The 144,179-nt window shown below is 45.8% G+C and overlaps 1 protein-coding gene across 1 annotated transcript; it reads left to right on the forward strand.

Annotated features, from left to right (window-relative positions):
- The first annotated feature begins 43,580 nt into the window (after window positions 1-43,580).
- Window positions 43,581-98,805, forward strand: SLC15A2 (solute carrier family 15 member 2). Its single transcript, XM_065413486.1, has 22 exons — window positions 43,581-43,712; window positions 50,097-50,184; window positions 51,844-51,985; window positions 54,257-54,349; window positions 55,432-55,531; window positions 61,485-61,575; window positions 64,564-64,641; window positions 68,424-68,506; window positions 70,829-70,915; window positions 71,532-71,621; window positions 72,803-72,847; window positions 75,358-75,390; window positions 76,891-76,979; window positions 78,996-79,077; window positions 80,854-80,979; window positions 82,990-83,154; window positions 86,190-86,236; window positions 89,155-89,265; window positions 90,751-90,844; window positions 95,400-95,546; window positions 97,304-97,408; window positions 98,629-98,805. Exons 1-22 carry the CDS (start codon window positions 43,608-43,610, stop codon window positions 98,803-98,805), a joined length of 2,178 nt encoding a protein of 725 aa, XP_065269558.1. The 5' UTR covers window positions 43,581-43,607.
- Window positions 98,806-144,179: the final 45,374 nt, after the last annotated feature.

A 144,179-nucleotide genomic window follows, 5' to 3' on the forward strand; every position in this document is an offset into this window, starting at 1 on the left:
GTCCCTGCTCTGTGCCTCAATTTCCCCATCAGAAAAAAGGAGACAATGATACTTGCCAGCTTCACAGGGGTGATATAAATGCATGTTTGTGAAGTACGCTCAGATCCTCAGCTGAGAGGCACTGAGAGGTAGGTGTTGCTACCAACTTGTGGATATATTTGTGGCTATCTCTAGATGGCAAAGGCTCTGTGGTTAAAGCACCAGAATGGGAGGTGGGATAGTTGGGCTCTGTCACTGAGCTACTGGGTGACTCTGGCCAAGTCACCTCACCTCTCTGAGGCTCAGTTTCACCATCTGTAAAATGGGGACACAAAATACTTGCCACACAGGTGATGATGTGAGTCTTAGGCTATGGTTACACTCCAGAGCTCACAGCGGCGCAGCTGCACCACTGTAACACTGCTAGTGCAGACGTTCTAAGCCAACGGGAAAGAGGTCTCCCGTCAACTTCATTACTCCATGCCCCACGAGCGGCAGTAGCAGCTCTCCCGCCGACATAGCGCTGTCCGCACTGGCACTTAGGTCAGTGTAATTTACATCACTTGCGGGGGTGGCTTATTCACATCCCTGAGCGACGTAAATTATACTGACATAAGTGGTAGTGTGTACATAGCCTCTGTTCGCTAATCTTTTCTAAGCACTCTCTGGTCCCCAGGGGGAAGGTGTTACATCTCGGGTCACTGAGAGATCCTGAAAGCAAGTTGCTGAGATTCTGGAGAATGAGGTCATAAAATATAATCAATGAAGTTTGTATCTACCACATGGACCTGATTCTACTCCCATTGAAATCAATGGGAATTTTGCCACTGAATTCAGCGGGAACAGGATCAGACACAGTATGAATATTCATCCACTGACTAAACTCCCAAAGGCCTTTTCCTGCATGTCCTCTGCTCAGCATAAAATGTGGGACCAGTTCTCAGGGGGCAATGTTACCATTGCTTGTTCCAAAATCCTAGTCATATAAGTGGTGCTCCCAGGGGGTCTTCCAGAAAATGCTGTAGAAATGCTAAATGTGCTGCACTGTTTAGCGTGTGAGTAGGCACTATCTGTACGTGATCTTGTTGTAATTAGAACTGTGATCTTAGCAAACGGTCCCTCTTGAAACCCTGGTGTTGCTTTGCAGGGAATTAAAGAATAAAGCAGAGACCCATATGCTGTTTCATTGGTGAAAGCAGTGAAAGCAAATTAAAGCGCACATTTTAGCAGAGTAAAACAGCTGGGCTCTTCTCAAGGCAACTCCTCCGGGGCAACTGTCTGCTTTTGGCGGATACAAAAACATCTGGCATGACACCAGGCATTTAGCCACAAGTGTCAGCACCAGCTTGCATTTGCCAGAGTGGAATTGTGCTGGTCACTCAGCCTGACAAACAGCAAAAAGTTGGGCACAAGATGCAATGACAGAGAGAGCAGGGGTTGGTTTCCGTGTGCGCTGAGTTATCTTGTATCCTAATGTGGAGCAGAGGGGGGGAAAGTTAGTTGCAACATGCAGTTCTCAAGGTTTATTTGCTAAGTAACACTGGTAAAGGAGGAGAGGACATGCTGGCATATGGCACTGGGAGCAGGCAGGCTGTGCTAATGCTAGGTATATCTGTGCACTCAGATAGAACATGGAAGAGCATTACCACCTGGGCTACGTAAAGGGCTGTTCTTACAAATCAGTGGTGCACTCTGGAATACTGTGTTTGGCTCTGGGGGTCGCCCTGTCTCTAAAAGAATCCAGCTGAAATTGAGGGAGTTAAGAGATGGGTGACAAAAATGATCAGAGTCCTGGAAAGTCTTCCATGTGAGGAGAAAATGAAAGGATTGGGACTTTACCGTGTCCCCTTTTATGTGTTCCCTCTCTAAATATATATTAAATAGTGAAGGGTGTAGAAAAGGAAAATTGGGTAATGTGTGAACACCCATTCTCAACAAGAGGACATTAAATGCAATTGAAATGCAGCAAATTTAAACAGACAAAAGGTATTTATGTACAATGCTTAGTTAGCCTGTCTGCTCTTGTGGAACTCATTGCCACAAGATATGTATATAACATTAGAATTATCCTAATTTTATAGATGAAGACATGGAGTCACAGAGAGATGAAGTGACTTGCCCAAGGTCACAAAGGGAGCCTTTTGCAGAGTCAAAACTGAACCCAAACCTTCTGACTTCCAGTTCTCTGCCTGAACCTCCACACCTTCCTCCTTCCCGGGTTGTAAGCTAAGCAGAGGACATGGGCAGTGAAACTGACAAGAGATCCAGAGGAATGTCTTCATTGTTATTAATCAGGTCATGTTTTAGCATTTGGAAAGAGCACATTATCTAAAAAGGAGATTGACAAAATATGGCATCTGAAGGCCTTGCCATGTTTAATGTACTGTGTGGTAGTGATTTGCTTTCCCCTGCTAAGCTCAGCTGGTTTATAATTGTTTAGCTTGCTATTGAAGATGAAAGGCCAGTTGTTTTTCAAAGCCCTTTTTGCACGTCTTTGCTCCTAACTGGGACTGTCAGTGCAGCTGCTTTCTATTTCCACTGTCGGTGGAGCTCTGAAGTTCCACTCTGAAGATTTCCGCAGTTTAAAGGACGATTTTCCCCCTCGGCCCCAAAAGACCCCGCCAGGGACCACTTGGAGACATTACTACTTTGTGTGGGTGGAAGTTCCTATAGGCAATGGCCGATGTCCCAGAAAGAGTGATGATATTCCGTGTAGTTTATGAAAACCCTTAACCTCCAAACCAGAGACCTGCCCTCTGAAGAGCTTTAATGAAGGGGAAAGGAATTTAGTCTATTTCATATTCATTTCTATGTTGGGGAAAGGGAACAACCCCCTTCCCAAATGAAAACACACTGAAAAGTTGACAAATATTATTAATTATTTGTATTATGGTAGCACGCCCAGCTGAGATTGGGGGCCCCAGTGTAAAATGTGCTGTACAAGCACATAGACAGACAGTGTCTGCCCAGAAGAGCTTACAATCGAAATAAACAAGTCTGGTAAGGAGAGTACTATCATTACAGGTGAGGAACTAGGGCCCAGAGAGTCGAGGTGACTTCCTCCAGGTCCCCCACACAGTCTGCGGCAAAGCTGGGAAATAAACTCAGATCTCCTGAGTCCCAATCCCATACCTTAATGTTCTAATCCTCCTTTTGTATTTTAACCCACCTCCTACATACTAAAATAGGGTAACTTACAAAACATGCCTGCCGTTCCCCTCTAGCAGCTGTCTCATTTTGATGTGTCATCTGGATGGTTGGGTGTTTTCTATTGTTTTGGCTCAGAGACCGCCCTATAAATCCCTCTGATTGGTCATTATATGTACATGGTTCCTGTGCTCTGCTTGATAAGATGATTCGTAGCTCTGTGAGGGCCCTTGTTCCAGCTGATGAGGTATTTTTCATAGCAGATCAAATCTTTCTTTAATGGTAAGTTTGAAGGCCAGTTTCTGCGATTCACATTCCAGGCATGTGTTCTTCCTATCTTGGCTGCTCCTGCACGGCTATCTGTCAGTCAGACCAATGTTCCTAAGCTGCTATGGTTCCTAATTAGAAATCATCTTATGCAAATCCAATCACAAAATTGTACCAAATATAATGGGATGCTGAGAGTTCTCCAAAGCTCTTCCCTTCAGCCCATTTGAGTGAGATTTTTTTTTCTAATGGAAATTGAATAAACTTAAAAATAAATGAATTCTAGAGGGGTCATAAAGTTTAACCCAATTGATTTTTACTCTATAGCCTGCTTGAACTATTATCACTTCTAAAGAATTTATGCCATAATGATTCTATTATCCTGTGGAACCCAAAGCCACAGCGTTTACAAAGGCATTATTTTCAAAATTGCAAACATTTTCCAGTGCAAATTTCCTGGGAAAAACCGTAACAGCAATAAAGGGCCAAATCCGGCTATCCTTACTCAGCAGTCTAGAGTCCTGAGTAAGGAGTGAATAAATGGTGAGTAAGCTGAATGTGAATGAACAAGATTATTTTGATAAATTGCTGGTTCTAATCCTTCCCATGTTGGATTTGATAGCATCCTAAAGGCATCACCATCACATCAGTTGGCTGCTTGGTGGTCTGCATGAAATGAGTTTGCTGGATCTCAGTTCAGTTCTTCACAGACAAGTGTCTGTATCACAAAACCACCACCACAGTTGGCACAAACTGCCCACCCTGTCGGCAGTCTCAAGGGCTGCATTGGTATCAAGACTGAATTACTCTCTTGCCATGCGAGGTGATCTGCTCCGCATAGAGTTTAAGTGTGTAGGCTGGGTAATATGGGGAAGCTTGCACTGCAATTGCTTGGCTTGTGCTAGGGCACTGCAGTACTGTACGTATGTATATGGTTACCCATAGGCTGCATTTCAGTGCGGAATTAAATTATCTCTGTCCATAGTATATTTGGCCATATTGCCTTGATCTGCATCAAGAATACCTCTTTACATCAATGGAAGTTCTGTCCTATCTAGAGTGGCCCCCTTCACTATAGTCTCTCTGCACCTCGCAATCCTCACTGTTTTTATCCTCATAGCACTTCCCCCTACTTCATAGGGGTGGTATCCCCATTTTACAGATGGGAAACAGGCACACTGAGGCTTGTGCAAGGTGTTGCACAGAGAGACTATGAAAGAGTAAATGAACTGGGGTCTCCCAAATCCTGGTCTAGTTCCCTAACCACTGAAGCAATCTTCCTTGCTGTTTTATGCCTGCCTTGAGAACAGTCCTATGTGCAGCCTGGATTCTGTTCCCAACTCTGCCATTCAATTTGCTGGATTTTTTTAAATTGTTTTTTAGGAACTAAATTTGCTGCTTCTCTCAGCAGATCAATTTGGCTTAATAATTAATAGATTGCTCACCACTGGCAACAGGCATAAAAGTCCAAAATGTACATAACTGTTCCCTGTACTAATGTAATAAAATGCTGTTACTTTTATGGTGGTAATTTTAGCAGGAATTTAAATCACCGCCCTGTTGACAATCAGACAAGTCTTCTTTAAATAGACATGCGATGCAATTGAGCTAGTTAACATTACAGCACATTATTGTCTTTACCTGCTGCAATCGGCTTTTATTCTCAATTTTATAATAGGTGTAAATTTTTATATCTCCTTAGGCAAGCAGAGGACTGAACTGAACTTCTGGAAAATTACTTAGAATCGGCTATGGTGATATAATGGAGTAATTATAGTTTCAAGGACTGGCCATCTACTGAAAAAAATAGAAGATTCCTTATAAAGTACTAAAGGTCAGATGAGAAATGGAGAAATTGACAAATAGGAGAAGCTACGGCACTGAAGCTGTAAGTCAAGCAGTAAAAGCAAAGATTCGGCGTAAGTTCACATTGCAGCGGAACAACCAGGTGGATGTTTTCCTCTGAATCTCCATTGGAGGTGGTGGAAGTGGGGAAAAGCTAGAGGGTTGGAATGAAAATTCCACAGTTGGCCATAGAGAGGGAGTGGCAACTAGGAGAAAAGCAGAGGGAGAATAATCTTGCATTGGAGCTGGAGATATTTATGATTTGTATCGTGGTAGTGCCTGGAGGCCCCATTCAGGGATTGGGACCCTGCTGTGCTTGGCACTTTATGCAAGCGTAACACAAAGAGCCTCCAGGAGCTTACAGTGTAAATAGGAAACATGTTGAAATTGCAGTAATGGCATTTTCTTCAAGACATTCCTGAGCTGGAGGGGTGTTTGCTCCCATTCCCCCTCCTTGGAGAAACCAACAGGGGATTTGCCCAGAAGGACTTGTGCAGCCTCCAGGGGTCAGTTGAAAGCCCAGGCCATCTGTGCAAAGGCCTCTTGTCTTCTTCTGGCCCACTTCTTCCTTCCTGATTCTATGGCACCAATGGAGACATGTCCCCATGAGTTCCCCTGCTGGCCACCTCCCCGCTCTCCAGCCATCTCAGGAACTTGCCCAAGTGAACTCTGACACTGTGGGATATCCCTGCAGAGCTGACAATGCTGTCAATAAAGCCGTTCTCCAGGCCCTTCTCTCTCAAGCCCGTCTTCCCCTTCCTACCCCTGGAGCATATGTGGAGGGCTGCTTGTAGGCAAATGAGACCAATGACATGCAGGTAGTGCTCCCCACCTGGCTCTAGGTGGTTCCCATCCCTTCCTTTTCCACAGGGGACAATTGGGCCTAATTTGAACAATTCCATGGTGATTGTCAAGTAAGTTTAGGCTCAGAGTGGAGGGACTGTAAAACAAAAAGAAAGAAAAGGGGAAGGAGGGTTTGCATGCGAAAGCTGCTCTTCAACAGTCTAATGAGAAACAACTGGCACATCCTCTGGCTGGGTTAGAAACCCAGCCCCCACCCTGACGCAGATCTGATGCAGGTGAACCCATGAGTGAAACTGATGAAAAACGCAGAGTGAAATTGGCCAGAGCAGTTTCCCTGTGAAATGCAATGAGTGAATAAACAGCAAATGAGATTTTTAAAATACTGTTTGGATGAAGTTGGGTAGTATTGATAACACAGGGTAGGAATTTTTGTTTTTCCCTTATCTTGACAGTGTCCCTTTAATAAATAAGGGAAATAAAGGGAAATAATGGAGATCTTGAAGAAACCCCATTTCTAGAGCACTCCTGGTGCAATGAGCACATTTATATCAAACTACTCCGCTCCTGTGGATAGTCAGCTGTTTTGACTCAGATAAGCTAAGTCATGGCACATTGAACTTGCACGGCCTCATGGGATAAAATGTAATTTTATATCCTGAGCTGATGGAGCCCAGTTTTTATTGCAAAATGTTTTTGTGCCATCTCTTGTGATTATGCAGAACTGTGGGCACACATGGGGCAGTCTGAGGCTGATTTGCACCTGCAATTCATTTGATTGCAAAGTTTGTTACACACAGAAATATTATGGGGGCAAATTGTACTGGCCTAAAGGAAGCTCTGCTTGGCTGAAAATTTAGCCTAATTGTTAATTATTGTTACTGTTATTTATCAAGTACCCAAAAGTGTGACAGGTGCTTCAGAGACGTAGAACAAAGAATACCCATCTAGAAGAGCTTGTAATTTATGTACATGGAAGCTGGAGGACAGGGAAGTAAAATACACCCAATATAATTAAGGTGAGGTGTGGCATGTCTTGTTAATTCCAATTTCAAAGTCTGAGCTTTCCCCCCAAGCCTGGAAGGGGGGTGGTGGTTCTGCTTCTGGTCCATCTCTAATAGGAGATACTGCTGCAGATTTTCTCTCTTCTATAACTTTTCAAACCCTTCTAAATTCTACCTTCCACTCTCACAACGGTCTTGTAAACTCAGGAAGTTAGCTGGAAGGTGGTGTCAGTGCAGTTCAGGAGCAAAAGGACAGGACAGAGACAGGCCTAGTGTAATCTAAATGAAGGCAGTGTGATCTAATTTGCCATTACATTACACTCAGGCTGTTCCTGTCTCTTGCCCTGTCTCTCCTCCCCCTTCCTGCCCCCAACAGTGATGAGATAAGAATAAATCAGCTTGGGTTGATTGCACCTTACTGAATTTGTAGTTGTGCTGGTCCCAGGAGGAGAGGGATTGCTCAGTGGTTTGAGCATTGGCCTGCTAAACCCAGCATTGAGAGTTCAATCCTTGAGGGGGACCACTTAGGGATCTGGGGCAAAATCAGTACTTGGTCCTCCTAGTGAAGGCAGGGGGCTGGACTCGATGACCTTTCAAGGTCCCTTCCAGTTCTGGGATCTAGGATATTAGAGACAAAGGGGGTGAGGTAACATCTTGTATTGGACCAACTTCTATTGAACCTGAAGAAGAGCTCTGTGTGGCTTGAAGCTTGTCTCTTCCCAACAGAAGTAGGTCCAATAAAAGATATTACCTCACCCACCTTGCCTGAAAGGCCTTTTCAGTGTATCCTGGGAAGTCCACATAATTACCACTTTAGTCCAAGGCACGAGCCATCTCAGTTTCAAATAATTCTTTCTTGTACGCTAGCCAGTCTTGAGAATTCCCCATTAAAGCTATTCTAAGAAATACAGACTAAGATCCTCTGTAGAAATAGCTGGATGAAGCCAGCAATTAATCTGATGATCTGAGCCCCTGGATAGGTCTCCACATCTCTATGTTGTTTGACAGAGCAGGCAAATGCACTGGGGATGGGGGATGGGAAACAGGCTGCACCATCCTAAATGGCTGCACACCGTTCTATAGATGTTAAGGAGCTGGGGTGGGATTAGTCTCCCTAAATTCCCTCTGGGGTAGTACAGTTCTATCCAGGGGCGGCTCTATGTTTTTTGTCGCCCCAAACCAGGGCCGGCTCTGGCTTTTTTTCCGCCCCAGGCAAAAAAGCCTCCCGCCGCCCCCCGCCCCGGCGGGGAGCGCGGCAGGGGAGGGCGCCGAGCCCGGCCGCGGGCCCGCTCTCCCCGACCGGCCGGAGCGCCGGGGGGAGGGCGGCGAGCCTGCTGCGGCTCCGCTCTCCCCGGCGGCCGGAGCGCCGGGAGGAGGGCGGAGAGCCCAGCCGGGGCTCCGCTCTCCCTGGCGGCCAGAGCGCTGGGGGGAGGGCGGCGAGCCCGCCGCGGCTCCGCTTTCCCCAACCGGCCGGAGCGCCGGGGGAGGGCAGCGAGCCCAGTCGCGGGCCCCGCTCTCGGGCCGGAGTGCCGCGCCGCGCCGCCCCCCTCCAGGTGCCGCCCCAAGCACATGCTTGGTGGGCTGGTGCCTGGAGCCGGCCCTGCCCCAAGCACGGCAGTCAGGCGGCTTTCGGCGTCGCGCCTGCGGGCGGTCCACTGGTCACGCAGATTCGGCGGCATGCCTGCAGGAGGTCCGCCGGTGCCGCATCATCGGCATACCCGCCGCCCAATTGCCGCTGAAGCTGCGGGACCGGCGGACCTCCTGCAGGCGCGTCGCCGAAAGCCACCTGACTGCCGCCCTCGTAGGGACCGTCAGGGCGCCCCCCGCGGCTTGCCGCCCCAGGCACGCGCTTGCTGAGCTGGTGCCTGGAGCCGCCCCTGGTTCTATCCCACTGCCAATGCAGGGCTGTGCGTTAAAGACACACACTGTCCCACAGGACACTGTAAGGACACACTTGAGTTTTGCTTGGTGTGCTGCAATCTCTGTTACATGGGAGGTCATCGAGGCTGTTACTATGTGAAATGAGGTAGACAAAACTTCATTTCTGGAGCCCTGTGAGGTGAACTCTGAGGGAGTTGAGAAGGCCTTTCTTTAACTGCCGTCTTGATGCTCTCAGCTCAGTGGTGCCTGCTACTGAACCACCTGACAGCCCTAAGGATTATAAGAGGAGATATGGCAGGAAATGGGACTGGCCACAACTGCCATAGCTTTTTGGCTCATTGTAATCCATGTAAACGTGCAGCATGATCACATCCAAAAGGGGATCTGGCAGATAAGAAAAGCAAAGCAACCTGAAGTCAGGTTTGGGCAGCGAGGGACTCAGGCTGGAATTCACCATCCAACGCCACCCAGGGCTGTGAGGAAGTCTGGATCCAGACATGAATTTTGGGCTTAGTCATTCTGGGCCTGTTCTCCTCTCACTTACCACAGTTTCACAGTGGGGTAGCTCTATTGATCTCAGTGGACTTATTCCTGATTTAGACAGGTCTGCCTGAGGCCTTGGCTACACTTGCGAGTTACAGCGCTGTAAAGCCGCCCCCAGCGCTGTAACTCACTCCCCGTCCACACTGGCAAGGCATTTGCAGCGCTGTATCTCCGTGGCTGCAGCGCTGCATGTACTCCATCTCCCCGAGAGGAATAGCGAGTATTGCGCTGCCGCTGCAGCGCCAGTGTGGCCTCCCAATGCGCTGTGAATGGCCTCCAGAATTATTCGGCAGTATCCCACAATGCCTGTTCTAGCCACTCTGGTCATCAGTTCAAACTCTACTGCCCTGGCCTCAGGTAACCAACCATGTGACCCACCCTTTACATTCCCCGGGAATTTTAAAAATCCCCTTCCTGTTTGCTCAGCCCGGCGTGGCGTGGAGTGCTATCAGCGAATCTTTCCAGGTGACCATGCCTCCACGCGCCAAGCGAGCCCCAGCATGGAGCAATGGCGAGTTGCTGGACCTCATCAGTGTTTGGGGGAGGAAGCTGTCCAGTCCCAGCTGCGCTCCAGCCGTTGGAATTACGATACCTTTGGGAAGGTATCAAAGGACATGATGGAAAGGGGCCATGCAGTGCAGGATTAAAGTGAAGGAGCTGCAGAGTGCCTACTGCAAAGCCCGCGACGCAAACAGCCGCTCGGGTGCTCCCCACACGACCTGCCGATTCTACAAAGAGCTGGATGCGATACTTGGGGTTAACCCCACCTCCACTCTGAGCACCACCAGGGACACTTCAGAGCTGGTGTGCGGGGGGGGGGAGGAGGAGGAGGAAAACGGGAGTGATGGTGGTGGGCCGGATGGAGACACCCCGGAATCCCTGGAGCCATGCAGCCAGGAGTTCTTCTCGAGCCAGGAGGAAGGTAACCAGTTGCAGCAGCCGGTACTTGGTGGAGGACAAACAGAAGAGCAGGTTCCTGGTAAGCGGGGTTTTTTTTCGGGAAGGAATTTTTTTGGTGCGGGCTCTTTGGCAGAGGAGGGTTAGGCATGCATGTCTAGATGCGGAATAGTGCATTGATGTGGTTTATCACATTGCGGTAATCGGTCTCGGTAATCTCCTCGAATGTCTCATCCAGAACGTGCGCAATGCGCTTGCGCAGGTTTATCGGGAGAGCCACCGTGGTCCTTGTCCCAGCCAGGCTAACGTGTCCACGCCACTGTGCCACGAGGGGCGGGGGGACCATTGCTGCACACAGGCAAGCTGCATATGGGCCAGGGCGGAAGCCGCATTGCAGTAAAAGACCCTCCCTTGCTTCCCAGGTCACCCTCAGCAGCGAGATATCATTCAGGACGAACTCCTGTGGAAAATGTTGGGACAGTGTTCAGTGTAGGTGCCCCCTGAAGCTGTTGGCTCTCCCCAAGGCACAGAAACCCAGAGGACAGTGCAGCCCTGAAACAATCAGTCCCCCTTACTCACCATTTTGAGGCTCCCGTGGGATGTGTGTGCTCTGTTTCGGATGGGAAAATTATGCTATTGTGTAGACCCTGTGTGTTTTCTACTCCTTAAGTGCGGGGGGGAATCATTACTCTGTCTGGTATAAACAATGCTGCCTCTGTTAAATGTTGCATTTTGCCTATACAGCAGCATCAACCTTGAGACCTCAGCCGTCCCTCTTATCGCCTGCTCAGAGACTGCAAAGAGTCAGGAAGAGACCGCGAAAAAGCAAAGAAGACATGCCGCAAGAAGTGATGCGGCAATCTATTAAAGAGAATGAGAAAGCACAGAACTGGAGGGAGAGAGAAAGCAGGATCCGCCAGGAAAACGCAGCGCACCGGCGGCAAAGCACGGAGCACCGGCAGCAAAGCACGGATCGGCTCATAAGCATCCTGGAGCGCCAAGCAGACGCTATCCAGGAGCTCATAGCCATGCAGAAAGAGGAGCAGTACCGCAAACGCAAACGCCACCCCCCCCCCCACAGTCCTTGTCCCAAAACTCTTTCCGTTGTGCCCCACTGTCACCTCCAATCCACTTTCCCCAACTTCCGTGTTCTTCACGCCACCCGCTGCCTCAACACCAGTATCTTCACCACCCAGCCCTGAAAACCACGACCCTTACCCTCTGCACTCAACCCCCATCACCATGCAGTATAGCTGTCCTGAAGTGCAGCACTCACTGCACAGCACACCAGACAGGACATATGCGAATCTGTGATTGTACCGTTCCCCACTCCACCCCCTTGTTTCTTTTCAATAAATATTTTTTTTTCTTTTCAATAAATGGATTCTTTGGCTTTGAAAACATTCTTTATTATTGCATAAAGTAAAAGACTCCTTAGCCCAGGAAATAAACAGGCACTGCAAGTCTGCTTGTCTGCTTAGCAGACACTGATTCCTAAAGATTGGAACTACTGCACTTCACTCCCGTGCAGGGCACCAGATATCACTGCTGGTTTTCAGCCTCAAATTGCTCCCTCTAGGCATCCCTAATCCTTGCAGCCCCGCGCTGGGCCCCTGTAATAGCCCTGCTCTCTGGCTGTGCAAATTCAGCCTCCAGGTGTTGAACCTCGGAGGTCCATGCCTGAGTGAAGCTTTCACCCTTCCCTTCAGAAATATTATGGAGGGCACAGCACGCGGATATAACCGCGGGGATGCTGTTTTCAGCCAAGTCCAGCTTCCCATACAGAGATCGCCAGTGGCCCTTTAAACGGCCAAAGGCACACTCCACAGTCATTCGGCACCGGCTCAGCCTGTAGTTGAACCGTTCCTTGCTGCTGTCAAGGCTCCCTGTGTAGGGTTTCATGAGCCACGGCATTAACGGGTAAGCGGGGTCTCCAAGGATCACAATGGGCATTTCAACTTCCCCTACCATGATCTTCTGCTCTGGGAAAAAAGTCCCGGCCTGCATCTTCCTGAACAGCCAAGTGTTCCGAAAGATGCGTGCATCATGCACCTTTCCGGGCCAGCCTGTGTTAATGTCAATGAAACGCCCACGGTGATCCACAAGCGCCTGGAGAACCATAGAGAAATACCCCTTCCGATTAACGTACTCGGATCCTAGGTGGGGTGGTGCCAGAATAGGAATGTGCGTCCCATCTATCGCCCCTCCACAGTTAGGGAACCCCATTTGTGCAAAGCCATCCACTATTTCCTGCACGTTACCCAGAGTCACGGTTCTTCTGAGTAGGATGCGATTAATGGCCTTGCAAACTTGCATCAACATGATTCCAACGGTCGACTTTCCTACTCCAAACTGGTTTGCGACCGACCGGTAGCTGTCTGGAGTTGCCAGCTTCCAGATTGCAATAGCCACCCGCTTCTCCACTGGCAGGGCAGCTCTCAATCTCGTGTCCTTGCGCCGCAGGGTGGGGGCGAGCTCCTCACACAGTCCCATGAAAGTGGCTTTTCTCATCCGAAAGTTCTGCAGCCACTGCTCGTCATCCCAGACTTCCATGACGATGTGATCCCACCACTCAGTGCTTGTTTCCCGAGCCCAAAAGCGGCGTTCCACGGTGCTGAGCAAGTCCGTGAATGGCACAAGCAATTTCGTGTCGTACACGTTACGCGGCTCGATAGCATCGTCAGACTCCTCACGCTCACTTTGGATCTTAAGGAATAGTTCGACAGCCAAATGTGACGTGCTGGCGAGATAAGTCAGCATACGCCTCAGCAGTTCGGACTCCATTTCCCGCAGACAGATTGCGCTGCACAGAAACCGTTGAAAGATGGCGCCAAAGGTGAACGGAAAGAAAGGGATTACTGGAATGCGAAGCGATGCATCACGGGGCGTTGGGACAGGACCCAGAATGCCCTGCACCCACGCCCCCTTCCCACAACCCACAGTGCCAGAATGGGAAAAGGTGCTCTGTGGGATAGCTGCCCATAATGCACCGCTCCCAATAGCGCTGCAATTGCCGCAAATGTGGCCACGACAATGTGTCAGTGTGGACAGACTGCAGCGCTTTCCCTACTCAGCTGCACGAAGTCAGGTTTAACTCACAGCGCTGTACATCTGCAAGTGTAGCCAAGGCCTGAGAGGAGAATCGGGCCCTCTCTCCAATGAGCAGAATAGAATTGGAACACACCCAAACTCCCATTGAATTCAATGGCATTTTTTGCAGGATTTGTCCTTGCGAGTGAGAGCTGGGAAGAGACAATGAGTTAAGTCCTGCACGTAACCCGCCCCCAACTCCCCGCCATTCACAATGTGTGTGAGAGAGAAAGAACCCTACTCACACACTGGCTGGGAGGCCATTCAATAAAAAGGCTTTGTCCTCTCTATGCCCAATGCTCCCATTAGTACTTTTCAGCAAGCTGAACAGTGCCATGAGTATTGGCAATGAACTCTCACTGAATGCATCTCACAGCTTTGCAGGGCCGGCCATATGGTTATTGCTTCCTTTCGGCCCGGAGGGTCATCCCCAGAGCTGTAAAATCACAGGAGCTGAGTTCTACAGTACGAGCTGCAGGCTAGGGAGGTTGCTGTGCTGCATTAAATTAACCCCCAGAACCAGCTTTTCTTGGCCATTGGCTTCTTTTTAAAGACTAGCGGGAACAATCTTTGGCCTGAGTCAGGAAATCAGAACAAGAAGCCCCATAAAGCACTGAATAGAAGGACATCTCCCTCTCACACTCTCACATACGTTTTGGATTCCTAATTCTTCTCAAGAGCTTTGAGAAAATGTATTTACTTTGGATTTGCCATCAGCTGAATTTCTCTCTCCAACCAGGTCTTGCAGCTACATGAATAAAGCCTTCAGACAGGAGGGGAACAGCCAGGTGACGACTGAGCCTGAGAGTAAATATATTTTCCCTTTTTAGAAGCATTGTTTGTATAGGCTGTTCAGATTCTATTGTGTGCCTTCTAGAATGTGGGCCCAGCTCCTCAGCTGGTGTGAATTGGTCGTGTCCCACTGAAGTGGATGGAATTAAATGGATTTATATCTGCTGAGGATCTGGCCCCAAATCTTCCTCTCTGTTTGGTACAGCACAAAGCATACTGTCAGCACCTGGGGCTAGTCTATAACTCCACAGTCTTGTGCTGAGTAGGGAGCAATGCCTAACTGTGCTACCCTAGAGGCAGACCAGAGAATGAATTGTGGCTCAGATAGATACAATCCCTCCCCTGCCCCTCCCTTTCTTGGGGAAGGAATAAACCATTTCACACCTTTTTGTGGAGCTGCTCACTCCTCCCTATGCACCTGGCCATCAATTTTTATTTATTGTATTGCGGTAGCACCTTGGAGCCCCTGTCACGGACCTGGGCCCCATTGTACTAGGCACTGTACAGACACAGAACAATGAGATGGTCCCTGCCTCATAGAACTGAGCTACCTTGTTTGGTGACTGGGGTAGGTGGAGTCAGGGATGTGACCCACAGTGCCTGGGGCAGCCCTCACTGGAAATGCCAAGGTCAGGGCAGGCTGCAAAAGGGAGAGCAGATACTCCCAAGACTGGTGGGTAACACTGAAGTTAAACTCCCCAACCAGTCACAAACTGTGCTTCTGATCCCCCACACTGGTTATCAAGAAGCAAAAAAAGAAATCACACAGCCCCCTTTATTGCATTCCAGTTCTCTGGCTCCCAGTCAGCACCTAGGTCCAGTACAGTGAGAAGTCATTTAAAAAACTCTGCTCACATATACAAAATGTTCTTCTGACCCCAAAGGGTCATCCACGTTACCGGGTCAATATAGGTTTGGATCTTACCCAAAATACCATGCTGCCAGCCAATCGTTTAGCGTCTAAAACTAAAGGTTTATTATAAAGAAAAAAGAAAGAACAAGAAGAGAGATGTGAAATGGTAAAACAGTCACATACATACAAAGACTTCAATGTCCAGTAGGTTCCTAGCAGTATTGGTGAATTTGCTGGTTTGAAATTCCCTCTAGAACACATCCACAGCTTGGATGGGTCATTCAGTCCTTTGTTCAGAGCTTCATTTGTAGAAAAGTTACTCCAGAGGTAAGAAGCAGGAATGAAGACAAAATGGAGAAGAGGCAGCTGCCTTTTATAGTCCTTTTCCATGCAGCTTGATTTCCTTTGTTTCAGACCCAAGCTGCCTGGCACATGGCCTGGACGCCTTAGAGGTCTGTCCATAGGTAGGCCCCTGCATGCCTTGCTGAGTCATAAGGTGTATCCCTTGTCTTCTCTCAGTGGGTCAATTGTATAGCTGATGGTCCTTAATGGGCCATCAAGCAGGCTAGGCAGTGCTGATGCCAAACTGTCTGGGTGTGTCACCCAGAAGCATAGCACAAGTTTTGAAATACAGACATACATACATAGCTATAACCCCTAATACCAAGGTGATACAAACATATAAACAAGATTATCACATTTGGCAAATTATAACATTTGTGTAGATATTTTACATGACATATCTGGCCTAACTCATTGTGATTTTACAATATTGGTATTCATAATATCCTAAAATGTCCCCCAGATTCCATACTGCATCAGAAGTGGTCCTCAACCCCTTCCCACTCACAGCAGCCAATATTGAAGGAGTAGCTCTTGCACTCCTCACTGATGCCTGTCTATAATCTGAGCAGGGCCAAGTAGAGGAGTAAGTGGGGATTCCCACTGTGGCTTAGTCAGGGTAGTGACAATCTAGCCCTCAGCAAATAATGACAATGAAACCGCATCAATTATTTGACTACAACCAAAGTCCTTAGCCAAGACCCTCCACTTATAGGCCACAGGGCGTTTTAAGCAGGACCAATGCCCACTGACTGCACTGGGAATTGCACCTGCTTATTCCAGCGCTGAATCTCGCCCAAAGTCTGCACAAGTTGAACTTGAAAAGAAAATCTATAATTAATTTTTCTAAAGAACCTGCTTCTTGGGGCAAGAGGAAAAAGGGCCAAAGCTTTTTGCCCAAACAGTTCTGAGTTAATTAGCACACTTATCAGGGAAAGTGTGCAAAAAAGTGCAGCCAGGTGATTTTTCCTTATTTAACCTCCTAACCAATAGTTCAGAAAAAAGCAATTTCTATTAAATCTGAGTTCTGGGTGAATGCATTTTATTCTAGCTCCATTAAATTACTCCCCTGCTAAGTTCTCATGAAATAGGTTGTTTGTGCCAGCAGCCGTTCACTCCCTGAAATCATTCAAATCAAAATGCTCTGTGTTTATTAGTACTGATGCATAATTCTCTCTTGGTGTGGAATTTTGAGACTAAGTTATCTGTGCCCAGATTGCACCTACATTCCTTCCCTGTAATAGCCAGATGTGCAGACACATACACGGCCGTGCAGGCTCCAGCAAGAAAGTCAGTAAATGTGGTGCGTTCTTTCTTGCTCTGTTCAATAATGACCCAAATTCTGCTCTCAGTGACACACATACAGCTGAGTTATCTTGAGAATGTGGCCCTATACAGTACTTGATGAATGCTTCAGGGTGGTAAGGATAGGGATTTTATTACAACTATGGGCATGGCTATGCAAATGAGTGCATGTGACTATGCTAATGTGTTAAGCCTTTGAGCATGCCCAGTGTCAACTAGATGTTTCCAGATGTTTCAGATTGAGTTGAGTATTCATGCGGTTGCTGCTATGTGACACACTGAACGGTGCTGGTTGGAAATTTTTGACTAAAGTTTTTTTTTTTTTTGGTCAGAAAATACTGATTGGCTACAACCAGAACTGTTTGTGGAAACGTATCCCTTTTGATGAAATTTTCGTTGAGAAAGAGAGACCCACCCCACCGTAGCCAGTTGATGTTAGTGCACTCACCTCCAGGCTGAAGAATGGCTCCAATAGGAGAGACTGGCTCTAGCCCAGAGGTTAGCGCACTCCCCTGGGATTTTGGAGACCCAGGTTTGAGTCCTTGCTCTGAATCAGGTGGAGTAGGGACTTGAGCCTAGGTGTCCCACATCCCAGAGGAATGCCTTGGCTATTCAGGCATGGGTCTGGGTTGTTGTCTTGTAATTCTTCATGGAACAGAATTCTCGTTTTCCGGCCCATGCTATTCCTGAGCAGTTACTGTATATTACCCAGAGAAGGTGCTGCAGTAACATCCTGTGCCACTACCTTTGAGCCTTCCACTCTATAACAACCTTGCAACTTCTGCATCCTTGTGAATGGGAGACCAGGCATGTCACAGAATTGAGATGTGTGGGACTGAGATGCCGGAAGGAAGAGGGCTACTGCTCTGGTATTTATCTGGTGCTTGGTACTTATCGCCTTCTTGCAAGCCGTGCCATTGCCAGCTATGCTGGTCTCTGTACGTCCCTACCCCCAGCCTGAGGTGTAACTGAGCATTACTAATAATTTACCTGGTCATGCTACTGTGTACTGAGGCTTTCACTCTGTCTACATTGCCTTACTTTCTGCTGCAGCAGCAACAGGGGGGCGGAGATTAGACAAATCTGCTGTAGTGTTGCTTGTCCTTATGCTGCTGCAGAATTCTGTCACACGGTAGCACGCTGAAAACCTACCACAGTTGCTCCTGATTGGTGCGCTTCATGGAAGTCTTGTCTGATGGGTCTATGACTGTATGGACGTAGCAACTAAACTATCTTCTCATCTCTACAGTTGGTCCCTCCAGCTCAGAGCTGATGCACATAGATGTGGGGCATGGCATGTGTGCTGCTGGATGGTGTGGGGGGAAGCTTGCACTGCTACTGCCTGTGATGTAGATGGAGACTTCGGTCTCCAGGACTCTGCCTGGCACCTTCCAGCACGACCAAATTAATTTAAAATTATACAAATACATCCAGCATCAAAATCCACAGGTTCAGATTCTGATCTCAGATATACCGGTCTCATTCTGGAGTAACTCCAGTTAAATTGACGTTGATGATATCAGAAGTTGGTCCACTGATGCCAGTGTTTGACTGCTTTCCAGAACTTCCCTGACACTTCACTTGAAAGAACCAGAATCAAAGAAGGAAAGGACACCCAATGATCCCTTGCAATGAATGAATGCATCTTTAATGTCCTGGAAAGAGCCTCTTGTTCCTCACCACAGGTTTTATGTAGGACCCAATGCACAGTGAACAAGGGTACAGTCCAGATGGGGGATGCATTCAAAAGGCCTGAGTCTACCCTTTTGTATTATACACGTATAAATCCATTGACTTCAGCCGAGTCCATCCTGATTTACATCAGCATAAGTGAGAGAAGAATCTGGCTCTTAGTGTATTAATTCCAGTCTCCAGGGACACGATGGTGTCTAATAATGTTCTCTAATTTATTCTCCAGCCATTCGCAAACAGCTTTAATGGCTTGTTTATCTCCTCTAAAATGATGAATACATCACTCATTGATTGGCCTTATTAAATGACTAACATGCCATGGGTGGCTTAGCGGCTGAAGCATCAGGGCTGAAATAATTGGATTCACTGGAACCTTACGTCTGAATCCTGGCAGAATCACTAATGTCTTTGACGCGCTTGGATACTACCGCGTTGGAGGCCTAGAAGCACCTGGATAGACAGCCAGGCAGTCAGCTCAGGCCCATTATCTTTTCCCCAGGGAAGTTTTAGATTGAATTTTACTGTAAGTCTTGTGGGTGAGACTTTAGAAATGAAATTCTCTCTGCTCTCTTTGGGAATTAAAGAACCCATGGTGTTTTTCCTATGTCCTTGGTCAAAGTCTCCCCACTCTTCCCCTGCTCCACACTTCTGCCTGCCTGTCACACACACACACATGCAGAGAGAGCTGCATTTCAGTGACAAGCAAGGTGATTCTTGGATGTGAAGATGGTTGGCCAGATTGTCAAAGGGTCAGCACCCACAGTTGGGGCCGTTTTTTTCAATAAAGCTCAGCATCCAACACGATAAAGGTCTTTTGGAAATTTGGCCACTTATTTTGATGCCTAGATTATTTTGATGCCTAGATGGTTGCTGAAGTCCCTCGAACGCATGCGTCCCTATGTACGATTGCTGAGCTCTTTTGAAAATCTGGTCCAATGGGGCCAAACCCTGCGGTCCTTCTTCAAACAAAGTTCCCATTGGCCAGCAGGGATAGCAGAATTTGTCCTACAGCTGGTAAAGTACTTTCAAATTTGGCAGGGGATACTGGGCATGAAAGACACAATGTTTGACTCTTAAATCTCTCCCTTCTCCCTCTGAAGACACATCAGCACTTCTTTGGGACAGTGGCTAAATATGGGCCGAATACTGGAGTACTAAAATTGGTCAAACCTTTGAAGGAAGCCTGAGGAAGAGCTGAAGGATTCGCTCTAATATTTTAAAGGAAATTCGCTGTAGTCGTGTTTTAATAATCAAAAGAATAGACTGTTTCCTGTGGGAACTTGTGCTCTGGAGTGTATGCATTACAGGAGGACTCTCCTACATATGTATCAAGGAAATGAGTGGCAGAGAATATATTAATTAACAGCGTGAAGAAATTAAGGTAAATTAAGGACACAATGAATTTTTAAAATTAATTTAGCTGATTCTCAGGAAGCAAATAGGTCTAGATAGAGAAATCAGAATAGGGAGATGCACTGCAAGCATATCTGACCATGTCAAAACCACAAATAAAGATGCCAAAGATTAACCAAGTGCAAATTAAGCACATCAGTGATAGAAAACAAAGCATGAATTCTAAGGAGCTAGTCACCTGTCTTGTAACCTATACCTCACTCATCAGATTGGCCCACCTAGATACTCAAATACCAATTAGTGCAGATAAAATAAAAAACAACCTAAATCCTTCCCATAAATTCAAATCAGACATTTCTTGAGGTTTTAAAAGTTCATGTCGTTTTTTCCACCACCACTTTTCATCTTCAGGAAGCGGCACTTTCTTGCTCCCATATGGGAGCAAAAATGGAAATGCCTGGATCTGAGTGAATGTTCTTGAATTCCCGTGAATCTTCTTTCCAATGTATTTTAGAAGATCTGCTTTGATTATACTTGAGTTCCTTTTGCATTCACTTTCTGTGCATATTCGAACCGGTAGGTTTGCTGGGAGGAAAATTTTCAGGAAAAGAGAATTTTCAGCAAGAATTTCAGATAATTCGCATGAAATTAATTTCAAATTCATAATCCTGAGTGCTCACATCAGGGACCTGATTCTAAATCTGCAAGTTATGCTTATCCAATCAGAGAACAGATAGAGCCCATGTGACCTATATGTCCCATCAAAACAGCTTAATTTCAATCCTTACTATTCTGAAGGAACTGTTTGTGACTGAGCTGCAGTTATTTCAAGATATTATTTGGTGAATAATTTTGAATAACAAATTCAAGAAAATTGGGATTTTCCCCCGGATAGTTAGCAATGGAAAAGAGAGGAAATGAGTCAAAGATGTGATTTTTTGCAAATTCTTTGCCCAGCTCCAGAACTGACAAAATAACACAAAGGAAGCTGTTTTTGTTCTATTTGCAGCCAGCATTGGAAGCAAAAGTGCCCCAAATCTCTCTGCAACGCCTGTTCTGACCAGATTTCTAGCCAGTTTTATGAAATAGGTTTGATTTAACTGTAAAGAAGCATTTTGGCCGCACTAGTGAATCTTAGGGTTTGTCTACACATTAACATGAACTAGGTACCTTTAAATTCAGGGTCCACATGGGGCCGTTACAGCACAACACTAGCAGGGTCCACATGGGGCAGTTACAATGCAACACTTTAGTGTGCACTGCAACTCACACCCCCATAATCCGCAGTGTGGGGCTGCGTAGATGAGCTCTTAAGTTCATTGATGCTTGTATGCATGGGGACTAACACTTTATAAAGTCAGTAGGAGTCTTTCTGGGCAGGGGCGGCTCTATGTTTTTTGCCACCACAAGCACGGCAGTCAGGCAGCCTTCGGCGGCATGCCTGCGGGCGGTCCGCTGGTCATGCGGATTCGGCGGCATTTCTGCGAGTGATCTCCTGGTCCCACGCCTTCGCCGTACCCGCAGCCGAAGCCGCGGGACCAGCGGACCTCCCGCAGGCATGCCGCCAAAAGCCGCCTGCCTGCCGCCCTCACAGGGACCGGCAGGCCGCCCCCCGCGGCTTGCCACCCCAGGCATGCGCTTGCTGCGCTGGTGCCTGGAGCCGCCCCTGTTTCTGGGGACAGGTTACTCTATTACTGCAGGATTTCTTGCACCTTTCTCTGATACTGGTCACTGTCAAAGACAGGATACTGGATTAGATGGATCGTGGTTCTGATCCAATATGGCAATTCTTTCAATGGTCTTTGGGTCATTCCCCACATACATCAATTAGCTTGGAAAGTGCTGAGGTCTGGTGCTGAAAAGCCTGGCCTTTCTTCCTTATTGTTCTGTTGGCTCATGCATTGTTTCCCTCAGTAATTAACAAGGACAGATACCTACTTCTCTAGTGATTGTTTAACTGCACTGACAATTCCAGGGCTCTCCCTGGGGACCGTCCCAAATGTGACATGCTTTTTAAGTTATGTCCCCTTATTGATCTCTTGTCTGAATAATTCCAAGAAGTAGCTGCTCCTGGCCATGGCATGTCTGTAACCAAGCTGATAGTGTCATTCACGGGAAGAATTATTTTTAAAAGGATGCCTCTTCAGCAGCATGCTTGGTATTTCAAATTTAACAAGCTCTTTTAGAGCTCCCTGGGCAGATCAGATATATTAGAGATGGATCAGAACCTTGAATTCTTGAATCTGAGTGCCCCAGTGTATTTGGGGACGTAAGCTGGGATGTGAATCCCCAGACCCAAGTGTACCCCATCAATTTTAATTTCTGTTTGGGTCCAAAGCTAGAAGTGGCCCATGTTCCTGTTCATATGCAGCTTGAAGCCCCACAAAAACAATTCGTGTTGGGAGTTTTTGTCCCAAAATCAGGAGAAACTCTGAGAATGGCTGATTTTGGAAGGATGGCAGGAATCTCATGGGAAACTCCACTATTTTGGGCTGAAATTTCACAAGAAAAGCTCACAAGGTCTGCGTGCCCTCAAATGTGAACCTGAGCCCTGGCCTTGAACCCAAACTGTAAATTCCAGCTAAAATCTAAGCCAGGCTGAAAGTCTGACTCGAATGCCACTTCCTTGACATGTACAACTGTATGTATCCCACCTGTTTCTCTCTCTGTCCTTATGTGTAATTGTTGTATATTCGAAGAAATAAAGCAGTGTTTTATTGCAACCTAAAAGAGCTGGCTCAGAAGCTCTCTGGACCATTAATATTGACTTTCAATAACTCTTGGAACACTGGGGAAGTTCCAGAAGACTGGAAGAAATCTAATGTTGTGTCTATATTTGAAAAAGGTGAACGGGACAACCCCTCTAAATATAGGTCCTTCAGTCTCACATCAATTCCAGGCATGGAGTGGCTGATACGGAATGTGATTGATACAGAATTAATGGAAAGTAATATAATATAATTCATTCCAGTCAACGTGGGTTTATCAAAAATAGTTCTGTCAAACTATCCCTATATATATATATTATGAGATGACAAGTTTGATTGATAAAGGTAAGAGTGTTGATGTAATATACTTTGATTTCTGTCAGGCATTTGATGTGTTACTGCAAGTCAATTTGGTTAAAAAACAAGTTACAAAATTAAAATGGCCCACAGTAAATGGATTAAACACTGGCTAACTGATAGGTCTCAAAATGTGACAGTAAATTGAGAATCATCATCAACTGGGTGTGTTTCTATTGTAATCCTACTGGGATCAGTTCTTGGCCATATGCTATTTAACATCTTTATCAGTGATCTGGAAGAAAACAAAGTTTGCAAATGACAAAAAATTGGGGGGAATGGTGAATAATGAAGATGTCAAGTCACTGATACAAAGCAGTCTGGATCACGTGGTAAGCTGGGTGCGAGCAAACAATATGTAAATGTATGCATCTAGGAATAAAGAATGAAGACCATACTTACAGGAAGGATAACGTAAAAGGATAAATGGACACAAGTCAGATATTAGGAATGGCAATATACAAAAACCTGTAGGAGAACACTTCAACTTCCTTGGCCGCACAATAGCAGATTTAAAGGTAGCCATCCTACAGCAAAAAAACTTCAGAACCAGACTTCAAAGAGAAACTGCTGAGCTTCAGTTCATTTGCAAATTTGACACCATCAACTCAGGATTAAACAAGGACTGTGAATGGCTAGCCAACTACAAGAGCAGTTTCTCCTCCCTTGGTGTTCACACTTCAACTGCTAGAAGAGGGCCTCACCCTCCCTGATTGAACTAACCTCGTTATCTCTAGACTGATTCCTGCCTGCATATTTATACCTGCCTCTGGAAATTTCCATTACATGCGTCTGACAAAGTGGGTATTCACCCACGAAAGCTTATGCTCCAATATATCCGTTAGTCTATAAGGTGCCACAGGACTCTTTGTTGCTTTTTACAGATCCAGACTAACATGGCTACCCCTCTGATACTTACAGGAAGAGGGACTCTATCCAAGTAAGTAGTGACTCTGAAAAAAAATTGGGGGATCACAGTGAATAATCTGTTGAACATGATCTCCCAATGCAATGTTGTGGCCAAACGGGCTCATGCAATCCTTGGATGCATAAATAGGGGAATCTAGAGTAGGAATAGAGAGTTTATATAACCTTTGTATTTGGTAATGGTATAAATGTTGCTGGAATACCATGTCCAGTTCTGGTGTCCACAGTTCAAGAAGGATGTTGCTAAATTGGAGAGGGTTCAGAGAAGAGCCATGAGAATGTTTACAGGATTAGAAAACATGCTTTAGAGTGATAGGCTCAAGGAGATTGATCTATTTAGTTTAACAAAGAGAAAGTTAAGGCTTGACAGTCTATAAGCACCTACATGGGGAACAAATATTTGATAACCGGCTCTTCAGTCTAGCAGAGAAAGGTATAAGACAATCCAACTGTTGGAAGCTGAAGCTAGACAAATTCAGATTGGAAATAGGATGTAAAATTTTAACAGCTGAGGATAATTAACTGAAGGTCATTGTGGATTCTCTATCACTGACAATTTTAAAATCAAGTGGATATATTTTTTAAAAGATCTGCCGTAGGAATTATTTTGGGGAAGGTCTAGATGAGCACAGTGGTCCCTTCTGGGCTTTGAATCTATAAGGAAACCAAAACATTTGACCAACAGTAGACTGAATAACTGGGGAACTAATGGGTAAATGATCCACACTTCAGGACACAACCAAGTTTCAGCGGAAGTGGAGTTTCGGGTTAGAAGGGTTCAGGTCTAGGGTTTACTCAGTGTATATGCCCCAAAATAAGCCATTATTTAATGGAACAGATTCTTGTGCTTGACAAAAGACCCTGGGAAGGGAGGACAAAGGCTGCCTTGAAGTTGTCTTATTACCCTGTCATAAATTCATTGTTACCATATCTGCTTGTTGTATCCATCTGTGTCTCATCAGATGTTTAGATTGTAAGCTCTTTGGGACTGTTACTTATGAGTATGGTACATTGCACCTTTGCTCTCCCCTGCTCCTGGTGGCTGATTCAGCCACTGGCATAAGTTAAAGCAGCTCCCCAGTCCGCTGATCCAGGGTCACCAAAGCTCCACCTGCATCCTCTGCTGCCCCTGACACATACCGTACACTGTGGGGTAGATTGGGTATGGGTGATACACAGCCAGCTTTGCCTGCTCTGTGATAGCCAAGGATTTCCCTATACAAGGAGAACCTCTCGCTGGCCTGTTAGGGCAGCTTTTTGTCCCTATGCAAAGGCCAAAGGCAGAAAGAGGGAGCATGTGGGGTACAGCAACCCCTGTACTACTACATGCAGAGGAAGCATGCTCCCCCTTGTATCAGGAGCTGCTACCTCTCCCAGGCTTGCAACTCTGCCTAGGAATGAAGGAATTAATGTCTTCCTCGGGGGTTTTATAGACTCCTCAGGATAATCATGGTTGGAAAGATGCCTGCCCTGAAATTACAGCATAATGCTCTCCCTGATTAAACCTAAAAGTCTGATAGATAAAAACCACTAAGAATATTCATTTCATTTGAGGCATCATTGACTTCAACGAAGCTGTCAGGACAACTCAGCTACTCAGGCAAAGTTTCTTTTATCAGACTTCTCTTGTTTTGTAAACTTTGAATATTTCAGCATTTCTTACCCATGATATTAGGAGTCAATTTTCTATGGGGGTATAAATCCACTAGGTGCAAAGGGACCATTGATTTCAAGGGGAGTTCGGTACCCAAATACATTGGAAGATCTGGGCTTTAATCGCTCTGCTTTGGTTTCCCACCTGTAGAATAGGGATAACAATAGTTCCATTCTCCCACCTTTGCCTCTCTTGTCTATTTCAATTGCAAGTTTTTCAGGACAGGACTGTCTCTTACTATGTGATTTTTTTTATAGTGTTTAGCACAGTCTTAGTTGGAATGTATAGGTACAACTGTAATATGAATAACAACAATAATGCATATGCATGTAGGTGCACAACCAGGTCTGCATTTTTTTAATATAAACCTCTGTTGTCCTGCTTTGCTAATTTTGCACCTATATAATCTACTAATGAGCACTGAAATATCAAACTGGAGATGGGTGAAGAGAAGAATATACCCTTTTCCTGAAATTTAACAGAAATACACATAGGATTATAGTCTCCTGTAGGCGTCCATGTGTCATCCCATTAATGTAATTTACAAGAGTGCTGTACATTCCATAGTATATAGGGCTAGTCCTTAATAAACACAGATAAGAGCATTACTCTTACACACTACTCGTCTTGAGCTATCTATCCATCCATCCTGTTATTAAACAAAGCTAGAGATGAATATATTAGCCTTCTTTTTATCTCTCTAGATAATTCTGCAACTCTGCAGTAACTGCAAATATTTGAAGACATTACGACACATTTAATACAAAAGAAATTGGTTCTGTAAAAATAACAATTGTTTTCCTCTTTTAATCTAAAACTAGTCTCTTTTAGAAAGATCTAAGTGTTGCCGGCAGTCAATCAACCTCTATGATTTGGGCCCTGACTACTTGATTAGAATAACTTTAAGGAAAATTGCCTTTCTGAATCAAATCTCTGAACTTGAAGAAACTGCTTATCTGAGAGTTTAGGACTCAAAACACAGCCCGGGCCATATTAGACAAGGCCTCCTTGAAAATGTGGGGTAAGGACAAAAAGTAATAAAGTCTCTGTCATAAGTTCAATCAATCAGACCTAATATAAGAGAGAAATTATCCTTCTGACTTTACTATTCTTAGATCTTCTCTTTGTTAACAATGGGAAATGTCAGGAATGTGGAAAACTGGTTTCATTACCTTGAATTATTTCTAGATGTTTTTATCTTAGAGAGAATGAATTTTAATCGCTGACTCTGTACAGCTGTGTATCAGCCAAAACATATTCATGGCTGAATATGATACTAAGACATTCCATGATGAAATTATCCGCTGACTTATAGTTAGAGATAAAACTGAAGGAGAGATGGAGAAAATGTGCTCTGTGCATTTTACTTCTAAGAAGGATTATTTTCTCTAAACATAAGGTCCAGTCCTGCAAGTTGCTAAGCACACAAAACCTTATTTAGATCAATTGGATTTATACATCTCAGGAGACCACCTACACCTGAAAGTATTGGGCCCAAATTTGGCAAGACCAGATCGACTCATGGCTTGTGCTGGCTTCCATTAGTCCAGACCCAGGTGAAGAGCATGTAGAAAACCACAGATGTGCTTAAAGAGGAAGAGCTTTTAAAGATAATAGCTACAGCCACCAACAAACAGGTTTCTACACAGCATGAATTCCAGTTTTGTCTCCTGTGTTTACCCAAGGACCACATCCTGCCTGGAACTCTTTACAGCACAGAGACATCTAGTGGGTGAATAATATACTACAAGTAAACATTATTACAGGGCACAAGTGACAGAAGGACCTGGGGGAGCTTGTGCCAACACATTCCCAGAATTGGACAGCGCTGGTCATAGAAGGGGCATCATCCCTGTATGCTCTTAAGGAGTCCCTGGTGAAAATGAATGCTGCCTTTCCTTGCCAGAACACCCAGGCTCAGTGTGTGGTGAACCATCAGCTGCCCTCCCTGAATGACGGAATTCTCCACCTGCAGCACAGCAGCCGGTGCTGCAACTCGCCTCTCCCTACGCTAGCTCATAGTTGGTACATCCATCCCTTTTTGCAAATGCAGCTGAGCTCCACTTACCCGACTGCCTAGCAATGGTTTCCTCCAAAGGCACCAGTTTCAAAAGATTGCAAGCAGGGCTGGCTCCAGGGTTTTGGCCGCCCCAAGCAGACAAACAAACAAACAAAAAGCCGTGATAGCGATCGCGATCTGCGGCGGCAATTCGGCGGGAGGTCCTTCGCTCCAAGCAGGAGTGAGGGACCGTCCGCCGAATTGCCGCCGAACAGCTGGACGTGCCGCCCCTCTCCGAAGTGGCCGCCCCAAGCACCTGCTTGGTAAGCTGGTGCCTGGAGCCGGCCCTGATTGCAAGCGCCCCACTGGAACTGCCACAATCTGCATGTGTTGCATATCATGGTATCACACTCTGCTCAGACAATGGTTTTTGCAGTTGCCAGGATTGGCAGGTGATGGGCAATCGAGGGAAGGAATGATCAGATCAGTGGTTAATCGCTGTCTGCAGGATTATCCTGACAATCTGTGGAGGATTGTTACCCTTCATAGTAAACTGAGGACCTGCTTAAAGATGAATTAGAAAATCCTAAGGAGCCAAGGTCAAGGGAGTGAATTTGGCTTCCGATGCCCCGCTTTAACCTTCTGCCACCCTATCAGTGCTGATGGTCTGAGAGCGCTTTGGCAATTAAAAGACAGAGAAAGGGTTGTTTAAGCACTTTGATCACAAGGAACCCGCTCCCATTTCAGACAATGGTAACACACCCATCATTTCAATGGAGCAGGATGGAGGCCTGCAATTATAGGCATAAGATAACAGATCTAGTGACTGATCAGTCGCTCACTGTATTTTAACTGGAGATGCTTTGTGGATTGTCTCTTTAAAATAACTGGATTCTGCACTGATCTCTAACCCGTCGGGTCTATGGAACTGCTTGTGCTAGAGGCCTGATCCTGCAAACACGAATGCAGGTGCTTAGTTTGTGCAGAGGAGTAATCCTGTTTTGCTCAAAGGGGCTGTATGTGCAATAAAGCTAAATGCATGCATAAGTGTTTGCAGACGCCCAAGTTAGCACTGGGCTTGGCCCATTGTGTGACGGAGCAACGTTGAAATAATGCAGCTGAATTCTGTCCTGGGGCATGCACACAGGGAGCTCCCTTCAAGCCCCATATGCAAATCTGGGGGCCTTAAGTTTGCCAAGTCCCTGATGTAATCTTATAGTGCAGGGACGTGGATGACACTTGGCTGAAGCTGCTGTAACGGGGGGATGGTTATTTCTGGGAGAAGGGCAAATCGAATCAACCCAAAGCCAATTTGCGAGAGGTTATAGAACAGAAAGAGGCAATGTGAACACATGGGAAAGGTTGAGCACCTTTAACTCCCATTGGCATCAGCGGGACTTGAGGGCGCTCGGCCCCTTGCAGGATTAGGTCCGTGGCAGTGAGAAAGCAACAGGAAAGGACGGATATATTTTGTCCTGTCTCTCATTGACTTCAGTGTGGGTAGGTTTCCAGCCCAGGTATAACCATAACGCTGCCATATGCTGTGTACACATCCATAACATGAACTGGGTGGCTTGAGCTCCGTGGCTGTTTACTTAGGCCAGTATTTTTAAAAGGGGCCTCTAATTTTTGGTGCTTCCATTTTGGGGTGCCTCCAACTTTGAGCCCCGAGGGCCTGATTTGCAGAGGGGCTGAGCACTTCCAGTTCCAGCTGGCGTCCGTGGGAGCTGCGGGAGCTCAGGCCGTCAGAGAGCTAAAACTGGGAAGCTGAAAAATGGAGTTACCCCCAAATTACAGTTCACTTCTGAAACCGGGGGGAGGAAGATGTTATGAATTCCACTGGATGAAATCGTGTGCTGCCTGGCTCTCTGGATGGCAATGCAGACAGGGGATGGTGTGGGAGGGTAGCATGTCATAGTGGGAGGGGTGGTGAATTCAATACTCTGCAGGAATGGCAGTCCCCAGGATATAGAGAGGAGCGATTAGGCATCATTGGTGATCCCTCGATTCGAGGATGATCTCTACCACGGATTTACAAATGGGGGCTGAGATGACTCAAGAATCCGATCCTGGAACCGCAGAGCTGCCCGCAGTAGGTACAGACATTTCCTGGCGCGTCAGTTGCCGGCTGGGAGAAAGTTCTTTCTTTTTCCTTCCATCTCTCTCTCTCTTTTCAGCTTTGAGGGCAAGGCGCTGCTCCTTGAAGTGGGCCACTGACTGGTGGAGGAAGTGGTGCCATTGGGGTCAGTTGGTGGCTTGCTTCTCCCAACTTGTGATGTTCACATTAGTTTTCTTGAGATCCGCTTTCACTGTGTCTTTGTAGCGTTTCCTCTGACCACCACAGGGTCTCTGATCATGTATGAGCTGAGAGTAGAGGGTTTGTTCTGGGAGACGAGAGTCTGGCATGAACACACAATGTCCAGCCCAGAGGGGTTGGTGCACGAGGATCATTGCTTGAAAGCTGGTGACGTTGGCCTCAGTGAGGATGCTGGCATTAGTGCAGTGATCTTCCCAATTGATGCAAAGGAGCTTCCAGAGGCATCGTTGGTGGTACCTCTCCAGACTCTTGAGGTGCTGTCGATAGGCCACCCAGGTTTCGCATCTGTAAAGGAGTGTAGGAACAACAATTGTCTTATAGACCTGGATCTTGGTGTCCTGCCGAAGGTCACGGTCCGTGAAAATAAGTCGGAGCAATTTCCCAGGCCCAGCTGACTGACAAACAAATGATAAAGCTGTGAATCAGCTCAACCATTTCCTTATCTCAGAAACATTTTTGGGATCATCCATGTTGTGTGACTCTTGCAGATTGCCCTAATAAAACACCAATTGTACAATAACAACTAAGATTAAAACAACAAACTATGTGCTGAAATACAGAGATAACACCCGCTCTGACACAGCAAAGATTCTGAAATTCTTTGTGGCATACATCAAGTATCCTGGCATGTGGCGCTCTTTAGAAATAAAACGATTAGTGATCCTATAAAGGTTGCATGCAAACTTCGTAATTACACAGCATCTTTTATCTGAGGATCTCCCGGATACTTTATAGACATTAACGAATCAAACCTTTGAGCCCTGCCGGAAGGTAGATAAATGTTGTTTTCCCCAGTTTTATGGATGGAGAAACCGAGGCACAGAGAGTTGAAGGACTTGCTCAAGGATGTGCAGCAAAGTCAGTGGCATAGACAGAATAGAACCCAGGAGTCCTGACTCCAAGTCTTTAAGTAGGAAACAAATCCTCCCCCACTGCATGATAGAATTTACTACACCCTGGGTTTCCGGTGGCGGAGGGAGAGCTGGCTCGTCACGTGATGCCAACTCTCCTTGTTTCCAGCTTCACCTCACTGAAGAAGAGCCTGTAAAATGAGGAGGAGGGGAAACAGAATCGATGTTGGGGACTGAAGACACCAGTGAGAGAAGGGAATCAGGCAGTCAGCTGCAGGTGCATGGGGAGAAAAGCATCCTGGACAGCATGTTCAGGGGGGAAGAGACCCAGAAGCGGGATGAGGGGAGAGGGGTAAGAAGGCAGATGAGACAAATTCAAGCGCAAAAGTAGACCAATTGCTTAGCCTTTTATCATTGCAGAGGCAGCATGAACACATCACTGCTCTCGCAGTGCTACTCCACCACGTAAGCAATTGTTGTGGTTGTCAGAGGGAAGTTAGGTCCTTGCATCCAGGCTGTGTGTAAACCTGCCGATTCTTTCTGCATAGCATCTCTGACATAAGGCCTTTCCTAGCCAGCCACGCAGCTCAAACTCTCGTCATAGCTCGTCTCGGTTTCTGCAACATTCCTGTCTCTGGCCTTGAGAAATGCAGGCTTGTCCCGCTCATCTCAGAATGCTGCTCCAGAGATGATTCTCCTAGCCCATTGCTTTGACCCCTCGCTTTGCCTCCCTCCACTGGCTCCCCTTTCTCTATTGCATCACACACCAACCGCGTGGCTTCACATCCAAGGCCCTTCATGACCTATCCCCACCCTACCTAGCATCTCTCGTTCGCTATTGAAATGTCGACTCCTGATCGGCCCATGGCATCAGCCTCCATCATCGCCCACTTGTTACATTTTCAAACAAGAACCTCCTTGCTTGGTCCCATGCTGCCCCTCATGCTTGGGAGGTGCTCCCCATAAACATCCTCAAAGCTACCTCATTGGCCTCCTTCAAATCCCTCCTTCAAACTCTCCTATGCCGTGATGCCTACAAAAAAATGGACAATGGTTCGGCTGCTGGTGTGCTGAGACCAGTGCCTCTCAGACTGCCCAATACTGTTTCCTTGTACTTCACCCTCTGTCTGTCTCTCTGCATCCATCTGTTGTCCCTGGTTTTAATACTTAAATTGTCAGCTCTTTGAGGCAGGGATTGTCTTTTTATTTTGTGTTTGTACAGCGCCTAGCGCAACGGGGCCTGGTCCAGGACTAGGGCTCCTAGGAGCTATGGGAATACAAATAATTATTATTGTATTATTTGAGCATGAATGGGTGGGGAAGTGGGATTGGCCTGATGGCAAATGGGAGGGGAGGCCCCATCGCCAGTGACATTGACAAATGGATTTGGCCAGTTACTAGAAAACTTTGTGAAGGGAACAGTCTTGCAACAGCCCCAGGCAGGTGGACTGGATTGGACCTCTAATAGGTGTTTCCCATTTTTGATTGGTCTGAGGCCTGGTCTACCCGGAAAAGTTAGGTTGATATAGGTACGGCATTCAAGGGTGTGAATCACACACACACACACACACACACTGAGCACTGAAGCTCTACTGAACTAACCCCTGGTGTAGATGTGTCTGAGCACTGAGACTGCTCCCAGTGACCTAGCTCCAGCTGCTTGGGAAGGTGCATTACCTACAGCAATGGAAAAACATTTCCTGGCGCCGTGGGACGCATCTGTGCTACAGTGGCATACAGGGCCAGCTCTAGGTTTTTTGCTGCCCCAAGCAAAAAAAATTTTGGCTGCCCCCCCCCCCCCCGCCCCCTGCACCCTCCTGCCGCCCCAGCCCTGGGTCACTGGTAACTCGCTCCCAGGGCGGGTCATTCAGCAGGAATTTTGGATGTGCACAGAACACAGACAGGATTGGTTCCCATATGGTTACAGAACTGCAGTAAAGTGGAACAATTTTCAGCTTGTGTGATTGGAGGATATCTGGATGCATATTATAAGACTGTCCTACATAAATGAGGAAAAGTTGAGGTGCCTTTATTATTCTTTTGTTCCATTCTTTGTTTCTATGGGGAATTTGCCAATGCAATATCACTGTCTTCCTTTTAAATAGGGTTACCATACGTCCGGTTTTTCCCGGACATGTCCAGCTTTTCGGCAATCAAACCCCCGTCCGGGGGGAATTGCCAAAAAGCCGAACATGTCCGGGAAAAATGCCGGCCAGGCACTTCCCCTCCCGCGGCTGCTCTGCTCCTCCCCTGACTCTTCAGCTCTGTTTAAGAGCTGAGCCGCCCAAGCGCTACGGGCTTCAGGCAGCCCCCTTGCCTCCGGACCCCAGCTGCCGGCCGGGCACTTCCCCTCCCGGGCTCCAGCGGCACAGGGTCCGGAGGCATGGGGGCTGCCCGAAGCCGGTAGCGCTGGGGCAGCTCGGCTCTTAAACAGAGCCGAAAAGTCAGGGGAGGAGCAGAGCCTCCGGCCGCGGCGGCTCTGCTCCTCCCCGACTCTTCGGCTCTGTTTAAGAGCCGAGCGCTACGGGCTTTGGGCAGCCCCCATACCTCCAGACCCTGCGCCCCCGGCTGGCGCTTCCCCTCCCGGGCTCCAGCTGCGCAAGCGCCGGCCGGGGGCGCAGGGTCTGGGGGCTGCCTGGCAAACCGTGAAGCCGGTAGCGCTCGGGCAGCCCTTTTCGCGTGGCTGGGAGTGGGAGGGAGGAGGGGGCGGGGTTAGGGCGGGGTTCGGGTGGGGAAGGGGCGGAGTTGGGGCGGGGCTGGGGGTGGGGAAATGGGCGGGGCCAGGGCCCCGTGGAGGGTCCTCTTTTTTTATTTGTTAAATATGGTAACCCTATTTTAAACAAATAAAACTAAAACTTAAAAATAATAATAATAATAAAAAAAAGCAATGGCTGTTGAAAATAGCAATTCCAGTCCTAATAACCACTGGGAAGCATTTCTTGCTCAATTTATTCTACTTTTTCTACAGCAAGTTACAGTGGATCAGTATATTTGATTTGGGAGAAATGAAGTAACAGCTGCCCAAATTGAGCTTGAGCACTCCTGAATTTTGAGAGTGTTCAAATCTGGAAGGCAGGTGCTGGATTCCCTTTCTGAATATTAGCTAAATCTGGAAAAGAAAAGTCAATTTCTGCTTCCATGGCTCAGAAGTGTAAATCCTCCTACGTGCCTGGTACTGTATCTAAAGCTGCCCAGTCTAGTAGAGCCTCCCCTCCCTTACTTTTCATTTTAAATTCTAGTAGGATCCACGTACCTGCCTTGCTAGGCTTCAGATAGAGAGGTGCAATGTCCATTTAAACCACCCAATTCTTTCTTTGGGGGAGAGCCCAGGGCTGGGGCAGCGGGAGGTGCAGGTGGGGGCCAAAGCTGGGGCAGCAGGGAGTGCGGGTGCAGGGGGGGGAGAAGAGCCCAGGGCTGGGGTGGCAGGAGATGCGGGTGGGGGGAGAGCCCAGAGCTGGGGCGGCAGGGGGTGCAGGTGCAGGGGGGGGAGAAGAGCCCAGGGCTGGGGTGGCAGGAGATGCGGGTGGGGGGAGAACCCAGAGCTGGGGCGGCAGGGGGTGCGGGTGGGGGGAGAGGCCAGGGCTGGGGTGGCAGGAGGTGCGGGGGGGGGGGGAGAGCCCAGGGCTGGGGCAGCAGGGGGGTGCGGGTGGGGGCCAGAGCTGGGGCAGCAGAGGGTGTGGGTGGAGGAGAGTCCAGGGCTGGGGCAACACAGGGGTGCAGGGGGAGCCCAGGGCTGGGGTGGGGGGCGGCAAAAAACCTAGAGCTGGCTCTGTCCCTACCATTTACAGCAAGCTGCATCATGAGGTTTCAGTTCCACACTCCTTCCCCCTCCCTTTCCTGTTAATTGCGGCCAAGGGAATGCTGGGAAATGTAGTTCTTTCCCTGCTCCAGGGCTGGCTCTATAGGCAGGGAGCTAACCAAGGAACTTCAGCTCCCAGGGCCCCCTGGCGGTTCTCAGCTCCCATGCTGGATTCTTGCGCCCCTGCAAATTTGCCACCTCAAGCACCTGCTTGCTTTGCTGGTGCCTAGAGCCGGCCCTGGTGGCATAGTTACAGCACCATAGCTGTAGCACCTGTCTTGTAGATATGGCCTGATTCCCTCATTCCAACTTTAGGTACGAACAGGACAGTTTACAGCAGTGTTCTCAAACTTTTGTACTGGTGACCCCTTTCACATAGCAAGCCTCTGAGTGCGAAAACGCCCCCCTCCCCTTATAAATTAAAAACACTTTTTTATATATTTAACACCATTATAAATGCTGGAGGCAAAGCGGGGTTTGTGGTGGAGGCTGACAGCTCGTGACCCCCCCCCCCCTGTAATAACCTCGCAACCCCCTGAAGGGTCCCGACCCCCAGTTTGAGAACCCCTGGTTTACAGCTTGTTTCTAGTTGCTATATAATCCAAGCCACGCTGATCTCAAGACAGAAAGAAATACAGGCTGTTGTGTATGTGCACTGACGAAAGTTTAATGCCCCTAATCTGTTAGGAGCCTAGAAAAAAATGTTCAGAATGTGTTATTTATATCCTTATAAGTCAAACTTTAGGCTTATTTTCTAATAGATTGTCTAGCTCACTTTCTGTTTTCCTTATCTCATCTCTCCTTTTCTTGCTGAAAACCATCAGTTTGCCGCTGACCTTACTTTTACTTTTCACCTCATAAATGTTTATTGATCTAGCCAAGATGTGATTATATTGGAAAGGTGTGCTGCATCCCAGACACTCTTACAATGTGCCCTGCGTTACCAAAGGGGATGTAGAGGAAAGGAAGGCAAATCAGGACAACGGACACTGAAATGTACACATTCAAGGGACAGGGCAGGTTCAGGCAATCCAAACTGAAGATCAAGGGCCTGAACATTCACTGATTTAAATGACCCTCAATGGAACCTTGGAATAGAATAACTAATTGTGAGAGTCTTTTCACAGACTTCAGCAGGCTTTGGATCAAGCCAGTATAGATCATCCCACAACGCAAGGCTTGACTTCATATTTGATACGTCCTAGACGAATGAAGTGCTGCTCGAGGGAGAAATGGAAAATCAGGTGAAATTCACTCCTGTGCTGAGGACCTGCACTAGATCTAAGCACTAACTGAGTCCTACTCGTTAGAGCTGGGTGGGGAACAGTTTTCCCATCCTGGGAAAATTTTGGTGATTTCAAATAAATTTTCCCATTCTGAATTGAGGGCGGGGGGAGGTAGTCAAAAGCTTGAAAATTTTCATGACCCAATGATTTGAACACATGTTTTGGTTCTGGTCAAGCCAAACATTTTATTTTGATAATTTTGAAACATTTCATTTTTATTTGAAATTTTTTTAAAAGATGATTCTTACTACAAATTAACTTACATTTCAAAACAAAAAGTCACTTTGAACCAAAAATCGGAACTTTTTGTTTAGATGATGTCAAAACAGGAGGTTTAGACAATTTCAAAACTTTTTTCAAAATTTTTGTTTGAAGCAGGAAGTTCGTCCAAACGGACCCTTTCCCACATTGGCATTTTTAGATGGAAAACCATTTAGTCATAAATTTTCTGATTGGCTTTGCCACTTAAATCATGCTCTGAGAGCACATGACTTTACAGCTGAGTCTGCGCTAACTTACACCAAGGGCTGAATTAGACCCCAGGGTCAGGGGAGTACAAAAGTGTCTTTATTTGTATTGATGTAAAGCCTAGAGGCACCCGTCAGGATCAGGTCTACTGTGCTATGCACCGTACTCAACACATAACAGACCGTCCCTGCTGCAAAGAGTTGGGAGAAAAGTAAGAGAGCAAAGAAGGAAGGAAGCTGAAAGCTCTGCAGAAAACCCATTCTACAGTAAGTTTAAAATTGGAGGCACCTCTGAGCAAATCTTTGAAGGGAAAGAATTGCAATAGCAGGCAAACAGAGGAAAGGTTGAAAGGGAACATTTGTACTGGTGAATGAAGAAGAAATTTAAAGAGAAGAAATTCAACCCCAGCTGCTTTCCCCTGTCTCTCACATGTCATTAGCACTATTTATTACCATAGGCCCCAATCAGGAGCCCGTGTGCTTATACTGGGGAGATAACGTCCCTGCCTTGAAGAGCTTACCATCAAAGGCCTTGATATTACAAACACTGAAGCACATGAGTAACTTTATCTCTGTGAGCAGCCCCGTTGGATTTCTTCTCCTTTCACCACTACAACTTTTACCTTTCACCCTTTTCTTTTATTTCCCTCTGACTGTCATTTTTTTTCCCTTCTATCCATCCTGACAGATGGAGGTCAATGGAATTATATAAACTTACGTACATGCTTAGGTATCTGTGGGATCAGGAACTAAGAAGACAATTGCCACATGACAGAGGAAAAAGAGGGAAAGCTATATCATACAGACAACAATTGTACATAAATATTATGTTCACATAATCATATTGAAATGATTATTCCCTCCCCTAAGCCTAGACATTGTTTGTTAGCAGATCTCTTATAGGCTTGGCTGGTAGCAGTGAGCCTTGAAGAGGGATTTGAAAGAGGAGAGAGGGGTGAGTTGATGGATCAGTTCAGGGAAAAGCATTCCATACAGAATGGAAGAAAGGGCACAGATATTTGTAGGACCAATGGACAAAGATGGTGGAGGCTGGGCCTGTTGGGAGACTGGAGTGGACACGAAGGATGCAATCATAGACAAGAGCAGAGAAGTAGGGATGGGCGGAGCTGTGAAAAGTCTGTAAGAAGAGGGCAAGAAGTTTGAATATAATATGGTGGGGGAAAGGGTAAATCAGCAAAGAAGGGGAATTGGGGTAATGAGATTAGAGTGATGGAGGGAAAATCCTAGCAGCCGTATTTTGAATGGATTGAAGGATTGGAGTCAGGCTTGGGAGGCCGGAAAAGAGAAGGTTGTGAAAATCAAGCTGGGAGATGTTGCTGATGAGATGGGCTAGGGGGAGGAGGAAGAGAGGACAGGATCATGGAAACTCAGGGCAGGTGAGGAGGGTGTGGTCAGCAGTGTCAAAGCAGAAAAGAACTCAAAGAGGATGAGGATGGATTAGAGGCCCTGAGATGTGGCAACAAAGGGGTCATTAGAGACCTGTGTTTCACATCACTGCTCAGCCAACTGAGCTTTGCCGCAAGCCATTCCCCCTTCCTTTGACTGTCTGGAGAAGGGGCCTTCCCCTATTGAAAAGCCCTATAGACTAGAATAGACAGTGATAACCTTTCTATTATAGGGTTTTTGAAAAATAAATAATTATAAATAAACCCAATAAAATTAGATTCTGTTTATTAAAATTCCTATTGTCCAGTGTACACTGGACAACTGTGGATTAGCAAACTCGCATTGTTTTAAGTATATCGAGATGTTTGGGTCATCACTGGAGGATGGTAGCAGCTCATGGGGGGTGGGGGGGAGGGAAAGACAGGCACTCATTTCTCTGTAGGGAGATATTGTGGCTTCCCTTTAGAGGTTAGTTCAGGGGAAACATGAAAGGCAAGTAAAAAAATTGTGCAAAAGAAATGATTTGTTTACAGGGCTCCTTGTTACATTAAGGTACGGGAGGTGAAGAAAGGGCTCTGTGCATGATGAATGGGGCATCAATTTAATAAAGGCTAGTACACCGGATGCAAGAAGAGCTTAGAATTAAAGTTGGCCTGTTAAGAGTTGATGAAGCCCCTCTCGGAACAGAGTTAACTACTGTTGCATGCACTCAGGTAAGGCCAGATCTGCAGCTGCTGTGTACTGCAGTAGCTCCTTCCAAGTCAATAGGGCTATGCTGGTTTATGCCAGCTGTAGATCTGGCCCTAAGTAGTCTTGGGTCAAAAGCCTGTTCCCTCAACAGCATAATAATCCTATTTAACACCCCCGCCTCCCGGCACAGCTGAAACGAAATGTGATTTCTCAAGAATATCTACCGTGAAAAACATAGGGAACATTATGACTATAATTTACCAATAGTCTACATGTGTGGCCTGTCCATGCTTGATTTTCTGTCTACAGAAGTTGAGAATAAATAACTTCAGCTCCTCTTGAAAGTGAAAAATCAAAATACTCAAAAACCAGTGGGAGAACACTTTAACCTGTCTGGTTATTCAATGACAGACCTGCGGGTGGCTATTTTACAACAGAAAAACTTCAAAAACAGACTCCAACGAGAGACTGCTGAGCTGGAATTGATATGCAAACTAGATACAATCAATTTAGGATTGAATAAGGACTGGGAATGGCTGAGCCATTACAAACATTGAATCTATCTCCCCTTGTAAGTATTCTCACACTTCTTATCAAACTGTCTGTACTGGGCTAGCTTGATTATCACTTCAAAAGTTTTTTTTCTCTTACTTAATTGGCCTCTCAGAGTTGGTAAGACAACTCCCACCTGTTCATACTCTCTGTATGTGTGTATATATATCTCCTCAATATATGTTCGATTCTATATGCATCCGAAGAAGTGGGTTGTAGCCCACGAAAGCTTATGCTCTAATAACTTTGTTAGTCTCTAAGGTGCCACAAGTACTCCTGTTCTTTTTGAAAAATCAAAGACTGTCCAATGGCATTTTATTGGTGATTAACTTGTCACTACAGTAAAGTGAAACATTAACAAAAGTTAAATAGATAAACAGGATCGCTCAGCAAGATTAATTTTCAGCAACGCAGGGCTGGGATCACACAGAGCACAGGAAATTGCAAACATGGCAAGGGAGAAAGGTACAAAGGAAACAGCAAAGAAAAACCAAACTGGTGAGAGATTTTATATTTGTTTTTCTTGCTAATTAAAAAAAAGACTGAGAGAGAGAATGCAAAGAAAATGCTGATGAGTCTAGCAGGATAGGGTTTCTTTCATCTTTGTTGGCTATGGGGTTTAGTGGTTAGAATGTGGGTCTGAGGCTCAAGATTCCTGGGTTCTATTCCTGACTCTGCCATTGATACGCTACTTAGCCTTTGGCAAATCACTTAACTTCATTGAACCAGATCTTCAGATAGTGTAAATCAGTGTAGTTCTGTTTCAGTCAATGCAGTTATGATATTTCACATCATCTAAGAATCTGGCCCTCTGTATCTCAGTTCATCTGGAAATTTACTCTTCTAAAAATATTTGGATTCAAGGTTCCATAGGGCGCTATATTATTATTGCCTTAGGAGGAGTCAAATTAGTACTTAAGAGTAATTAACCATTGGAACCATTTCCCAAGGGTTGTGGTGGAGTCTGCATCAGTGGCAATTTTAAAATCAAGATTGGATGTGTTTCTAAAAGATCTCTCTGGGAATTATTTTGGCAAAGTTCTCTGGCCTGTGTTATACAGGAGGTCAGACTAGATGATCACAATGGTCTCTTCTGGCCTTGGAATCTCTGAATCAAGTCAAAAAGAAGATCAGCAAAACAATGAAAATATTGCAATGAATGATATCACTAGTAGCAAATCTTCTCTAAGCGCAGAGTGGAAATAAGTGTACACAAATGCATTGGCCAGGGGGAAAGTAAGCAAGATACCCAAGGAAGTGATGCTGACTAAGGGAGATTAGACATTAGAGTCGGGAGAACCAGCCTGTCTCAATTGCAGCGTGCCCCCTTTGTCTCTCTGTGTGTTTACTCTCCTGTCAGCTTTTCACTGACATACCCTGGGTAGCCCCTCCTAATTCGCCCAATCACCTTGTCTTTTCTAGGCTCTTTGAGAATTCCTCTGATCCCAGGCTTTAGTGTATTCTTGGATGGAGCCAGACTGGGGGTATTCCCCAATAAATAGCTTTTCTATTTGTTTCCTCCAGGACTTTTATCGGTGTCAGTTATTTACCTTTCTGGCGCAGGCTGGAAGGCTTTTTCACTTTTAAGTTACTAGATCCCCTCCGGAGTAAGAGTCACCAGACTGCAGCAGGCAGCTGTGGGAGCCTGCAGGAAGGGTCAGAACAGGGATAGGAAATCCAGGAGAGTGGACACTAAGACCCAGGGGTGCCCCAAATTTTCAGGTGCCCTACGCAGCCACGTATTCCGCACATGCCTAAGGACAGCCCTGATGGTAAGACTGAGCCTGGAATGCTGAATTCAGTTCTCAGCCTTTTTTTGGCAATTGGAAGGAATTCAGAGAAGACCAACAAAACAGCTGATCTTGTAAGTCCCACTACAGCAGAAGGCTTATGAGACAGCCATTTGGAGCTGAGTTCTGTAGGAACAGCTCATGAGATTTTTGACATCAGTGAAACCAAACCAACCCCCTAGCCTAACATTAAATTAATCTGGGTCCAGATCCAAATACTGGCTCATTGAACCATCTTAAAATGTACAACGTCTTGAATCTGATTATAATTTTACTTGCACTGGTTTAAGACCAGTGTCACTCCATTGACTTCTCTTGAATTCCTCTTTACTGACACTGTTGTAACTAACACGAGAATCAGCTTAACAGAATTTAAGGCATTTGCAACAACCGTAGATGATCAAGTCTTATTTTGTATTCATTTGCATCTCCCCTTATTTTAGCTATTTTCAGGTTTATTCTCTTAATTCTGCAGAATCAGGGCTCATCTACACTACAGAGCCTATTTCAGCACAAGCAGGTTGGCTTAGCACTGTGTGTAGATGCAGTGTAAGACAATAGAAGGAGGAGTTTTTCTGCTGGTATAGGAACATCATCTCCTTGAATGACATTAGCAATGCCAACAGAAGCACTCTTCTGTCAGCATAGCTGCATCTACATGGAGGACGTTGTCAACATAGCCCTGTTGCTAGGGTGTGTGTGTTTTTTTTTCACCCTACCGGTAAAAGTTTTAGGTGTAGACCAAGCCTCATTTTCAGCGTCCCGTAAAACAAAATAACATTGATTGCCGGTGATATGAATTTTCCCCCATTTCTGTCTGCTAATCTCTGTTGGTCATTAATGATGTAAATATCTTTGCAATGCTTTTGGTAAGTTGTGTGCTAAGCCCATTGCCTGATACAAGTTTTCTTACTGGTTCTAAGTAAATCACTTAGCTTATGTAAAGCATGGGGTTGTTCACATGCTCAGGATAAGTAGGTGCAGGACTGTGGAAAAATCAAAGCATCTCATTGTACTAGCAGCACGGGAGTCCAGTCCCACATTTTCCATCCTGTTTTTATTACTGGTCTAGCTCGTTGGCTGCTGGAGTTCCCACTGCAAACCTGTGCATTGGTGAAGACCATAGCCTTCTGTTGGAGGGATGCCTGATGATACACCAGAAAAGCAGCTAGGGCCTGATGCAATGCTCACTGAAGTCAGTGGGAGTCTTTCCATTGACTTCAGTGAGCACTGGATCCGACTCATAATAATCAAGAGAAATATTTCAAATGGACATTTAGGTCTAGTGACTGACTCACTGGGTGACTGTGGGTAAGTCAACTCTCTCTCTGTGCTTCAGTCTCCTCATCTGTGAAATGGAGCTAATATTACCCACCTCACGGGAGACCAAATTAATGATCCGCTGTATATGCTCTGCGACCCTCAAATGAAAGGTTCTACTGTGCAGGCATGTAAGGTATTGTGACGATTAAAGATCAGGAGACGGACCTGCAGTATTTATGGAGTCAGCATAAGCATCCAAAAGTGGGGACAGGAGACCTTTCCTCACAGCTGTGCCAGCAGCTAGGGGTGCTGCATTCCCACCAATGCAGTGTATCTTGCACAGAGGCTGCCAGATTCTGACCGGGCCACCTTCTCAGCTGGTGCATTGAAGTCAACCTATGCTGGTCTGCTGCACAAGAGAAGATGTGTTCTTACTGATGATTAAGGTGCAGGGGGTAAAGCCAGGAATAAATTGGTGGGGTTTCCCTTTATGATCAAAAGGCAGTTTTCCTGTGCTCTTGTTGGACAAGTGTCTGGTTGTCCATATACAAGATGGTAATGGTCAGACCCAGGTGTCTCTAGACAGGGCAAAGTCATGGATCTTGGGGACGGGGGGACAGGAGCGCTTCAGGGAGTCTTGGTGGGTGTGGAAATGCAAGATGGGAAATTCCAGGAGGGAATGCATACGGGGCTTTATGGCAGGCAGTGTTGCGAGTGTGGGCAATGCAGCAGGGATATTTTTTGTGGAACAGAGCTCCACAGAGTCCCTTGTAGAAGATTTAAGGGGAGGGGCATATAAAGACGAAGGGCATTGGGTGTCTATTGGTCCAATCCTGCAAGGAGCTGAGCACCCTTAACTCCCATCGTCTTCAGTGGGAATCAAGGGATCACTGTACCATGCAGGAGTCATTCAGCACCATGGGGAGCACAACAGGAGGCCTCCAGAATGAAGGGTTTCTACGGGGGGAGGGATTTAGGCCTTCTCTCAGGGGGAAATGGGGCAGTGAATTGGGGGGTCCACTTGGGGCTGTCCTGGTGGAGCATGGGGGAGGGCTCTGTACGGAGGGAGCAAATTAAATGGTTCTACAGGGGAATGCAGGATTGCTGTGGGGAGCTGAATGCAGGGAAAATATCAAGTGTATCTATATGCTGAGAGGGACTTATTTAATGGGGTACAGGAACCCATCAGGTCTGCGGTCTGAAAGGGAAAGGTGCAGCAGAGGTTGGTGCAGCAAGTATAACCCACAGGTAGCTTGTTAGAGAGACAAGGTGGATGAGGTAATATCTTTTATGTTGTCACTGTGCTATCCATGGGGTACTTTTCTCCAGCCCACCATTTAGCTCTGGAAAGAATTTAATAAATCTGTTATTACTGAGACTGGCCTGAGATGCAAACTTTGCTCCTAAATCTGAGCTTCCACAGACTCCAGGGGTGTTTGGATCTGGCATTTGTTCTTGGGATCATATCTTTGTGGCACACGGATCTTTGTCGGGCTAGTTCATGCACGATAGCCGGGGGAGTGCCAAACAAACAATGCAAAGTGCTGAGAACCCAAATCCGTTAGTGATTTAGGATGAGCTACTACAACAGCTCTGTTGTTGTCATTCCTAGTATCATCCCCACCAGTGCAGAAATGGGCTTGATTAGGGTTAACTTAACTGAATCAAACTCCAAGCCCTGCGGTTGGAAGTCTTCCAGTCAACTCACAACAGCCACATAGCATGGTGTGAGACGAGGCGAGGAGGGAGATGAATGCTTTTCAGAAAAACAAATCCAAGGAAACTCTGTTCACTTTTATTCCTGTAGGAGATGATCCCCCCAAAGGAGGTTTCTCTTCTCAGAAAAAATCCCCGGTGAGTATTACATCGGGCTTCCTTTTTTTGCTTTCTGTTTTGTTCACTCCAAACCTCGCAGGATCGCTCTGTTCCTTCCCCTGTTGTGCTGTGCCTGCAGACAGACACTCCTTCTTGCCTTGGATTGGAATGAGCATGAAAAACTCAAAACAAAATCCCCTCTGCTAACCGGATTAAATTAAGAAAGGGCAGTTTATGGGGGAAAATGAGCTGTCAGATTCTTTGGGAAATGCAGCTTTGATTCCTGCCTTTTTCCTGGAGGCTCCTTCTCTGGCAGGATGGTTCCTTTGAAGTGAAGATTTGGAAGGCAGGGAGGAGTGTAGGGGCTCCGGAGTGGGCCTATTTATTTGCACAGTTTGTTGTAAAGCCACTAAAGAGGCAGTTTCCAGATGCTGCTGAGCAGTGAAACAGATGCGATGCTAGCACTGGCCATTGCCGCACATTCCAGTGCTCCCTCTCCAGAGTGAGAGGCTCTGGTTTAAATCTTCAGCTGAGATTTAAAGGCAGATCTAGCAAATCATTTTCTCGCCATGCAGCTTTGACATGTGTGCTGCCTCTCAGGCTAGTTCTCGTCAAGCGATTGAGACCTACGCATTTTGTCATGCTTCCACTGAGCCCAAAGTTTGCTTTTCCTGGACCTGACTTCTGGGGCCCATAAAAACGGCTGCTATTTTGTGCTTGTAAATGGGAATATTTGCTTTTAATTCTAGAGCCAATGGGAGTTAGGCACCTAAAACATACTTTTGAGGATCTGGGCCCTTAATCAATATACAGACACCTTCATATGGGGCCTGATTTTCAAAGGTGACGAGAGTCAACTTCCTTGGGATCTGTGAGTGCTCAACACTTCTGCAAATCATGCCCTTACCTAGGTAACAGATTCTTCCACCTCTGTATACTTTGAGGAGCTCATTACTCCAAGAGCAGCAGCACTGATTTCAATGGGACTAGTTGCAGAGGCAAGTGCTACTTACTACTCAGTGTCAGTAAGTGTGGCAGAAGCTGGTCCTAAGTATGGATTCAGTTGTCTAATTTTAGATACCCAAGTTTGAAAGTTTTGCCCCAAGGCCACAGAGCAAGTCAGTGATAGAGCTGGGACGACTCAGGATTTCTTAACTGTCAAGCCTGTGTTTGTTTTTATGCTGCCTCCTCCTGCTTCCTAGATAATGCCACACGCTGATGCAACATCAGCTTGGGAAGATACCACCTCATTGGTTCCTCGCTACACAACATTGCCACATCATGATGCTGAAGCCAAAACTAAGGACCCGATACTGCAGACAATTGCTACACGCAGCGTTGTAGTTACAGCTGGGCGAAGTTTTTCAGATGAAACTTTTTTTCACTGAAAAATGCAGTCAGGGTGACCAAAACATTTTACAAATCCATGTCGAATTTGCCATTGTTTTGGTTGGAAGAAAAGATGATTTCCCCCCCCCTAAAAAATCAAAATGTTTTGTTTCATTTGAAATGTTTGTTTTGTTTGAAACAAAATATTTTGATTTCTTTGATGCACAATGACTTTTCACATTGAAATTTACTTCAATTTTATTTTAAAAAATTAGAAAATGAAAAAATCCTCCAAAACGAAAGGAAATGTTTTGCTTCAAGTCAAACAAAACACTGCATGCCCCAAAAGGTGCCACAAGTACTCCTGTTATTTTTGCGGATACAGACTAACACGGCTGCTATTCTGAAACCAGCCCCAAAATGATTTTTTGATTTGCCAAAAACTTTATTTCTGGTTGACCTAAAGCAATTTCACCCTTCACCCCAATTTTTTCCAAATGACCAGAGAACCAAAAAGTCACAGCTCTGTTAGTGATCACTGATGTGAGAAGTGCAATTTGACTTCCAGTGGGTAGTAATCACTACATGTGGCAATAAGCGTCTGCAGAATTGGGCCCTAAATTTGTAACTTTTTTAATTTTCTGCACGCCAGCCGCACAGGACTGTGAAAATCAGGAATCTCTTGCAAATTTTTGGATGGGCTGAAATGTTCATGTAGTCTACTTTTATTTCTGTTTGCAAAAAAAGACAGAATTGCATACTTCCCTTTCTCTGCTTTTTCTTGATAACAAACCACTTGTTGGAGAAAGGCAGACATTACACTCTGGGGTGTGAACGTGTGTGTGCCTGGGCGTGCATCCACACTTGCAATATTTACAAGTTTTTATGATTTGGGGGTTAATTAACAAGGGGTGCTAGTGCAGAAATCTGAGGAATTAAGCCACCTTGTGTAGGATTTTGCTTACAAACTGTATTCCAGACTTTATAGCTACAGAGTAAATAATAAATAACATTAATAACAATTGCTCAACCTGGGCACATGGTCAGAAGGTTTCTGAAGAAACAGGTATGATGGCTGAAGTCTTTATCCCATAGATAAGAGATGAAAAATTTGTTTGAAATGATGCACCAAAATATTTGTGTTTAGACAAATGGGGTTAAATTCTTGATGGTTTAATTTTTTATTCTTTTTTAGTTTACTCATACTGTCTTTCATTGCTCTTGTACATTCCTGGCAAAAAAAAGTATTGTTAAGCTGGTATTTGAGGTTAAAATATTCTGTCACTCCAGGAATTAAAATAAACCCAAATGCCTCAATATTTGGGCGTGCTTAAATAAACATATCTATTTTGGCATCTGTATTTGTGTTTTGTGAACCATTTTTGAGGCTGAAAAAAGAGGAGATCAGTATTGCCATCTTTCAGGAGCTAAAATCTACTGGGAAGACCAGATCTCATGTCATTTTGGCCCCATAATATGGCTCTTTAAGAAATTAAAAGCACAAACACCACCCATGAGTAGGCTATGATTTAGTCAGGGCTATTTTTAGTAAAAGTCATGGACAGGTCACGGGCAATAAACAAAAATTCACAGCCCGTGACCTGTCCATGATTTTTACTAAAAATACCTGTGACTAAATCTTGGGGTGATGCCTGGGGCCATCGGCACTAGCTGCCGGGGCCAGCAGACTGCGGCTGCTCCAGCCGGCCGCCCGGGGACCACTGCTGGGGCCAGTGGATCGCAGCTCCTCCAGCCGGCTGCCTGGGAACCGCTGCAGGGGCCAGCAGACCACGGCTGCTCCGGCCGCCCTGGGACTGCTGCCAGGGGCCGCCCGAGCAGTGGCTGGTGTGGCTGTCCCCGGACCTGGAGCCAGCTGCTTGGGCGGCCCTGGGGTCAGCCACACTGGCCACTGCAGAAATCACGGAAGTCGAGGAAAGTCACGGAATCCATGACTTCTACAACCTCAGTGACAGACACTGAGCCCTACCCACGAGTCAGGCCATGTCTGCACTACAAACTTTGGCTGATACAAGTTATGTTGGCATAAAGTCACTGCAGTTAATATGTCACTCGTGCATGACTACTTGGCTTCTACATCTATATGCATCCGAAGAAGTGGGCTGTAGCCCACGAAAGCTTATGCTCTAATAAATTTGTTAGTCTCTAAGGGCTAGTCTACACTTACGCGGTAGTTCGACGGCTGCGGATCGAAGTTCCGAGTTCGATTTATCGCGTCTGGTGTGGACGCGATAAATCGAACCAGGAAGTGATCCCCGTCGACTGCGGTACTCCAGCTCGGCGAGAGGAGTACCGCAAAGTCGACGGGGGAGCCTGCCTGCCGCGTGTGGACCGCGGTAAATTCGAAGTAAGGTATGTCGAATTCAGCTACGTTATTCACGTAGCTGAATTTGCGTACCTTACTTCGACTTGGGGGGTAAGTGTAGACCAGGCCTAAGGTGCCACAAGTACTCCTGTTCTTTTTGCGGATACAGACTAACACGGCTGCTACTCTGAAACTTGGCTTCTACGGGTACTCACCAGGAGTACTTGTGTCTCTGCATAGTGCGGTGCACCATGGGTAGGTATCCCAGTGTGCAATTTGCCACTGCACTGTCTTTGGGGAAGTTTTGGCAATGCATGGTAGTGCAGAAATGAATCATGCAGAGATAACTGGGAGCAAGGGAGCAAGTTCTCAGCATGCAACTTTCTCCATCCCATTATGTCATCCATACCCCATCATTTTCACGCCTTTTTAAAAAATCCCATGAGCTCACACAGCCCTCCTTGCTGTCTGCCATCTCTGACAGTAGTCTGGAACCTGCAAAGCTCTGCACTATTGTCACAAGTATTGAAGCACCAGATCCTCAAGGCCATTTGGGGAGTTGGTGTTAGTGCGTGGCCATAATGGGGTGCTTACATTGGTGGGATTAAAATTAAAGTGTAGACACGTGCACAACGAGGTCGATGCAAGGTGACTTATGTCCACCTAACTTTGCAGTGTAGACCCAGCCTCCGGGTGTAAAGAGTCCCTCTCTCTTACTACCTGGGGCTGTCTCTAATTGGTATGGGATAGGCCGTGTTCTGAAGAGTCACATCCCCTGTTGTGAGGAAGCGAGGCTAAGCAGGCGATGCATGGACAAAGAGCGTATAGAAGGAATGACTGAGGCACACTCTGTGGTCCTGTCAAGACTCATTTGTGTTTAAATGAAATCCCTTGAGTTTTTACTCTGAGAGGGTAAAGCTAGCCTCGGTTAGGTGAGATTCAGTGAAATAGCAGCCAAGCTCAGAGGAATTATACACCAGTCATTGTATTTTTTAAAAAAAAAATCTACTGATACCACAACATTGCTCTGTTCTTGGAATAAGAGAGAGGGGCAGTTACTCTGTGATAAAGGCAGGTTAAGTACTGACTCCAGCCACAGTCGGAGTAAACTAGAGACAGAATCTGGGGGAAGAGGGGTGCAGAACTGGTGAGTGGGCAGAACTGAATTGACCGGGGAAGGGAGTGCCGAATAGATGAATTAGGCCGGGGGATACAGATTGGCAAAATTGGAAGGAGCTGGTCTTCTCCCTCGTTGTAAAGCTGGTGGGACAGTTCCATGTGCCTGGGGCAAGAGAGCCTGGTGGGAGATGGCGGAGCGCTGCTGTGACAGCCCAGGGGCAGCCACGGCAACCGAGAGTGATGGAACTGCTAAGACGAATCCTCAGTGGAAAAAGCAGCACCGGGTGGGGAGGGACAGTGGGTGTCCTGCTCAGAAGGACACTGCAGAAGGAGCGGTGGGGAGAGAAGGGGACTCACTGGAGGGAATCCCAGCCGCAGCAGGAGTAGCAGATGAACCCTGACTCCTGCTCATTGATGGAGGAGTAGCCATGGGAGTGAGGGAGCAAAAGAAAAGCGGAAGGAAGTTCAGACCTCAGCGGGTGGAACATGCCTGGGGGAGGGGCAGGTGACCCTAGGGTTGCCGAGTGTCTGGTTTTCGACTGGAACACCCAGTCGAAAAGGGACCCTGAAGGTTCCGGTCAGCACTGCTGACCAGGCTGTTAAAAGTCCGGTCAGCGGCGCACCAGGGCTAAGGCAGGCTCCTTGCCTGCCGTGGCCCCGTGCGGCTCCCGGAAGCAGCGGCATGTCCCCCGTCCATCTCCTAATCATAGGGACAGCCAGGGGGCTCCGCATGCTGCCCACCACCCCAAGCGCCAGCTCCGCAGCTCCCATTGGCCAGGAACCGCGAGCAATGGGAGCTGCAGGGGCAGTGTCTGTGGATGGGGTAGCACACAGAGCCGCCTGGCCATGCCTCCGCATAGGAGCCAGAGGGGGGACGTGCCGCTGCATCCGGGAGCTGCTTGAGGTAAGCGCTGCCCGGAGCCTGCAACCCTGACCCCCTCCTGCGCCCCTGCCCCAGCCCTGATCCCCATCCTACCCTCCAAAACCCCACATCCCCAGCCCCACCCTGGAGTCTGCACCCCCAGCGGAAGCCTTCCCCCGCCCGCACTCCACTCCCCCGCCCCAACCCCCTGACTCAGCCCGGAGCCCCCTCCCATACGCCGAACCCCTCAGCTCCATCCCCCAGCCTGGATCCCCCTCCTGCACCCCAAACCCTTCATCCCTGGCCCCACCCCGGAGCCTGCACCCCTAGTCAGAGCCCTCACCCCCTCCCGCACCCCAACCCCTTGAGCCAGCCCAGTGAAAATGAGCAAGTGAATGAGGGTGGGGAGAATGAGCGACAGAGGGAAGGGGGATGGAGTGAGCAGGGGGTGGGGCCTCAGAGAAGGAGTGGGGTAGGGGGCAGGGCAAGGGTGTTCAGTTTTGTGCGAGTAGAAAGTTGGCAACCCTAGGCGACCCACCTAGGAGAACCTTGACTGCAGCAGTAACCATGGCTGGCAGGGAGCAGCCCATCCTCGGTGCCTGATTTTCACCAGTGTGCCAGAACTACAAGGCTGGGATGTGGATGTTGATCTCCTTGGAATTTGGGATGTTTGGCTGTGAGATTTTGGATTGGACCCATCTCTGACATCAACTGCACATAGCCTATGGGAAGACGTTGCTGGGACCAATGCTTTTCACAAAGCCAGCATGTTCCTATTTGTTTCCCATAGAAACTATGTGGCACCAACTACCCGCTCAGCATTGCCTTCATCGTGGTGAACGAGTTCTGCGAGCGCTTCTCCTACTATGGCATGAAAGGTACATGGTGTATCTAATAACCCTGCTTTGCTTTGCTTGTCAGGGCCCCCCTCACCCTGGTCTGTTGTCTTCAAATATACGCCCATTGCTATATTGCACATTGACTCAGAGAGAATTCTTCAAAGTATCAGTTTAGCTAATTTAAACCTGATGTGCATCCTGGGTCAGGTTTTCCCGTGGCTTCTAATTTTGTCCACAGACTCTGGTTTGTGTGTGCACTTTTTGCATTTACACGAGCAATGTGGGAAACTATGTGGGCAAGGGCATGCTCACCCAAAACTTGCTTGTGTAAAATCAGAGGCTAGGATTGGGCTGGCGGAAAAATATGTCCCTTTATGCACTCTGGACATCGATACACTTACAAATAGAGGGGGCCTGAAACCAGACTAGCCCATCAGAACCCCTTCCAATTTCAGTGGGTGGGAGGGTCAGATTTGAAACCACGGATCCACATTTGCACCTACAGGTTTGGTTTCAGATCAGATGCCAAACTGGGAAAGGGGCTTCTATCTGACATAGCTGGAATCTCCCCGTGAGGTTGCAGTCTCAGAGATTCACTTGGTCTTGCTAGATTTCCACCATTCAATATCAGCTGATTTCAGGACAGCTTTGCCATATGGGACCAACCATTTGCAGATTTGTGGACAATAATGAATTCTAATCCAAATCTTAATCCTTGATACGGTAGCAAAATGAGCCCTAGTCTTAACCTGATCCCAACACTGCCTCCTCGTGTCACCTTTGCTTACAGGGTGCAGCACAATCTTTGGCAGCCTCTGTTCCAGCCCATAGGCTGGTGAAGCAGCTGCTTCTGTTCCACATGCCTCTGTAGGTTTCTAAGCAGCTGGATCTGTAAAAACACAAATCCTGTAGCCCTGCCCTGGTCTCCCTTGAAACTGACCTTGCACATTGGTTGCTGCACAGAATAATGTGGAGATCTACCACATGGCTATTCCACCCTAACTGCCCACCATGCTACCCTCTCCCTGTGGTTTTAAACCTCCTGGCTGTCCTTATACCAGCCTTACCCAAAAGGAGTGAATATCACCCTTACTGAATTCGTTCAGGTGACAGACATCCAGATCCTGTCCTTGTATAAGTCAAAGCCCTAGCTGAACTCAGGATCAGCCTCATAAAAGAAAACAGGCCCATTACATGTCACCTCACTGTCCACATGTAACTACTGAACTGCTGTGGACCACTGATGCTCAGGGCACGTGTCCTCAGGCAGAGGAGGAGTGTACTGCATACTGGCAGAATGTGGGTCTTTGTCCCCCTCTAAAAGCTGGACTATGTTAAGGAGTTTATAAGTCTGCTTCTGTGTCCAAGATGATGACTTGTTCCTTTAGCTCAGGTAGGAGGGGCTCATGATATTAAATATGGAGGTCCTGGATTTGATCCTAGCTAGGGGCCCTATTACTATAGTATAAAAGGATCTAATGAGAAGTGTAATGATACCTGACCGCAAGACAGGCAGGGAAAGAAAAGTCACAAAGGCGAGTCCAAGACTTTTAATTCTTTCCATGCCATTGTGTGCATCATAGTCTTATACAAACAATTCAGTTGATCTTAGTCCCAGTGATTTAACACACCTTGTTCACCTGCCTGGTTGTGTGTATGGATTATCTGACCTGTTTTGTTTGTTTCCTTTTTTTCAAGCCGTGCTGACTTTGTATTTTCTCAATTTCCTCCACTGGGATGAGAACTTATCCACCACCATGTACCATGCCTTTTCAGGCCTGTGTTATTTCACACCTGTCATTGGAGCTCTCATCGCCGACACATGGCTGGGAAAATTCAAGTAAGGAAGGAAACCTCTTTAGTTCAAATATACTAACCGCCAGCTTTTCCCCTCCAATAATGAGTGAACAGCTGATATGCTTGCTGAAACCTATCATTTTCAGGGCTGCCATAAAAGAAGTGCTTCAGCACTCACACTTGGGGAATCATGATGTGTGTATTGTGGTGGCAAAATATTGTGGTGATGAGGCACAGGATTCCAAGATACCCCGTGAGGCTCAAGGTACCTGTAGAGCACGGTGGTTGGCATGGTATAAAAACCAAGAGAGAGAAGATGCTGGAGCACTACTTTTAATAATGCTCTGTATTTCTCTTCCACCTGAGGCTCAATAAATGATTTACAATGATTAACAAATTAAACCCCATAAGTCCCGTCTGAGGTAGGCAACCATTATTTCGCTAATTTACAGATGAGGAATCTGAGGTACATTTGCAAACTTAACACCATCAAATTAGGCCTCAATAAAGTCTGGGAATGGCTGGGTCACTACAAGACGTAATCTCCCATCAACTGTTGAGTATGGGCCATCCACCCTGATGGAATTGGCATCGTTAGCACTACAAAAAGTAATTTTTACTCTGTTGACATTCACACCTTCTTGTCAACTGTTGGGAAGGGGACACATCCACCCTGACTGAATCATTGACTTCCTACCCCATCCCCCACTTGGTAAGGTAACTCCCATCTTTTCTTGTGCTGTATATTTATGCCTGCCTACTGTAATTTTCACTCCATACATCTGAAGAAGTGGGTCATAGCACACAAAAGCTTATGCTCTAATAAATTTGTTAGTCTTTAAGGTGCCACAAGACTCCTAGAGATTAACATGTGACTTGCCCAAGGTCAGTGGCAGAGGTGGAGATAAGGATCCAGGAGTCCTGCTTCCCGGTCTTGTGTTCTGATGTCTAGATCATATTGTCTTCTCAAAAACAACATGAAGACCTCTCTTCTTTCCAGAACTGAGCATGGACTTCCCGCTTCATGCTGTCCTAGAAACAAGGGTCTGAACAAGAGAAAACCAGTTTGGATCCCCCTTCCTGCTAGCATGTTCCCAATAGGCCGCCAACATCCTCTTCCCTTACGCTTAAATCCAGCTTCCAAAACTCCCTTGTCCATTCAAACAAATAAAGTAACACTGGAGGTTTTATTTTGCAGTTTGGTTACTCAAGTTTAACAGCTGAGTTCACTGATATACAAGGGTGTCGGTGACCTGAAGGATATAAACCCTCAAGTGGAGCTCTTAAGTATTAGGAGTTCAGAGGAAACTTTCCCTGGGGCGGTTATGCCCCACCTGCCTATTGCAGGGTTATTGCCTAAGCAGCTGATACTGGCCACTGATGAAGACAGGCTGCTGGACTAGATGGGGTCTGATCCCATCTGGCAATTCTTACATTCCTAGGAATCAGCTGAGTCAGTTGGGATTTGAACTCATTCAGGGCTGCTCTGCTTCCCAACTTTTGCTGTGACCATTGGATCACAAGTTGTCTTCTGGACAGGGCTGTCTCCAGGCACCAGCTCAGCAAGCAGGTGCTTGGGGTGGCCAAGGGGAAGGGGCGGCACGTCACGCTCTTCGGCGGCAATTCGGCGGCGGGTCCCTGGGTCCCTCTTGGAGGGAAGGACCTGCCGCCAAATTGCCACCGATCGCGATCGCGGCTTTTTTTTTATTTTCCCGCCGCTTGGGACACAAAAACCCTGGAGCCGGTCCTGCTTCTGGAGCCTCAGCTGCTGTTAGAATGGGATCATCAGAATGCTTTCATCACACTGTGTTATCCTAACCACTGCATCTGTCAATGCTGCTCTTAAAAACATCTGCCTGAAACACAGATACATTGTAACTCTTTGGAGTGTATGGGCATACAATCTACATATGCACCCTCCAAAGTACGCATTCATTTGGCAGGTGGGCTGGCAAATGCCTGTGTGTGTTAATCAACTAAATATGATCTGGATAACCACCTAAAACAACATTTTGAACTGGAACATGGTTAGTTAATTCCACCTGGAGATCTGTGTGTGCACAAAGCAATGTCTGTCCCTCTCTGTTAATTTTAAGCCCACCATCTGAACCCATTTGCCTATCTCTTTCCTATGACACTTTCAATGCTGACACAGGAGAGACGGGCCTGGGAGCTGCCTGTGGTATGGACTGGCCAGTTACCAGTGTGAATGCCAAGCAATCCCACTGTATCAGGAAATGCAGACATGCATTCTGTTTGCAGGTCATAAGTTACCCGACAAGTATTCAGCTGCTACTGTTTCCTTTCTTCTCAGGACGATTATCTACCTCTCCATTGTTTATGTGATTGGCCACGTGATAAAGTCTGTTGGTGCGATACCAACTGTGGGAAACCAGGTTGTTCATGTGTAAGTAAATCTTGGAACTGGTGTTTTGATACATTATTATGGTTATTCATTTATACAGTGCCCAAATAGGCATCTCTAATAGTGTCTTCCCTTTGTCAGGCCATCAGCCTTTGGGATTTGCACAAGATGCTTTTATTCATATACGTCCTGCAGTTTATGCAGCTTCATAATCGTAACCAAGCAGATAACTTGTATTAGAGATAATGGCCAGTCTTGAGACCTGCTAAGAAAAATTCAGGCAGAATAATGTGGGTGAAGTTTAGGGAAAGTGCAAACAACTTTGTGTATGTCTGTCAGTGGAGCATGAAATCATCAGTTCGAGCACATTTCCAGAACAGATTGGCAGGACCACAAGGAACCTATCTGTTCTTCAGTGCATCTCTCTTCTCTCCCTCCAGAGCTTCAATCAGTCTTCTCCCCAGAACAGTTCCCCAACTTGCTTCTTAGCATGTCTGATAAACTGCTAGCTGGGCACAGCTCAGAAAATGTTCACAACCAGGCAAAACAACATCAGATTTACTAGATACCTTTCTAAGTTCCCTGGGCCCGTCCAACCACATGTATTTTCATGCTAGTTGGGAAGCATTTCGGGAGGCCACTGTGTGATTGTAGTTAGCAATGGATGGATCTCACTAGGTTAGGAGTTTGGGTGCAGAAAGCACCCAAAAGTGATGCTGATCCAAACTGGCAAATCTGGCCTGGAAATCTTACAAGAAAAGGTTCACCCTCTCTCGTGATCTCTGGTACTTCCTGCTTCCAGCTGGGCCAGAAACCGACTTTCTCATGCATCTCTGCACTTCCACTTTCATACCTGGTTGATACTCAGAAATGCAAGAAAACAACAAAGTTAATTGAATTTATCCAACACTCCAAAAGCAATGGTTCGGTTTATGTTTTGATGGTTTGGGATGGGGCTGGGGATAATTCTTTTGTTCCTATGACTAGCCCATCTCAGCTTGCTCTTCACTCACAGCCTATGTGCAGATTAATAAATGACACATCTGGTTTAAGATGTAGCTAGAGTGCTCCGCTTTATCCTAAAGGGGTTGTGTGGTGCTGAAGTTTTTCATCCTTGTTTGAAGGGTTCTGTCCATGCTTGGCCTGGCTTTGATTGCCCTTGGAACGGGAGGTATCAAACCCTGTGTGGCTGCCTTTGGTGGGGACCAGTTTGAAGAAGAACATGTAAGATTTTATTTTCTAAACTATGCAGTATCTGGTGTATTAATGTATGGGGAGGTATATGACGTGATCAAACTACAATCAAATGAAAGCATACTCTGCCTTGGGAAAGAGAGATGATAGTACTTCACCGTTCCGTCTTGAATCTCAAAGCACTTCACAAACATTAATTAATGGGCCCTCACAACAGCCTTGAGAGAGGTAAAGCTTCAGTCACCACTGAACTGCAGCTGCCTCTGAGCCAACTCAGTAACTCTGTCACTAACATGTAGCAGCACAAAATAATAATTTGGAGGCAGTAAGTAAAGAAAAATATTATATTTGATTAAAACTGAGGCACAGGGGAGAATTAGGTAGACAGATTATTTCCTAAGTTGAAAGACATCAAAATTGTCACCTTTATATGTGTGAAATTGCCTCTTTAATGACCACAAGGGATGAGCACCTCAGCTTTTTTCATTGGCTTTGTGATCCTTAGCAACACTGGTTCAGTACAGAGCCAGACAGGAGAGTGCTACCTACCACATCATCAGCACTGCTGACTGAAGATCCTAGGTCTTCATTGAAGTCTTCCATCCAACCAGTTGCTTCCTTGTTTATTAGAGCTGATTGGAAATGAGAATTTCTATCCTGTGGGTAATTCCAATATGTCGATTTTTGTTTTGGAACCAAATCAGGGTAAAAAGTCAAAATATCTAAATTTTTCACAGAACAGAAAGTTCTGAAAAATTTCAATTTGGAAATAGTGCAATGTTTCATTTTAGCTTAGCTATTGTAGTGCCTCATGAGCACTGTAGTCCAGGTGCTTCATGCCCCCATTCTCCCCTGTGGGCTGGGATCTCTAGCCAGACTGCACCTCCCATAATGCATCACAGTCAGGGGACTCCCATGATGCAACAACATGGCTCAGCCGGAGGGGAGACCAGTGCGTCATTGGATATGTAGTCCAGCCAGGGAGCCCAGCCTGTAGAAGAAAACAGGGGCGTGATGCATCCAAACTACAACTCCCATGAGGCATCAAAGCAGTTCGGGCAGACTCAGATTAATGTCAAATTGACTTGAAATTAAATGCTTTTTGTGGCAATTTTACAGAATTGACATTTTCAAATTCCATTTTGTTTTTCTGTTTTGAAACTACTTTGTGTTTCATTTTAAAAAAGTTTTCTATTATATCATAGAATATAAAATTTAAAAAGTCAAAATAGGAACAAAACTTTCGATTTTGTTGGAATGAAATGTTTTGTTCCCCTCCCCCCGAATTCCATTTTGTGGGCAATTTAGCTCCCCCACCCCCATTTTGGAATAGGAGACATTTTAAACTCATGAAATTCCCTGCAAAATAAAAAATCTGGTTCCCACCCAGCTGTACTGACTCCTGTGACCTTCAGCAAGTACTTAAGATCACTGATTTAGTTTCTCTATATGTAAAATGGTGGAGATAGTAATATTTCTACATACATAAAACTGCCTCTGCAGATCCCTATTTATCCAGGTGAGGACCTGCAGAGACCATATAACCAGAGTGCTCCTGCAACTCTGATAAGTAACCTTCCTTTCATTACCTCATGGGGACACTGAAAAGTTTCTTATCTAGAGACAAATTCAATTCTGTGGTATCTGTGGGCACAACTGCACTGATGTCAGTAGAGTGTCAGCTGCTTACACCAAGCCTGAATTTAATCCCTAATACTGAACACTTGTTTCCTTCAAAGAACTTTATAAATATAATTGTCCTTGGACCTGCCATGTTTTGGGCAGTGCTTCCATGAACAATGATAGGGGCCACTGGCTCAGAGCTCCAGGCTAAATATGGCTGAACAAAATCATATTGCCAAGATTTTGTGTAAATGCAAAAGCTTCTGTGCATATTAATTAAGGGCCAAAGCTGCTTTCAAACAAAGTGTTATGCTTCGTATAATACTGAAAACCATTTCTTTGTTTCTTTATTTTCCTGTTGCTAGGGAGATCAGGATTATCACGAATGCTACCTTTTCAGAATTAGCTAATCCAAATCATGATATGAGCGTATGTCTGCTGCAAAGATTAAGAAAGCAAGGAGGGATATATTTTTCTAATGAGTGTAATATAAAAATTGCTAGGTCATTTTTTATGTTCACACTTCTGGCATTCAGATCATTTTTTGAAGTCGTTGAAATCTGTAAATGTGTGAAATGAGGTGACCAAAATTCTTTACAAATCACCATTCTCTTTAAAAAATAGCAACGTGCTGGTAAAATAATCATGTTATTACAAAAAACCAATCTGTTTGCAATATCATGTGCAAGAAGCACAATTCCTATCTGGTGGTTAGAGCAAGGAAGTGGGGGCCAGGACTCCTGCGTTCTACTCCTGTTTCAGATACAAATGTGTCTTTGGGCAAGATACTGAACCACTCTGTGCCTCAGTTTACCTATCTGTTAAGTGTTTTCAAGGGTTTTGTGAGGGTTTAAGTTGCGGGTACTTGTAAGGCACTTCTACTTCTGTGCTATATAAATTAAAAGTATTAGTTAATCTTTTTTGCTAATCTAGTAGACATTATATATAGTTAAATTTACACATGGAAAGACCATAAGGTCATTTTGTTTATCCACTTGCCTGTGCAGCGTTATATAGCCTACATATTTCCTAGAGCTTTGTTCAGTCTCATTTTAAATGCCTCAAGCGAATGGTCTTTCACACTTCTTTTGGGTGACTCTCGCATGATCAACGATATCTCATCATTAAGATATTTTTCCCCCTGCTATTCAGTCTATTTGATTTCACCTTATTATATCTAAAGACACAATTCCACCCCCTTTCATTAACATCCAAGGATCTCAAAGTGCCTTACTAATTTCACAGAGGTTCTCTCTCAGAAAGCCCACAATAAGGTGAGTGTTATTTGTATTTGTTAAAATTGCTCTTCGCTCCTCTTTCAAAGCCTAAACGGTCATTGCCACCAATGCTCTTAATTTACCTGTGGCACCAGTTTATTCAATGCAATATTTTGTGTTCAAAACCAGCAGAGCCCGAGTGAGTGAAAGAGGAGACCAGACTAAAACTTTCTCATCCAGAGGGCTCTATGGCTCAGCAGTTTTATGATGTCAAAGGTCATGGATTTGAATCCTGCTAAGCAAATGAAAAATGCAGTGGCATTCAAATACCAAGGGTTAGAGGTGTGGTCTGAGAACTTAGAACTGAAGTGAGCAGAGAAGTAATCTTCCACCCCATCTTTATCCGGTTGTAAAAGTGTTGCCTGCTATTGGGGTGGATCAGTGCTAGGTCCCTCAGCCCCTTGTAACTATAAATAATACCTCACAGGGGTAGGGTGACTAGAAAAGTGTAATATTTTAACTATATAGACTAGCACTGAAGATTATTAGCTAACTGAAATAGATAGCTAGAGATAAAAATAGAGATATGGACTTAATAGACCCGGCACTGTTTACCATTAACCAAAGAAGTGAACTACGAGGACAGTTATTATCTGAATAAAGGTTCATTGGTCCTTAATCCTAGATAAACTATTCACTAACAATATGCAGGCTAGATTGGCTGGCACTGACAAGGCCTAAACCTTCTGTAGGGGCCAAATCCAGGAGATCAGTGAACAGTCCAAGCAGTTGGGTTCTTCACTTTCTTCACTTCACTGCAGAGACCAGAGACCAAAGCACCTTCCCCGCACAGACTGCAGTAGCCTCCATGACTCCTCTGAGGGTAGAAGTGGTTGGTGAAGCCACATAGCAGCAGATCCCCTGGTACCACCCTGACTGTTCCCTGTGTCCCCCAAGCACCCACTTTGCATGAGTGTGTAAGGAACTCCCTGTGTGAGCTCCCCCAGTCCTGTCCCACCCCCACCTCCTACAGCAGAACCACAGCAGTTTTCTGCTGCAGCTGGGGACCAAGGACGGGGTGGGATGTTTGAGATGGAGAAGGGGTGAGGCAAAGCAAGGCTGCACTACAGCTCTTTCTCCATTGGCAGAGATCCCTGAGGGACCTTCTCCCAAGGGCTTGAATTGAAGCTGCCCCCCTTTAACTTTGTTACATTGAGGCCAGATAGTTGAGAATCAAGGGGCTGCAGCCATCTGTCTGTTGGGAACTCAGGCCCATATCTTTCACTATATTTAGCTGCCTAACTCCCATGGCAGTTAAGTGCCTAAATACTTTTGAGGATTTTGGCCTCAGTACATAGTGGAGGATCAAGCCCTGAGTGACTTGCACCAGGCCACACAGATAGTCCCTTCTTGAGCCAGCTAGATCTGCCAGTGCTGAATCAGAAGGCCATCCACCCTTTCACTAGTATAACCTAGCTCCCTATGTACATTCTTTGCTGTGCTTTGTAGATCACATTGCTGTGTCTGGGGAGGTGGGGGGGAAAGCCTCCTAGACACTACAGTTTAGGAGTATTTCTCATAAAGGAAAATGTTAGTGTCTTGCATTGACCAGTTAGTTCAAATTGTGCCTTTCTGGATGTCCTGGCCCTTAACTGACTTTTCCAAAGTGTCTAAGTGGCATAGACCCCATTAAGAGCCAAATGACATAGACACTTGGGAAAATTTCCCCCTCTGTGCACATCTTCGCCCTCTGTTTTGTATTGAAGAGAGCTGGTCGCACACACACTGAACAACTTCATTTGTGAAGACCTTGGAGAAAACTGTCAACTTTCCCCGCATAATTCCACCAGCTCCAGTGCCCAGAGATCTTTCCAGTTACACGGTGAACAATCCAGAGGGTTCCAGTACCACTTTTTGATTAGCATCTAGATGAGCTTTTGATCCATGCTCTGAGTCAACCTGAAGCATCTACAGAACCCTGATGTATGGAGGGATCTGACCCTCTGAGGTGAGGTGTTCATCATCTCAGAAGAAGGCACTCAGCATCTTAATTGGGCCCAACATGTGAATCATGGTTTGACTTTTATAGAGGCAGAAATACATACCTTTTAAGTGTGTGTATAGCTCTGCCTGGGGTGGGGAATGAGAGATAGAGGAAATCCTATTTGTCTCCCGTGTGTCCGGTGTGGGACGGGGAGAGGGGTTACACACACGCACACAGGGCAAATGTGACTTCTGTTGGCTGACCCCACCACTATACCCCCTGTGCATCCCTTTGAACATATGGCAAAAGCTAGCATGGCCAGCAAGTGTGAGGAGGGACCACTCTTGGCAGCAGGTTCCCCCTACTAAGCGGATCAAAATTAACATGGAAATACTTGATCCTTACCATGGCTAAAGCATGAATCACACAGAGGGTGTGTTGCCCTAAGTGACTGGAAAGAAGAATGATTTGATAGAATTCTTTTTACTGTGTTTATTAATAACCAAATATTGCAGTGTTGACTCTCACCAGGGGACCTATCCTCAGGCCCTTTCTTCCTCACAGCAGTTTCACTGGGCCTGCATAATTGTCCCACCAGATTTAATGGATCCTATTTGTTTGGGGCTGGTTAAATCATCACAACACTCAGTTTTGTAATTCTTAGCTTCTCCTCCCAGACTCTCCAGCAGATCAGTCTCTCTCACACACTCTCTCATTTGTGCTGTCATTACAAGCTCCTCAAAATGCATAGGTTTCTGTTTCTGTTTAGGAAAAAAAAAAAAGCCAGGACGTGGGAACAAATGACAAGCTGTCAAGCGCTGCCAAATTGGATTGAATTAGGTGACAGCGAATCTGAATCAAGCTACTTGTTCCGAATAAGTAAACACTTTCCCTCTCCAACTTCCTGACAGCTACAGAGCCGCAGCTTTTCCTCCAAAATGCCAAGAGACCCGAAGTGCTTTTCAGTAACTTGAACGGATTTGTGTGAGCCTAGGCCATCACCTAAAAGCAAGCTTGTTTGCCTTCCTTTTGCTTGCATTTTATGCACCAGGGGTCAATATTAACCCAGCCCTCCTAACAAGAGCACTGATAGTGTTCCGTTTGCAAATCCAATGCTGTGCTTTGTCCATGATATTGATGTTGCTTTGTCTCGTTTTAGGCCCAAGAAAGGAGCAAATTCTTTTCAGTCTTCTATCTAGCTATTAATGCGGGAAGTTTGATCTCTACATTTGTTACTCCTGTATTGAGAGGTCAGTGTTGATTGAGAATGAACCACTACATTAGCTGCACTGTGACTGTTCTGCTATGGATGGTTAGGTTCTTATAATGATTGAATGTCAGAGATTACATTATCTTCTGAATGACCAGTGTGTTGTATTTATGCCTTGTTAATCCTGCTGAAGCTGCATAACTGATTTATGGAAACTAGCAGAAGAGTCAGACATACCATGCTACAGGCTGTGTTTATTTTCTTTAAAGCCAGCCTGAGTCACAGAATCAAAAATTTAGAGATGGAGAAGACCCATCAGGCCCATCTCCCTACTAATGTGGGATTGGCATATTCTGCAGCCCATAGATAACATATTGATAATGATTGATCTGACCCTACTCCCAGCCTTTAATTCTGGGTTACTTTAGCAGTGCTGCCTAGGGCTCCAATTCTGCAAACTGACCCCTGCTCTCATACAGAGCCCCACTCGCTTCAGTGGGACTCCAGACAGGAATAAGGCTCAACCTGCATGGATCAGGTTGCAGATCATGGCCTAGAGTGGCTTGTTTTGAGGACCCGCACATGGCCTATGCCCCACTTAAGGCCTATTTTTGCATTCCACCCATTGTGCAGAACCCATTTTTGTTCTGAGTCTTGCAGCACTTACTTCATTGTATTTCAGTGCCCGAACACCTCAGTGATTGGCACTCTATACATAGGGCCCTACCAAATTCACAGCCATGAAAAACACCTCACGGACCGTGAAATCTGGTCTTTTGTGTGCTTTTACCCTATACTGTACAGATTTCACAGGGGAGACCAGCGTTTCTCAAATGGGGGGTCCTGACCTAAAAGGGGGGGTCACGAGGTTATTTTACGGGGGTATTTACGGTATTGCCACCCTTACTTCTGCACTGCCTTCAGAGCTGGGCAGCTAGACAGCGGTGGCTGTTGGCCGGGTGCCCAGCTCTGAAGGCAGCACGCGCAGAAGTAAGGGGGGCAATACCATACCATGCCATCCTTTACTTCTGCACTGCTGCCTTCAGAGGTGGGCAGCCGGAGAGTGGCGGCTGCTGACTGAGGGCCCAGCTCTGCAGGCAGCAGCACAGAAGTAAGGGGGGCAATACCGTACCATGCCATCCTTACTTCTGCACTGCTGGTGGTGGTGGCTCTATCTTCAGAGCTGAGCTCCCGGCCAGCAGCTCTGAAGGCAGCGCTGCCGCCGGCAGCAGTGCAGAAGTAAGGGTAGCAGTACCGCAACCCCCCACTACAACAATCCTGCGACACCCCCCCCACACACACACACAATGCCTTTTGGGTCAGGACTCCTACAATTACACCATGAAATTTCAGATTTTAAATAGCTGAAATCATGAAATTTACTATTTTTAAAATCCTATGACCGTGAAATTGACCAAAATGGGACCGTGAATTTGGTAGGGCCGTATCTATAAATATCCAAACATACAGAGAAGAGGGCAGTGTCCCATAAACTGAGGTACCTGGCACATTCAATAGCATTTTTTTCTGACATCTTCCAGAAGGTTTTCTTCTGAGTGATTATTTTAATATCCTGCTTGTTTCCTGGAGCTAGAGGTGTGTGTGTCCACTATATTTGTGCCAAAGCACACAGCAAAACACAAACTACAACTCTCTCTCTCTCACCCATGTCAACAATTCGGTGCTAAGAGGCTGTTGCTAAATTTGTTCTGTTGGTGGATGAAAATCCAGTTCTCTTAAAACTTTTACTCTATGTCAGTGCAGTGGAACATCAAACCAAACTGGAGGGTGAGAGTGGAAAGGGAGGTGTAGGTTTTTAAATAATTTTCTGCGATTCCTGGAGAGGAGAGAGAAGCAATTCCTTTGAAACTTGGCAGCTTCATGTGGCGCATGTGGATTTAGATGGCAAAATCCAACCGTTTCTGCCCATGCTGTATGTCACAAGTTAAATGTACATGTTAGAGTGTCATTGTTTGGTTTATTGGATTTCAGCTAATTCTTTGGAAAGTGGCCAGATAAATGATAGACACACACGACTCTGAAACTGAAATAATATATGAATAATACACAGTAATGACCGGAGGTTTTGCTGGATGGTTTCCTGTTTTGCTGGATGGTTTCCTGTTTTGCTTTAGCTATGTGGGTTTTTAAACCACATTTATTTACTACTATCGAGTGTATGAATAGCAGTAGTTTCTAACCACTGGTGTGCAGACCATACTACTGGATCTCGTTTGGGACTGGCTCTGCAGGCACCCACAGGAATGGAGCTGTGCTGGGTCATGGTACAACCCTGTGCTATGTTCCCACACTCTACTGTAGCTTGAACTGCTCCAATCCCCATTCTCACAATGCTACTTTCATTATGAGTTATCACAGGACTGGGGTTTGGAGCAGGCTATTTCCCTTGGGGCCAGGGGGGACACAAGTCAATAGGATACAGAGGGAGTTGGTTCATACCGCTGAAAGCTTAGGGTCTGATTCTGTGATCTCACTTACCCTGGTGTACCAATGGCTTCACCCTTGCTACTCCTGATTACAGTGATAGAAGTGAGATAAGATGCCCCCAAATGGTGGAGAACCACTGTACTGATTACCCAGGCCTATTAAAATAAATTTAAAATGATCAGTTTATTTTATGTAGGGCTTTTCTTACCCACTCAGGGGGCCCTCCCCTGCTTCCACGTACCCTGCTGCTACTCACTGCTTTAAGTGGTAGCACCCTCTGCCCCAGGCAGCATCTGTTACTGCTCATCACAGTACCGTGGTTAGGACTGGCCCCTTTCACCGTTGCTGTAGTTGGAAGAGGCTGCTGTGCCAGCCCTGCTTCCAAACTGCCACCATCAGTGGAGCCCCAGGGCGCTTGCTTTAAGTGGGTTGGGTGCACAATGTCAAAACCCGCTGCACAAGCGGAGAGCTGAGAGAGGCGACTGCTTCGGCAGAGGTCGCCGTGGAGGCGTCAGGGTGGGGAGCAGGGGTTGAATTTAAACATGGTGAAATGAGATGCATTTATGATGTTATCTTTTAGGGGATGTGAAATGCTTCGGAGGAGATTGCTATGCCTTGGCTTTCGGTGTCCCAGCAGCACTCATGGTTATAGCCCTGGGTAAGTGGAAACAATCACAATGTTTAGAATGTTCCAGTCAGGAGGCTTTGAGTGTTGCTGTCCACTCTCACCGCCCAGTACACCTCTCCTCCCCCGCTGCACAGAGAACAAATGAAGTGTCGAACCCCCTCCCCCCCCGAACCCCACTGGCAGGACAATCCACATCTCCTTCTGTTCCTCTGATCCCCCTATGCAAGGGGTTGCCTTGCCACCTGTTGTCACTTTCACAGGATGGGCCTGGCTATGTCCTATAAGATGGCAGTTCAGGTTAGCGGCTGTCACATCATGGCCTTTCTGCAGCATGTGCCAGGTTGTGACACTTATCTGCTGATGCTGGGAGGTGTGTCTCACAATATGATGGCCTCACACGATTCTGCTTCGAGAGGCTGCAAAGCAAATGTCCCAGTGCGGTGGTTTGCAACTTTGTCCTTGAGCAAGTTTGGCCTCTGGGGCCTCCGCAATTTGCAGTCCTAGGTCTCTCAGTTCAGGACAATTGCACCTGGATTTCCCCCTCGTGGTCCACCAAGGGCACTCACTCTAGGCTGCTGACTCCTCAGCTGTCACCAGTCTCTCCCTCCTGGCTGGGGTTTTTCCAGGTTGCACAGTTCCCTGCCTACACTGAGATATCTCCAGCAAGCCAGACTGCCTAAACAGCCTGGTGTCTATACTTTTCTTTCTTTCTTTCTGAAATCTATGAACAGTGGAATTGCCAGCTGTTATAAGTTAGCACTTAGCTCTTTCTAAGCAAGCACATTTATTCTTGAGGTGAAAGCATTTCAGCGAAAACATAGATATAAAAAGAGTTTCTAGATGCATGCTAAAAGCTTACCAGAGGTCACCCATCAGTCTTATGGGGTCTCTGTAGGCCAAAGTTCTTCCAACCCTTCCCAAGAAGGATTGGGGCCCTCCTTGGACAGAAGGTCTTGTCTGTCTGCTGGATCCAAAAGAAAGCTCTGAGTTAGTTTAAACTCAGGCTGTTTATCTAAAGGTGCTTTCTTTGTCTGTTGGAGAATCCAATCTGAACCAGTATATGCGAGCCTCTCCAGGTGGTGGGACGTCTTTGGGGATGTGCCAACCCCCCACCACACACACCGTTCTTAGTTCCTGGAGGGGCTGTGGTCACCCTCCCACAGGGAACTACATACAATCTCTGGCCCACAACGATACATACACATAGTATAGTAAGATAGTCCAAACATATTTCAGGAAATTACCATATCTGTCACAATAGGCTCCCCAATGTGTGGGATGGAAGCTTATCATAGTGCTTCTACCTCAAACTCACACAGTTTGCAGCTCAGGGCCATCTCAACTTTGTATCCAATGTTTGCTTCATGACCTACTCACTATCCAGAGATTCCCACGGGGGATTAACTGAGACTAGAGCAACTGCCTTGCTTTGGTTGGCTGTACTTGCCCGTGCAATTACTGTTATAGCCTATTATGTTACAGTAATAATACTGTACATTCCTATTCCTCAGTCTCAGGCACTGTCTGTAATTACACAGCTTCCCAAATCTAACACTTTAGCCCCATCATCCTATTGCCAACATAGTCCTCTTACAGGCCTTATAAAATAGCAAATGCTGGCTGCGTTTCTGTTGCCATTCCTCAGTGACCAATAGAAACACCGACTTGTTTGTTTCTCTATTAAAATTGTTAACTACTGTTGAGAACAAGTCCCATTCATTCCCCTTATTATGCCGCACTCAAGAGTTTTCGTCACGGTATTGTGTGAGTTCTCTTTCAGATTGTTAGTTTAATTAACAGTCCAAGAGATCATGCAGTTTTCAAAAAATATTGGCTTAGCTGTAACATCAGTGACCTGGAAATTCACTCTTCCAGAGATAATGAACATGGCATCTTTCTGGAGAGCCTCCAGCAAAGAGGACAGAATAGGGCACTAGAAAAAGATAATGAGCCAACGATTAATGTTACAGCAATTGAGTTCAAAAAGTGCATGGTCACTGGCTCTGAGAAGCGTCCCATTTTCCCACAGGGTTTGTTCCTATCAGTTTAAGAGACTACCGGATTTTTCCTACACAAGTATATGACAAGTATTTCTAGCAGGGTATCGATAGCTGGGGAAAACTGACTTGCAAATATTGCACAATTTCATTGCACAAATTGACTATAAATCTATTTTCTGCTGTGGTTCTCCTACAGCATTCATAGCATGCTGAATGAATGTCAAAATAAATGGGGTCCAGATGTAACATGTTAGGACACTGAATATAAACTCATTACAATGGAAAGCTGGAAATCATAGAACCATAGGGTAAGAAGGGACCACAACGGTCATCTACTTTAACCCCCTGCCGCACTGCACTACATGTGTCTAGTGGCTAGAGCAGGGGATTAGAAATGAAGACTCCCTGGGTTCGGTTTCACAATCTGTGACTCTGCGCAAGTCTTTTAGGGTTTTAGCCATTTCTGTGCTTCATTTTACACATCTGTAAAAGGGAGAACATCTCACCATTAAAATTGTCAGCATTTTGCCAATGTAGGTAATTAAGGTAATCCTGGTATTTGAGATACTTCATCCTGAATATCCCCATCTCAGGCAAACACTTTAGGAAGCCTGATCTGCTGTGCATATATCTTGTGCTTGGGGAGAATGATTTGGCAGGGAAAGATCTTTCAAATTGTCCATCCCATCATACTCAGAGCTGATCTCTGTGAACTCCAGTGAGCAACCATGGAACAATTTTACCAGGGGTCGTAGTGGATTCTGCATCACTGATGATTTTTAAATCCAGATTGGATGTTTTAAATCCAGATTGGATGTTTTTTTTAAAAGATCTGCTCTAGGAATTATATTGGGGACATTCAATGGCCTGTGTTATATAGGAGGTCAGACTAGATGATCACAGTGTTCTCTTCCAGCCTTGGAATCTATGAAAAAACAACTTGGATTGACTGATAATGCTAGAAATGGACTTGAGATGCAAAATTTGGATGCAGTCTTGCATCTGGATTCCACTCGCCAAAGTTCTAGGTGTTCATAAATGGTAGGGTTTTTTTGGCCCAGCCTGTTTTGCAGATAAGGGCCAAATGCAACATTTAGATCTGGATCGAGTTTCAGATTGCAACCCCCGGTTTAGGGTAGAGTGACCACTCTTGCATTCTCAGAATACCGGACATTCCGGTACTTCCAGGAGTGGCATGGGCTGTCTATGCACCATGTGGATGCCATTTTGAAGAGCAGGCTGCTCCACCCCTGCCAGGGTGACCTCTCACGCAGATGCTGGTGGCGGCGGAGCAACGTGCTTTTCAAAATGGTGTCCCCCATTTGATACTGGACAAAACTACGTCCAGTTTTATCTCAGTACTGGACGGGCAACAAACCAACCATAGAGAGGACTGTCCGGTTTAAAACTGAATGAATGGCCTGCCTAGTTCATGGCTGTTTATAATTTTGCCTCAGACCATGGAAAGTGGGGTTTCTTTTCAAAGGCTCGCATAGGAGTTAGGTGCCCCATTGATCTCCAAGGGGGATTAGGTGCCAAACTGCCCTGTGAGCCCTTGAAAATCTCCCTATATACAGTGTGTGCCACTGAATACATGTAAATGACACATTATACTCACAGTCGGGGGGGGGGGGGATGGGGGGGATGGTGCATGGATGCTTATATGTTTGTTTTATGCTACATACACCCTGGGCCCAATCCTGCTGCAAGTGCAACTCCTGTTGAAGTCACTGGGAGTTCTCTGCTCAGGAGGAGGCCCACAGCCATATGGCACCGGGAAGAATTCCAGATTTGGATTTTAATGTTTTACAGTTGTGTTTATTGCTGGAAGTGGAATGTACAAAAAAACTCCGCCGCGAGGGAACATCTTACTCGAAGTTTGCCAGTGCATTGCGGTGAGCTTGTTTCTGTCCCATCATTTTCATGCACAGTTCACAGGTTGTAGCATTGTAAAAGCACATGTTCATTGGGGTAAGTTTTGTATCTTTTTTTATATAATAATGTAATCTGGAGATAGCAGGGAGCCAGGAACACCTGGGTTTTGCTCTTGGTGGTGCCACTGATGAGATGTGAGGAAGGGAAACTCATTTGGGGACAGATCTTGACACCCTTCCTCATGCTGAATGGTGCCTTACTCCACAAGGCGTTCTCCTGAGGTCAGCGGGGTGACTTGCAGAGTGAGAATGGTAGAATCTGACCCTTACGCTCTCTGAGAGGAAACTCTGAAAAGTCACAGAGTGGCCGAATCACAGGTTCATTTTTCTTTTTTGCTGTCCTGTAACTTTTCCAAAGTTGATGAGTTCAGCAGAGAGCAGCAGTACACGTGCCCACTAACCAAGCTCAGCTTGGTATTGTTATGGTGGGCGTCACCAGTGCACTGTAACGCATAGGTTCACTAGTCCTTTTTCCTGGCATGCAAGCTGTGTACAGTCTTTGAAGAAATACTGGATTGTTGTTAGTTTTGCCATATAGTTTCTATCTGGGGGAGTTGTTACAAACAGCAAGCATTTTCCGTCTGCCTTAATCTCTCTAACTGGAGTCAATGCTTGAGCCAGAGTTGATTCCTGGGAACAGGCCATTGGTTTCTCAAGGACTGGTGTAGACAGTGTAAATAAACAAATCACACGTAGAAAATACCCACTTGTCCTCCAATGGGAAACCAAGCTGCAAGGCCCTGAAATCAGAGAAAGGGACAACAGTATTAATCTACAAACTGGCCTGCAGGAAAACAGAGGAATGAAAATTCTGGCTATGTCTTCACTAGCACTTTTGTTGGTCAGGGGTGTGAAAAAAACCACACCCCCGCCCGACATAAGTTACACCGACAGAAGCACCGGTGTGGACCGCGCTATGTCGGCGGGAGACACTCTTGCGCCGCTCATTGGGGGGTGGTTTAATTTTTCAGACCGGAGAGCTCTCTCCCATCGACATCGAGCGGCTCCTCAGGGGACCTTACAGCGGCACCGCTGCAGCACTACAGCGGTGCCACTGTAAGGTCTATAGTGTAGACATAGCCTCTGGCTGTGAAGTTGTTGTAAATAATGAGGCATTTATTCCTTCCTGCCAGTGGTCAATTTAAACTGTGCTTTTTAGAAAAGAAAAATAAATGAAGTGATGTTAATGAATTTCAAATAAGAAGATTTTTCCTGTGACTGGTTTTAAAACAAGTAGGAAATGATCTTGGTGGCTGGTGTCACCTTTGCCTTTGAGAGATAAGAATAGGATGTAGCTGATCCTCTTAATCAGACCAGCATCAAAAGAGGAGTCCCTGAGAGAATCACTCACAAAGAGCTTATCCTGTAACCCCTCAATTCCCACTGACTTCAGTTGTGAGCATCCCTCAGGAGATGCCAGAGACTCCCAGGACCGGTCCCAAAGTAAAGAGGTCGGGGCGGGGGGGAAATACAGTGATAGTTAAAAAGAGGAAGGGATTCAGAGGGTTGTTTGGTGGGAGAGCCAATGGATGGGAGCAGGACATGAAGAGGGATAATACCCAAATGTGTAATATTGAGGAGAAGGGCAGATCTGGGGCTGGAGTGAGCTTTGAGGGGAGGGAGTGTAGGAAGATGCAGGTAGATATTTTGAGGTCAGAAAAATATTGAGTGACTTCATGTGTTATAAGCAACAGAGGGTCCTGTGGCACCTTTAAGACTAACAGAAGTATTGGGAGCATAAGCTTTCGTGGGTAAGAACCTCACTTCTTCAGATGCAAGTGAAGAAGTGAGGTTCTTACCCATGAAAGCTTATGCTCCCAATACTTCTGTTAGTCTTAAAGGTGCCACAGGACCCTCTGTTGCTTTTTACAGATTCAGACTAACACGGCTACCCCTCTGATACTTGACTTCATGTGTTATGTTTCCACATGCAAAGGACAACCATATCAGTTTGATTTAGAAAAACTGCAAAGCTAGAAAAATCTCCATGGGGGGAGAGAGAGAGCACACTGTGTGTGTCTCCTGTGTAACATGAAGCATTAACTTTGCCTGGCAAAAAGGCAGCAGACTCCTAGGAACATAGAGGCACAGAGCAGAGAAAACAAGATTGCATAGTTTCTGTGGCTGCATAGACCATTCCTTGGAGGTTTGAGAATGATGGGGGTAGTTTTGATCTGGAAATTCTACATGGACAGGGGGCATGAAAGATGGGATAAGGGAGATGGTCTAACTGGTTGACATACACATAAGTTACCCCTGTTATTCATTTGTTCTTCCCTCTAGTTTGCTATTACAAACCGGCTGAAAAATCACTCCAAACAGATTCCAAAGAGGGAGCACTGGCTAGATTGGGCATCAGAAAAATACTCAGTAAGTGATGACTTACATGTAAGTGACTGAGTGTCTGGTTCTTTGATCTGGCATGGGCTGGGTGGTGTCTTGGGTTCTTGAGCTGTAATAAGGTAGCCTTAAAGGGACACCTTGAGTCAAGCTGTGTGTCTGAGCCTTTGAGCAATCGCCAGTACAGATGAATTTTCCCGTACACTGAAATTAACACTGAAATTTCCCCTTACACTGAAATTAATTAACATTAGTGAACTTCAAGATGTAAAACAAATGCAGCACTAAAAAAGCCAAGCTGCACTGAGCACTACACAGCATCTCCAGTACATGAGTATCTCATAGGGCCTATGTATATAAATACTGTATATATTTGGTTGTCTCTCCCCCCAGCCTCTCTTTATTACTTGCCTTCCTAAATTGTAAATTCCTTAGGACCTGGACCATGTCTACCTCTGTGTATGTACAATGGGACTGGAGATTCTAGGCTCTCTGTAATGCAAATAGCGAAAGTAGCATGTATAAGTATGATAAATATTTGACACACCATTCCTTGGAGTTAATTAGGGACCTTCACACATGGGGACGGAAATTGTTGTTAGCTGTTCCACCTCCATTTTATCTTTCTGCTTTTTTCTCTTAATAGAAGCAACTGATCAATGAGATTAAAATGGTGACACGAGTTCTCTTCCTGTTTATCCCACTGCCAATGTTCTGGGCTCTCTTTGATCAACAGGTAAAGTATAACAAATCACAGACATGTTTATTGTGCCAGATTCTGATCTTGGTCATGCCAGTGTAAATCTGGGGTAACTCCCTGGAAATCACAGTGCACTGAGGGCATCAGAGGTCTCATCTTCCCACTAGATATCCGCTTGCCTTGATGAGGCAGCACCTGCCATTCATGGTCATCTGGCCTTCAATCTCCTGCTTGGTTTCTAGAATGGGGTGGGTGCTGTGGATTGCCACGGGCACGCAGGGGCGAAAGAAAATGCAGGCCTGTTATTTACCAGGCTGCACGTGGCAATAGACTATATTGGTAAGGGATGCAAGGAGAGTATGGGTCACGATGCAAACTGCAGACACACACACAACTAAAATTAATCAATTTAAAGTTTTATTGGGGATAATTACAAGGGGTAAGGGAGCAGCGTTTGATTAGCTAACAGAGTTAATGAAACTTAAAACACACAATGACTAAAATATCTACTAACAATATTTATAAACAAAGATGCAGCAATCAGTAATAACTGATACTTACAAATACAAACCAACGCATAACGACCGGCAAACATAGAAACTCTGTTTGAAACACGTGAGCTGAGAGAGAGGCTTCGAGGTGATCAGGCTCGGTTACGGGTGTACACAGGATACACAGGATTCGTTTTTCTTTCTCCTCTCCCTGCCTGCACATGGCAGGCAGGCCCATAAAGTACCAACTATGACATCATAGAAGTGTCATAGGGGACGGGGCCCAAAACCTGTTTGTGTTCGTTTCTGATTGGCACAAGCAAAGTTTACACCAAGTAGGGGAGCAGGTGCCTCAAAGTCTGGCTTCGCCCCCAAAAGGTGAGGAAATGCATATTGTTTTAGAATGCGTGCAACACTGAATGACAAAAGAAGAGGCCAGGGCAATACCGGTATGGGCAAGTTTTACAGGATGCAGACAGGAACTCATCTCAACAAGTGCCAGAGGTGGTTGGAAAGAAGGTGCCATGCCTATAAACAGAAGAAAATGAGGGCTGAGAGAGAAGGGAAGCAGAGGTGGGAGAAACAAGCAGAAGAGATACTGGGAGAATGACTGAAGGAAGAGGAAGAGAAGTCAAGCCCTTCCAGCACTCACTTCTCCTCTGTTCCCTTATTCTCCCATCCCTCAGAGCACACCAGGGTTCTTACAATGGTCTGTTTTGTCCTTAGGGATCTAGATGGACTCTGCAAGCTACTAAAATGAATGCAGACTTTGTAAGTACTTAAGATTACTAGGGATTATAAAACTAGTAGTAACCCTGGCTTTTTGAAATTAATTGTTCACAATAGTTAAACCTGCTGCTTTACAACCTCGTAAGAGTTGCACTTTTATGGATTAGAAAAAATGTTGTAGATGTACATACCAGAATTCATAATGATCATGAAACATTATGGAAAGAAGTGAGGCCTAGTAAACTAAGCCCAGCCCTGCGAGCTAGGACTACTTGAGTTCTACTTCTGTGACCTTGAGCAAGTCACTTAACTTCTCTCCCTCAGGTGTAAAATGTGGGGATGTTGTGAGGATCTATTAGTTAATAAATGTAATAGATGTAAATTGCCAATGGAACAGCATGCAGTCAAGTATAAATGTGTGTAAACCGGCTGGGTAAGGATTTTTTCATACAGGGCCCCATTTACAGAAGTGTATGCAGTGTTTAATTTGTAATGAAAGAGGTGCTGGGGATCAAGCAATTAGGTGCCAGAGCTCAAACAGTTTTTTTACTTTCACACCTGATACAGAAAGCCCAGAGGGGTCGGGGCTATGAACTGCTAAACCAAGAGGTGCAGGGACTCAGCCCGAGCAAGTCCTGGCACAAATTAAGCACTGCATGTGTGTCTTAATAGGCCATCCAGATCTTACATGTGGACACTCAGATCAGTACTTAGGCATGTAAATGGCCATTTTCTTTGTGTAAATTCGGATTTAATCTCCAAAGTGTGAGTCCTGTTATATCACTCACATTTGAAGATTGGGCCCATGGCATTTGTCACTTGTTAGGGTAATTAATCCAAGCGAGGCATGAAAAGATTGCAACTCTGTATTTTATACTGTGAAAGGAAAGTCAATAAAAGTTCACACAGCCCTTGTGACTGGTAACTAGAAACATTGTAGTCTGTGTGTTTAGTGATACATTAATGAAACATCTAAGAATCGACAGAACTCCTTTACTAAACACTCTCTGGCTGAAAACAAAACTGTTCTTAGCATTTTGTCCCAACAGTTCCTATGGATTTTTGGCTCATGTATCAACCTATCCCACTTCCTCTGTGCACATCAAGGGCAAACTGTCTCTTTAAGGCCTCCTGGCATTTCTCTTTGTAAAATCCCCCTTGCTTTCTCAGTCAAGCGTTCTCCTTCAGTAGGGAGTGAGCATTAACAGGAGAAAGGAAAGTCAAATCTGTTCCTGTGTGAGCTGAAATATGTACACTCTTATTTACTAATGCCAAATTAGCACACTGTATACAAACTGATGGGAGGAGTGGGTATTTCCCTGCCACGGCGTATTTAGCTTTGTAACTGTTGTGCACTGCAATTGTAACTCTCCCAGATTCTGCTGTCTGCAGAGACAGGCAGCCATTTTGCACTCGACTCAGTGCAGACTCTCAGAGAGGAGACAAAAGTGTGCAGTGTTCTTTCATGGAGATTTTACTTTTGTTCTTTCTTGGGGGGTTTTCGTCTCTTAATCTAAAAGGAAAGTCATTCTGACTGAAAATATGTTTGCTTTTTGTGCTCAGAGAAACACCTGCCGCTGGTGAAATGCATACTTCCTCCTCTCTGGAGACTGCCAAGCTATCCCTTTCAGGCACTTATTCATATCCCTCACTCCTAAAAATATTTCCAAAGAGTAATTTTTGGAGTACTAGGTTGTACAGCCCACCCCCCCCTCAGTGCAGCGTTCTATCCCTGCCAATGGCATAGGGGCCTCATAGCCAGGTAGTTGAGCCTGATTCAGCCTTGGCTAACAGAGTTAGAGGCTCATGCTTTTAGAACTAGGGTTCTACCACCAGGAGAGGGGGACAGAGCACCATGTTGAGTGGGTGTGGGTTACAGTTGTGCCAAATGGCAGGCACTGTCCAGAAATGGGCTTAAGTAAAACAATCCCACAACCAGATTTTGAAGCTGCCCAGAGTTTGGGAGCATTATGTTGCAGAGTTTTGGTTCATCCCATTATGGATGTAGAGGGGAAGCTCAACATTTGGATCCCAATCTGGATTCCAAAATACCCATTCTTCTTTCCCTACCAAGTTTAGGGCTGATCAAATCTGGGGCAGTAACTTCTAGTGTTATCAAAACATTTCCAGGGATCGGATCTCCCCCAGTTGTCCTCTCTCCAGGGATTTATGTTCCTTCTGCAAAGGACTCAGTTCAAATACCACATCCTTAGAAGAGAAATGGCAGGGAGAACACAGCATCCACCACTCATAGATTCATAGATTCATAGATTCTAGGACTGGAAGGGACCTCAAGAGGTCATCGAGTCCAGTCCCCTGCCCGCATGGCAGGACCAAAGACTGTCTAGACCATCCCTGATAGACATTTATCTAACCTACTCTTAAATATCTCCAGAGATGGAGATTCCACAACCTCCCTAGGCAAAGGTAAAGCACCCAAGAAGACAGTTCAGCTACCGAGGTCTATATTGTGGGCGGTTTGCTTAGCTGAGAGCAATAGACATGGTATTATGTTGTATTGACTAATCAGTTTGAATGTCTGTTTATTTCAGGGAGGAATAGTCTTTCAGCCAGACCAAATGCAGGTAAAAGAACCCATAGGGCAAATTGCACGGTCCTTGTAAATGTGTTGTCTTTCTTATTCATATTTCACTCTACACTCACAGCCCAGTCCTGCTCTTATTAAAGACAATGGCAAAATTCCTACTGACTTTAATGGTGCAGGATCAACTCCTTAATTTTGCTATGTATTTTGTGAAACATAGTCCTCTGGCCTTAAAACTCCCCCTAGTGCTGCAGGGGATTTCCTACTCTGCAGGTGAATTCTGTTGACTAGCAGTGAGTTCCTGTAAAACAAGGGACTTCAGAGGGAATTCCTAGAATCATAGGAACATAGGGCTGAAAGGGACCTCAAGAGGTCATCTAGTCCAGCGTCCTGCTCTGAGGCAAGACCAAATGATTGTGCTGCAGCCACGTTATGCTGGCATAATACGGGTGAGCACAGAGGGTTTTGCTAACCGGTGCAGAGTGGCACAGCCAGCTTAATCCCACCCCCCGGCCCAGGAATTTCCAATGCAGGAAATGTGTCAAGGGCATGTCAGTGTGGGCTAGGATTGGGGTTTGGAGGAGTGCAGCCACGGCTTTTCTCTTCCCTGACTGTTCTCTGTCGTCATAATGGTTCCTTAGGGTCTTTGCAGCCAGGGTACAAATTAGGGTGGGCCTCTAAGCTGCTCCAACATGCACTGATGGTGGAACCAGCCCGCAGCAGCCCCTGCATAGAAGAGGCACAAGCCACCTCTCCTTTCTTCTGGTCCCTGGGCTGTGCTCAGCATCACCGGAAAGAGAAATTCTCTGTCCTTTCCTGCAGGGAAGGTGGAATTTTAAGGCTCCAGGACTGTGCAGTGTAATCACAGTTGATTACAGCACTTGTGTGCTCTCTAGGGATGGCTGTACTGCTTCAGAGAAATTCAAAGTCACCTCTTCCCTGCAATCTTCACTCAAAACTCAAGCTGAACGTTCCTTGATGTTTGTTCCCCACAGCCATTATTCATTTCCCTGTATTTCCACTGCTATTTGGCAGCACGCACACAGATGTCCCAGGAGAAAAGCTGCTCCCATGAGACTTCTGAGCAGACTGGAAACAGCCTGTGTTGGAAATCTCACAAAAAGAGTCTGTTCTCATGAGATTTTTAACCCTATAATGAAGATCCAAGATTTGAGCATCATTGTTGATTAAACATCTGAGTTATTGGGTTGATTCCCTAATCAGAGCTCTGAGCCTTTGGAAATTCTCCCATCTCTGTTATTAATGCATTTTTTTGTGCACTTTAAAAATGTAGTGCCTCAGTTTCCCCATTGGTAATACTGGGCTCAGAACACTTATTCACCTCCTAGGGGTGTTGTAAGGATGAATATATTCATGTCTGTGAACCTTAAATGGAGGAAGCTATTGAAGTGCAAAGTATGATTATATTTTTGAGTGTTTATTTGCGTCATTCCTATAATGGAATTATTTCTGCTTTATGAGTTTAATTACTGTAAATCGCTTTGTATTGCCTAATCTCTCCCATCCATTGGTGCTGCAGTTCTTGAACCCACTCCTGATTCTGATCTTCATTCCAATTTTTGACTTTGGCGTCTACCCCCTGATCAACATGTGCAGATTTAATTTCACGTAAGTATTTGGGGCAGTGCATACTGCCAAATTTTTATTCCTTTGCAGCTTCCCTCTTCTCCCCCCCCCCCCCCAAAAAAAAAGTTTATACGAGATTGGGTGGACAAGACACCTGAGCTTCCATTCATTCCGCAACCTATTCTTGCTTCTAACTTAGCCTTCTGTCCTGCATTTGTCAACATCACCAAGCCAACACATAGTCCATGGACGTTACAGAGGGAAAAGAGCAATTAGGTCAGCTCTTCCAGTTCCACACCAGGGGGTTGTTCCCTACTGAGGGTGCAGGATTGTTCCCAACTGAGCGTTCAGTAGGGCTTTGTCTAGTCCAATGTAACTGTCTCGTGTAACAGGGATTCCCCGAGCCTTGGAGGAGTGTCCCAGGCGCTAGCAGATCTCGTTGACAGTGAATTTTCCCCAGCAGTCAATCTCATCACTCCCTTTCTTAATTTCATCCCACAGCTCCTCATTGCACCCTCTTGCACTACTCTAAATAATTGACCTCCTGTTTTAGGGCCTGATTGAGGCTTTCCCCACTTTGGCCCCTCCGGGGAGGAAGGGAGCTAAACTCATTAGCAGTCCTTGTTCTCAGGAGTCTTCCATTGACTTCGGTGGCCCTTGGATCAGGCCCTCAGACAGCAAGTTGCTTGTGTGAGCAGAGCTGGCGAGGTGCAGTGAGAACAAGAAGCTGTGCCCTCTTCCAGAGTGGTGTCATGGCCACACTCCCCCATGCGCGCCTCAGAGAAGGAAGCATTTTATTCTCCTGAGACATGGTGTCCTGTGGAGCGCACACTGGAGCAGCGCTTCTCCACCCCGCCTCAAAGGGCCTTACGCTGGCAGAGCTGACTGGACATCTAGCCACATTATAACCAGTTCTTCGTCCATTCCACTCATGAGCCCTAAATTCACATGCAGATTAAAAGCTCTGCCACACAGCAGGGACCAGAGAAAGCTCCATGCTCCAGACCCTGCTCCGTCTTAGTATTATACTGTATCTAAAAATAATCCTCTAAAAATAATTCTGAATTAAACTCAGTCTCTTTCCCTCCCCAAGACATGGGTGCTGACAAACCAACGCCCTGTCTTACACTTACATCTGCGAGCGCTACGCAGGGTCCCCAAAGGACTCCACAAGGCTGCAGGGGTCTGGATTGCTAGATCCTAATGCAGGATCAGGGCCAAAATGGGGTCATTTATTACAACAGCATAAAGAGCCAACAAGTGTTTTTTGTTACACTTAACTGAGAGACGGGCTCAAACTTGAAAATTTGGCTTCATAGCTGGAGTTCCAACAGCCCAACATTCAGAAAATTTGGATCTGGGGCCATTTGCATTATTTGGATATGGATCCACATTTGGATTTTGAATAGCCTAAGCATCCAGAGTTGTTTTGGTTTGGGTCTAGCCCTAATTTAAATATTCAGCCTGGACCTGACTTCAGATCTCACTTTAACTGGTTCCACATCAGTATCACTCCTGTGACTCCAGGGGAGTTACTCTTGGTTTACACCAAGTACAGTAAGCCTGGTCTGAATTTGACTCTAAATGTATTTGCATGAGAAATAACAGCACAGATGATGCAGCTGGTTGGAAGTTTTGATGATGTGAACTATATTTTTGTTCTTGAAGTCTGCAGCTAAATAGCCTGCTTCCTTTTTTGTCTTTCCCCAAAAGGACTTGAAGATAGATCATTTGTGGTGCTTCTTCCAACATTACAAGTTAACATAATGCCAGAATCTATTCCCACTAGAAGAGCTCAGAACAAGATAATATGAAACTTGCAAGCGAAGAGCTTTTTTCATGGCATATCAATTTTAATTGGCCTCAGTGCTGGTCTTGTACTGTATAATAGAATAGTTTGAAGTTAAACGATTGTCAATTTCAACAGCACATCATCCACAATGCCACCTGTTTGGACAGTTTAATACATGCCTTTGGAATATCTTTGACTCTGAGGGATGGTATTACACATTTTACATTACACTTTTATTAAGGAAATCTCTCCCATTCACTCTTCAGGCCTATTAGAAAAATGGCAACAGGTATGATCCTTGCAGGTCTGGCGTTTGCAGCTGCAGCCATTGTAGACATCAAAATAAATGTAAGTACAGAGCAGTTGCACATGTGGAGATACACACAAATCCACATAGATACATAGCTTCCATTGGGCTATTTTATTAATGTCTATTGGATAATACTCCTTGTAACTATTGTACAGCTTGATCTCCTTCATTAACATATGCTTTACAATTAAACACACTGTTATTTTTAATAATACTTATCCCCTTGTCTGCTTCTCTTACCTCCTAATCTTTGCCGTTCTGATGTGCCAATCATCTGTATCAGTTTATAGTATATAGTGCTTTCTAATGTCAATGTGCTTTACAAACATCTAATTAACACTAGTGGCTAATTCCAAATAGGTAGTGTATCCTATCTTCTGTCTAATGTTTTATCCTGCCTGTGTTTAAGTAGGGATGGTTTTGTTCCTTTCCATGTGATTACATTAGGATTAGATTTGTTTGCATGGATAATGCTTTCAATAATAATGGGTTTGAGTGTACTCAGACTTATTTAGTTACAGTCATTTGTAATTGACAAGGTTGTCCTATTTTCTGGGTGTTTTCTAATCGCTTGCAATTTCTGTATGTCTGTTATACGTGTTACTACTATTTGTTGTTTCTAGGCTGAGCATGGTAGGTATTTTGCAGACATAGGTTGATCTTTTCCTTTTAAAAAAATTAATAAGGAATTAATTTTTAAAACTTCCACTGAGACTGATAAAAGACCCAATCCATCAAAATATATTTGATACAGAGTAATCCCTAACTTGCTATGGCCCATAGAGTTGGGCTTTTATTTACTGCTGCTCTCATGAAGTCATTAGCAAACCACTCACTGAAATCAGATTTTGTGGGTTAATTTCTCCTCCCCATTCTGTACTTCTTTGCCATGCAAAACTCTGTCACTGAAATCAATGAGAGTTCTGTCTGAGCATTGGTCCCAGGGTGTGGTTATTTCCCAATGAGGCATTGCACCCTTGTGTAGAAAACAGACCCCATAAGAGCTTTTGCCATTAAAATCTCTATCAAAGATACCTGATTTATAACATCAGACAAAAAAATCAGAACCAACCAGGCATTACGGCAGCCTTTGCAGTCACTAAAAGTAGGGTGGGCTGGTTAAAAACAGACTGTTCTGATTTGCGTTAGGTGTGCAAATAATGCAAGATGCTTCTGAAAAGCTCTTTCTAGCAAATTATTTCCAATAAGGATCTAAGTACATATATGTTTGTTTGTTTCTCTCTCTGTGTCAATAGAGAAAGACATATATAAATAGCTCTTTGATATTGTGGTATTGTATATGTAATCTAGAAATATCTCATAGAGACACAGTGCTCAGCATGCCTGAGTCTGCTCCCATTTGAAGTCAATGGGAGTTATACTTGTTGACGTCAATGGGAACAGAGTTAGATTGATGCTGGGTGCATTCAAAAACCCTACCTATGGACATCACTATAATTCTATCGTTATCTAACATGATAATACACTATCCAATTAAACCTCTGCACTTGGGAAATGTACAATGTGAAAATCAGGTTGGCTCCAACTATCCAGGAAAAGTATCCCAGCTACACATCATCTCTCGTGTATTTGATGGGGGTGGGTATGACGACCACCTTTCCAAAGAATGGTAGATTAGGCAGTGAGGTTCCTACCAAGTAAGCTCTTCCTAAATCAGAGTTACGATCAGCTGTCTCACAGTGCAGCACCCACCAGCACCCTCGCTGCAGAGAGGCAGAATATTACAGCTATGAGCTGAATGATATTAAGCAGCTATAATAAAGGGTAAAACTAGCACATTTTGTTTTAATCAGGAAACCACTATGCCCTCGCCTGTTCCAAAAGAAAGTTTCGTTCAGGTTCTGAATTTGGCAAATGACAGTATTCATGTGAAAATCCAAGGCCAAGACTTATTTCAGCAACCCATTGGGGCTTTTCAGGTAAGAATATATTTTGGGATTAAGGGCCTGATGCAGAGTCCATTGAAACCCAGGGCCGGCTCTGGCTTTTTTGCCACCCCAAGCAAAAAAAAAAAAAATCGGGGCGGCCAGAATGGCAAAGCAACAAAAAAAAAAACAACCTGTGGCGCGGCCGGATCGGCAAAGCAGGAAAAAAAAAAAAACCTGAACCGCGGCCAGAGCCAGGGTGCAGGGGGACTCCCTGCACTGCAGACATGCCCCGGCTAGCGGGGGGGAGCGGGAGGGAGCGGAGGGAGAGAGAGAAGAGGGGTGGCCAGGGCTTCAGCGGGGTGCTCGTCACGCGGCCCCGACCACCACGCCGCCTGCCAGGAGGGCTCTGCACCACTCCGGTCAGCGGGGAGGGAAGGACGCGGGCTGCTCTGCCGGGCTTGCTACAGACCTGGCACCAGCTGGGGCAGACGGAGCGCGCAGCCCGCTCCCAGCAGGGCGCTCCCCTCCTCCACGCCGCCGCCCCCTGCAGGGCGGCCAGATCGGCGAACAAAATAAAAAAACACAAAAACAAACAAACAAAAAAAGCGGCCGTGCCACCCTAGGATTGGGCGGAATGCCACCCCGTAGAATCTGCCGCCCCAAGCACGAGCTTGCTCGGCTGGTGCCTGGAGCCGGCCCTGTTGAAACCAAAGAGATTCTTTCCAGGGTCATCCATGGCCTTAGATGAAGCCCTTAGACAGTGGCAGTAGGAGTGTAATGGCACCTCAAATAATGTATGCAGCAAATATTAGCCTAAATTTGTATTCTCCTGAATTGAATACATCCCACATAGACTTCCTAATTCACAGAAAGCTCAGGTGTCATCTCAGCAGGCTCCCATTTGAAAGAGGAAGCATTCACACTCCCATATGTTTAGAGACTCAGAAAGCTGTTACCTTGCACTCCCTGAGCCAGCCCTGCCTGGGAGGAGGGCACGGAGCCGCCTTCTGGAGACAGAGCACTGTGTCTTCGGTGGCAAAATTTAAACAGAGCTTTTTGAGTTGCATTTAAGCAGAAGATGAACAGATGGCTAATTGCATTCACCTATAACTAGGAATAAAGGATAATTGTCCCAGGATGAACATGTGCAGGAGGGGGGGAAAAAAACCCACATTCAGTCTGCATCTCTCATTGCTTAGACGTAAATCAAAGTAAGTCACTGCTGGGATTTGGATTTTAGATTTTAAATGTATTTACCTGGAAAGAATAAAAGAAAAGGAGGGGCGGGGGTTTACTTAAACTTGAACCTGGCAGCTTAGTTCTCTCTCCTTTCAGGATCCCAAGTACATTGGGTGCAGCCTCGTTAGGTGTTCAGCATGGTAACGCATCGGCCACCAACTGTCCATAATCTTCTTTTGTAGCTATAGAGCAGGGGTCGGCAACCTTTCAGAAGTGGTGTGCCGAGTCTTCATTTATTCACTCTAATTTAAGGATTTGTGTGCCAGTAATACATTTTAACGTTTTTAGAAGGTCTCTTTCTATAAGTCTATAATATATAACTAAACTATTGTTGTATGTAAAGTAAATAAGGTTTTTAAAATGTTTAAGAAGCTTTATTTAAAATTAAATTAAAATGCAGAGCCCCCGGTCTGGTAGCCAGGAACCGGGCAGTGTGAGTGCCACTGAAAATCAGCTTGCGTGCCGCCTTCGGCACGCGAGCCATAGGTTGCCTACCCCTGCTATAGAGTTTGTTGAGTGGCACAACAAGCCCAGGGGAAGATCTGTCCTGAAGTAGCAGCAAGCACAGAGAGAATGCCCTGAGCAGTGGGTAGTATTAAACCTGGAGGAGTCGCTCTGAGCAGACTAGCATCAAGCACATAGGTCAACATAGGCCATTTACCAAGAAGGCTGGGATGCTTTCAGCTAACCTTAATCCCCCACTCCCTATTAATCTGTCTCTACAACTTTCCTGGAAGTCAGAATGGGATTGCAGTTCCCCAGGAAGAACTTGATCTTTTCTCTTATGAAGAAAATATGTAACAGCCTGTTTTCTTTTTGCAGGACCCAGCTGAGTATTCAAAATTAATGCTGAATGGAGCACAACAAAACCTTGGCTTTGAGCTGCAGTCCCAAGGATCAGTGTCCACATTTTACCACACCGTGCAGGAAAAGTCAGTATACAGCTTAATTGTCTACAAGTCAGAGGGAAACCTATCAAGCCACTTAGTAAGTGAAGACTGAAGTGTAAATACAGTATTAATTCAATGGCTGAGATGATACAGTGGGGTAATGGGTTCATTAATTCATTCGCTCAGTTGCAGAGTCTGTCTGATTGCGCTCAGGTGCTGTAAACTTGACTTTACAGTTAGCAGCATTGAATCTGTGCTCAGTTCTGCTGGTGATTAACGAACTAGCAGATTTTATGGCATCAGTGTTGCTGGGCCCTGTTTAAACTGGTGAATGCTGCAGCAAGAGAGTAGAATAGTGCCTGCCAGGCAGCAGGGCCGCAGAAGATAGGGAAGCTGAGCGTCTGAGCTTCTATACAGCAATGACGTTAAAAAGAGACTCTGGGGCCAGGCATAGAATGAAAACATCAGTGGAATGTTTGTAGGTTTAGTTATTACAAGTCTACTAAAAACACACAGAAGGCCCATTTGTTTTACTGAACAGAACAAATGATTACGCTAGCTTCTCTCTGCGCCGGCAGCAGAGCCAGCTTGGTGTGCAGTTTCGGGAATTGCTGCAATGGCCTTGGAGATGTATATTGGACACTATGGGCCAGATTCTGATCACCTACATGAAGCCAAAGAAACTCCATTGAAGTGAATGGAGGTACTCCAGATTTGACCAAGGGGTAAATGTGCTCGGAATCTGACCTCGTGTTGAAACACGCTTCCTCCTGGGATTCCTCAACCTTGTCACTCTGTGTTGCCAGCCCCATGCATTCGAATGCTCAAAATCACAAGATTATAAAAAACAATCAATTTGCATCTGAAGTTCATTTTCTTGGTCTTTCTGGGTTTTGGAGCCTTTGGGCTGCATTCGGGTCCCGTTCTCAAGCTTTTCTCCACAATCGTGAGCACTAGAAACTCGCTTTAAACCCCCCCCCAAAACCTGCAACTCTCATGAGATCTCTTGATTCCAGAAGCTGGGGCTTTAAGAAAAAACATCAGATACCCAAGGCTCATGATAAAATCACGAGAGTTGGCAGCACGAAACTCTTGTCATCTTCTCCCTTAAAAGAATAAAGTAGTACTATGTTGGCTTGCGGGCATGTGCTCGGAAGAGCTTCGAGAGCAGCTCTGAACGTGCCAGGATTCAGTGCTCCTCAGCATCGCTTGTAAATTTTAGGGCCAGCTTGGCACCTTTGCTGCAAGCCCTACACTGTGCTTGGGGGCCTGGAGTTATCCGGGACAGCCACAAATTCAAGAGAAACATGGGAGGAACAAGGCGAGGCTGACTGTGAGATTGAGCTCATCACCTAGGCAGCATCAGCTGACAGGGCTGCTATGTAGCCTTAGTTGGAATTTATACCAGCCCCAGACCCCAGTGGCAGGACCCGGGGGGCAGGGTTTGCACTCAGAGAGAGTCACCCGTCCATCCGGTTCACCTGCCTAGGAATACAGGAGGGGCAGGTGCAAATTTCACGCTTCAGAGCTGTATCTGACCCTTATTTTTCTAAAGCCTGGGGTCCAAGTGATACTCTCGTTTACACTGCAGGCAATGGGCCACCTTTCTCCCTGGCTACATTGTATGCTGTCAGTGGAACTGTACTGCTGGCACTGAGAGCAGGACATATCTCATCGTCGTGAGGGACTGCTGGGTTTGCCCATTGCTGACATGGGTCTGTGGGGCTTTCCTCGGGAGAGCCAGCCTGGAGACGCTTTCTGTGATGTTCTCCCATCTTTGGAGCCCCTGAACTGTAGATAAAGACATTAACAGCTCTAGGGTGCATTGATTACAGCCAATAATAATTTAATTGGCCTGCCCCACTAAAAGGCGATGTTATTTCCCATGTATCCACCATTTAAATAAATGCCGTTGTTATTTATTATACATGTGTTTACTATCCATTATGACTGTTTATTATGTATAGAGCAGCAGACAGCACCAAAAACATGATAGGCATTTTATAGGCATGTCAGAAGACAAGGTCCTTGCCCTGAGAAACTCAGTCTAATCTAGAGAAAGAAGTGTGTGTGGTGGTGGGGAATGTAAAACGTTTGCACTACGTTGAGATAAACCCATATTCTGATCACCTTGTGCATGGTATGGGCCACATCCTTGGCTGGTGTAAACTGGCATAGCTCCATTGACTTCAATGGCCACAGAACATCAATGGAGCTACGCTGGCTGAGGATCTGTCCCTATGATTTTATTACCCCTTTGGGTAGGGACCGTGTTTTCCTCTGTCTTTCCCAGCCCTGAACACAGTTGGCCTTCCTCAAATAAAAAGAGAAAATATAATTAATCTTAGAATTGCTGGTACGCTTCTCATCTCCAGGGTGTATTTGCATACCCTCCATGTGTCCCCTTTGGGGGTCCTAACAAGGAGCTGCATAGAGTGATCATAAAATGATGATTAAATGAAGAGTCACAACAATGATTCAAGGGCTGGAGAAAATGCCTTATAGTGAGAGACTTAACAAGCTCAACCTGTTCAGCGTATCCAAATGAAGATGAAGAGGGGCTGGATTACAGTGTATAAGCACTTTCACAGGGAGAAAACCCTGGATACGAATGGGCTGTTTCATCTAGTGAAGAAAGGCATAACAAGAATCAATGGCAAGAAGTTAAAGCCGAACAAATCTGAATTAGAAATAAGGCACAGACTTTTAACAGTGGGAAGAAACTACCAAAGGAAGTGGTGGGTTCTCCATCTCTTGATATCTTCAGACCAAGACCGGATGCCTTTCTGGAAGATATGCTTGTGTCAAACATAAGTTATTGGGCTCAATACAGGGGTAATCGGGTGAAATTCTATGGCCTGCATTACTCAGCAGGTCAGACTAGCTGATCTAATGGTCCCCTCTAGCCTTAAAATCTATGAACCCTGCCCCCATTGGAGTCAATGGGAATTTGGCCATTGACTTCAGTGGGGTCAGGATTTCATCCCTAGGGCCTGAATCAAAGCCTATTGCAGATTCCCATTGACTTCAGTGGGCTTTCCATCAGGTTCCTAATTCCCCTGATTTCTACATTTTCCCCTGCACCTCATTTGAAAGGCAACCATAGTAATTGTTTATTTGATTTATTTATAGATTGCAGACATGGAAACAAAACCAGCCAAGGGGCTGATGGCTGTCAGGTGGGAATTGCTTTGGGGTTGATTGTATGGTGCTGTCTAATGGGGTTTGGAGATAATGGAACTTGGATGCCCTTCTCAGCCAGAGTTTGAATCCAATCAATATTCCTGAGTGAAAGGAGGCTTCAGGTGTCAGCCGCTTTGGCTCAGTCCCTGGTGAGCTGTAAAATTCCCATCACACTTGCCAGGCAGAATCAGGTATTACTAGCAGTCACCTCCTAAGAAGTTCAGAATTGAGATGGCAAAAAAACAAAAACAAAACAAGAAAACAACTGCTTTCTTGTCACTTTGAAGGAGGAGGACACTATAGCCCTCTATTGCACCTGACCTGATAGCACCAGGAGCAAGCAGGCTGGAAAACTACACCAGCTAACTGGGCCTGTCAGTGCTGCTCTGGAAATTGCCCAACCCACGATGATCATTCATCCCAACCCACCTCAGGCCTGATTTTCCCCTCTCCTTCACCTTGTGCAGTCGTTGACCCTTGCGGGCCTCTGTCTACAGCTACCAAACCAGAATTCTCCTTTCCAAGCGATGGCAGGGTTTGACCTCCATGTTGCTCAGGTGTAAAGGATTATACAAGGTGTCAGGCAGCAGAGAATCAGGCCCCCCAGGGATGGATTCAGTGCCAGCACCACTGCCGGGATGGCACTGAGGTGAATGGGAGGCCGTCTGCACTTCCCCTACTCAGTTTTGCCCCCTGGCACATGGTTGACCTAACTTGCATCCTTGGTGGAGTTGTACAGAAGTGCTGTGTCCCAGTTCAGGGTATTTCTTCTCAGTGGTACAACTAGGGCACCCACACTCGGCTTCCAGATCCCCAGCTGTTGCCTCTCTTGTGTGGAGACACGCCTCTCTCCCTTCTGACCGGCGTATGCCCAGGCCAGACAGTTGCCCTAGGATACCTGCTTGTTTTCTCTTCAGAGATGGATAGCAGCATAATTGCTACCGATATGTCACCACATAGCTTTTTCTAAGCCAGCCTTTGTTCCTAAGGTGAAAGCAGTACAGAGGAAACATATTAAAAACCGTGAAAGAACCTCCACGCAGGTTAATAAGCTTCCCAGAGTTCATCCCAACTCTCATGTGGGTTTTGGCAAGTGCAGTCTTTTCATACCTCGCCCGAGGGGCATCCTTGTGGTTACAAGTTCATCAGAGCTTCAGATCAGAACAAGCACACGATCTTATGAGGCCCTAGTAGGTCAAGTCCTCCCAATCCTCTCTTAAGGACTGGGGCCCACCAAGGACCAGGGGTCCTGGTCATGTGCTGGATCAGGAAGAAGGCTCAGTCTATCTAAACCCTGGTTGGTCTCTGGAGAATCCAGTTTGAACGAGTATGTGCATTTGTCCCCAGGGGGGTAACATCAAAGAGTTGATAATGGAGAAAGTTCATTAGCCTCCCCTCTCCCTACTATAGCAGGTACATACAATGTCACAACAACACATACACAATGGCATTTTTAATACTGCGTACCCCAAAGGTGTTAACCCTAATTCAATAAGGTTTAACTTAAATCCATAAGATTTGTTCAGTACATTACAGGATACTGACAATCTGTCACATGCTGATCTGCCCTGGCTGCACCCCCTTTCCTCCTACTTTCTTCCTCCCATCTCCAGAACGCCCAGCCCCAGGCCTGCCCTGGCCTGCCCCTCGTGCCCAGGCTGCTACAGAAGCAGCACCAAGTACTGTAAAAGAGGGTACTGATTTCAAACTCTGCAGTGCAAGTCCCTATTGGAAGGAAGGTATGAAGAAGAACCTCTCTGCTGAAGGCATACGTTACTCATGGCCAGATAGCTTCGTGCACAGCCCCAGTAGAGTGTATCATTCATTGCCTTGTGGGTTAGCTGAATCTAGTAGCACTTTCATAATCACTGTCAGTAGTGATTGAACATCACAGGGAGACATGCTTAGTAGAGCTGATCAGGAAGTTTTTTATTTTCCTGGGGAAAATTCTGACAAAGTGAAAAAGGTTTTCAGTTTTCATTGAGTTTTTTTCTTCAAAATTTTTGAAAACATTTGGTTTGGTTGTTTTTTGGCAAATAAGACAGTTTAATTTTTTTTCCCAGTTTTTGGCAACTGAAAAATTTCAACTGTTTAGCAAACATTTTTGCTTTTACTGAGACTTTTCTCCTGACCACCAAAATTTTTTCAGTTTTTGGCAACTGAAACAACATCGGTTTTTCAATGAACAATGCAAACTATGGTGTCGAAAAAGACATTTCTATAGACACTTCCATGTAGATGAAAAAGCCATTTTTTGTTTAAAAAAAAATTATAACCAGCTCCAATACTTAGGCCTGATCTGCACTTAAATGTTTTGCTGAAATAGCCATGTCTGTTAGGAGCGTGAAAAAAAATCACACCCCTGACCAACATCAAAATGCAAGGAAAAACACTAGTGTAAACACAGTCATACTGGCAAAAAGGTCCTTTTGCTGGTATAACTTATTTCACTCGGAACTGGTATAAGCTATCCCAGCAAATGCACTGCCAGTATGAACTGCATGTCGACTTGCCAGCACAGCTACACTGGTAAACCCTTTCTAGTGCAGGTAAGGCCTAGTTTCCTTGGAAGAGGTCAAATCTCCTCTTGGAACAGCCCTGCCAGTCAGTCCATGAAAGTGTCTCAGCAGAGATTGCCTGCAAGTTCTAACAGCCAGTCCATAGGGGAGAAAGGGGGTGCAGTGGCAGTCAACTCTGGGGGAAATAAGGGGTTAAATTATATGAGGGTGGGAACCAGTAATCATAGAATGAATAGGTGGGCAACAGCCCAGGCTTAAATGTTGGTATCTGGCAGGCCATAACAATTAAAAGGTAAAAAGTGCATTAGGAGAGATTGAGTGGCTCATGTAAAATATCTGGTGCTGTATTTCTCTGGATTGATATGACACCATAATAAAATATGGCTTCCTTGCAGGTTCATTAATGCTTTGGACCAAGATGTCAACGTCACCATTGGCAGAGAGCAGATCATCAGTGTTAATAAGAACTACAGTGTTTCAGATTACACAACGTTAGAGAGGGGAAAGTAAGATTCCTTAACTCAGCTAAAGCCTACATCTGAAGTTCATTCCCCCCTCTGGCTAGGTGGGGCTTCTCTCGGGCTGATACGAAGGTCCTTTAGCACCATCTCCCAGTTTGCTCACTACGTTTGTAAAAGCAGACACGTCGGCCAAGTGGAGAGCAGAACAAGAGTCTTGTCCCATTCGGATAGACTTGGAGGGAAGCAGTGTTGTTACTCCACGGGGTGTCCAGCAGATCAAGGTCCTTTTGTATGATCTGTAGTCAGATTAATTCAGCATCCGGTCAATGCCAAGACTAGCTCTTTCTCCAAGGCTGTTACTGCTTGGGATAGATGATTAGGATACAGTGGGGAGGGGAGGGGGAATTCTGAAATCCATAATCTGGACTTCCATTACCCAAGTAAAGATGTAGCAGTTTGACACAGTATCTTACTTTAGCTATTGTAAGGGCCAAGTCAAGCAAACCCCTTGGAATGTGTCAAAAATACAGTGTGTGACTTTCTTCCACTTGCTCCAAATTCTTATTCCATGTCGTCTGGGAAGTGTAGGGGGAGAGAATGAGCAAGGCGTCCAGAACTGGTGTGTGATTTGCTGGAGGTAGGGGAATTGTAGAGATGGTTATCTGTTAAACAGAAGGACGGGAGAGCCTTGCACATTGCCCCTGCCGGAGCGATGATAACAAGCGTGATTCTCTGTGGGGCTCAAGCTATAATCAGCACTGAGATCTCGGCACCATAGCCATTCGTATTCTGCACCAGGAAGTGCTGGAGCTTGGGTGGGAGAAGCCACACTGGTATTTCAGCCTGTCTCTGCTGGGCTTGAGGTTTGGCAGCACTGTCTGAACTGAATACGCTGGTGTTTCTAAGGTGCCCATCATTCTAACACCTGTTAGGTTCAAAAAAAGTTTGCACAACTTCCCCCGTCCTATGCACCCCTGCCCAAGAACTTTATTGCTGAGATTCAGCTGCCACTCGGGTAAGTGTGTCCAGCCTCTATGCATCTGAATGGAAATCTCACTTGTCCACAGCAAGAACAACACATCTGAAGGCAAGTCCTGTTCTTTTGAAAGCAAATGGTTAACTAGATTGTGGAGGGGGAGAGCTCATTTTCTTAAGAGAGCTGAAGACTCTATGGGCCCTTCTGAAGTGTCTGGTCCACAAACCTTGAAGGAGCGGGATTTAATTTTGAAAAAAAATAAACCTAGGAAATTAGGAGATCAGTGCCAGATGGAAGCAGAAATCATTAAAAAAATGCCAGGAATTTAATGTACCATAAGCTGAATTTAACCAATACCCACAAAGTAGCCCTAAAAGGAAGGGAACTCAAAGCAATAGGAAAAGCTCTAGAGCAGCCCATGGAGATTTATATGACTACAACTGTAGGCTATTCAATCCCCCTAGTCCACTTCAGGAGTATTTTTAATGGCTGTGTTCTGTGCTCTTTGTCTATAAAACTAACCAGGAAATACTGTACTTTGTCCTTGTATCAAGATACAGTGTAAAATGCAAAACTGAAGCTAAGGAAGTCACCCTGGACCTAGGCCTGCTTGACTTCGGAGCATCGTACACCGTTGTTATAAATAACGTAAGTTACTCTTTTATTTTAACATGTTTCCATGCTGCATTCAGCCCGTATCTGTCACTGCTCTTGCTCTTCCACTGGCAACTGTTAACTATTCCTTTGCCCTGGTAGGAATGGGGGAGTAGCCATTTAAAGGCATGAATTACATGTGGGTCAATGGGAGTTTAAGGAAGATTTTTGATACCCACCCATGTGAATTAATGCAGCCTGCAGCCATCCCACCACAAGCTGTCATCTTGTCAGATAAGGGGTAAGGCCTGGCCAGTACATTGGATGGGAACCCTCCCAGGAAAACCATGTGATCCATGAATTGCTCTTGGCAATTCCACTAAGCAACATTGTTTGCACTGAGTTAATACTGTACTAAGGGGCGCTGTGCTGCTGGAAACACCATCTTTTGGATGAGGCATTCTGGTCTTGTCTACATGTGGTCACTGAAATACTGTCCTAATGGAAACCCCTTGCCCGCATCACTTTGCAGAAACATTCTACCATGTCCCCAGACCTAACCTACCAATTTTTAGGCCAATACAACATGTCTTGTGGATTTTAGATGGGGTCAGGGACGGGTGCAAAACGGTGAGTAAGGTTGGAAAGACCTTTCTCTGTCCTTCCAGTCCTCAGCTGGGGTCTGTGTAGTAAATTTGGGCTGTAACCAAGGAAAGCCTTTATTCTTAGCTGGTTTAGAGTAATGGAAAGGAAGGGTTTCATGAATAAAACACCCCTTGCTGGGGTTTGAGCACCTTCTGAGCCATGCAGATCCTTTTGACTGATTGCCCCTGCTCAGATCTTCTGTTCTGTTCTGGTTGGCAAAGGCTAAGTATATAAATGTGATCAGATCAGTTACTATTTAAGCCTTTCCAGTGCACAGCCATACAGCTAAACCAGGTCTGACAGGACACACTGCTTAGCTGTCCTCTCTGTCTCTGACCACAACCTTGTGATTCGGATAGCAAAGTGCCGTTAGCTACTCCCTGGTAATAAAGTTTCCCTATTGGGTAATTAATAGGCTCTGTCCATGTCTGGAAAGCCCAATGATCTAAAGAAAAAACTGCAACCACAAAATAACTAGCCGCTGCTAGAATGGGGCGTAGAATCCTAGGGGGAATAGACATACGCTGTCATCTTTATGAACAGGGATTTATGTAGCTAACCCATAAATGCTATCAGGAGTCACACTCACCCAGTCCTTGAGAATATACTCTTAAGTCTGTCTCTGAACTCCAAGCATTCCAAACTTTATGCATTAATCTTTGATATGCCAAGTGCCTCCTATCTGCATTTGCCACAATAAATAACAGCATCATTTGCATGGTATCTTTTTGCTCAGATAAGGTAATCAAAATTGTAAAAGTTAACAACCTCACTCCAGTTCTACAAATCAGCAAATGGATCTTGGCCTATTTGTTTATCCTCTGCGAAGGGATGTTTTTCTTATCTCTGCAACTCATGTTATCAGTAGTGTGATTAAGTAAAAGTCGTTTTATAGTGTAAATAATCACGTTGGAATGAGCTGACTCAGATATATGCATAATGCTGCCCTCTACTGGATGGAATCAGGACTGCTCAGCTTCAGCTATGTATCATAGGCCCTGACAGCTAATGGTGTTTCTCGTTCACTTTAAATGGTAGAGGTCTGTGCTTTGGAGGCATGAGAATTTGGATTCTATCCCTATTGTCAGTGCTATGCAGAAGAGTAACATCTGTGTAGTCCTAAGTGGACACAGATTCATTATGATATATTGGGCCAGATCATCAGCCATGTAAACTGGTGCAGATGCATTGACTTGAATGGAGCGACACTGGTTAGCACTAGTTCAGGCCCAGCCCATTATTTTTAGGGTAGATGTTGCTCTTCCTAGACTGAGGATACTGAACTTAAATTAGCCGTACTGTGCAGGGGCACCCCCCCACTCCGGTGGAGAGGAGACTCATGAGCTCTTCTGGGCTTGTTCAGCACTAATGAGGCACACCTGTAAAGCTAGCTCTGCCTGCAGGGGAGGGGAGGGGGGAGTTTAAAAAGGGAAAACCTGCCACAGGAAGGGGGTGCTGAACAGGCAGAGACTACTGACCACGGAGAGAGATCAGCCAAGAGGAACACAGGTGCTGGTCTCACCGTCCCTGGAACTGCGTGGACCAGCTGTAGAGCAGAATGCCCCAAGAGGAGGGGCTGGAGGTAGATTTTTAATTAAAGGCAATAGACCTGCTGAAAGCCCAAGCCCAAAGGGCTGACTTGTGAAAGACTGCCACCTGTGCTTTCCTTTCCTTTCATCTGGATTCCCATCTCATAAGGAAAAGAGAACATAAGAATGGCCATACTGGGTCAGACCAAAGGTCTGTATAGCCCAGTATCCTGTCCTCTGACAGTGGCCAGTGCCAGGTGCCCCAGAGGGAATGAACAGAACAGGTAATCATCAAGTGATCCTTCCCCTGAGAAAAGGTCCTTGCTGCTGTTGTTGTTCGTTTGTTTTGCTTAGAGAACCCCTTGTATTCTATGAATGGAGGTAGAGGGGACATAAACAACTTGAAGTGGGGGTTGGTGGGGACTCAGGGGAGCCCTTAACCCCCCCCCCCACCCACACACACACACATTTACTTTTATTTTTAAAATGTGCATTTGGGGGCTTTCTTATTTGGCAAAAGAGATTGCACCCCTTTGCACACAAAGACCAATTGTTTCCATGTATTCCCACAAATCTATAGCACAGAAGAACAGATATCAACGTGGCTATTTTTTGTTTACTTCCTATTTTTGCCCTCCATCAGTAAGGGGCCACTAACACAAAACCCATGCGCTATAAACAAAGACATTTCTTGACCTATGTTATTAAGACCACCCCTTAAAAGACTAAAAATGCAAGAGTTTCCCAAACCCTTTGCTTGTTTTTGCTTTTTCCTTCCTTCCTTCTTTTTTTTTTTTTTTTTTTTTTTTGCAGCATTTCTTGCAGCTTGGACACTGAAAATCAAGGATGTTCATTTCACTTTTGTTTATCCCCACAGTGATTGGCCAATATTGTACCAATGCATAAAAATAACGAACTAGCCCCAAGAGTTTCAGCAGCTCTTCAAGTAGATGGGTATTGAGGGAAGCCACAGGCGGCTGGAGAGATGGCCAGTCATGACCTAACCAATTGCAGGGCCGCCCAGAGGATTCAGGGGGCCTGGGGCAAAGCAATTTTTGGGGCCCTTTCCATAAAAAAAGTTGCAATACTATAGAATACTATATTCTCGTGGGGGGCCCTGTGTGGCCTGGGGCCTGGGGCAAATTGCCCCACTTGCCCCCCCCCGGGCGGCCCTGACCAATTGGGACAAAGCCTGGCATTCTCACTCAGTTTCTTCAAAAGGGAGTTTAGCTTGAGTAATGACCAAGTGGAGGCTTTGGAATCTGGCCCCATTGTTTGCTCCTTCCTATCAGAGTGAGGGAACGAGTAACACCTTGCAGCAGTACCAGGTTGGACAATGGATTCAGCTCATGGTTGTGCTCATGGTATACGAGGCCCTCAAGAATTGTTGTCCAAGGTACTTGAATGATCATCACTCATACGCTGTCCTTTCTGGGCTGTCCACGTTCATCTCTATTGCTCTATCCCCAAGCGGACAGGGATGGGGCAGGGCATGCTCAGTTCAGGGGCTCTATCTATCGAACTCTGTCCCTGACCACAGTCCTGCTGTGGCTGTCTCTTAAGGCTCTGTGCAAGGCCTTCCCATCTGGCTGAGATCATCTTTGACCTTCCTGACCTCTCCATTTTACCATCGCTTCCCCTCTGGGCAAATTTTTTTTTTTTCCTATAGCCTGAGTGCCCATTTCTCTCCAGACCCAGCTCAGTTCTAATTATTACTATGAATTGTACAGCACCCAGATCCCCTGTGGTGGGTGCTATATAAATAAATGAACTACACGCCATGTATGGCATGTTAGCGCGGTTGAACGGTAAGATGTAAATCGCTAGGGACGCTGTCTCCATCTGGCTTTCATCAATCTCCAGTTATTTTAAGGGGTTAGTGACATTTCTTTGGGGACTAGTGAGCACAGAAATTCTTCTCCCCACTTTTAGTCTTCTAAAATACACTGTCTCGATTTGCCTCCCTTTAGGGTGATTAAGTGCATCTTCTCTTCTACATAATATGCTTCCTGAAAGCAGAGTTTGCTGTTGACTTTAAGTCAGTGTAGCCCAGTGTTTTCTTGGCTACCACTCAAATCTTTCTCTCTCTGAATCGGAGCAGATTTTACTGCAATCTAGGAAAATAAAATAAAAACATTGTAAATGAATTTACAATAAACCATATGGGTCCGTCTGGCAGAGGTTTAGAACAATAATCCTCTCTTGGATCTGTGCAGCGGATCGTGATTCCAGTATCTTGCACTCCTGACTTGCCCAGAATTTTGCTAATAGAGAGGAAGAGCACAGTTCAGATCCACCTAGTGAATTCAAGGGCAGGATTTTGCTTCAATCTTTAAAGGAAAACCCGTTTTTGGTAAATTCTGCATGGAAGCCAATGTAATATAGATCTCACACTTCAACAGCTAATCAGCGTGACTTTTTATTTTCCCACTTAGACTTCTGCAAACACTATTGGAGCATGGAAGACAGAAGATATCATGGCCAACAATGTCCATATTGCTTGGCAATTGCCACAGTACCTGTTAATATCAGCCGGGGAAGTGATGTTCTCCATTACGGGACTAGCATTCTCTTATTCTCAGGTATTGTACTTGGAATTGATGGCTTGTAGTTTAGAATCCATTAGTCTTGACTCTTTTTCCTTCTTCTTCTATTCCTGCCTCTGCCACTGACTTGTAACAGGGCCTTGGGCATGACACTTAATGGTAACATCTCTGTGCTTCAATTTAAAATGGGGATAGCGATGTGTCTATCTCTCAGACGGGGTGTGAAGCTAAATTCAGTCAAGCATTGAAAGTGCCTTGAGACCCTTGGAAGAAGGATGCTTTAGGAGGGCAAAATATTACTGGGTTGCAGTTATAAGAAATTGGGATTGTGAGGCAGACTTGGGGAAATGGTTAACGTAGATGGTCCAAATTCTGCTCTAAACTATATTCAGGCAACCTCCCTTCAAGTCAGGACTGAAACAACAAGCAGAATTTGGGTCAGTCGCTTTTTAAGGGGAAGGACCCAAATGCCATAGCATCAGTTTCCCCCAAGATGATTTTCTTCTTCTCATTTTTGGTGCATATTTTATAGAGACAGCAGCCAAAATGTAACATGAATGACTCTGTTCACTGCTGGGGCAAGTTGGTGCAGCCCTACTGACTCCAATGGACACCAGCAGATAATTTGACCTGTTATCTAGAGGTCAAATGAGCCTTTGCCGCTACTCGTATGTAAGCCCATTGCATTTACAGCTGTGCACGCCCCCTGCCGTTATTGGGGTTACACAGGTGTAATGGAAGGGAAATTTGGGCTCTAAAAGCTTACTATTTAACTCTTTCCTGTCTTTTCAGTTGGATTCTCACTAGAGAAATGGGGGTGGTCCTTGGATGTAGAAATAGGGGAATACTGAGGAGGAATAAGAAGATATACTTACATAGCCTCTGTGTACAGCATTGGAGTCCAGGTTTAGTGTCCCCACATTAAAAAGGATGTTGTAAATTTTAAGAGGGTTCAAGAAAGAGCTACAAGAAAACTTGCCTTGCAATGAGAGACTAAAGGAGCTCAGAGAAGCTTAGTGAAGAGAAGGCAAGAGGCAACTTGAGCATGGTCAATAGGTGCTTATATGGAGAGAACGTATCTGCTACAAGAGGGCTAATCTAGCAGACAAATGCATAGCAAGATCCATTCATCTGGATGTTGAAGTTAGACAAAGTTATACTGGGAATATGGTACACATTTTTAACCGTGAAGATCATTAACCATTGGGGCAGTTTACGAAGGGATGTGGTAAATTCTCCACCAGTTGGGAGACTTTCAGTCATGACTGGGTCTCTTTCGGCTCTGATTCAACCACAAGGTATTGGGTTAGAGTGGTTGAACTGATTGGGTTGAATTCTATGGCCGGCCTGTGCTATGCAGGGGGTTAGACTAGATGATCATTTCTGGCCTTAAAATGTCTGAATCTTTGGGACTTGCAGCAGTGGGGCTAGCGGGGGCACAGGTCTGTCCCAGACATGTCTCCTTTATCCCGACACACCCCATCCTGGACCAACTCTACACACATCCTGGAAAGCCCCTGTGCTCATGACCCAGGCGCTGCATTAGACCAGAGGTGTGCTCTGCTTGGAGGAATGGGGGACAATTAAGTGTGCAGCCCCTTGGTAACCACCTTGCACCCATGGGCCTGGCAGAAAGTGGCCATGGTAGAGAAGAAGATTCCTCCCACCTCAGTCCTGTTTCTCTCTGTAGAGCACCCACCCCCTCCACACACCTGTAACCCAGGAAATAACAGGGAAGGAAAGCAGCTGAACACGAAAACCCACTTATCAGGCCTCTGCGTTGTTATTTTCAGGCTCCTGTCAGCATGAAATCAGTGCTCCAGGCAGGCTGGCTGCTCACCGTGGCCTTTGGAAATGTCATTGTGCTCATCGTTGCCCAAGCAGCGCCGCTGGAGCAGGTATGGCTTTGAACATTACTGACCACGTTCGAACCGGGGTCAGGACATTGGCAGAATCCCAAGACCGGCTCTCTGCTAGCAAAGCATTTGGTAGATTTAGGGCCCGGTTATTTTCTTTCCAAGCACTCAGCAGCCTCATTGGCCGCAGCGGGAGCAAGGGGTTCTCTGCACCCCCGCAAATCAGGCGGTTCAAATCCGAGACGGGCTGAGGCTGCACTGTTATTTAATTGTTCAGTAGCGGCTGGTGCTCAGATCAAGCGGTGTCGCTGGAGCAGAGGCAGCAGGGAGCATGTGCAGAATGTTGTATATATCCTGCCTCGGTGGGCCTGAGCTGCAGTAGCCTCCCAGAAGTCTGTTATCCCTGTCTTTTGCCTCGGCTGCCTGCACTCCACTGGTGGCAGCCAGGCCTACTGCAGCCTCTCGGGGCTGTGCAGCTATAGCCCCACCAGGAGATCTCTAGTGGCAGCAAAGGGTACTGCAACCTTCAGTACACCCGTCACACGACACAGCTGTGTCATTATTGGTCAGGCTGAGCCCCATTAGTCCCCAAGGGGTAGCTGTCCCTGTTGGTCTGGATCAGTCAGAGTTGGATTTGGATATGGTTTTCTGCAGACTGTCCATATCCTAAGGGGCTTGCAGAAAAGGTTCTGGTGCAGGGCCGACGAGAGGCGGGGGAAGCCAGTACAAATTACCGGGGCCCAGCGGTCCGGAAGGGGGCCCGGCTTCCCCCCCCCTCTCGTCGGCCCTGTTTAGCCGGTCCGCCCTTGCTGGGGGGCCTGAAAAATTTTTTTCACCAGGGCCCGAACCCGCTCTCGGCAGCCCTGGGTTGGGGTTGATTTCTAGTTAAAATTTAACACTAAATTCAAATACACTGGGAACAGAATAGATTTTTGCCTAGCCCATAAGCTGTTAGAGTGTATTTCCATTCATTGAAAAGGGTGGAAGCAGATAGGGCACACTCAGAGTGGATTCTGAGGAGAAGCCCTAATTAAACTAATTTGATCGGTCCAATTAGTTTGATCTATAATCCATCTGTTTATAATTAGCATGGTATATGTAAGGCAGGCTTCTAAGTGGCTTACAAGAAAAGTCACTCACGACTTCCATCATGAGCACTCCTGGAAGTCAAGGTACTGCTTTTAAGGAGCCACTTTAAAATGAAGTGTGATGCCCTTCGTGTTAGGCACAGAGTCCTCAGAGTTGTTCTTTTTCTTCTCCAGTGGGCTGAGTTTGTCTTGTTCGCTTGCCTGCTCTTTGCCGTATGCATCATTTTCTCCATCATGGGATATTTCTACATTAGCGTGGATCCCGAAGACCTGACAGAAAAAGAAGAGGAGAAAGAGATGCCCAGTAATGGAAACGTGATTAGCCTCGTTCCCCAGAAAACAAAGCTATAACATGACTGTAGGTTGGGCTGGTTGCTTTTTTTAAACAGAGCACATTAAGAGGAAGGAGGTTCAGGGGCGGGGACGGGGTTTTTTGCATTCTGGCCTCTCACTCGAAATGTATCTTTCTGCTAAATTGAAAAAATATCCCCCTTTTCCCCAAACAAGGGGTCTAAAAATTTGTATAAAACTGCCCGGGAAAGCTCCCCTAGTATTAAAGGCACTATTACAAATAAATATATGTAATTTTAAATCTGCCCGCCCTTTATAGCCGGGAAATTATTTTCTGTGACTTGGCTTTAAATATATATGTAGCAGCAGGGGGAAGCATGTACACTGGACTCTGAGACAACACCGCTGATTTATGTAGGCATTTGGAAGAACGGGATGGAATTTACTGAAGAGCAATTTGGTGGAATGATTGGTAGGAGGTTTCCGTGTCATCAGTAAGGTCGGGAAGAGTTACGTATAATCATGAAAGATTTCATCATGTGACTTTTTTTCTGGGCATTTTGCTCCCATTGTTACATATTACAAGGGGTCTTGATTTATGGTTTCTACCTGCAGACCCACATGTAATAATGGGCAATGAAATGTTGCAGGACAAAATATCCCCCAGAAACTACCCTACAAGATGTGCACACTGCCATCTGTCTGTCTAATCCAGCGTTTCTCAACCCATGGGTCACAACCCAGAATGTATGAAAGGGTCACGAACTTTAAAAATAGATCATATTTTGCATACAATTTTTTAAAATAGATGCCTCTTGTGCTTCGCCGTATGTTAATGCTGTGCATACCAATAAAGTTATTTGAACATGCAGGTGCCACCCATTAGCCAATCAAATGCAGCGTGCAAAGAGTTATAGAAAAGACTGCACTGGAGAGCGGCGTTCTTCCATCTCAGCCCCCACAGCTGACTGCCTCAGGAAGGGACGCGGTAGGCACTATTGGCCCAGCTGCCTATTTCTGCCATGTGCATGGTGTTGAAAATAGGGGGCGCTACTACCCCTGAAATGGAGCCTTGCCCTGGTGGAGCAGATTACTGTCATACCAGTGAAAAAGGTCCACAGTAATTATTTTCAATGCACAGCAGTTTATTGAGAAGGGATTACACAACCGGTAAAGGGTTAGATCAAGCACATAACTCCTATGTTAGACATTAAGAGCTATACGTTCCCCTTAATGAGTCTCTTTCACAAACATACACAAACAGGCCCTGCACTAGCCTCATGCAGTTCTTGCTTGGCAAACAGAGAAGATGGTTACCAATTTTATAGATGGCTTCTTCCTTCCAGGTCTGTTCTCCTCAGCCCTCTGGTCTGTCTCGGATTCCCTCGAGGCAAGGCCTCGGCTGCCTTGAGACCCCTCTGGTCACAATCCTACTCGATCCCACGGAGCAGAGTTTTGGCTTCTCTGTCTAGCAGCGTTGCTTCTTTAAGCATTAATTGAGGAATCCCAACAGTAATTTAATTTGCTTGATTTTTATACTTTTTCCTCAAAGGAGTCACATGTCTTAAAAGCATGCCCAGTGGGGGTGTGGTTACTAATTTTTACCTAATTAGTATTTTTAGGAGGAGAGTTCAGAGTGGTGCCAACTGCATATTACCCCACATTCACTCCCTTATCAGTCATTCACTTCAGCCCCCTGCGTGATGTCCTTCAACAGGGTCGAGATGCCCTGGTCAGCCCATGCTCCACTCAGGATGTTCTACACGTGTTGTTTGCTTTCAAGTGGACATATTTGCTGACTCACAGATCAGTGTTGATCATACACGCAGCATGGAGCCAGTCAGTTTCACATCTGCCAGCTGCCTGATGCTAAGAGAAGGATTCTGCTGCCAGAATCCTCTTTCGCAGGTCAGTCATGTCAAGTCATGTTCTCACACCTTTCATTCAGTATGGCCCCACCGATTTGTCACCATCCCAACACATGGTGGCCTCTGCTGGTGCCCAGCTGCCTCGCAAGCGGCCTGCTACTCGGAGGACATGTAGGGTTGCCGGGTGTCCGGTCGAAAAGGGAATCTGGCAGTGTCCGGTCAGCACAGCTGACTGGACACTAAAAGTCCAGTTGGCCACAGTAACTGGCCTCCGCCACTGGGGGGCGGGAAGAGCAACAGCTGTGCCTGGAGCCATATGGAGGCGCTGCTCTCTGCTCAGCTGCTGACGCCTGACAGAGAGCAGTGGCTGGCTTCTGGACCGGGCTCTGAGAGGTAGGTGCCGCCGCCTGGGGGGCATCCTATCTGCCCCCCTGCTGTGCCCTGACTGCTCTGGCCCTGGCCCCTCGCTACGGGGACCGACCCCTCCCCACCCTGGCCCCTTGCTCTGAGGACCAACCCCTCCCACCCCGCTGTGCCCTGATTGGGCAGGTGGGCAGGCTGTGTGTCAGCTCCTCCCAGTCTGGCTCTGCAGGCAGCAGGTGAGTCGCGGGAGAGAGGGGAGTGAGCGGGCGGGGGGTTGGATAGGGAGCGATGGAGAGAGAGGAGTGAGCGGGGGGGCAGGACCTCAGGGGAAGAGGCGGGGCAGGGGTGGGGCCTCAGGGGAAGAGGCGGGGCAGGGGGCATGGCAAGGGTGTTTGGTTTTCAGCAATTAGAAAGTTGGCAACCCGAAGGACATGTGGCAGCTCCGGTGAGGGGAGACAGGTGTGAGCGCAGGAGATGGAGATCTGCAGGCAAGGAAAGCAAGCGCAGTCTGGCAGGAGGGAGCTTCATGGGGCTCCCACCCAGCCCCAGTAACTTTCAGCACCCCACCTTCATCACCCGGCCCTGGGCTGCAGCAGCTCCGAGAGGGAGAATGCTCTTGAGCAGCCCCTTCCTGACGTGGGGCAGCTGGTAAGCACCGGGGGAGAGAAGGAGGGATTATTCCTGCCTCACAATGCAGTGGCAGATACCGGAATCCTGGCGGGCTGGAGTCCAAGGGGAGCTGGGGGAAGGTGAAAGTCCCCACTAGGCGCTCTTGCAGCCAGTGCACCTGGCGTTCTGCAAGTGTCTGGGCCCTGCGTGTGCCCATGCAAACTTGCCCAGTGCACTGGGCACTTGCAGTGAGGCTGGGGCTGGCCATGCACATTTTGGCCCTACTGGTAGTGCCACAGGGCTCGCGGGGGAGCCCGGGGCAGAGCATGCTGCATTCGGCCTTTCCTGAGAAGTTGGCACAGTTGGGCAGCTTGGGGGCAGCTGAGCACAGCGCCCTGCAGAGTGCTGGGGGCGACGGGGCAGAGGTAGAGGCTCCAGGACTGGGCTCCACTGCAGGGAGCTACCATGCTCCTGAAGAGGCTGCACAGAGCACCAAACAATGGGTGAGGAATAAAGGGGGAGGCTACAGCCATTGCAGGGTCCGTGACAGGGCTAAGGCTGCATGCAGGCAGGTGGGATTTATGGAGCTGTGTAGAGAGTAATAAATATTTTGGGGCCAAAATACTTGTGTATTTTCTACTTAAGCTATTTACTGCGTTGGGACTGGCCATCAATGTTTACAAATGAGTCCTGATCTAAAAAAAGTTGAGAACCACTGGTCCAATCTGTCTCATGTATGGAGTTTTTAGTGGGCTTTGCAGACTCATGAACTATTTCAATAAGCTACAATTAAAGAACTGGTTAGGTTTAATCCCATAGACCCAGACTCCTTGCTAAGTAGTAAAACTTTACTGAGCATTTGGTATTACATTATACCCTTGCCACTTCAGGTTAGGCTATAGCTGTTTTGAAGCATCTCATCCTATGCTTCAGTTGTTCCCCACTGGGAGAAATGTTGCAGCAATTTCTGTAAAATTCCAGGTATCCTGCAGAGGGTTAAACAAGGATGCGCTTTATTATCCTATTCAGTTTTCAGTCTAGCAAGGCAGAACACTGCACCAGTGATTTATTTTGCTCACTTAGCTCTGTTTTTAACTTCATCAAAGGTGTGTCTTTTCTTTTGTTCCTCAGTACCAGATTCTGGCAATAGCTATTTTAGCAGAACTGTGATATAATTATCCAATTTTTCTAGCTTGTCTGAGGATGAGATTTCTTTCTCTGTCCAGAAATAAGCTCATAATTATTGGTCTAGCAAAACTGCCAGGGAGGTGCCCTCCCTCATCTGTGCCCCCCCTTTACCCAGACTCTCTCTGTGTGCTGTCTCATTTGGCAAGGGCGTATCACAGCTTTTTAGCTGCAACAGTGCTCTCAGCACATTTTCTTAGAATAATTGCAGATGAGGCAGATTTATAGTGAATAGACTTTTAAAGAGACTCATCTTTCAAATGATGCAGAAGTCAGGCCTTGATCATATGTGGTCATTGTGGCCCTAATTCAGGAAAGCACTGACACACGTGCTTAATTCCAGTCCTATTCTGGACAGCCCTTAGGCACATGTTTAACTTGATGTGCTTAAGAGCTGTGTTAAATAGGGATGCTGTCCAGAATCAATCCCATGGCACTTTTCATGAGAGATGGCCAAATTACTTAGTTTTCAGATAATGGCATTCTGCTTCCCTACATTTCTTCTGCAATTTCAATTGGGTATGATGTTTGCCTTCAGTTCCTGTCCTAAACCATTGCATAGTTGCAATGGTTCTGTATATGTTTTGGCTAATGTTCTGTGTGCTGTTGAACAGCTGCTGGGTTCCACCCCAGAAGAAGCTATGTCTCACTGGTGAGTAAAGGATATACAAAACCATCTATTAGGTCACCCAGCCCACTCTTCAGAGCCCAGTTCAGGATTATGCCCTTTGCTTCTTTTCATATTATTCTCCTCTTGCCATGACTCTGTTGGTTCTTTCCCCTCAAAGCAATCTTCTTGCTTTCCTAATCCTTTTTTATGATACATTGCGAATCAGCTCAGCGACTGCTGAAGTGCTCTGCTATGATGCTGTTTGACTCACTTCCAAAGTGAAGCACTCATAAATGGACCTTCTTCCTCCTCCTCTCCCTCCCCTCCCCCCCCCGAAAAGTGGTGGAATGGAGGACAAGCTCCAGCAGCACTGAGCAGACTCAAGTTGAAATTATTGGAGCATTTAAATTTTTATAAGCTTTGAATTTGGAAGCAGTTTGGGGTTTCAGGGCTTGTGCAGAGTAAAAAGCAATTGAAAATTATTGGAGCACTTTCCAAGGGAAGCGATCAGCAGGCTGCGTACTGACAACGGATTTGCAAGAGGCAGAGTCTACTGGCCAAATGAGGCTTTCTTAAAAGCCGCATCTCCTCCAAAAGCTCCTTTTTCAAATGTTTTTTAGCTCGTTGGCAGCATTAGCAGAGGATGTCGCACACTCTGAGTTCAAATCACAGGCATCATTCCAAGCTCATAAAAGATCCATTTAACATGTGATATGAATCTGTAAATTTCAGATGCCAAATTGCACCATTCCAAACTTCTCTATGTACCAAGCCATCATGATAAAATGAGGGCAAAATAATCAGCGTTGTTCATTGTTTTTGTGTGCGCCATTAAAATTACTGTAGACTCATGAAATGATATAATAAACCACTTGTACAAACCCAGGCCTGATCCTGCAGATCCAGCAGGGGATTATTTGTATAAATTGGAACAATCCAGGAGGGGAAAAGGTGTGCAACATCCAGCAGTCAGCACTGTATGGCTCCAGTTTTACATCAGTATAACCCCAGTAAGGCCCTCGGTCTCCTTAAAATGCATTAAGGGTCAAAGATTTAAGGCCCAATTCTGCAGTGTTTCGCACCTTCCCATTCCCAGAAATCAAGTTGAATTGTATTTTGATTTCAGTGAGAGTTGAGGGAGCGGAGCTTGCTGGTCACATGTGGAAAACAAACCCGGCCCATTTCCAGTGCTCAGGAGCTAGAGTTGATCCGGATTAGTTTCCAACCCAGGATTCCTTCGGAGATAAAGGCTATGAGATGTAAACAAATTGTGACGTCCTTACTCAGTTTTTCACTCAGCCATTACGCAGAGAAACTCCCATTTTGGTCAACAGAAGCTTTCTTGAATAAACATGTCAGGATCTGACCCATTACCATTACTTTTATGAAAGAATAACAACGTTCATCACTTGATCCTTCTAGTGTGAGCAAATTGAGGCTCTAATTTCTTCACTGCAGACACATGCTTCCCTTCTTCCCTGTTCTGGTTGGGTGTATCCTCATGGAAAAAACATCGCTGGCTCCCAGAGCAATGGGCCAAGTTACTGTCAGAATGGTGTTAATATAAACTGCAGTGGTTTGGACCATTATGGTAGAATTCTGTAGTAGATTTTATAGGGTTGTATCCTGATGAAGATTTCCATGCAGAAACTTCTCTTCACTTGCACTAACTGCTGTTCGACAGATTTGCTTAGGAAATCATAGGCACAACCAGCAGTATAGCCAACCCAAAGAATTAAAAAATCATAAGTTAGACCCAAAAGATTCATGAGATGGCTTAAAAATCATGAGGTTTTTTTTTAAATAATAAATGTGGGGTTCTTTGGATTGGTGTTCTGGTTTTCAAGTTTTTAGAATGCACTTAGGTCAAGCTTCTTTGTACAGCCAGGAGGGCTAGAAACTTATTTCGTTTTTTTAAAAGGATGGCTGAGATTTGCATGCAGTCTCTTGATTCCACCAATAGGGGCTTTGGGAAAAATATCACAAGACTCGGCAACACAGAACCAGACCAAGACAAGGCTGCTCATTCATTATACAGAATCCACTGCCTATGCAGAACCCTGCTTCTTTCAACTCTCTTTCCAGCCCTGTGTCACATTCCCCTGCCAGCTCAATAAAACATGATTTCTCTAATATGAAAACAAGTAACGTTGGGCTCTTCTAGTGAGCAAACCTCCCTCCCATTCCCATCCCACCTTGTTGAATGTAATCTCTCCCTGTGTCACGGCATGCCTTCTCTAATGTGAACTGTAGCACAGGTCAAGGGCCAGATTTTTAAAAGGTATTTAGGTGCTGGTGGGACTATCAAAAGCGCCGACATGCCTAACGCCCGTTGATTTCACTGGCTGTTAGTGCCTAGGCACTTTTGAAAATCCCATTAGGGACCTATCTGCTTTTAAATCCCTTTAAAATCAGACCCTAGAGCCTCACTTGGTGTAACTTGGCGTAGCTTCATTGATGTCAATGGCATGATGTCAATTTACAGCAGCTGGAAGTCAGACCCCTGTCTCTTAGCTGTCTGTGAAGTGCCCTTCCCATCTATGATGCTGCATATATAGTGCATGATAATACAGCTGTGTACGGCCCACTGGGAAAGGCACTGTCTTGTTGGGTCTCATTCCAGCAGACAGGGGTCCATCACCTAACCCAACTAAATGGCAGCTTTTTGGCCGTAAGCCTAGAGAGTGAATGGGCATGGGGCGGGCTAACCTGTCTCTCAACCCTAGAGATGATCCCACCGGAATGAGGTTGAGTCACAGGAGCTGGAGAAGCTTGCTTGGCTTTTCTGCTGGGCCTGTTTACCAAGACATCTAGTTCCTGGGCAATACATTAGGAACTAATGAAATTGTGACAGGGAAAGAGGAGCCAATAGCATTTTTCACTGGGTGTGATTTGACCTCAGATGCTGTGTAAGAAGGTAGAGGACTTCCTAGCAAGGAGAGGCGTGTGTGGTATGCACAAGTAGGGATGGGGAGAAAGGTTCCTGCAACCAAGATCTTCCCAATTCTTAAGTAGTTTGAAGTCATTGTGGCACATTAACCCAAGAGAAAATGAGGTTGTAGACCTGGAAAGGTCATCTGATTAAACAGTGGAGGACTCCAGACATTTCAGAAAAAACATTAAAGGGCACTGCTACAGGGATTGTGAACTGTTTTAAAGAGAAATTCCCAAAGCGTGGAAAGTAATAGCTTACAAATTACACTAAAGAATTCATGACACCAAGACTGACCTAGAGGTGCCAACTAGGGGCCTCTCTTAACTTTCCCAAGGCAAAACCAGCAGCCTCAAAGTGTTACTGAGTGGGGCAGCCTAGGGGAATCTTTCACTGTTACTGCCCAAGGTGCACCTGCTCTGTGGCTATAGAGGGCTGCAGGGCTACTAATGCAGTATCTTTCACCATTTTGCACCATGACTCTGCAGCAAGCTGGAGTTGAATTCTGCAGAAAGGTTCCTGAGGAAATGGTTCTGCAGCACTGATGCAGTGAGCCAGAAATTCAGACTCATTTAAGTTAAAATGCAACAACTTTAATGCATCAAATGTGAAAATGAATGATACACTCAGTACAGCAGCTCCTGTGTTAGCTGGATACTAAATGTCTCCTCCAGGCTAGGCCTGGGAGACAGAATGGGATTGCGAGAGAAGCACATTTGCTGGATGTTTCTGCTAAAATGATCAGCTGTCAGAAAGCTGATGGGGGTTGATATTGAATGGCCATCTTTAGGTTTCAGGGTTAACATCCAATTGAGATTTGAGGGTATTTTCTGCCTCTTCACATTCGCAAGTTTATCTTCACAATCACGAGAAACTTTTTTTAAACGAAAGCTTAAATCAGGCATCACAGTTCAATGGCCATGGCTGCTAATTGTGGAATACACATGCCTTGCATTTCATGAGCACAACAGTCACTGTTTTTAAATGATTTCAATAGCAGCGCTATGGGCTTGTCTTCATGGCCACAGGTAGTTCTATTTAGTGTGCTCAAGCTACTGTACTGGCTAGCCTAGCGCGAACCAGAGTGACCACACTTCAAAACAACATTGGAGTTACACAGTCATTGGATTAGCACTAGAGAGTCATTGGATTACATACTGAGGAGTTGTAACTTGAGCTGCATCTTGAGTAATGCATCTCCACTGCATTACTAGTCAAGCTTCAACCCAAGCCCCACCACCACCCACAATGGGACAGCTAGCTCAAGTATAAAGTACCACTTAACGTGAGCTAGAGATTTTTGTGTGTGGATGGGAGTTACATCAGAGGTAGAATTAGAGGTATAACTTGAGCTACCCACAGGGCCAGCTCCAGGCACCAGCGGAGGAAGCACGTGCCTGGGGCGGCACATGCTAAGGGGCGGCATTCCGTCCATTCTCAGGGCGGCACAGTCCGGACGCCTTTTTTTTTTTGTTGCTTCGGCAGTTCGGGCAGCTATGAAGACACACCCTGTGAGCTTTTTTGGTCCCTGATGTGGAATAGTTTGGCCAGAACTTTCTATGTTGATCACCAGATTTTCAAATGTTCATAGTAGTAACACTGAGATGCCCTGTGTGCAAACTACTGGATGAGGCGCACTTTTGAGGCACTGGCCTGCATTAACTTCTGGGGAAGGAGTGGGCTATTTCTCTGAGAATGTCTGAGTCTTAGGGAAGGTTTTCATCATATCAAAGATCCCTGTTGATTAAAGACCATTGACTGTTCTGCCACTTTGAACTGCCAGAGATTTGCTTTCCCGCATGCATCTCCAGAGTTGCAAATGTTGTGAGCCCTCTTGAATTACCATAGGCATTCATTAAAAAAAGATTCTTCTAAAAAATAAGATACTCGTAACTAAACTAGAATAATAATAATGGTAACATCACTTGATTATTGAAGCAAACAAGCCATTGCCTAATGCGGGCACCTAAATTCATCTCTCTTGCAAGTGCTTCCCAAATGAATAATGTGGAATCCTGTCTCATGCTTTGCCTTGACAAGGGCTCACAATGTATTACAGAACGTACAGGAAATAAAACAATCACCGTGCTAAGAAGAAATTGCTCATTCCCAGCCTGCCGGGAGCATTCCACGCCTTGCTCAGCTGATCAACATGGAAATGAACCAGCGCTATGCCTTTTGAGGGCATTCTTAAAGAGACACTCTCTTGGTTGCTAACCAGTCTAGGACTATCAGCTTTACTCATAGCCTTAGTATGCAAAAGGCTGTCAGACTGAAATGAAGGATATAGTCCACTCAAAACAAGATGTCCTAAATTCCTGCTGAGTACACTGGTGTAACTGAAAGGAGAATTTGGCCCAGAGTTTTAAAAAGAAATGACTAAAACAAACCCCCTGAGAAATAAGAATTCCTAATACACATGATGCTCCCTTTTCCCCATCAGACCATTAGAGCCTGGTGTTCTTCCACATGAAATTACCCATTCACACCCAATCATTAAACCGGTTAAATTCTGCTCTCTGTTATACCAGTGTGCGCTGGTCTCACCGGGGTTGCATCACTCAGAGCAGAATATATCCCGGGTGCTCTAACACTGTTGTATTTGCCCCTCCTTCCTTTTTTGCACTGGATGATAACTTTTCTCTAGCTTTCTAGCACTGTGCCTGGGTTCTGATTCTCCGGAGCCATTTCCTCCCCCTCTATGTGTTGTAGATCTCTCTTAGGAGTTGATTGTTCACGCCTTGGGAGCCTTATTCTTCATTGGTTTGACTGCTCTCCTGATTTTTATGAATAGTGACATCCATCCCCATGTTTATTTCATCTCTTCAATCTCCTCTATTGTTCTGGGCTTCTCATCTGGTTCCCCCTGGTTCACGCTGTCAAACTATTGACACTTCAATCTTCTTAGTCATGGATTCCCATTAGTGCTCCTTGTGCTCCCTCGGTCTCAGTCTAAGCACACTCATGCCACAGAACCTTAAACAGGGTAAACTAAGCAAATCATTAGAGCCAGGGTAGTCTTCAAAGGCACTGTCTTCATCCAAGAGTGAGATTCAGCTAGGTTCCTTTGAGAAACTGATCTGATGAGCCAGTTTGTACGGTGTATGTGGTATTATAGATCTCATGGGGAGTGGGATTAAACATCAAAAGACAATGTGTTGTAGAGTAGCAGCCGTGTTAGTCTGTATCGCAAAAAAAAAAAAAAAAATTTTTTTAAATTTGTTAGTCTCTAAGGTGCCACAAGTACTCCTGTTATTAATGTGTTGTAGTTTGTTTAGAGAGCTAGCAAGAGATTTCTAGAACTCAGTAGTCACGTATTTGTCTGAACAAAATAAAACCCCAAGCCTGTAAGGTGCTGAGCAACTTTCTGCAAATTACTAAGTGCCTACAACTCACAGAGACGTCTAGGGTGGCATTTGTAAACTGGATCTCTTGCAGTTTGATTTGTGTGCAACGTACCTTTAAATTGAGTGACGATCCTGCTACAGATGCAGCTGCCATTTTAGGTTCAGATGCAGCCAGTTACAGGAGAGACAAACACACCGTGTTCTCTCTCATGCAGACTTTCCTTTTTCCTCTTTTGTTGTTCTAATATACAGTAAAGGTCAGTTAAACTGAAAGTCTCTGCTTGCCCATGGCACATGGAAAAGCATAACAAGTGGGCACTCAGCACTTGCAGGATGGTTTCAGAGCTTGATTATAATATATAGAGCCAGTCCAGCAGGCCCTGTTCAGATAAAACTCCTGGGAGAAGTCAATGTTAACTTGCAATATTGGGCTGTGTTTTGGAAATGATCATTGTACTGTGTAAAAGTGCAAGTCAGGTGTCCTGATCTATTGATATTCAGTTATTGTAATAGACTTTAAATTGAACTGAGTCTTTTGAACCCGCTTTCACATCCATAGAGTCATAGCTTTTAAGTCCAGGAGGGAACATTGTGATTTAAGGCCAATTTGCATCTTTGCTAAACTCTAACCAATTCATAATCTAAACCGGCCAGCTCAGTGCAAGCTACAAATATTTGAGGCTTCTCATCCTGTGGTCCCATGGCCTGATTTCCATTAACTTCAATGGGCTCTGAATCTGGCCCCCTGATGCAGAGAAAACTGAATACAGTGGGCACATTACCTCCTCGATGGCTGCAGGCTCTGAGCTGGAAGGTGTACGCTGATTGCAATAAGGCAGGTTATTTTCATAATTTCTTTGAGGAGCATATATTCTGCATTTTAATTACAGCTCTTAGACTATAAGGAAATAGTTTGAGCTGCAATTGATCTTGTTTTTCAGCCAGGAAGCTTGTTTTTCATCTATTATAATAATAAATGTGCTGCTGATAATGGCTTAGGTGTAATATAGTGCGGCTTTGTAGTGTGCATTGGTTCTGGAACACCAGGATTTTCTTATTATGCATTATTGATGTGACAGTTTGCAAATATTTAACAAACAAATTAACAGGCTTGTTTTCCCCCCTCCCCTTGGCGTTTTGGTTTGAAATCTCAATCTTTTTGACAGCCAGAGCTGGCTGGGATTAGTAATTATTTTGTTTAAAACATAATTTTGTTGCAGGTAATTTTGTCCTCTATGCTTACAGAAACAATGTGAATAAAGACCATTGGAAACTTAAATTAAATCCCATCCTGGGAGCAACTTTTTCACCCGTATAGTCCCCTTGAATCTTCCAATTAAAATTCTTATTTGCTTGTTAAAGTGTTTAGTCTCTTTCTTTATTCCTTTTATTTATATGAGAACGTTAACATTAAGCTCCTCCAACAGATCCATTTTTTCCTTCTCACCCTGTGTTTGTCTTGTTTGTGGAGATCGTAAAGTCTTCATATAGGGATTGTCTGATACTGTGTATATGTACAGCACCTGTAACAGGACTGCTGCATAAAGGAGATGTCTGTAAATATTAGTCAGTTAATAGATAAGGTGCCAATAGATGGTGTCATCTCTCTGGAATTTGTGGGGCCCTAAAGCTTCTTATTGTGGTGCACTGGAAATGGCTTTCTCTGTACATGGTGCTCTTAACATGGTAAGAGCCTCACCTCTGTACACTCAGGAAAGGGCTAGAGAGCTATAAAGAGGCCTTAAGAGCAATATGTCCAGCTGGGGGAGGATTCCTCCTGATTCAGGCACAATCAAAAACAGCTGTAAGGCTCCCTTCTGAAGGCCCCCTCACAAGCTGGGGGCATAGGAAGCGTGCCAGGAGCGGGGCTGGGAGGGGCCTGCTGGGGTGGGCCTCAGCTTGAAGCAGGGCTGAGACTCCAGGCTTCTGAAACTGAGACAGGCCCTCAGGGCTGCCTTTGTTATGCTGGGTGCTGTTGCGACCCCTGTGGCTGCCCAGTATTGGGAGGGCGGAAAGGTGGCTTGAAGTCACCATGGTCCCTGCCCCGTTGCCTGGTGACTGAGAGCTGTGCTACGTCTCTTGGACCTATGGTGTCAGAAGTACACGCTCCTGGCCTCAGAATGGGCAAACTGTGAAGTGGCTTCAGGGCGGGACAAAGACAGCGCGACAAGCAGAGCGGCTACACCGAACATGGCAACGGGTAAGCACTGCCGACAGCCCCTACCACGCTGTGGCTCTGATCTCAGCTGGGGCCACTAGGGCCAGGTTCAATCTATTTAGGGTCCCAGACCCTCTTGACACATAATTAAACCAGCTCAAGCCCCCACCCAGGAACGTGGGAAAACTAACCTCACCTTCCTGAGTACCCTTAGGAGAGTGAACTTCCCCACTCACGAGCACCCCAGGATTGCGTACAAACAAGTCAATCTGCATGATGACAAAGGGGACACAGTTATGAACGGGGGAAAACCCAGCAACTGAACAGATATGCATATAAAGAATCAAATACCCCTTGTCCCCCTTTCCTGTGACTTTGGCAGCAGTCCATCCAACTCCCTTTCCACCCTCTAATCTGAACATCCTACAGGTAACAGTCCCTTGGCCGCATCACCTCACTCATCCACCAGACCCCTCTTACAGCTAGGATCAGCAAGTACCAATCATCCCAGTGTCTCTCTGCAGGCCTGTCTCCCATCCCAGAGGAGCTGCTTGTCTCGTTCCTCCTGAACGCTCTACCACTTGACTCAGCTTAGCAATTCAGCTTTATCAAGGTGCTAGATAGACAAGGTCTCACTGAAGTCTACTTGGTTCTGCGGCTGTCTTCTGCATCATCTGTTACGGTGAAGTCCCCACAGGAGAGGAGCCAGAAGTACTTAGGAGCTTGAGCAGTGTTCTGACTGCTTAGAAATGAGCTCTAGCCTCGCTGGGAGCCTATTACCCCCAATTCCAAGTTCATGTCTAGTTATGGTGTCCCCAAGTGTCACTAGAGGAATTGTGGGTAGATAGCCTATGCAAATGAAGATCTCTATGGCAGCTCTTTCCCCTTTTTACCAATGAAGGGAGTGAAGAGCTCTTTCCCTTTGGAGCTTCTAGCCATAGGGCATACACTTATTTCACCAGTGTTTGGACTATATTTCTGACATAAAATTGAATTTGTTTGCAATATTCTGAAACAAAGTATTGCTAACCTCAAATAATTACAAATCTTGAGCCAGCCCCCAAACATCATGAGGTTCCTTTAAAATCATAAGACTTTTAAAAATTATAACACATTTGGGATTCTCTTTATTTGCCTTCTGGTTTTTAAGGCTGTGGAGGGTGGGTAAGTCATGTTTTCAACTTTTCTTCACAACAATGAGGGCTAGAAACGTGGTTTTTTATTTAATGAGAGCTGATGAAATAACATGACTCCAGGGGCTGGGGCTTTGAGGAAAAACACCAGATCATTGCAACACCAAAAATGGCAAAAGTTGGCAACACTGGTAGAGTTTGCATGTGTAGTTCTGTAATATAGTTACAAGATTTTTTTATAATAAAAATGAAGCAAGATAAGAATAAATATAAGGACACAAAAGCAGGCAAGTTCCACAGCTTGGCCTGAGATAACTCTCTATATAACAAAGACGTAAGGTTTCTAATTCTTAAGTCTTCATTTTTTGTTGTATTCGGTGACCAGTAAAATGATACAGCACTCACAGTCTGGTTCATATGCACCTTCTGTTAATTTCCAATACAAGATCCTAATGCAGCAAAATCTTAAACACTGATCAGGAAACCTCATTAGGAAATAATACCTGTCAGTCTACAGCACACATGTAAGAGGAAAAGGGCACTGCGGTATATTTCATTTTAGCTGCACATATGGTTTCAATCTTGGGATAAACTGTATCTTAGACATCTTGGATTTGTAGTTAAATCTTAACCTTGATGCTTATTAGCACTTGTTTAAAACTTTTCCATATGATTACCATGCACCGGCCACATCATATCTAGGAGCTCACGTTAACTATTACTGAGGAATAGGATGACTCAGTGCTTTGCTGAAGGGAGACGGAGCCTTTCACGTCTAAGTGATTTGTTCGTATCTGGCTTAGGTTGGCACTTAAGGGAAGCTGCTACCAGCTGATGGCAGCTTGTTGCCCTAGGTCAGGGGTGGCCAAACTGCAGCTTGTGTGCCTCATGCGGCTCTTTTACAGTTAAAGTGCGGCTCGCGGAGCTCCCACCACCACCCCATTCTCTGCCTTCCAGATGTGGGGGGGAGCTTGGGGATTCTGCCTTGCGGTGGGATGGTGGGGCTAAGGGCTTCTGCCGGAGACAGCTGGCACCTGCTGAGAGTGGGGGGGGGGCACAATTTAAAGGTTTAGCCCCCCCAACAGCTTGAGTCACGCCCCCGCTCTTAACCTGAGGGGGGCTTGCAGCTCCCAGGTGTTAGCTCTGCATGGAGATACAGCAGCAAACGGCTAGGAGCTGCAGAGAGGGACCGCTGCTTTAGCTCCACGGGGAGAGGCAGCAGCAAAAGCAGCAGCTCTTCTTGCAGCTCCCAGCTGTTTGCCGCTGCCTCTCCTCACTGCCCGCAGCTCCCAGCTTGCTGGGCCTAGCAGCACCATGTCACCAAGCAGGGCCAGCAAACCCTGGCAAACCCCAGGCCCCAGCAGTTGCTCCCCTGCTCTCGAACCGAAGATTGTTGTATGCGGCTCAGAGGGCCAGTAAGTTTGGCCACCCCTGCCCTAGGTGAAATGAGTTATCATGTGTTTTGTGGTAGCATTTAGGAGCCCCAGACAGGGATCAGGGCCCCATTGTGCTAGGCACTGTACTCTGTTCAACTCGTAGCAGGCAATTGTTCACACTACAAATCCACCACTGTGAGCGCTAACTAATGCCCTTGGTAGCAGAGATATAGGATGTGTTGTGCAATTACTAATGCAAGAGGCACTTTGATATAGATTAGATCAAAGGGATCACTAAGACTGACGTGTCTTCAAGAGGTGAACCCCTCCTGGAGCAGGGCCAGGGTTTATTGTCAGGGAAGTGCTAGGGAAGCTTGCACCATATGTCTGTTTTGTGCTTGCTCTATATACAAATAAAGGCTTCCAGGGCCTGATTCTTCACTGCCTTGTATCTTGTGTAGCCACCGACAGTGGGCAAAGGGTAAAATGCTATCATTCTGATTTGCACAGGTATAGGTGCAACCTAGGCTTCAAGGCAGTGGAGACTGCAGTCCCGTGGTCTCCAAGTCTCAATCCAACATCCTTAACGTACACTAAAGTCACAATTTATATGACACTAAACTGCAGCCATTTTCTCCTTGGAGAAGTTTGCTGATCGTGTATGTGCTGGGTAGCAAAGAGGAGCCATCCTTCTTCTAGGTCCCCCCTTGTCACATGACCTGCTTTGTCACATGAATATCGCTGCTCTGAGATCTGCAACCCCCGCTGGGGAGCAGGATTTTATAAAGTAAAAGGCATTAGTCAGAGTTTTCAAAGTGCAATCACTAGATAGACATGCTAAGGATAATGTATGCCATGTAGTTGTAGCTATGTTGGTCCCAGGGTATTAGAGAGACAAGGTGGGTGAGGTAATATCTTTTATTGGACCAACTTCTGTTGGTGAGGGAGATTTTGAGCCACACAGAGCTCTTCTTCAGGTCTGAGAAAGAAACTGGATTTATGGCTTATTACAACAATATGTATTTCACTAACCCCCCTCTTTTTTGTCCTATGACTGCAGAACAGAACATTCCACCTTGAATGATCCCTTACAGTATATGCAAACTACTTACGTTAAAGATTCGGTTCCACCTTGTGTTTTGCTGGGAGTACCTTTCCCAGACCCGAAGAAGAGCTCTTAGTAAACTCAAAAACTTGTCTCTCTCACCAATAGAAGTTGGTCCAATAAAAGATATTACCTCCCCCACCTTGTCTTTCTAATACCCAGCTTCACCCACCTTGTCACACTAAGGATAAGACAGTCCCAGTTACCTGCTGTGCTTACACATAGCCTGGGAATTAAACCAGCAATAATGAACCAAACTGTTCAGCTGCTCTCTCATAATCATTAATTGTGAAGATACCATCATTCACATTTGTAATCTATGAACTGTCGTGTCGTAATTGATTTTTTTTTAAAGTTCAATTAATTTTCCTGGCAAAGCCACAAATAATGCTGTGCAAATAATTCATGCAGAACCTGATCCTGCAGGCCTGGCTTGGGCAAACCTCCCATTGATTTCCATGACAGGAGTTCCACATGGGCCCATCCACGTGTAAAAAAATTGTGTTTAAAGCTTGTAGATATTTTAACTACTGGATCATCCAGCTAAATTAAAACCAAATTATTATACCACAACCATTAGTATCTAGATTGGTCTCTGAGGAGGAAAAAGTGTAGAAGGTAAATTGAGTGGCACTTTGCACTGCACTGAGAATTAATTCACATGGTCTATTCTATTCTTATGGAAGCGTAGGACTGGAAGGGACCTCGAGAGGTCATCTAGTCCACTCCCCTGCACTCATGGAAGGACTAAGTATTAGACCATCCCTTTGTCTAACCTGCTTTTAAGACTCTCTAATGATGATTTAGTTCCATAACCTCCCTAGGCAATTTATTCCAGTGTTCACCCACCCTGAAAGTTAGGAAGTTTTTCCTAATGTCGAACCTAAACCTCCCTTGCTACAATTTAAGCCCGTTGCTTTTTGTCCTATCCTCAGAGGTTCAGGAGAACAATTTTTCTCTCTCCTCCTTGCAATAACCTTTTATGTACTTGAAAACTGTTATCATGTCCCCTCTCAGTCTTCTCCTATCCAGACTAAACAAACCCAATTTTTTCTATCTTCCCTCATAAGTCATGTTTTCTGGACCTTTAATAATTTTTTTTGCTCTTCTGTGGACTTTCTCCAATTTGTCCACATCTTTCCTGAAATATGGCACCCAGAACTGGACAAAATACTCCAGTTGATGCCTAATCAGTGCAGAGTAGAGCGGAAGAATTACTTCTCATGTCTTGCTTACAACACTCCGGCTAATACATCCGAGAATGATGTTCGCTTTTTTTGCAGCAGTGTTACACTGTTGACTCATATTTAGCTTGTGATCCCCAGATCCCTTTCCGCAGTACTCCTTCCTAGGCAGTCATTTCCCATTTTGTATGTGTGCAACTGATTGTTCCTTCCTAAATGGAGTACTTTGAATTTGTCCTTATTGAATTTCATCCTATTTACTTCAGACCATTTCTCCAGTTTGTCCAGATCATTTTGAATTTTAATCTGATCCTCCAAAGCACTTGCAACCCCTCCCAGCTTGGTATGGTCCGCAAACTATATAAGTGTACTCTGTATGCCATTATCTAAATAGGTTCTATATAGGTTCTTATAGCAAGCTCATCACCATAGTATCTGTACACCTTCCACTAGTGCATGAAGCAACTTGACTGCACATCTGTCACACATTGTTTGTTCTCTCATCCTCACCGCAGGAGGAGAAGAGTTGTGCAGGGTGAAAATCTTGTTTTGGTAGGGTTGGTTTTTTTTACAATAAATAAATATTCCTGTTCTGTGCTTATATTAGAGAAGGCAGGTCAAAGAAATGCACCTTGCACTTGGAGCGGGAGGTGATGAGGTTTGTGGTGGTCCTTAGTTTGGAGGGGGGGGGTCATTTCACAGTCTCAGACACCGCCCCCCGAAGGTTCTGTATCCTGCACAGACGCACTTTACCCTTATTGTAGACAGTTCCACTGTGCCAGAGGAGGGGAGTTGTTGACCAGTCTTTGTCCCAGAGCTTTAGATGATCTTTCCTGGGCCCAGGCCATGGAATGCTTTGAAAATAAAGAGTGAGACCTTGAACTTGATTTGAAATTCCGTGGGGAGCCAGTGTAGAGAACAGAGGACAGGTGTGATGCACTCACGGGTAGCCTGTGTTGCTAAGGAGATGCATTACTGCATTTTGTACTGGTTGGAGTTTCCTAAGAGTTGAAGGTTTCACGCCCAGATATATCACAATGCTGTAGGCCAGTCTAAGGGTACGTCTACACTACCCGCCAGATTGGCGGGTAGTGATGGATCTATCGGGGATCGATTTAACGTGTCTAGTGTAGATGCAATAAATCGATCCCCGATCGCTCTGCTGTCGACTCCGGAACTCCAGCTCGGCGAGAGGTGGAAGCGGAGTCGACGGGGGAGCGGCGGCCGTCGATCCCACGCCGCGAGGACGCGAAGTAAGTGATTCTAAGTCAATCTAAGATACGGCGACTTCAGCTATGCTATTCTCGTAGCTGAAGTTGCGTATCTTAGATCGATTCCCCCGCCTATTGTAGACCAGTCTAAAGGTGACAAAGGCAGAAATATCTGAGGGCAGGCTTTCACCTGCCAGGATGGGATGGAGTATCCTAGCCACTCCTACTGCACAAGCCTTCAGGCCAAAAGGACCCAGTCTTGAGTGCCTTCTATCGATGCTGAACACCCTCAAGTCCCACTGGGGGCCCATCTTAGCCCCCCCGCATTGCCATTGTATCTGAAAGCCACACAGTCTTTAATGTGTTTATCCTGTGAGGTAGGGCAATGCTATTATCCCCATTTTACGGATGGGGAACTGAGACACCAAGAAGCGACGGCCTACATCCCCATATAAATCAAGAGGAGTTAGGCACTGAAATACTTTTGAGGCTCTCAGGCTGTAAGATACTTGTTTAAGGTTACATGGAGCATGTGGTGGAGAAGGGATGTGAAGCTGGGTTTCTCAAGTCCTAGACCAGTGCCCTAACCACTAGGCAACTCTTTCTCTCACAGGCTAAAAAGACCACTTCTTTAGGTGTCTGGCTGGAAGAGACCCTTTTGGCCTACAGACGTGGGGCCCTATTCTTCCATTGCAGGGTGAATCAGTCCCAGTATCTTCAATGTGAGTGACTCATATCCTGTGGGGGCAAATAGGTCCTATGATGTCTACATTCTTCACTTGTCCTGTGCTGCCAACTCTCATGATTTTATTGCAAGTCTTGTTATTTGGTATTTTTCCTGAAGCTTCAGCTACTGGAGTCATGTGATTATGGGAGAATCTCAGCTTTCATTAAAAAAAAATCTAACCCTTGTGGTTGAAAATTTGAAGCCTAGTGGTTTGAAACCCAGAAGGAAAATAAAAAGACCCCAAATATGTCATGAATTTTAAGCTTATTTCGTGATTTTTGAATGTTTTGTGTTTCCTGTACCACATGCTGGGTAATAACATTAGGACTTCATGTTTTTTAAACTAAACAGGCTCTTTATTAAAGCAATTATTTGCAGAAATGTTGCAACTTCAGCTAGCATTCAAGTAATGTGCAGAGAGGCTGACTTCCTGGCCCCTCCTCCAAATCTTCCCTCATGCAGCCTGTGCTTCTCCCCACAGGTTCCCTGCTGGTTGCTACACTTGGCAATGGTAATACTGCAATAATATACAGAACATTTGCTTTGTCAACATGGGTTTGTGATTCAGTGCCAGATTCATTGCCCGGAAGGACAGAAAAAAGGGAGTCAGAGAATAAGGAAAAACCGTACAAAACTGCTGTTATCACTGCTATTATCACTGCTGTTAACCCCCATACTGGCCAACGCCTGGAAAACTGGCTCCTCTTTTATCTTAGGCATGCTAGTGGGGCATTGTGGGAAATCTTGCACTACCCCTTCTTTGCTATACCACCAAATCCGCTTTCCAGATTTAGTCACTCCAACCACCGTCAGCAGCATTAAATTAACTTCACTTTTCTTTTCTTCTTAATTTGAAACATTTATGCCCCCAACCTTTACCTGGGTTCAGGCAGGAGGTTGGCCAAGCTTTCCCAGATGCGTGCATGCTGCTGGCTCTCTGATGAATGTTGTGCAGCCAATGCAGCCTTCTGGCTCCAGAGAGAAATGGCATAACAAATGAAGCTGTGCGTGCGTAAGTGAAATATTGATGAAGAGGATCCTTATTGGACAGAGTGCTAATTAAATAAAAGCTGTGTCAACTCATAGCTGACAAGATCTAATTGCTCTCGAGCTGATTTTTAAAGGGGTCAGATTAATAGGCAAATAAAGGGAAAACAGCCTGGATTTGCTCCAGGAACAGATCTTGCTAAATCACCCTTCCAACTACACATAGGTTTGTAATACTTTTCTCTGGGGAACAGGGACGGAGAAGGAGAGTTTCTATGCCTCATGTAGTCTACCTAACAGCACTGCGAGATGCACACAAGGAGATCCTGCTAGGATGGGAATAATAGCTGTTTATAAGAGGTGGAGTGATGTACAATTTTAGCTCAGGCCAGGAATTCTCAAGTTCAGATCCTCACTCTGACTCCCACCCTGGCCTGGGGCAAGTCACTAATAGTCACTCCGTGCCTCAGTTTCCCCACATGTAAAAGAGGATAATAATAATGAGCTACGTCTTGGGGTGTTGTGGGGGTTGATTAGAGATTGTACCTGGCACAAAAATGAGGGGAGAAGGAACAAGGAGCCTTCATCCTCCACTTGTGCAGGGAATGAGTAAAAGAAGTACATAGGCTGGACTGTGCTCTCATTGACTAAAATTGGAGTTGAGGGTGCTTAGCCCATCTAGGAATCAGGCTCCATGAGTCTAGCAGCATCTGCCTAGTGCATGTTAAGTGAGTGGTGTGGGGCCATGATCCACCAGCCAGGATGTGGGACAGTGAATGCTGCACTCTGTACAAGTGTATCACAACAGCTGTGCTTTCTCTGTGCTCTTGGAGGCAGTGTTCTTCAAGGAGCTCCCATTGGGGCAGGGCGGGGGCTGTGCAGACACAATCCAGCCCTTCATGTTTGCAAAGCACTTTGAAGATGAAAAGCCCTAGGCAATCGCGTATTATGACTTAGCTGCTAGCAAGCTTTGCAGACAACTCTCTTGCTATTGCAAGCCCTATAACTTCCCATAAGCAATTATAAACCCTAGTTTAAACAGAGCTGCAACTCTTGGATCCCTTGTGAAGGTGCGTGTGGTAGGTAGAAAAGGGAAGTTCATCAAATCCGGGAACCTAGTGACCCTGCAGAACAGTGTGAGAATCTGGGCTTTTGGCTCAAATGTCCACTAAGGGCTTAAATAAGTGGCTCCCCACCAGAGGGCAGGAGCAGAGGGTGGGTTTTCCTCTCATAGAGTTGTTACCAGCCATTGGCAAAGGATGGAGAGCCACAAAACTGCTCCTGTTCCTGATCTCTGGTCTTCTGCTGATGTGAACATGGTTAGGGATGTGCCAGGAGCAGCCCATAAACTATTGCCCTGGTTCCCATGGTGCACCAGGCACTTATAAGAACATAAGAATGACCATACTGGGTCAGACCAAAGGTCCATCTAGCCCAGTATTCTGTCTTCTGACTGTTGCCAATGCCAAGTGCCCCAGTGGGAATGAACAGGTAATTATCAAGTGATCCATTCCCTCTTGCTCATTCCCAGCTTCTGGCAAACAGAGGCTAGGGACACTATCCCTGCCCATCCTGGCTAATAGCCATTGATGAATTTATCTAGTTCTTTTTTGAACCCTGTTATAGTCTTGGACTTCACAACATCCCCTGGCAAAGAGTTCCACAGGTTGACTGCGTTGTGTGAAAAATACTTCCTTCTGTTTTTTTAAACCTGCTGCCTATTAATTTCATTTGGTGACCCCTAGTTCTTGTATTATGAGAAGGAGTAAATAACACTTCCTTATTTACTTTCTCCACACCAGTCATGATTTTATAGACCTCTATCATATCCCCTGTGACAAAGTTCCTCCTCTATCTTGGTGGGTCCTGCGCTTATTGGCGGATTTTCTTGCCTCAGAGATTCACCATGTGGGTTGGGGAACAGCCAGAGACCTTCCCCTCTGGAAGAACCCACAGTCCAGGTCAATTGGGAGGTTTGGGGGGAACCCGGGCCCGCCCTCTACTCCGGATTCCAGCGCAGGGCCCTATGGACTGCAGCTGTCTATAGTGTCTCCTGTAACAGCTGCATGACAGCTACAACTCCCTGGGCTACTTCCCCATGGCCTCCTCCAAACACCTTCCTTATTCTCACCACAGGACCTTCCTCCTGGTGTCTGATAACGCTTGTGCTCCTCAGTCCTCCAGCAGCACACTCTCTCCCTCTCCCTCTCAGCTCCTTGCGCCTCTTGCTCCCAGCTCCTCACACTCACACCACAAACTGAAGTGAGCTCCTTTTAAAACCCAGGTGCCCTGATTAGCCTGCCTTAATTGGTTCTAGCAGGTTCCTGATTACTCTAGTGCAGCCCCTGCTCTGGTCACTCAGGGAACAGAAAACTACTCATCCAGTGACCAGTATATTTGCCCTCTACCAGACTCCTGTACCCCACTGGTCTGGGTCTGTCACACACCCCTTAGTTGTCTTTTTTCTAAGCTGAAAAGTCCCAGTTTTATTAATCTCTCCTCATATGGAAGCCGTTCCATACCCCTAATAATTTTTGTTGCCCTTTTCTGAACCTTTTCCAATTCCAGTATATCTTTTTTGAGATGGGACAACCACATCTGCATGCAGTATTCAAGATGTGGGCATACCATGGATTTATATAGAGGCACTATGATATTTTCTGTCTTATTATTGATCCCTTTCTTAATGATTCCCAACATTCTGTTTGCTTTTTTGACTGCCGCTGCACATTGAGTGGATGTTTTCAGAGAACTATCCACAATGACTCCAAGATCTCTTTCTTGAGTGGTAACAGCTAATTTAGACCCCACCATTTTACATATATAGTTGGGATTATGTTTTCCAATGTGCATTACTTTGCATTTATCAACATTGAATTTCATCTGCCATTTTATTACCCAGTCACCTAGTTTTGAGAGATCCTTTTGTAGCTCTTTGCAGTCTGCCTGGGACTTAACTATCTTGAGTAGTTTTGTATCATCTGCAAATTTTGCCACCTCACTGTTTACCCCTTTTTCAAGATCATTTATGAATATGTTGAATAGGACCGGTCCCAGTACAGACCCCTGGGGTCACCACTATTTACTTCTCTCCATTCTGAAAACTGACCATTTATTCCTTCCCTTTGTTTTCTATCTGTTAACCAGTTACCAATCAATGAGAGGACCTTCCCTCTTATCCCATGACTGCTTACTTTGCTTAAGAGCCTTTGGTGAGGGACCTTGTCAAAGGCTTGCTGAAGATCCAAGTACACTATATCCACTGGATCCCCCTTGTCCACATGCTTGTTTGCCCCCTCAAAGAATTCTAGCAGATTGGTGAGGCCATGTTGATTCTTCCCCAACAAATTATGTTCATCTATGTGTCTGACAATTTTGTTCTTGACTATAGTTTCAACCAGTGTGCCCAGTACTGAAGTCAGGCTTACCGGCCTGTAATTGCCTCTGGAGCCTTTTTTTAAAAATTGGCGTCATATTAGCTATCTTCCAGTCATTTGGTACAGCAACTGATTTAAATGATAGGTTACAGACTACAGTTAGTAGTTCTGCAATTTCACATTTGAGTTCCTTCAGAACTCTTGGGTGAATACCATCTGGTCATGGTGACTTATTACTGTTTAGTTTATCAATTTGTTCCAAACCTCCTCTAATGACACCTCAATCTGGGACAGTTCCTCAGATTTGTTACCTAAAAAGAATGGCTCAGGTTTGGGAATCTCCCTCACATCCTCAGCTGTGAAAACTGATGCAAAGAATTAATTTAGTTTCTCCGCAATGGCCTTATCGTCCTTGAGTGCTCCTTTAGCATCTTGATCGTCCAGTGGCCCCTCTGGTTGTTTAGCAGGCTTCCTGCTTCTGATGTACTTAAAAAATTTTTGCTGTTACTTTTTGAGTCTTTGACTAGCTGCTCTTCAAATTCTTTTTTGGCCTTCCTAATTATATTTTTACACTTCATTTGCCAGAGTTTATGCTCCTTTCTATTTTCCTCACTAGGATTTAACTTTTTAAAGGATGCCTTTTTGCCTCTCATTGCTTCTTTTACTTTGTTGTTTAGCTACAGTGGCACTTTTTTGGTTCTCTTACTATGTTTTTTAATTAGGGTTATACATTTAAGTTGAGCCTCTATTATGGTGTCTAAAAAGTTTCCATGCAGCTTGCAGAGATTTCACTTTTGGCGCTGTACCTTTTAATTTCTGTTTCACTAACCTCCTCATTTTTGGGTAGTTCCCCTTTCTGAAATTAAATGCTACAGTAGGGGTCGGCAACCTTTCAGAAGTGGTGTGCCGAGTCTTCATTTATTCACTCTAATTTAAGGTTTCGTGTGCCAGTAATACATTTTAACGTTTTTAGAAGGTCTCTTTCTATAAGTCTATAATATATAACTAAACTATTGTTGTATGTAAAGTAAAAAGGTTTTTAAAATGTTTAAGAAGCTTTATTTAAAATTAAATTAAAATGCAGAGCTCCTCGGACCGGTGGCCAGGACCCGGGCAGTGTGAGTGCCACTGAAAATCAGCTCGCGTGCCACCTTCGGCACACGTGCCATAGGTTGCCTACCCCGTGCTACAGTGTTGGGCCGCTGTGGTGTTTTCCCCGCCACAGGGACAGGGCTGGCTCTAGGCACCAGCAAAGCAAGCAGTTGCTTGGGGCGGCAAATTTGCAGGGGCGCAAGAATCCAGCATGGGAGCTGAGAACCAACAGGGGGCCCTGGGAGCTGTAGTTCCTTGGTTAGCTCCCTGCCTATAGAGCCAGCCCTGGAGCAGGGAAAGAACTACATTTCCCAGCATTCCCTTGGCCACAATTAACAGGAAAGGGAGGGGGAAGGAGTGTGGAACTGAAACCTCATGCTGCAGCTTGCTGTGAATGGTAGGGACAGAGCCAGCTCTAGGTTTTTTGCCGCCCCCCACCCCAGCCCTGGGCTCCCCCCGCACTCCCGTGTTGCCCCAGCCCTGGACTCTCCCCCACCCACACCCCCTGCTGCCCCAGCTCTGGCCCCCACCTGCTGCCCCAGCCCTGGGCTCTCCCCCCACCCGCATCTCCTGCCACCCCAGCCCTGGGCTCTTCTCCCCCCGCACCCCCTGCCGCCCCAGCTCTGGCCCCCACCTGCACCTCCTGCCGCCCCAGCCCTGGGCTCTTCCCCCCTCCCCCGCACCTCCTGCCGCCCCAGCCCTGGGCTCTCCCCCAAAGAAAGAATTGGGTGGACTAAATGGACAGTGCACCTCTCTATCTGAAGCCTAGCAAGGGAGGTACGTGGATCCTACTAGAATTTAAAATGAAAAGTAAGGGAGGGGAGGCTCTACTAGACTGGGCAGCTTTAGATACAGTACCAGGCACATAGGAGGATTTACACTTCTGAGCCATGGAAGCAGAAATTGACTTTTCTTTTCCAGATTTAGCTAATATTCAGAAAGGGAATCCAGCACCTGCCTTCCAGATTTGAACACTCTCAAAATTCAGGAGTGCTCAAGCTCAATTTGGGCAGCTGTTACTTCATTTCTCCCAAATCAAATATACTGATCCACTGTAACTTGCTGTAGAAAAAGTAGAATAAATTGAGCAAGAAATGCTTCCCAGTGGTTATTAGGACTGGAATTGCTATTTTCAACAGCCATTGCTGCTTTTTTTTTTTTTTTAGTTTTAGTTTTATTTGTTTAAAAGGAAGACAGTGATATTGCATTGGCAAATTCCCCATAGAAACAAAGAATGGAACAAAAGAATAATAAAGGCACCTTAACTTTTCCTCATTTATGTAGGACAGTCTTATAATATGCATCCAGATATCCTCCAATCACACAAGCTGAAAATTGTTCCACTGTACTGCAGTTCTGTAACCATATGGGAACCAATCCTGTCTGTGTTCTGTGCACATCCAAAATTCCTGCTGAATGACCCGCCCTGGGAGCGAGTTACCAGTGACCCACGGCTGGGGCGGCAGGAGGGTGCAGTTGGGGGGGTGGGGGCAGCCAAACTTTTTTTGCTTGGGGCAGCAAAAAACCTAGAGCTGGCCCTGCACAGGGATGTTAAATTTAATTATACTATGGTTACTATTACCAAGGGGTCCAGCTATATTCACCTCTTGGACCAGATCCTGTGCTCCATTTAGGACTAAATTAAGAATTGCCTCTCCTCTTGTGGGTTCCAGGACCAGCTACTCCAAGAAGCAGTCATTTAAGGTGTCAAGAAACTTTATCTCTGCATCCTGTCCTGAGGTGACATGTACCCCGTCAATATGGGGATAGTTGGAATCCCCCATTATTATTGAGTTTTTTATTTTAATAGCCTCTCTAATCTTCCTGAGCATTTCACAGTCACTATCACCATCCTGGTCAGGTGGTCGGTAATATATCCCTACTGCTATGTTCTTATTATTAGAGCACGGAATTGCTATCCATAGAGATTCTATGGTACAGTTTGGTTCATTTCAGATTTTTACTTCATTTGATTCTACGCTTTCTTTCATATATAGTACCACTCCCCCACCAGCACTACCTGTTCTGGCCTTCCGATATATTTTGTAACCTTGTATTACTGTGTCCCATTGCTTATCCTCATTCCACCAATTCCACTTCTACTGCATCTGATTTCCAGCAAAGCATCATGGGATTTACAAGCATTGTGGGAACTGAAGCAAAGGCCTGTGTTCTGCAGGAGGTCAGACTAGATGATCATAATGGTCCCTGCTGGCCATTGCAAATGTGGGGGAATGTATGAAAAAGCTGGACGCCACCTGACTTAAACCTCTCACCCGTGAGAGGAAGAGGATGTATGTTTTAACATGGAGAATCACTGGCATCCTAAATCCCTGAGGAGCTACCTATGCAGAGGTGTAAGTGAAATCCTGGCCCCATTGAAGTGAATGGCCAAGCTATCACCCAGAATTTCACCCATAGATACTATAGACTATATTTTGGCACAGCTAGTTATAAGAGGCCTAGCTTGTTTCACATTTAATTTATGGGATGATGAAGGGGTTCTTAGCATACAGTGCATTTAATTCTGGTTTGGCCTGATTTATGGTGTGATGTGAACTTCATGGGGAGTTTTTAATTCAGTAGGTGGTGACTCTGATTCAGTAGATGAAGTGTGACTGAAGAGGTGATAAATTTGATTCCAAAGATGATGCATCAATTTCAGTTGTGAAATGCATCAAATTTATCAGGCGGCGTATTTGTTACAGTGTGTGATATATGAGTTAGAGCAGTGCCAAGTTATTTTGAGGGATGCCTCCATAGAATTTCTGTTGTTTGCCAAAACGCCTCCCAGTAAAAGAAAGTGGCCTTGGTTGCTGCTGTTTAATTAAACTCTGCAAGACCTTTCGCAAATGTATTAGATTCTAAAATGGCCCTGACTGGACTCTCCATCAAACTCTAGTCAAAACGATGATGGCAATCCACAACTCAATACTCAAACCAGGTGAGGCCTTCCAGGTGCCGCCTAACATACAGCGCCTGTGAAGATAATAATAATAAGAATTTCTGGCACTTTTATACCATCTCTTTGATTCCAAAAGATACAAGAGTGTTTTTAAAATTGCGGCCCCAGTCCTACTTCCATTAAAATCAATGGCAAAGCTCTTCCTGATGTCAATGGGAGCAAGATCAAGCCATATAGCTGTAGGGAGAATGCTTCCTCCAGCACTGAAATACAGCCACCTCTGGGGAGGATTAAGGCAGCTGGGGTTTTCACTGCTGTTGTCAAAGGGTTTTATGGAATGCTTGAAGAGAATTCAGACAGCACATTACAAACCAGGGCAATAGAAGGTGATGCTTCATAAAAGAATGCATCACAGCACAAGCTGAGGTCAACTGATGCACTTTCACCAATAGTTCCTAGATTGTAGTGTCCGGCGAGGCGTGCTGAAAGGGCATTCCCAGTGTGAGGCTCTGGGATTCACTCCTCCTAGAGGTCCAACAGAGCCAAATCTAGTGTCCTACCCGGGACAGCATGAAGTCCAACTTCCTGTATGGGAGGGGGCATATCAACAGTGTTGTTTATTATTGGGAGGAAGGATGAGCCAGGGGTTAGGGTAGCTTGGGATATGGGATACTCAGATTCAAGATCCTGCTCTGCCAAAGATTTCCTGTGTGACTTTGGACAAGTCACTTAGGCCTGAATCCTCAGAAGTATTTAGGTGTCCAACTCCCGTTGATTTCATTGGGAGTTAGGCCCCTAACTATCTCTGATAATCTGGGCCTTAGTCCCTCTTTGCCTCAGTTCTCCAGCAGTACAATGGGGATAATAGCGCTTCCCTTCCTCACAAGGATCTTGTGGGGATACATCTGTTAAAGGAGCATATCGTGCTCAGATACTGTGGAAGTGCCTAAGACAGAAACTGAATACTTCTCCTTTGAGGAAAGTAACGACAGTTAGACTCACCTTGGCTTGTCTATTAAAACATGTGCGTGTGCCATAGCAGCTGCCGGGGGCATAACAGGAACTTGAGCCAATGGGAATTAGCATCACTCCGCACTATGCAGGAAAAGCTCATCACCTTGCATTTTGGCCTGATTCTCAGAGGTGCTGAATCAGATTGCAAGCAGGGGCTGCAAAGAGCATTATACCCCCATCCCTACCCCCCCATGCAGGAACTAAACTCAGGGATTACACTGGGCTAACTCCATCTGCCTGGTGCACCCTAAGGGTATGGCAACACTGCACACGGAGCCTGAGCTCTGACTCAGGTTTGAGCCTAAACCCCCTTCCGTCCACATACAGTTCAGTCTGACTCAGGCCAGCAAGCACTCCGGACCTGTGTCCTAGGACCCTGCTAGAGCGGTGGGTAGAGCCTGAGTTCCACTGTGGCTTAGGTTCAAGCCCTGTCATTTGCAGTGTGGACGCAGCTCTAGCTGCATACCTGAGTCAGAAGGTATGCGTAGTGCAGTATGGCTGCATTAGCAGGGCTGTGAGCTCTGGGCCCAGCAATTACAAACCCAGGTTTACAAGGCAGTGTAGACATACCCTTGGTGGGTATGGGGGAGTGGCGCGTTAAGAGCTGATGTAAGAGCTGCAGCATTCTGATCAGGTAATATCTTACACTCGCTCTGCCCAGGTGTAAGGTCCTGACCCACTTCCCACTGGAGCTAATGGCAAATTTCCAGGTAACTTCTGTGGTGAGAATCAGGCCCAACAAACAGGACACAGCCGGCGCAAGGCTGCGGAGAATCAGCTCACACCTGCCCTGTTGTATTAAAGCAGAAAAGAGAGCAAATAGAGCGATGATGATGGGGTTTGACTACAAGAATAGTGGAAAGTAATTACTCTTCTCCTTTACTCCTCCCTTGACTGCCACTTTACTAAGGCGAGGATAAAAGTAGTGCATTAGCAGAGATGGGTGGCAGATACCTTATAATACTGTCCTCCCCAAAGCCTCATCCGAGGACATTATGTTGTTAGCTTTCTAAGCAGTGATCAAATTGTGAGCGGTCACTCGGGAAAGCCATTTGGAAGCCTCCAGTTAAGGGTGTATGGGATTTTTCTCTCCAAGAGCTAATGTCTCTAATGTGTCCACCCTGAGCAAATTCTGGTGGTGAAGTCCTTGGGGGAGGGGAGTATAAATTCCAGACACAATGCATCACATTTAATCCAGTGAGAGAGAGATGTTCGAGTCCCGTTTGCCACCTGCTCTGGAAGCTCTAATCTGTTGGGATGGTTGAATATTTTCCATCAAAACCTTATTTCCATGGGAAATTGCTTCTTTGAGCAAATTGTCGGCTTTCCTGGAAAATAGTTAGTGGTTTGTCGCAAAACTGAAAACCTCCCCAAATAGAAACTTTTCAGCTGAATGCATTTTGGTTTTCAGTGAAAAGCTGACATTTCCTTTAAGGGGAGGGCGGGGGGGGGGGACGGGACATTTCCCACCATCTCTACTAATCTGAGCTCTGTATAACTGACTCATTGCTGTAGTGTATAGTGGGGCACCCAGACTGAAACTGATTTGGATGTTCTGAATGTCGGGATTCTCTGGGAATGTTTACAGGAAACGTAAGAGATGATAAAAAGGCGATGAGCCATACACACCTTAAACAATAGAAAACACTGAACAAAACCCCTTTGATTAACCAAAATGATTGCTAGCCCCTATCCGTACTTCTTTTTAGGAGCCACTTCTTGCTGAGGCTAAGATAACTTGGAAATGTTCTCTGGTGACTGGCCTGACAGTTTGGGGATTTTCCAGTCCCACCCTTTTATGCTGTCTAGTTGTCTCCGGAAGGAGAGATTTAGGCTAGTCAGGATCGCTCAGCTGAATATTATCATTTCTTCCTCTGACCCACCTAATCAGAGAAGTGAGTAGCCTCTGGGGGTATGTTTACACTGACACCCGGGGCTGGCCGAGGCCAGCTGACTCAGGCTCGCAGGCTTGGACTGCGGGGCTGTTTAATTGCAGTGTGGACGTGGACATTCAGGTTTGGGCTGGACCCTCCCACCTCTCCAGGTTCTAGAGCCGGGCTCCAGCCCCTTAGTGTGAGCCCCAGTCAGCTGGCATGGGCCAGCTGCGGGTTTTTAATTGCGGCGTAGACGTGCCCTAATTGTAGCGTAGGCATAACCTTAGTGACCCTTCCAATTGTAGACTCCAGCCGATGAGTCACAGCAACCTGTGACTTCCCCAATGCGAGTTGGGAGCAGTTAGGACAGAGTCCCTAGCTCAATGCTGAATGGCCTATGTGCTGGTGTGCAGATGCAATGCAGGCATCTCTGCCCCACCTGGCAGGAGCACCCCTCCAGAGCAGTAACAATAGCCAAGTGGAGTGTCATTACCACTGAAAAACATCTTTATTCTAGAGCAAAGGGTGTGATTTATTTCTTTATTTTGCACGGGAGGTGAAGCAGCCGGTTTATAATGTCGAACAACCATTTTAGCTGAATGAAATACGCCTTATGAATCAATCGATCCCTTTAGGATATTAGCCAGTCTGCAGGAATCTAAGCAGTACTATGGGTCCTTTTCTTGTTGTTTTTCTGGGACACCCAGGATAAGTCTACACTGCAGCTGGGAGTGACCCTCCCAGCCGGGGCAGGCAGACTTGCTAGCTCAAGCTAGCATGCTAAAGCTAGTGGATGCTGCGGCTCAGGCTTTGCAGCCCGCCTGATCATGTAGAGAGCCCCAGCTCCAGCCCAAGCTGCAATGGCCACACTGTTGTTTTTAGCAGGTTAGCTCCAGCCCCACTAGCGGGAGGCTACCCGGGCTTCGAGGCTTGCTCCCTGCTGCCGTGTGGACATATCCCTCTGAGCTAGAGCCTCAGCCGGTGGAAGTCAACGTAGCTCTTGAAATCAATGGACCTGGGCTGATTTATGCCAGCTGAGGATCTGGATCACTGGAAATATGATCCTGTAGTTGCTGTCTAACAGAATTAGTCATTTATTTTAATTTTTACTGAGTTCTCCTCCCCCTCACTAGGCAGTCTTTTAAATACACTAGTAAATTGACCTGTCATTTAGATGAGGTCAATTCATATATCCCAGCCACCACGTAAACACAACACAAATGAATTGTCCTCCCCACCAGCGTCCCTCCCAGCCACCCCCCCGAGGTACCCAACACCTCATGGACAAGGGCGCACAGACGCCTCTCTTTCACTTAAGGGCAAACGCTGTCCTGGCCTCTGTGGACGGACAGGCTACTGTCTGCAGTGATTCCTCTGTGCCGATGGGGATCCCTTTCCATGCTAGAAGCATGGGGCTTGGAAGGGCAGTTATGAGCGGGAGAGATGTACAATGAGATGACCTCCATGGATTGGGAAGCACTTCATTAGCCAGGATGATTGCCAGGCTACGACGTAGCTCAAAGTCTAAAGCAGGGGTTCTCAAACCGGGGGTCGTGACCCCTCAGGGGGTCATGAGGTTATTACGTGGTGGTCGTGAGCTGTCCACCTCCACCCCCAAACCCTGCTTTGCCTCCAGCATTTATAATAGCGTAAAATATAAAAAATGTGTTTTTAATTTATAAAGGGGGTCGCACTCAGAGGCTTACGGTGTGAAATACAAAAGTTTGAGAACCACTGTTCTAGAGCTTGTCGAAATGAGTGTACGTGTAGAAGAATGAAAAATCTATTTGAATAAGCTGATGTCCCTATGCCGCAAATTTCCCATTCACTTCCATGGGAGTTTTGCCAGGGTTGGGAATGCAGGATCAGACTCACTAGGTTTATATGAACAGGGTCTTGAAGAGGATATATTTGCATATCTTTGCCAGCTGAAAACTCTCTGAGACGTCGTAGTCATGAACAGCTCATCTTTAGAGCAATGACAGTATTTCAGTTTTGGAACTATTTTAAGCCAAAAGTCTTGGCTAGATTCTCAGCTGGTAGAAATCATCATCACTCCATGGAGGTTATGAGGACTACCCCGATTTACATTCCCAGAGAGTCTGGCCTGGTGCGTTGGAATTTGTACATTTTTAATGTGTGGCTCTAGATTGCAAACGAAATTGCAATAGAAAATGTATGGTCCTAAATCGTATTTCCATCACCGCAGGATCAATGGAGCAGAATAATATCTGCTCCCTAATAACAGCTTAATAAAATGAATGTCTTCAGCCCTGCCATGAATTACTTTAAAATAGGCTTTGTAGAATGGTAATGTAAACAATCATTGATTTTTCTTTGAGAAAGTACAGTATTACCAGTTAAATATTGCTTTTCTCATCCTGTAATTGATACCAGACAATGCAGCAAATCTATCGGTTTACTTTAAAGATGGGTGTAAAGGGAAAACTAAATAGGACCCCTGTGATTCTTGAGTAGAGATTAGATAAATGAAAGGGGTATGAAGCACAAGATGAAAGCTCGTAGTTACATGACACTCCATATCATCCTGATCCGACACGATCCAATTAATAACACATTAGCCAGGTCTGGTAGTTCAGCTCCGTTAATTGAAATAATGTGATTAACTGCATCAGAGGAGACCGGGAAGACTTCGAAAAATAAAAGAAGTCTGTAGCTCTTTGTCAGCAGCTTGAGATGCATTACTCAGCACTTCAACACAGATAAGAAGATGGGTCCAATGGTTTGGAGAGCTAGCCTGCGACTTAGGAGACCCATGTTCAATTCCCTGCACAGACTTCTGGTGTGACCTTGGGTCAACCACTTAGGCCATGTCTATGCTTACAGCTGTGCTGCTGTAAGAGCCCTCTTGTAGCCGGGTTATGCTGATGGAAGAACGCTCTCCCGATGACATAATAAAAACCAGCTCAACGAGCAGCAGTAGCTTTATCAGCGGGAGAGCGTCTCCCACCGACATAGCGCTGTGCACATGAGCACTTTGCCAGCCAAACTTATGTCGCTCACAGGGGTGGTTTTTTACACCCCTGAGTGACAAAAGTTTTGTCGACATAAGTGCTAGTTTAGTCTCTCTGTGCCTCAGTTCCCAGGGACTATCTAAGTACCCTAGCTAGTGAGACAGGGAACGTTCCTGTGTTGTTGTTAGGAGGTGATTATTAACTAGACATGAGACAATAATAGGTGTAGGCTACAACTAAATCTCCAGTTATTCTATTTGTGTGTGTAAAGACAAACATGTGGGGCCTAAAATCTAACCTGGGCGGGGCAATTAGAAAGCACGCAGGAGCATGCTTGTTATGGAGAAGGCAATGTACAATAAAGGTACAGGTTGGAGATGGACTAGGTCAGTGGTTCTCAACCAGGGTACATGTTAAGGATATGGGCCAAAGAGCCAGATTGTCAAAGTCAGTGGTTTTCAACCGGGGTACACGTACCCCTGGGGGTACACAGAGGTCTTTTAGGAGGTACATCAACTCATCTAGATATTTGCCCAATTTTATAACAGGCTACATAAAAAGCACTAGCAAAGTCAATACAAACTAAAATTTCATACAGACGATGACTTGTTTATACTGTTCAATATACTATACACTGAAATGTAAGTACAATATTTATATTTCAATTGATTTATTTTATAATTATATGTAAAAATGAGAAAGTCAGCAATTTTACAGTAATAGTGTGCTGTGACACTTTTGTATTTTTGTGTCTGCAAGTAGTTTTCAAATGAGGTGAAACTTGGGGGTACGCAAGACAAATCAGACTCCTGCAAGGGGTACAGAAGTCTGGAAAGGTTGAAAGCCACTCAACTAGGTGACCTTGCACTGCAGATCTTTCTCACTTCGAATGTCTATGAGCCTCCATGTGCTTATATTTTTAGGGGGGATATGGTCGGGTCTTTGTTGTGGGTGCAATTTGCACCTACACCTGCAAACAAATTGTGAGAGCAAATCTGTGTGTGCGCACCTCTCTCCGTCTGATCTGAGCCCTCCAGGGAGGCTGCAAGTGTTGTGGGTCTATGTTGCACTTGCAAAGCCACCTTTTTGAAAATTTGCCCCTGTGGGAGCTGAATGATCCATTCCTTTGTAACCCTGTGCTGCGCTCTCAATCCTTTAAGCACATTGGTCTTCAATAGAGCTCAAAGTGGACACTCTGCGCCAAATTCTGCCCCTAGTCACACTCATGTAATCTGATTGAACTCTGCCTCTCAAGCCCCAGTGAAGGTATAGGAGCACCAAGAGCCGTCGATCTCCAGCCAGGTTTCTTTAAAGTGATAAAACAATTTCTTCGGCTTATCTAACACATGGATGTCAGTATCTGGCAAAGAGATGGCTCTGCAGTCTGGTGCTTTTGTCGGTTATTTGCAAATGTAACGACAATAACAGATTTTTAAACAAAAGCCATCATGCAACTTGATTTAGTTGGGGTTGGTCCTGCTTTGAGCAGGGGGTTGGACTAGATGACCTCCTGAGGTCGCTTCCAACCCTAATCTTCTATGATTCTAACTTCTTTAAAAGCCCACAGCACATAGCAGACAAAAACCCATGAGCCTGCTGATGGCACAGTTGAAAGACAGAAGATTTCCTAGATCCCCCTGCTGAGCAAACATGGGAGCCACCTCAGCTCTGCCCCACTTCTTGGCAATGCACCCCAAGTGGGGGTTTGTTGTGGAAGTCATCACGCCACCAAGCCAACGTTTTACACATTTTGAGGGCTTAACTGAACTGAGCCAAATCTCCAGAGTGCTCCAGCCACATTCCAAGGGCCTTGTCATGTTCTCGCCTAGACTGGTGTCATTCAGGTGTAACTCCAGTAAAGTCAATGGAGTTACACTGGGGTTTTACCCCAGTATTAAAGAAAGAAGAATCAGGGCCTATTTTTATTTATACTACAGTAGCACCCTTCGGTTCCAGCTGAGATCAGAGCCCCAGTGTGCTAGGTTCTGTACAACTGTATATTAAAAGTCCCTACCCTGAAGAGCTTACATTCTAAATAGACAAAACAGACAATGGGGAAACAGAGGCACAGGGAGACGTACTGACTTTCTTGAGATCACAGAGCACGTCAGTGGCAGACACCTGACTCCTAGCCCAATGCCCCATCCACTAGACCTCACGAGGAGGTATGGTTTGACCTGCTTCTCCCAGTTTTTTGAGGGCACTTCAATCCAGTTAGGTTGCTGCTTCTTTAGAATGCATTAACCGCAGTCCAGACCACACCCGTCTGTTCTGTTACTTGCAGACTAGGCAAAGAACGAAAGGGAGGGGGAACTAAAGCAGTAAGTAATGCACATCTGGTGTACTTTACATTTCCCATGGTGGCTAAAACAAATCACAGACTGCACGCAGCACAGCTACATTTGGGGAGGGTTTTTTTAATATATAATTTAAATGGACTGTTTACTTTATTTCCTCTTACAACCCAAACACTGGCACTGCAGAGGTTCTCCTCATTAGCTTAGCAAGAATTTTGGGTGTAGGCCGATGTGCAAACAACTTTGGGAGCAGTTTCCGTTTCTGTCTCTCCCATCAGTTGATGTTAATTACCTTTTTTAATAAATAGTTAATGTCTTCATTTACATTTTGCAAATGTATTTTGTGATGGAGGTTCCCCCTCTCCTCCCCTTCGTTCAGTTCTGTCTCACAATATTAGTGACATCACTGTCTCTTGGCGACATTCTGAAAAGGTTAGTGCTTGTAAAAAATGTTTGGATGTGACTTGTTGTTGGCAGGTTTGGAGCTGGAACTGGCAGGTGAGTCAGCCATATGACTTCAATTTCCTGGCCCGCAGTCACTGCCCTCCTGGCTTCTATAGAAAGCACAAGCCACTGACGTGCACAGGAGTAAAGCTGGTCGGGAGTTTTTTGATACATTGTTTTTTGCAGAAAAACGCCAATTCGTCATAACCAAAACTGTTCATGAAACAGTGTCAGGGTTGATGAAACACTCAACTTGAAACATTCTTAGTTAAAAATAATAGCTTTGAGCTTGTCGAACAGGACGTTTTGATATTGGGGAGCGAGAAAGTTTCTGGGTTTTGAGTCAAAATGACTTTTCATTTTGAAATGTTGATAAATTTACACTAAAACACAGGGAAACGGTCACAATCACAACCAGAGATTGCACAGTTATAATTTTGGGGGCTTTTTGGTTCACAACATTTTTCAAGATTTCAGCTTTTTGTCTAGTTTCAGGACGGGAAATTACTTTTTAAATGTGGAAAATTGTTGTGAGATGGGAAAACCATTTCCTGCCCAGCCTTGCTCAAGAGCATCAAGTCAATGTCATCCTAGTTATGCTCCTCAGATGAGGTCTGAACCATATCATGCTTTCATTTTCCCACTTCCAAGATGGTGGCTGTGGCACTTCAGGGCTGGACCTTCCTGCCTGGAAGGGGCAGCGCAAAAGGACCATCTCAGGGTGTGTCTCTTGTTTGATTGGCTTGTAGAGATTGCTTCAGGAATAGATAAGATCTTATTTCCATTTGCAAAACACCCATTGTCACTCGTTCCTTTTCCTATGGTTCTTCATTCTCGTGCCTTGGATCGGCCTGAAACGTGCCCAACTCCTGGGATCTGTCATTGCCCTGACACCTGCCTGCCAAGCTCCTTTCTGCATCCCCAGAGCTGCTGCTCAGAAGCAAACATGCTGTCAACAAACTGACCGTGATGCTCTGCTTTGAAATAGTGCTGAGTGGGGTGAGATGCAGCTTTTCTTCAAGGGGCCACACGCTGAGGAAATGGAATGAGATGCTGCTGACACATGAGAGAGAATATATCCGTGTCACCTCTCTGTCTTAGTTATTTCTAAGGTGCTGATGACCCCTGTTTCTAAGCACTACTGTACAGTGTTTCACATGGCCACCTCTGGGTCTTACGTTGAGATCAGATGGAAAATATAGAGAAAGACTGAGCTGACACACCAACACTCTGGCAAAAACCCAACTCTGCCTCTTTCCTCCCCACCCCCCCCCGACTCAACTGAGGGCAACTCTCCCATGTCAAGTCATGCTCAGCACTGTACTGAGATGGACGATTCCTTCCTGCCCCCTGCTGGTGTGCTCAATTTAGCCCCTGACACATGAGGTTTAATAGAGCCCCACTAGTATTTTCATTCCGATAAATGTTTCTCTAAAGGGACACCATTAACTTGCATTGTTTGAAATTGATCAATTTAAAATAAATACAAATTTCTGTGTAGATTGTAGGTGCTTTGAAGTAGGGAACGTCTTTTCAATATAAGTGCATACTGCCCCGGCACCATGGGGTCCTGATCCCTGATTGGGGCTATTGGGTGCTATTACAACTCAAATAGCAATACCAGTAAAGTGTCTGATAGGGTCACCTTTCAGTTAGCCGACTTCTCGCATTGTATGCAGAAGGGACATTCTTGAACTTCACTTGCTTTCATAAGCTTGTGCAATGCAGAAAGACCCATGTCTTTCATGGCGAATTGAGCCCTGATGATTTTCCTTGATCGTCAGAAATGAGAACATAAAGGATTTAACGAATGTTTTATTGACCAGCTGTGGGGCTTTCACGTCAGTTTCCCAGCCTTCTGGGTCACTTCCATTCATTTAATATTCCCCACTTGAAAAATGACCCTTTGACTCTTATTTCTGAATCCTTTTCTCTCTAGCTTCACGGCTGCTTTTGTAGTTCCGTCATATCATCTCTGATGTTCTGAATGCAGTTACTGAGGCTGACATAATCTCTGTGAGGGATAAAGGAACATGAACTGTGTAGATTAACCCCCTGGCCCTCCCTAGACTGATGGAGCTGGGTGTTCTCAGGCGTCTAGATCTGAATTATTTTTATATTGAAATCAGTCAAGGACATGGAGAGGGTAGCCAGGATTGTACAGGTAGCACCCTCCCTGCATGAATGAATGCAAGAGACACCAATCCGATGGCAGCACAGTTAACAGAAAAGACTCCCAGGCAACAGAAGAATGACTTTTGCAAACTAAACAAAGGACTTGATCTCAGCAGAGCTGCACTAGTGGCAAGGGCCTTACCCCTCTCCCACTGAAGTTAGCAGGAGAGGCTGCCATTGGCTTTATTGGGAGCGGGCCCTAAGTGAGGGGAGAATTTGGTGCTGATTGGAGCCCGACTGTTTTCCTCTCTCACCTCACAGCTGCAGCACCAGCACTTTAAGAATCTGCCCTGAAACTGTCTGATCAGAGATGAGATGAGACTTCGCTGCATGGAAAAAAAAAATCTGCTTGAATGATGAATCTTCTCCCACCCTCTCTTTGAACTTCTGTTTAATTCATGAATGGATGGAGTCTGAGCACATTTCCTAGAGCTCTTCTAGGAGCTATGGGTCCCTAGGAGCGAATTCCTGTCTCTTCCCCTTCTCAGTGCATGAGGTTCACACTGATTAATAGCTCTTTCAAAGTTAGAGATAAACTCTACAAACTGTCTTATTGGGCATAGGGCTTCATTCTCCTCTCTCTGACTCAGTGTCACTCCACTGAAGTGCCTCCTGATTTACACCAGTGTAAGAGCCTGTAGTAGCCTGTAGCATGCATTGACGCAAGGCTTGATTCTCGTCTCCCTTTTGCACTATTGTAACTGCATTGGAGTCACTCCTGATTTATACTGATACAACTGAGAGCAGAACTGGGCTCGTAATATGCACCAGTACTAGCTCTGATGAGTTATGAAATTTTTACTATTCTCAACAACAGTGAACAACCAATTCATTTTCACTTGTCCTGGTCAGGTGCTACACCGGCCTTTGTGTCAGTGGATAATTATCTGCAATTAACTGGTTATTCCCTCTTGCTATTTGTAAGCAAACTTCCCTGCTTTCTCAGAGAATACCTGAATCTGTGGACACTAAGCCTGCAGTGATGGTTTGCATATTTAATACTGAGAAAATGAATTATTATTTTTGCAAGGTAAATGATCATTACATTTAAATAATAGATCAACCTGTCTCTTTGCTGAGCCCTGCATCTCAGAGGAAGCAATGATCTGAAAGAGTAATGACAGGCAAGGTGATGCAATAAAGATAACCTGAAAGCCAGATTATTCTGAAAATGCTAAATACTTAAATAGCTCTTTTTGGTCAGTTGCTGCAATTAAGGCATGGTGTTATGCTCATGCTCGGGGACACACTTCAAATTAGCTGCAGTTCTTCAATGCCTGATCTCCATGTGTCTCCAGAACTTTCCTAGAGACAATAGCCCCTGGTGTTTAATTAGAACCTGCCTGAGAAGTAGCCTGCAGCAGAGGAAGCAAACTGAGTTATGCTGATTTGCATCAGCAGAGAATCTGTCCCTGCGTCGATTATCTGATCTTGTTGTCCAGTCACAACCCACATGTGTTTGATGAAAGCTACTAACAAAAAACCTCCTGCATTTCTGACTCCCTTTCAGGTTGAAATGTCTAAGTGCTTTCACTACCAGCAGCCAGGTATAGCATGAGGAGTTAGCTGGACACCCCAGCATGCCATCAAGCCCTGTGTCCATGAGCAAGAACAAATTCCACCTTTCCTTTGTGCAAAAAGGGAGCATCTCTCTGAGAGTGCTGATACAGTGCTGAGTACCATGATACCTGAGCACCTTGCAGAGGGACAAATGTAAAGAGCTCAGAAGGAATAGCAGTAAGGGGGATGTAGGGTGGCTCATTGGTTCAGCTTGGTTGTTTAGGCCCTAGCAGAGCCTTGTAGTCATTAAGGTTCTCCATGGGTTCGTATAGTTCTCTTTGCAAGGTCTCAGTCTTCATGTGCTACCTCAAGGGAGACCTGAGTTGGGGTGCTACCTTGGAGCAATTGTTCCTGAACCAGATGGAGGTTGGGAAGCTTGGTACAGGTGAAGTCCCAGAATTATGACCTAAGGCCCCAATTCTGAAAGGCATTTGAAGCACGTCAGTAGCACTCACAGGAGGATCGTAAGTCCCTGTGGCTTCAATGCCCTGTAAGCACATGCACATTTACGTTCATCCTCCCCCCCCCCCCCAAAATATACTTGGTGATGGTGGATGAAGACAAGATTGAATGGATTAGCCAGTCCAAACCCTGTACTCCAACAGCATCAGAAGGGCCTCTTGGAGGAACCAGACATACAGGGGAGCGGGTTTAGCTTGATCTTGCTCCCATTTTGCTTTGATGGGTAGATTTTGGGCAAGGAATGAATCAATTGTACTATAAAATCTCTACGGCTAGAAATTCCATGCTTGAAGAATAAGCGTATACCAGCAGGACTATACTACACGGCATAGGGTTGCCAACAATCCCTTATTACTAGGGACATCCCTTATTTGTTCATCTCTGTACAACAAGATCAGGATCAAAAAGCAGCAAGAAATACCCCTAGTGAATGTACACGGGAGTACTGATTATTAATTATTATTAATAATAATGATCATAATAGTAGTATTGTGAGGACACTGAGGTGGGGATGCTAAGAAAACAGTCCCTTATTTTTGAAATACAGATTTGGCAACCCTACATACCTGATCAAGATGGTGACAGTGATTGTGAAATGCTCGACGAGATTAGAGAGACTTCAAAGGCAGATTTTGGAAGATTTCAACTATCCTTGTATCGACTGGGAACTTGTCACCTCAGGAAGAGATGCAGAGATAAAATTTCTAGGCACATTAAATTATGCTTCTTGGAGAAGCTCGTCCTGGAACCCACCAGGGCAGAGAGACAATTCTTGATGTAGTCCTAAGTGGAGCACAGGATCTGAACCAAAAGGTGAATATAGCTAAACCTCTTGGTAATAGCACACCATCCTTGTGAGGGGAAAAATGCCAAGTAAGCCCACCATAGTAGCATTTAACTTCAAAAAGAGAACTACAAAAAATGAGGAAGCTAGTTAAATGGAAATTAAAAGGAACAGTCACTAGGTGAAATGCCTGCAAACTGCATGGAGAGTATTAAAAAAATTCATAATAGAGGCTCAAACTAAATGTATAACCCCCCAATAAATAAATAAATAAAATTAAATAAAAACGTAAAGAGGACCAAAAAAAATGCCACCCTGACTAAACAGAAGAGTAAAAGAGTAGGTTAGAGGCAAAAAGGCATCTTTTAAAAATTGGAAGTCAAATCCTAGTGAGGAAAATAGAAAGGAGCATAATCGCTGGCAAGTCAAGTGTAAAAGTATAATAACGCAGGTCCAGAATTTGAAGAGCAACTAGCTAAGGAGATACAAAAACTAACAGCAAAAAATTTTAAATACATCAGAAGCAGGAAGCCTGTCAAACACTGAGTGGGGCCATTGGATGATCAAGATGCTAAAGAAACACTCAAGGAAGACAAAGTCATTGCAGAGAAGCTAAATAAATTCTTGGCATCGGTCACTGCAGAGAATATGGGGGAGATCTTCACACCCAAACCATCCTTTTTAGGCGACAAATCTGAGGAACTATCCCATACTGAGGTTCAATAGAGGAGAGTTTTTGGAACAAATTGATAACTTAAACAGTAACATATCACCAGGACCAGATGGTATTCATTCAAGAGTTCTGAAGGAACTCAAATATAAAATTACAGAACTACTAACTTTGGCATGTAACCTACAGCTTAAATCAACCTCTGTACCAGATGATTGGAGGAGGATAGCTAACATAGTGCTGATTTTAAAAAAGGCTCCAGGCCATCCTGGCAATTACAGGCCAGTAAGCCTAACTTCAGTACCAGGCAAATAAGAACAAAATTATTGGACACATACATAAACACGATATGTTGGGGAAGAGTCAACATGGCTTTTTGTAAAGGGAAATCATGCCTCACCAAGCTATTAAAATTCTTTGAGGGAGTGAACATGCATGTGGACAAGGGTGATCCAGTAGATATAGTGTGTACTTATTTTATAGGGCAATGGCTCTAAACCTTTCCAGAATACTGTGCCCCTTGCAGGAGTCTGATTTTTGTCTTGCGTACTCCCAAATTTCACCTCACTTAAAAACTACTTACCGGTACTCACAAAATCAAACATAAATATAAAAAAGTGTCACAGCACACTATTACTGAAAAATTGCATACTTTCTCATTTTTACCACATAATTATAAAGTAAATCAATTGGAATATAAATATTGTACTTACATTTCAGTGTATAGAATATTGAGCAGTATAAACAAGTCATCGTCTGTATGAAATTTTAGTTTGTATTGACTTCACTAGTGCTTTTTATGTAGCCTGTTATAAAACTGGGCAAATATCTAGATGAGTTGATGTACCCCCTGGAAGACCTCTGTGTTAGGGTGACCAGATCACCCAAGTCAAATATCAGGACGCGTGGCGGGGAGCGCGTGGCGGGGGGCGGGGCAAAACCCCCCCCAAAAAACAACACCCTTCCTCCACAAGCGCTGGAGGGAGGCCCGGGAGACGCAGGGGAAGCGCGGGGCCAGGGTGAGTGAGAGTCCGGCCTGGCCCCGAGCAGGTAGGACTCAGTCGGGCGGTAGGGAGAGTAGGGGGGCGGCCCGCGGGGCCAGGCAGCAGCTGTTCTCCCCCCCTGGGCAGCGGGACTTGGGAGCAGCCGCTGCGGCAGCTCCCACTGCCGCGGGGGGAGGAAGCGGCCGATGGCCAAGCTCGGCGGCTGCGGCTCTGGCGCCCCTGAGCCCCCCGAGCCCGGGCCTGCTGCGGGGATCCAGCAGCGCGCACGCTGCGCCCAGCCCCTGGCCAGTCACGTCTGGGCTGGCTGACCAGCTGGTGCAATCCCGCGGCGGCCCCGGAGTGGGGGCAGCAGGCCCCAGCCCCCCGGTCCCGCTCGGGTCCCGCAGGGGAACGAACGGGGCTGGGCTGCCGATGCCTCCGCCCCGGGCCGCCGCAGGATTGCAGCAGCCCAGACGCGACTGGCCAGGGGCTGAGCGCAGCGTGCGCGGCTGGGTCCCCGCAGCAGGCCCAGGCTCGGGGGGTTCGGGCCTGGGTGCCAGAGCCGCAGCCGAAGCCACCGAGCGCCATCGGCCGTTTCCTCCCCCCGCGGCAGTGGGAGCTGCAGCAGCGGCTGCTCCCGAGTCCCGCTGCCCAGGGCGGGAGAACAGCCGCCGCCTAGCCCCGCGGGTCGCCCCCCTACTCTCCCTACCGCCCGACTGAGTCCTGCCTGCTCGGGGCCAGGCCGGACTCTCACTCACCCCGGCCCCGCGCTCCCCCCTGCGTCTCCCAGGCCTCCCTCCAGCGCTTGTGGAGGGAGGAGGAATGGTGAGCCAGGGGAAGAGGCGGGGATTCGGAGAGGGAGCCAATGGGGGGAGGAGGGGGCGGAGTCGGGGCGGGAGGGGGGGTGCGAGCACTTCCGGGCTCCGGAGCATTTCCTTGTTTGTCCAGTGTCCCGACCGCACATCGGTTGGGATGCGGGACAAATAAGGAAATATCGGGACAGTCCCGATAAAATCGGGACGTCTGGTCACTCTACTCTGTGTGCCCCCAGTGGTATGTGTACCCCTGGTTGAAAACCACTGCCTTTGACAATCTGGCTTTTCGGCCCATAGCCTCAAAGGTATTTAGGCTCCTAACTTACATTGAAATCAATGGGTGTTAGGTGCCTAAATACCTTTGAGGTTGAGGGCCTTTGTGCCTTAATTTTGCAGAAGTTCAAACTGCTGGCATAACTCCTCCGAATCCAATGAAAACTTCACTGAAGGTATGCTAGGAGAGAATTTGGCCCAGATTCTCTAAAACTTTTACCTATGATGGCTTGAAGTGTCCACTGTTGTGATTTGCTGCTTTTCTTCATGTTCCTTTCTTTCTTCTGTGAGAGGCTGGGCACATCACACAAGGTGCTAAAAGCCTTCAACTCCCTGTGTTCTCTGCTCCATTGTGCAATGAAGAAAGAAGCATGGCCACCTTGGTCATGAGGGAATGAGACATAGGTGTCTGATGGGGAGGGACTCGGGAGGCCTCCATAAATGGGAAGTGGCAACACACATTTCTCCCTCCCCTTCACAAAACCAACCATTTCCCCTCCACTAAATCCCCTCATGGCCCATTGACCAGGTGGGAAGGGGAGTGTCCAGCAACAGATGGGGAAGTCAAGGAGCAGCTTCAGCATCATTTATTCATCCTCTGTAGTCCATAATCTCAACCTTGTGATGATCTATTCACTTGCAGTACATTATTTAGCCACTAGATGTCTCAGGGTGCTGAATAGAATTCCAGACAGAGTGTAGCCTCTGATAAACGAAGACAAAGCTGGAACGCAAGCTGTGTGGAAGCCTAGTTGTATTTGTAGCTTTTTTTCTTTACTAAATAGCATGACAGGCCTCACACCTAGTGATGATTTGGCAATTGGAGTTGGGATCTAATTGGAGCCTTCAGGGAAAATGGCATTTTTTTTTCTTTTTTACTGTACTTCCAACACTATTGTACCCCTCCACTTTCCAGGGAACAATAGAAGGGGAAGCTGC

The sequence above is a fragment of the Emys orbicularis genome, chromosome 11, assembly GCF_028017835.1.
Source record: "Emys orbicularis isolate rEmyOrb1 chromosome 11, rEmyOrb1.hap1, whole genome shotgun sequence".
In the NCBI taxonomy this organism is placed as follows: Eukaryota; Metazoa; Chordata; order Testudines; family Emydidae; genus Emys; species Emys orbicularis.

Bases quoted from the DNA above. Each gene is read 5' to 3' on its own strand.
- SLC15A2 (XM_065413486.1), top strand. From the start codon at position 43,608: ATGAATGCTTTTCAGAAAAACAAATCCAAGGAAACTCTGTTCACTTTT. The intron at 43,713-50,096 runs GTGAGTATTACA...TGTTTCCCATAG, and splicing joins CTTCTCAGAAAAAATCCCCG to AAACTATGTGGCACCAACTA. The intron at 86,237-89,154 runs GTGGGAATTGCT...GCTTCCTTGCAG, and splicing joins AAGGGGCTGATGGCTGTCAG to GTTCATTAATGCTTTGGACC.